The sequence below is a fragment of the Phyllostomus discolor genome, chromosome 10 (genome assembly GCF_004126475.2).
Source record: "Phyllostomus discolor isolate MPI-MPIP mPhyDis1 chromosome 10, mPhyDis1.pri.v3, whole genome shotgun sequence".
In the NCBI taxonomy this organism is placed as follows: domain Eukaryota; kingdom Metazoa; phylum Chordata; class Mammalia; order Chiroptera; family Phyllostomidae; genus Phyllostomus; species Phyllostomus discolor.
The window spans coordinates 28,266,904-28,382,665 of NC_040912.2; the positions used below are offsets into that span (position 1 = coordinate 28,266,904).

The 115,762-nt window shown below is 40.6% G+C and overlaps 2 protein-coding genes and 1 non-coding gene across 3 annotated transcripts; 1 reads left to right on the forward strand and 2 right to left on the reverse strand.

The window, feature by feature from the left end:
• The first annotated feature begins 10,085 nt into the window (after positions 1-10,085).
• On the forward strand, positions 10,086-21,084 carry PDK4 (pyruvate dehydrogenase kinase 4). Its single transcript, XM_028525661.2, has 11 exons — positions 10,086-10,485; positions 11,564-11,705; positions 12,903-12,974; positions 13,126-13,310; positions 13,455-13,541; positions 13,972-14,049; positions 15,843-15,919; positions 17,696-17,794; positions 17,987-18,097; positions 18,394-18,507; positions 19,915-21,084. The coding sequence occupies exons 1-11, from the start codon at positions 10,356-10,358 to the stop codon at positions 20,056-20,058; spliced, it is 1,239 nt and encodes a 412-aa protein (XP_028381462.1). The 5' UTR covers positions 10,086-10,355; the 3' UTR covers positions 20,059-21,084.
• On the reverse strand, positions 11,342-11,449 carry LOC114508237. Its single transcript, XR_003685493.1, has one exon. It is a non-coding gene; the product is annotated as a U6 spliceosomal RNA (small nuclear RNA).
• Positions 21,085-55,116: 34,032 nt separating the features above from the next.
• On the reverse strand, positions 55,117-112,001 carry ASB4 (ankyrin repeat and SOCS box containing 4). Its single transcript, XM_028526013.2, has 5 exons — positions 111,394-112,001; positions 100,025-100,324; positions 68,274-68,764; positions 58,768-58,881; positions 55,117-57,366 (listed from the first exon to the last, which is right to left on the reverse strand). The coding sequence occupies exons 1-5, from the start codon at positions 111,578-111,580 to the stop codon at positions 57,178-57,180; spliced, it is 1,281 nt and encodes a 426-aa protein (XP_028381814.1). The 5' UTR covers positions 111,581-112,001; the 3' UTR covers positions 55,117-57,177.
• Positions 112,002-115,762: the final 3,761 nt, after the last annotated feature.

Sequence of the window (115,762 nt, forward strand, 5' to 3'; positions counted from 1 at the left end):
CACGTGTGGAAGAAAGTCATTAATTGTTAGTTTTAAACAAGAAGTGAATCTATGAATTAATGCCATAGCAAAAGAAAACATCTTTTTGTCTATACACGGTGCATTTTGAGGTGCCTGTTTGTTGAAAAAAGAGGTGGGAGAACCCTGTGAAGAAAGAACACAAAAGGGGGCCCCCACACCTCTCCTCTTGGGACTCAGCACCACCTGTGGACACATAGCCGGGCCCTTGTCATCAATGGAGAACATGTCACCCAAACCGCGCGCTGTCAGATCCTCAAGTTTACCTTCAAAATGGAAGGACTGAATGGGGAAAGGAGTGTGTGTTTGTGTTATTACTGTTAGAGCCAAAGACAGTCTAGTTTTCTCTCTAAGTCTAACTATGGCCCTACATATGAGGGGACCCCCCAAAATCAGTGTCCTTGAAGAAAGAAGCTGTTGAGTTTCCAGCATGTTTTTGGTTTGTTTTCAAAATCAGCTTCACATAGTTGCCCAGTGTTGGCCAAGACAAGAAGCAGGTATTCTTAATTCTCAAGTATCAAAAAGGCTAAGGCAAAAACAAAGACAAAAAAACACAAAACCCTTAGAATTCCCAAGGCTCAGAAGAGTATACATTCCATTTAATCTGAAATTGTAACTAGATGATTTAGGTGACTTAACATTCTTCTGCCTCAGTTTCCCCTCCTGCAAGTGCAAGCGTTGGATTAAATGAATGGCTTTCATACTTGCTGTTAACAGTCTTACTAAGGGCAGTTCTTTCAAAGGGAAAGGTGGGGGTGGGGTATGGAGATGGGAGGCGAGGGGGCAGGGCGCCTCTGCAGGCCAGAATGTGTCAGCTGCTTGGACACTCAGTCCAAGGAAAACAAAAGGTTGCATCTCCTAAACCTGATTCACTGACTCCATGACCTCAAAGAGTGTTATGTTGAGAAGAATCATGTGGCCAACCAGACCAAACAGGAAAGGATGTTATCACGTACCGTTGGTGGTGCCAGCCACAGTTAAAGAGGAACTAACCATTTGCACATGTACCTGCTTTGAAACTGATCATTTCAAACAAACAGAAAACAAGTGTGACCCTTGGGTATCTGTCCTTTTATTGCTAAGCATATAGACATACTGTGCTTTGCTCATACTAATAAGCCAGTACACATACATTGACTGAATTCACCGGATACTAAGGAATGTTTGTATAACTAAATTTCCCCATTTTTAAGTGGGTGTTCCGTGGGTTGGAGATACTGTTTTGACCCTGCACTGGATTAAGCAAAGAAATCACAAAAGAAAGTGACCTCTAAAACTTCTCTTCCAGATGACCTAGTGCCTGATTGCATTTATCATCTGGAATACCAGCTAACGTAGTCTAAGGCCATCAGTCAGTGCTACACGAACTAAGGCTGCACTTGAGCAAAGCTTGGAGTTTCCAAAGTAAGAGATTTCAACTGGAGTGTGTGTGTGTGTGTGTGTGTGTGTGTGGTGCACCCAGCGGGAGAGGAAATGTCCCGTGTGGTGATGATCTAAGAAAATGGAGGCAATGATCAGCAGTCAGAGAAGAGGTGCCAGCCACAGAACTAGAGGCGAAGTTTCAGCTGACAGTAGCTCAATGCCAGTCTGCAGAAGACAAAGGCAGAAATGATAAGGGAGAGAAAAACCTGATTGCGGCTCCTCAGGTTAGGAGTCTCCAAGCTTCTTGGTATGCCCAGGGGGTTAGAAATAGAAGGCAAGAGAGCGACTGACCCAGTTCCCTGTCCTGATTCTGCCTTCCAATTCGGTCAAAAGCCTATTTTGAAGAGATTTCTCCGAAATTCTTCTGCCTGTTTTTTTTGCTACATCTATTTTCATTTTAACTCTTGAAATAACATTTATTTTCCTTATAATTAAGAAGTCACACATTTCATTCTTTAACATTTGGGAAAGCACACCAAAAAAGCAAATGTAAACACTGATAATTACTACGACCCCCAAAATCACCACTCTGGACATTCTGAGTGTTTTCTTTACATGTATGTTATGCATATGTTTGTGCGGGTAATATTCAAAGTATTACCCATATATGTTTTCTGCCAACATTTCTTATAAACCCATGACCCCTTTCTCCCTTGGGCGACTGGACTATGACTCACAGAACAAGTCAAAAATATTTATACACGTTTGAGAAATCTGAGGAATTGAGATATAGGTTTTCTTTTTTCTCAGATCCATGCACGATTTCTATCATCCTAACACTAACCCCCTCATAGGATTCATTTGAGCTGTTTTCAATTTTCCTTCAACTCACTCTCTCCTGCATCCCCCAAAGCAGAGAATCTCTTCTAGTTTGAGATGTAATGGCAGCAACCTTGATGTGATTTATTGCGTATTTACTGTGCTTCAAATCTCTTCAGGGCCTAGGCCTTTGAAACTCATTCTCTGCACCAAAACCCTAAGAACACAGCAAGAACAGAAGTGGTTGCATGGGCACTGGGTGGGCAGGCCAGAATCAGCCTTCTAGAGTTTCCTGCAGCCCAGTGTGGTACAGTCACAACAGAGGGGCACTGAAGAAGAGGGATATTGAGACTATGGTCCACTGTGTTTCAGGAATGGCAGAATGAAATGCTGTCTATGTCCCCAAGGGCAGACAGTGGAGAGAGAGAGAGAGAGAGAGAGAGAGAGAGAGAGAGAGAGAACGAGAACTAGGCCCAAACAGGTCCTTTGGATGGGAAGAAGGGATAGTAGAGCAGCAATCTATATTAACAGGTTTAATGAGAAACATCTCAATGGATGCTGGGATGGCTAAATGACACCAAGCACTGGATATCCACCTGCCCCTGATACTTTGGGCCTATATGAGCCCCTGGGAACATGGATGAAGCCCTGGGGGAAAGAATGGTAAAATCTCACATTAACCGAAGAACCTTAGAATAGACATTAAACAAATTTATAGGAAAGGAAAAGAAAATGTCAACACTAGCACATTTGGCTTGTATGGACTGAATTTTGTACCCACTTTATCTACTCTGAATGGCTCAACTAGGTTTGGTCTACCAGGTAAGTGAAACAGAGAGAGAGTGTGTATGTGTGTGTGTGAAGAGTTTTCCCAAGCGTATAATAACTGCGTTGGGCCAGGAAGCCCACATTGAATAAGAGAAGACATCAGAGGGCTGATGGACGACAAAGGGGAGTCCCAGCGAGTCTGAGGTATTGTACTTGAGATGATACTTGAGTCAAATATTCTAGGAACAGGGGAAGCATTACACAAGGAGTAGGATGCTTACATTTGATAGTATGAATGTGCTGGTATTATTTTTGGAGACAAGTTCTAGGGTATGATCATGGGGATGGGTAGCTAAGGTGGACTGCATATAAATGTTGATATGGTGAGGAGGTTGATAGATTGAGGGGTGAAGGTGGAAATGGATCATTCACAGTAGTGTTGAAATCAGTAGGAATGATGACAAGAATCATAATAGCAAGGAAGTAGCTGGGGACTACATAAAGGGCAGTGATTAAAAGGCAGTTGATGGTATTGTATCATGCCTGTCGTCAAAGGTCCTGTGATTTTAAAGGAGAAGAAAAAGTGATGTTTTGAATGCAGAGCAGTCACAAATAAAGTGTGAGAAGCAGAGGACACTGCTGTCACTCTCAGCCTGAGAAACACTTTGAGTTGAGAAGAAAAGCCACCTCCACTTAAGAGGTTGCACGATACGTGATATTCTTAAGGTGTAGCAAGAATGTAAAGGGGATATTCAGAGAAGAAATTGGGGATGCAGGAAGTTTGAAGACAAATGCTGAGTTCCAGAAGGTAAAATGGAAGTGTTTGGAAGAAGGGCAAAGAGAATGAGAGACTAGGTCCAACTGGGGGAATCCATCAAAGAAGCTGGAGAAGAAACTAGCCAAGGGCAGATGAACTGAGGGGAATAAGTGTCAGGTGGTACCTGAATTAGGTTGGAACTTGAGGAACAATAGCAGTGGTCTAGGTAGAGTATGAGAACTGATGGTACAACATAGTGTCCAAAGAGCCATTTAGCTGACCTATGTGAAACCAAGTGACACTGTTCACTGCTGCCCCTCGATGTCATGACAGCATCTGGGGGAGGGATCCTATCAGGAGCACAAGACTTAGGGAAAAGCCTAGATGCTGAGTATCTCCTGCAGTGCTATGGTATGGTAAACAGGGGGAAGAAATCTCGCAGGGAAAATAAAGATGCCTGTTCATTAATTAGTAAAACAGAAGAACAAGAAGCAGATAGAGGTGAGAATGAAAGGAGTAATGAGGCAGAGGATCTAGGATGGGTAGGGAAGAAATGGAAAGCAGATGAATGGCATGTCATTAGCCAAGGGGATGGTTAAGACAGATTTTCGTGAATGTCACAATAGGATTAGAGAGAGTGAGGGAATATGCCAAACAGGAAAAGGGGACAGTGTGTTGGGCTTGAGGAGAAGGTATGACTGGCCTTCCTGTTTTCAGAGGTGATCAGGCATTTGAAGAGGCCAAGGAAATGGGCAACAGAAATGCAGTAGGTGTCAAAGTCACTGAGATTAAAGAATTCAAGAAATATAAGGACAGAAAGTTAAGTAATTCATCCACCTGACCTTTGAAATTGCCTGGGATTATACTGCTTTCCAGTACCCCAAATCTACCTTTCAATTTAATGACATTAGCTGGACCATCATCACTCACTGATTGCATAGATTTATTTCTAGAAACACTCTCTCCACCTTACCCTCCTAAACCTTTGCACTCAAGCAAAACTCTTTCATTGGTCAAGAACTACTCCTGGCTTCAGTGTATAAAAGCACTGAGACATGCACCATGGAGAATATAATAGGTAAATATAAAGCAAGAAATGAGAGTCCCTTGTTCCACACACCTCCAAAACCATGACTGAGAATTTGGCAAGGTTTCTTCCCAGACTCTTTACATGCATATGTCAACCCATATTCACATATATAGTTCTTTCCTTTTTCCTTTCTTTTCCTTTCCTTCCATTCCTTTTCCTCTTCTTTCCTTTCCTTTCTTCTTTCTTTATTAAATAAAAATCATACCGTAGCATGTACATGATCTGTGACATGCTTTTTAGAATTAGCAAAACATAGAGGACAATCTTCTAACATAGAGGATATCAGTCTAGATTCTTCAATAAGCAGATGCCAAGCCTGGAGTACAAGAGAGTTAGGGGTTTTTTCTTCTTGTTTGTTTGTTGGGTAGAAACGAAAGCATACATTCACCCAGTCTGTGGCTGTATCACAGGTCTCTGAGGCCATATTAATCTGCTTGAGCAAAAATACCAAATCTAGCATGGCAGCTGCCATCAGGGCTACTACTCTGTTGGTTTATAGTAGTGTACAGCCATTCTCAAGGAACAACCATGTTCCCACAGATGAATTCAGTGGAGATATGATGGAACCACCACTCTTGAGATATTTATAAGAATAAAACTAATCTCCATCATTCCTATTAGGACACCATATTGTTTTTATATTTGCTCTCTTAGTCGGGGGCTGTTCAAAAGGTTAATAGTTGGTCATTGCCACCATGATGACTAGTGTGGGATTATTACAAATGTCAATTGCCAGGTGTGTAAATCCCATTTACACATACATCCCAGTACCATAGAAATGACCTCTGTCTCTGACAGATGCAGGACCAGCGGGGGATGTTTGCTCCAGAGCTCCGAGCTGGTTTGGCAGAGGGATGGCCTGTGCAAGGCTCCATAGCCTTTGGGTTCTCATCTTCCCTTCACCAGTAATGGCAGCCATGACTGTTTCCCCAGTGGTTTCTCATTAACCCCAGTGTCCCCAGACAAACTCACCATGTATGCTCCCCCTGCTCAGTCAGCCTGTCCTTTCCTCCTGACCGTCGACTTCCCTGCTTCTGTAATGAGATCACCCCCTCCCAGTAGAGCATTCTTCGAACATCAAACATTAGAGAACATTTTTTTAAGTTTTTCTTTCTCAGACTTCACAAAGGCTAGGGGTCCTAAGAACAACATGACTCTCTTCATTCTCACTCCCCACTGCCCCATGTGTTTCCTCTTTGTCTGCTTCTGAACTTCTGTCCCACCTTTATAACTCGGATGACATGTCACCTCCTCCAAGGAAGTCTCCCCTGACTGCTCAACCTCCCCCTCCCCCCAACACATACTTTATATGCATCACACTGTTTTCCTTTAGATCATTTCTATGTCTGTTTCCCATCCTTGAAGACAGGGACTATGCCTTTTTCATCTCTGACCCTAGCACCTATCGTAATGCTTGGTACACAATGAGAGTCAGTGAAGTTCGGCTGCATTACATTGTTTAACTGCTGGCAAATTTGAGCAGGGAGCCATGTGCTCCCTGCTTAATAAGATCAGTTTCATGCTGCCTATTCCAGGAATCTCGAAGTTCTCATACCAGCATGAAAGGCTTTCATGATATAACCCTAATCTCCCATTTTCTCCTCTCTACAGGGACTCTGGATAGCAGACAGACTAAATCAGTCATCCATTCTCCACTATATTCCCATAGCTTTGCTCTTGCTCCAGCTCAGACATCCTTCTCCACTGTCTACGAGTAATTTGCCTAATCTTGCTCATCCTTCTAAGACCATCACAAAAGCCAGTTCGTAGAGGAAGTATTCTCTGATTCCCAACAAAGCTCTTCCTCCAAACACCCCTGAGTGCCTACATCACCACCATCCGGTACCATTACTGTCACCATTAAAATGACACATTGATCAAGTCTCTTTTATGAACTATTCTTAATGCATTTAATCTTGAGGTTTTCACCCTGTGGATTAAATGAAAGTCCCATAAAAAAAAAAAGTTGGCCACTGCTTTCCATCAGCCACTACTATTAGCCTTGAGAGATGTTTTTGCACACACCAAGGCATCCAGTCCAGCTCCTGGCATCTAGCATCCTCTAAAACAACAATTTTAAGAAACATTAGAGACAAAATAGTGATTTAGGCCTGACTTTCCCCAATCTCTTCGCCAATATTCCCTTCTCATTCCCCAATAGAAGGATGCATCATCTCCCATAATTGTCACTTTCCTGGAGAGACCATCCTTGCCCACCAAGTAGGAAGTAGTTGCAGCCCATTATAGTCTTCCTGTGCTTTTTTCACAACCCTTGTCCTAATTTAATGTGTACGCTTACCATCCCTTGCTTTTGTAATGTCTCTTTCCCCCACAAGTCTGTAGCTCCGTGCAGGAACAGATCATGACAATTTCGTAACCTGCTGAAAGGGTCATTTCTTAAATAATCATTGTCTGTTACATAGCATGTTTTCTCCAAGTTTGCTGATTATTTTTAAACTTTAAATGTTTCATAGTCAAATCTGTTTATCTTTCTACCATGGCTTTTCGAGTTTCTCTTAATGTAATTTTTTATTGCTTCCTTAGAATATGTTCCTACAGGTGAAAAGTTGAATAGGCATCTCCTTAAGTGTCTTGATGCATTTTATCTAATTGAACATGTCCAGCCCCCCGGCAAAAGTGTGACTTGCCTTCTTAAAACCCTACCAGTGGCCTTAGTTTATTAGGTTTTCCAGGCAAGCTGGTTGGAACTCATTTAACAGTAGGTAAGCATGCCCCTGAAAACTTCAGGAATTGAGTGTGTCAAGCAGAGATGCTGGGCTCAGCACTGTGTGCAAGGGGGAAACTTTAATACACCCCTCTGACCGTTAGCACCAAATTATTTGATAGTCCTCTCAGAGTTTACTTTTACTCAAATGAATGCACAGATTTGTCCCTACCATTGTTCCCAAATAATTCCCTTTTCTTTATTTCTGTAGCAACTGGATCAACTCCAAGATCTGTGTCAGCCTGAAAATATGTCACTCTCTTTCCTGGTCACTTGCTTATTATCATGGTACAGGTTTTCCCTGCTATCCAAAAGTAGAGGGTTTCTATGATACTTTTCATAAACTGAAGTGGCATTAAGCAAAGAAGCAATTACCATTAATTTATATGGAAAAATCTTTGAGACTTCCCCTACCCCAAAATAACCTACCAAATCATACCAAATCCACTTAATTACATACAGTTTTATACTAAGTGTAACACCCTTATAAACTCTCTTAGGCTTTTCTGATACCTTAGGATACATCTTGTTAACAGATGCACAAAATAAATTGAGATGAAGCACAGCTGCTCACAGACACAGTTCAAAGCTGTGCGGTGTGAGGCTGAGATGCTGAGTGCAGCTTCCAGGGAAGGAGCTTGGTGGTGCCGTCACGTTGTTCCGAGTACGTGCTGCCTCTGTACAGCTTGCTGGGAAACAAAAACTGAATGCTATTTTCGCTTTCCTTCTTTTCTTACAAAAGCAAAAATCCTTTCCAGATTTCTTTCAGTTACAGAAAACAGGTACAGGTTTTTCATAAAAACAAAGTGGTGTAACACTAACTTTTGAACTTTCAGAAAGCAAGGGATACTTGTCATTATAGTGTCTTAGCCAACTGGGTAAACAGCTTGACCCGGCTATTCCAGTCCAGCTGCCATAAATGCTGCCAATTATAACACCAGTTCCCGTCATAGAGAAATGACATGAAAGAATGTAGTTCACTTCACTGTGAGAGTAACTTGATAAATATTATTGGATGGGATGACATGGAGACAAAAGTTTGGTGACCTCAGTTCACATTTAGCCCTTAGCCATCTCTGTGACTGTCATAGGACTTCACCTGACCTTCAATCATCACACAACTCAGGACAGTTTTCCGGATCAGTCAGGTCAAGCACTCGGTGGGGTTTTCCTAAATTAGAACTGCCTATAATGTATCATTTCCACTGCCTTTCCTCTGCAGATTAAAGGGTATAATTCTTTTTAATATATGCTTTTGCTTATTCCAGATCTCACACACATGGTAAGAAAAAGCAAATGCATACTTTTCTATTACTTCTGTTCTTGGGATGTAATCAAGGAAAAAAAAAGATTTTTACTTTAAATTTACTTGCTCCATCAGAGAGATTGATTGATTGATTGATTGATTTAGCTTCTGGAACACCTGTTTTTCTTTCCTTTTTTTTTCTTTACCAAGCTATGCAAATATGTAACAAAGGATTCAAAATACAAAAATATAAAATTACAATAGTATCAAGACCCATTTTCAAAGGGAGATGCAATTTGGAACTTTTCCTATGTGTCCCCAGCTTTAGCAGCAACGAAACAGAGTAGAAATAACAGATGCATCTGGCACAGTCCCAGTCCTGATGTCTTTCAAGGCAAGGAGTCCAGGGAGGGACAATGTGAGAACGTAAGTAGCTATGATATAATGTCATAAGTGACAAAGGCCATATTTGGAAGAGTAGGGAGAGAAGCAATCAGGAAAAATCTCTTGCAGAGCCTAGTTTGAGCTGGGCATTTAAGGCTAGAAAAGAATGTCTTAGGCCAAGATTTGGATTAAGGACATTTTATACAGAGGAACAGAGCCAGCAAATTCTTGATGGAAGAAAAAAAGGTGGGTCAAACTGACAAACTGATCCTTTTCTAATTTTGTTTTTAATTAACAGAATTAAACCCAATAGAAAGAAGCAAACTGATGGCCTTTTACTGCCACAGGAAAAAGTTAATGTATTTTGGGAAGCTCCTCAAGTCTCAGCCAAAAAGGCACTTCCGGTTTCTGATGCGTGCTGTTTGCTTGCTGGAGGAACTCATCAGGCTGTTTGTTCTTCTCACTGTCCAATGGCAGAGAAATCCATACTTTTGAACTCAGCTAATTGGCTACTGTAAAAGCCCGCTCTGAGCAAGGACCAATGAGCTCCCGGAGTCCAAATTCTTGGAAATAGTTTCTGGCTGGGAACGCGTGACATTGAGACAGCCTCGCACTTGTCAACAAGGACGAGTCTGGGCTGGCCCTCTGCCCACGGGATCCGGCGCCGGGTCCCAAGTGGCTGATCTCGCGTCTACCTACTTTCAGATGCCCACTTCGGCTTCCTCCTAACCCCTTAACCCTCACAGCCTCTTGCACCTGCACCAGCACCAGCACACTCCGCAGTGGCTGCCACCAGGGACCGGGCCCAGAGTTTTTTCTCTGACTGGGTTGGCCTGGTTCCAGGCTCAGGACGCGTCTCCAAGTTCCAGTGACTCCTCCCCGTTGGAGCAGGGGGGAGCGTGCGGGGGAAACGAATAAAACCGCAGGAGGCGGCCGGTGGTGGCTAGGTGAGCACTGGAGTCTCAAGACACTTGTTGCTCTTTTGACTCACTGCTCCTTCTGACTCTCCGCGGGACTCCTCTGCTCCGTAACACCCCTGACCCTCAGCCCAGACAGAGGCGCACCAGCCCGCCAGCACACCTGCGCTGCTCGCCCGGACGCGACCCGCCCGCTCCTCCGTCGCGGACTCTCTCCCTTGCAGCCTTCGCCCGCAAGTCAGCCCCTGCCAGGTCCTGTGGGCATCAAGATGAAGGCGGCCCGCTTCGTGATGCGCAGCGCCCGCTCGCTGAGCGGCGCCAGCCTGGTCCCCCGCGAGGTCGAGCATTTCTCGCGCTACAGCCCGTCCCCGCTGTCCATGAAGCAGCTGCTGGACTTTGGTGAGTGAGGACAGAGGGTCCGGGCGGGGGCGTTGGGGTTGGGGACCTGCCTTAACTTTAAGTCCCGGTGCAGGGAGGGCTGGCCTCGTTGTTTAAAAAGAACTGGGATCGGACTTTCTGCCGAAGCCTGGATCCTCGACCACCAGCACACCTTGCCTTCTCCTACATCCACCTTCTTGCTGACAGTTTTGTCTACCGGTAGAGGCCACGTGCGGCTCCGCTGATGCTGGATGGTTTGAGCTCATCTTTCCGTCCAAAGCATCTGTCAAAATACTTTTGCTTTTGGTCAGCATTTAACAATGAATGAAAACTTGACCCCTTCGCCGCACAGAATTCCTTGGAAAAGATTCTAACATTATAAAGTAGCCTAAAATTAATTGAGGTTTTTTAGCCCTTGGCCACCCTTGACAGGGTACATCTCTGCATTCCTAACAAATTTCTTTGTTTCTCAGCCATTGAAGTTTTTAAAAATATTTGCAATACTGCTGAAAGTATTTATAGACATCCCACAACAGTCTTACAAGGAGAATGTCAAGGATTGAAATGTGATATTATTTATTTGTTAGTAATCTGGAAACATCACAACTTCCACCCCACTCTCTCATTTCCCACTCCAATTTCATACTTGGAGCTGTAAACATTGTGGCGTTGACTGAACCCTGCATCTCTCATGACTATTAAGAGCTGTAGGGGTAGTCTGATTCGTGGAAGTGAACCCTCTTAAAAAAACAAAACAACATTAATTCCCATATTGGTAACTTAAAAAAAGAAAAAGACAAGATGATACTTCTGAATTATCTATAAACTGTAAACCAACTGAGAGTGAAAATAATTTTATTTTACTTTATTTATTTTTTAAAGTATGGAACACTTCACGAATTTGTGTGCCACACTCTTGTGCAGGGGCCGTGCTAACCTTCTCTATCGTTCCAGTTTTTAGAATATGTGCTGCAGAAACGATCACTGAAAAATAATTTATGATATATGTATGTGTTTAATATTGGATAGTTAATGCTATTCAAAGACATCATTTAGACATACTTGTTTCCCAATACTAAATAAATGTTAATTATTACAGGTTCAGAAAACGCATGTGAAAGAACTTCTTTTGCATTTTTGAGACAAGAATTGCCTGTGAGGTTTGCCAATATCCTGAAGGAAATTGATATCCTTCCTGATCCATTAATAAATACCTCTTCAGTACAGTTAATTAAAAGCTGGTAAGTAGTAAACCATTCTGAAACAGTCTCTAGTTTTAAGATAGTTATCTGAGTATGAATTCTTACAATATATTAGTATCATAGTTGGAAAATAGGTGACTTGAATAGTAAGTACTTTTGAAACATGTAAAGAATTTTTTATTAATGTAAAGTAAGTTATGATAAGGGCAGTTATAAAACTAGAAACTTTTATCCTGAAACTAGACATTTTATCCTGAAAAAGGAGATTCTTCCACAATGTAATTTTTATTTCTAGGAGAAATATGAAAACTATTTGACAGTGACAATTTGCTTTGTATTTTAAATCATAAAAGATGGAGCTTGATATTGTAAAAGGAATCCTATCCTAGAAATAAATATGAATGACTGCTATTCATAGAGGACCTCATCTTTTTAAATTACAAACCAGTTAACAGCAGGCTCTGGGTTCACATCCTGCTTCTGCCTCTTCTTAGTTGTGGAACACTTGGAAAGAGTATTAAATTCTCTATGCCTCAATTCCCCCATCTCTTACTGAGGAGGCTAAAGTATATGCCTTAAAGGGATATTGAGTGTAATTAAATGAGGTAATCCATTAAAAAACACTTAGAATACGTAGCACACAGCCAGTACTCTGTCAGTTATAATCATCTCATTTTATAAATGAGGATACTGAGGCTGAGAGAGCATAGATAATCCAAAGGAGCAGATTTTCAGAGACTAGAGCCAGGATACGCTCTGAGGCAGGCTGGCATCAGAGCCTCACTTTAATCCACTGACTGAACAGCTTTTCATTCATTGATTCAAGAAATATACATTTCCATTTCCATTACATTACATTAAACAATTACCATCTGAAATACATATTTAATCCATAGTACGTACTGCTTTCAAGACTTCTATTCACCTGTGAATGGATTAGGAAAAATACGAAAGTTTTCTTAAAATGTTGCTTTTAAGGGCTTTTGCTATTAAAAAATACATTTGCCAAACAAAACAGAAAACAGATTTGGAATAAAGGAATAAAAATTTTAATTTAGGAAGTTAAGGATTAAAGCTGTACCTTTTCTTTTGAGATATTGTTTTCCAAATGTCTTGGAGTTTTAATTTGAAGCATAATACTTTCTCTTTTCAAATCATTGGGAAAAGATAGTGTTTTCAGCCACTTGTACCTCACTATTCAATTTAAAAACTTAAAGCACACCTGTCACTTTACAGGTACATTCAAAGCTTGATGGATTTGGTGGAGTTCCATGAGAGAAACCCAGAAGACCACAAAACATTATCAGAGTAAGTTTTATGTGTTAGATTAAGTGTCTAAAACTTTGACTATTTCCAGGCATACTCCTGCAATAAATGATATACACACTTATACTCTAAGAAGTAGAAGTGAATGAACCTTACTTGAACCTTCACTAAATGTAAATGTGTTTTGGCTTAGTTTTGTAGATACTCTCATCAAAATTCGAAATAGAAATCATAATGCAGTCCCTACAATGGCACAAGGAGTCATAGAATATAAAGATGGCTGCACAGTCGACCCAGTCACCAACCAAAATCTTCAGTATTTCTTGGATCGATTTTACATGAACCGTATTTCTACCCGGATGCTAATGAACCAGCACAGTAAGTTAGTTCATCATAATCATGATATATGGAGATGGGTGTGCACTGTAAGCCATACTCTAACTAGACTATTTGGTGGGTTGCATTTCTTTGGTCAGTGGTAGTTCTAATCATTATTATATGTTCATATTTATTTTTCAACAGTTCTTTTATTTAGTGACTCGGAGACAAGAAACCCAAGCCACATTGGAAGCATTGACCCCAACTGTGACGTAGTAGCAGTGATCCAAGGTAATTTCTAGGTTTCTTCATTTCCCTTATTGAAAATGTATACTGTAGGTTGACATACAGTTGAGATGACTCTGTAAATGAATTTATACTCAGAGTTTTCCCTTTATATTTTTATGAATACTGTCATGAAAGTCTTTGTTTTTGAAGATCAGGGGTTTAAACATGCGTTTATAATATAAAAAATCCCAATATCAGGTTAATGTGTCATATTCTTATATAGTATTTGATCTCTGATGTGTGCATATTCCTATTGCTGTAACTGAAATACTGTTTCTTCAATAAGATATTAAAAATGCATTTTTTCGTATACATAAACTTGTACTGTAATGCATATTTTAGCTTAAGGGTAGTGTACATACTGAAGATCACTTGAAAATTTTACTTGGCACAAATTCATTTCATCATCATGGAAAAAAACCTTCTATTCCAGATGCCTTTGAGAGTTCAAGGATGCTTTGCGATCAGTATTATTTAACATCTCCAGAATTAAAGCTCACACAAGTGAATGGTAAGCTGTGAATAAAATATATTTTAATCTATGTAAAATTCAGTGTCCTCCCACTATGATTAATACTGTAAATATGGAGCAACTTCTGTGTTCCAATTTTCCTTTCTGAATGTGCCTAGTTTGTACACTTTTTAATTTTGAAACCAAGATTCTCTTTATCTCAACTGGAAGGTTCCAACTGAGCATATTCAGTTGCTAGTGATGACTCATAAAGAAGAATAGTGTAAACAAATAGTTTGGTATATAGAGTAACAATTTAGTTCCAATATCTTAGATCAAAGAAAGATTGCTTACTGCAGAATAGGGTGCAGAGGAGCCAGAAGTAGGAGGAACCACTTGGTAGTGGAGATATGCTTCTAAAGAGGTTACTCAGAAGATCTGGAAACAAAGGTACTTTAAGTTGCAGTATAAGAAACAAGCCAGTCACAGGAGGACAAACACTGAATGATCCTTACTTACATGAGGTATTTAAAATAAGTCAGACTCAAAGAAGCAGAGGGCAGAATGGTGGTTGCTAGAGCCTGGGAGGAGGGGGGAATGAGAAGTCACTCTTCAATGGGTATAAAATTCTACTTATGCAAGATGAGTAACTTCTAGAAATCTGCTGGACAGCATTGTGCTTAGCAATACTATATTGTACACTTAAATATTTAAGAAGGTAGCTCTCGTGTTAAATGTTCTCACCAAAATTATTTTTAATGCGCTATAAATAAATATATACCAGCTTTGGAAACACAGCATACTTTATTTAGTAGCTTCAACTGAAGGGTACTTGAAAAAATAGTCTTCCTACGTTATTGAAGCGATTACATGAGGAATGCAAGGCACTGTCTTTATCCTATTCCATAGCTGCTTCTCAAAGCATGACAGCATACTTAAACTGGAATAACATTCTCTTTTTAACTCAAAGTAAACATCTTTTCCGAGTAATAGTTATACATGAACAATGTTCATTGGTGGTGACAGTGAAAATTAAGTTGTTCAAATTATGAGTAGCCTAACTTATGGGTTCTGCAAATGCAATTGATTGCTAAACTAAAAATAAAGCTACAAATAAAGATTGAAAAACACCTCTAAACATTAACAAAACTGTTACATAACTTCAGATAAACTGCTTGAACTGTCTGACAAAATAAAGAAGGAACCGAGCCAGTCCTTGGGTTTTCTGATTCAAACTTCACCAAGGCCTTCACACCAAAGAATAATTCTCCCATTTTTCTTTCAAACAGTACTATGAGGTTTTGTTTCTCTGTTTTCTTTAGCCTCTTGGTGAAATTTGAGCATATTTAGTCTATAAGATTTGATATTTGTTGATAAAAATCTAGATTAATCAGACATGCTCTTTTCCCATCGTTTTCTATGTGCTGCTTTAATTTCCAAATACGAGAATTATAGCTAGCTTTCATTTCTGATGTTACCCTATAGGCACATTCATTTTTTCTTCTTTCTTACAATGATATTGTCCAGTACAAAAGTTTGGAAAATGGAAAAAAATAATCCATGTAATCGAATTTATAGCACCCTTGTCACGCACTTCATCTGCTTCATACATCTGTAGAGAAATGCAAAAACTCATCATAAAGCACTGGGCAGCAACTATAAAAGCATGTTCAAAATAAGCCCATTGTATTTTCTGTTTAAGAGGGAAGGTTCTAGGGTAGGATTTTGGAGTGAGGAGGATGGGGAGTATGCCAATCCTGTTTAAGTCTAAAATATTGGTCAAATAGATATGGATGTTTATTTTAGTGAAGTATTTATTTACTGATTCTAATGAGTGTCATTTTTTCTCCCAGCCAAATCTCCAGCACAACCGATTCACATTGTGTATGTTCCTTCTCACCTGCACCATATGCTCTTTGAACTATTTAAGGTATGATGCTTCACCGTGATTGCAGTTCTTTTTTTATTAAAAATTCACTGGTTGCATTTTAAGTTCCTTTATCATTTCTGACTGCACAGGAGCCTCACTCTCTTCTGCCAAGTGAGCTTCTGTCCACCTAAAAGGAGGAAACAGTTAATGGTTGAAAGGGCACATAGAGCTCATTGTAGCATCGACATGCATTCGAGAATGCACAGCATGAATCATGGTGTCTCAGAGCTCCCTATTCCCATTATTTGTTCAGGTGTCCAACAAAGGACTATTCATTCGTGCATTCATTAAGAAAGTTCATGGGGTGAAGACTTCAGGGAATGAGGCCTTGTTTCTTCCACCCCCACAGACTGGTCCAATTCCAAATCCAGAGGTTCAGGTCCACAATTCCTGTAAGTGGTAGGATTGCAACCCGAGTCTAGAATATGCTCAGAGGACAGTCTGTTCCTTCCATGAACTACTTCAACATGCATATGAATCACCTAGTGGTTTTTTTAAAATGCAAATATTGAGTCAGTGGGTCCAGGGTAAGGCCTGAGACACTGAACTTCTAATAAGCTGACAGGTGTCGCTGCTGGTCCACAGTGCCCTTTCTGTGGCAAGACTGGAAGGCAGTGCTTCTCAAACTTCCATGCTCCTTAGCATCACCTGGAGGGCTTGTGAAAATGCAGATCTCTGTCCCTGGCAAAGAGTTTGGTTCTCTAGGTCTGAGAGTATGCATTTTTAAGAAGCTCAGAGGACGCAGATGTTACAGGTCTGGGGTAGCCAGGTGCTCACATCAGCCCCTGTCCTCTGTTCTAACACCAAACTACAGCTCTGTTTCCACCAAAAGACAGAAAAACACCCCAAACTGTGTGACACTTCCAAGGGTCATCTGGACTAGGGAGGAGGAAGCCTAAAAAAGTAAAATTTACTTGTAATTCTGATATAACTCTTCTCAGAAGTTACTGTTTTCTAATTTATTATTAATGTTAGTACAATGAGGTATTGATTATACTATAAATATCTGATCTATTTTGCTTCACTTGAGCTAATGATTTGAACTTAATATCAAATAGAAACCAGGAAGAAGACAATTTGCTGGAAGGTTAGAGAGAAAAAAGGAGTGAAATAAACCAAAACTGTATCTGTATAAAACTCATCCAGTTGTCTGAAAACTTGAGTTTCTTCCCTGTGAAAGGACAAAAGATACTATTTTGTTGATTTGATTTACTTTTAAATTGAATGGTCCAACTCATAGATTTATATTGATATCACTGGCAAAAGTTAAAATGATAATCACATGCAAACTCAAATTTAAATTAGAATTATTTACTATCCTTTTTGATGGTAACGCCTTTTTCCCAGCAAATTTTCTAAAAACCAATAAATTGGTTCAGTGATTCACTGGTCATTTGTTTTGTGATAGTCTTCAGTGTTTGGATGTAAAATGTAATGGAAAGACAGAAAATAGAGAGCCAGGAATGGATGATAAAAAACCATGCATACATTTAAATGAAGCTGACAAATAAGAACCTGACAACTAGCAGAATGGTTTTTCTATTAGACATGACTCCCAGGAGCTTTATGACATGGTAAAATGAATATTTTTCGTTACACATCCTATGCGACATATTCATAAATGGCTTTTTACAGAGCTGTTTTAACTACTAACATTAAAGAAATAGGAACTTCAAGTAATCCTCTGTACTGTTTTTATTTTATACATAAAAAAACAGATATCTATTGTCCCTCATTCTTCTGCCATTGAATTCCTTCTGTTTTTGTTTTCTCTAGAACGCAATGAGGGCAACAGTTGAACACCAGGAAAACTGTCCTTCCCTCACACCAGTGGAGGTGACTGTGGTCCTGGGGAAGGAAGATCTTACAATTAAGGTAACCATTCTCTAATGTTCTTGTGAGTCCCTCTTGAGAGAATTAAAAGTCACCAACAATGGTCTGTCTGCTTTGAGCAATAGCTCAAAGGCATGTACTAAGTGACTTTTCAATGACGGAAAGACATTTTTATACAGACAAATGCACATTGTTTTTAAAGGGTAGCTCTGACGCCTTGTTTGTTGGTTTAAGATTTCAGACAGAGGAGGTGGCGTGCCCCTGAGGATCATCGACCGCCTCTTTAGTTATACGTACTCCACCGCGCCAACGCCTGTGATGGACAATGCCCGGAATGCTCCTTTGGTAAGACCAGTTATAGGGCAAAGCCCACCCCAGCCACCTCGCTCTAAAGGTAGATCTAGGATTACAAGGAAGTATTTAGGCAAGTTAATCCATTTAAATTGGGCAGAGGGATGAGAGAAAGAAAGATAAAGCAAGCTGAAAATAGTGAAACGACTCCAGGAATCTCTGACTGGAAGCAGAAGGTCTTTATTTAGGTTCTAGGACATCAGTGTCAGGCAGGCTAATAGCTCCTTTCTACTGTTTGTATTCCAGTGATCACACTACCTCTTTACCAATAACTGATCTTTTCCCTCTAGGCCGGTTTTGGTTACGGCTTGCCGATTTCCCGTCTCTATGCCAAGTACTTTCAAGGTGATCTGCATCTCTACTCTTTATCAGGATATGGAACTGATGCTATCATCTACTTAAAGGTATACTTTAAACTGAATAGGAAAAAAAAATCACACTTCTGAAAAGATTGCTTCTTTTACAGTCCTGAGTTCTATGACCCACAATGAAAACCCCAGACTGAGTTCATGCAAATAATGACTACAAGTAATTCTATTTTCTGGGTGGTGTGTGTAGATACACTGTTTAATATTTAACACGGTAACTTACAAACAAGGAGGTGGAGCCAGGCTACCTGCCTCAAGTGAAGCAAAATTGTTGCCCAAGAAGCACTTCTGTTTCAGAGTGAGGACCTGCCCATGTGAATTTTTTTAAGGCAACTCTTCTGGCACCTGTGAGAATAGCTGTACTTTTGTTTTATTTCCACTGTGAAAAAAAGATGCTAATAATACTCCAGCTTAAAAAATAACTGATATCAAGTTATTCGAGATGTTAGGCTGACGTTACAAATCCAGACAAACGAAAGCTGACTGCTCACAAGTTGTCAGAGGGATACCGGACATTTCTGTCTGAACTGTAAAACCTCGTGCATGTGTTTCTATTTCTTTTAAAGCCTTGGTTTATGTGTCAGGGTCACTTTTTTGATTCTGCTTATCATTTGCCAACTACAGGGTCTGGCACAAATAATGCCCCTATTTTGTTACAAAATCTTTCATTACAAAACCATAAGCATGTAATTCTGTAACATAACAACATCATACTCAAGCACACCATATGACATTTTAGGAGAAATGTTCAAATAAGAAATATAAATTATTATACCCATTTTATTACCTTACCAACCACACTCAAGAAGGCGTTACTTCTGCCAGACCCTGTATATCAACTAAAAGTATATTTACAGATATTAGCAACTAAACATTAAGCTTCTAGATTCCCATTCTGTCCCCAGGGAGTTGTTTGCCAAGTGGTTCTTGACCATCTGGAATAATTAATGCATTCATTTCTTAAGTAAGCCAAAGTCTTCAAAGTATTAGGAAAGATTAATAGATTATAGATTTGTAGTATCAGATTTAATAGATTAGTAGTATCAGATTAGAACTCTTTTATCATAGATTAAAAGGTTTTGCTTGGAAAGAATAGCTTTGCTTTTCAACTCTATCATACCAGTAATGTCTAAACAAGGTACGTGTGTGGATATTGAACACAAACTCTATTTCCTAACTTAAATTGTACATATACTATTTTATTCCCTATAAGGTAGAGATAATATTTATTTTTTAGTTTCCTTCTATGCAGTGCCTAACAGACTATCTGCTCTTGTGCACTCTTATTACTAAACTAATTAAAATAGTGTATTTGAAAAAAATAAAACTGTATTTGAGTGGTTGACTACTTACCTCTGAATTTATTTTGAAAAGTCACTTCAACTACAAGTTACGCCATAAATAATTTCTTTGGTTTGATTTCTTTCCTCTCTCTCCTTTCAGGCTTTGTCTTCTGAGTCCATAGAAAAACTCCCGGTCTTCAACAAATCAGCCTTCAAGCATTATCAGATGATCACTGAGGCTGACGACTGGTGTGTCCCGAGCAGGGAACCGAAGAACCTGGCGAAGGAGAAAGTGGCTGTGTGAAGACAGACACGCGGGACATTCGAAGGGATCAAAGTGGGTCTGTGCCAGTGCTGCTGCTTTCCGAATGTTTGCATGTGGGTGCTTCTTCCCTCAAACACAAACACTGGCAACACAAACTCCTTTGCCAGAACGCTGAGGGAAAGAGGAACAGAGCCCGTTTCTGTGGCCCCGCAGAGCACAGAGCGGGACGACAGGAGCTCACAGATGGCCAGCTCTTCATTCTTTCAACATAGAACAATGCTTGAGTTTATCTCAAACCCAGGAGGAGATGTAAGCCTCGGTTTTTCATCTCTTTATCAGCAGGAGTGGGAAAGGGAGCGGAGTGAAGACATAAGCTATCAATCTCTATGGACTTACATGTCTTAGACATCTGGTTGACATTATATTAGTGTTCATTGAACATCGCGTCAATTATACCAGTATTTTCCTGCCTTTCAAAGGAGTAGGGCATATTTCATACTCTATGGCCAGAAATGTATATAAATGCACATTTCGTATATATCTATGTGCTCTAGGGAGGAAAAACTGGTGACTAAAATAACATTCACTTTGAATGACCAAGGAGTCAAAACATTTTATTCAAAGTTTTGGCCAAGGCATTGAGCCTGTGTAAAAACTTAGAGGAAAACCTTTTCTGAGAAATACAAGGCCTTTATTATGCTGCTTTCCCTGCCCACACATCACGGTAGTAAATGAACACTTATTACTGCAAGGTGCCTAGTCTTGGGTGAATTTTAAAATATGCACTGAGCTCAGAATGTTGACGGTTGGAGGGAGAAAATAATTGCCAAAGTGATAACAAAAATATCTCTCATCCTGTTTTTTTTTTAATGAATGAAACAGTGGCCTAGAAAAACTGGTGTTAGGGAAAGAAGTCATTCATTCAGAACCTAACTCGGAAGGAAGGGCCGTTCTCCGCCCTCGGGTGGTGGTAATCCAAAGACATCTGTTCTCTAGGTTTAAAAAAAAATGTGTTTTTGATATATTCAATTGCACTCTCTACACTCCAGCATTAACGTGTCTGTAAAAAAAAAACTTTAATTATCAAATGACTCAAGGACATTAGAATTTAAATATTTCTTGGAGTATTTTTAACAAGTAGCCTGGAAGTAAGAGGATTTCATGTCAGGATGTTTTCATTGGTGAATCATGGAGACTGCGAGTTAGGGAATGAAAGCTGAACTGCGCATGGAACTTTGGGGAGTACAGGTGTAATATGCAGGTTGACAGAGTAGTCTTGTACATTATTACTCTTAGAGAAGGAATGAAAAGACAAAAGAAGGAAGGAAGGAAAGAAGGAAGAATGAAGAAAAAAGGAAGGAAGGAAAGAAGGAAGGGCATTTTGCTATATTTTCACAAATTATCTCAAGAAATGATCCATATTTTCATGGACAAATTATTGGCAAGAGGACGAATTGGTGTCTTTCAAAACAGTATGACTTCTTCCAACGGCTTTCTCACTCTTGCAAAATAATAGGTTTTAATGAGACAATAAACTCATGCATCAAATCAATGTTTAAACTGGGTTATGGAAAAAACTAGACTTTCCTGCATTGGAAAATAATCAGTACTGTATTTGCGTTGAACTTAACATTTGTGTTTAATATTGTTACGGCCTAGTGTTGTGGTACTTCTGGGAGTGGCCATACAAGCCTCCAACTATGTTGTGAATCTCAGATTGTATCATCGGGAGTCCTAAATAGTGACTCTGACTGATGATAGGATTCTGGTGTATGCATTTATTGATTACACAAAACAATTTGATAAGTTATTGAATTTTCATTTCTTACTGAAATGTTAACAATTTTTGTATGTAAATACTTGTATTTACCAAAGATTACCAAAGCAGTTGGTTAATTAATTGCTGGTTGGTTTATTATGGCTAGTTAGGCCATAATAAAGGCCAGTGTGAACTATCATGAAAACACTAGAGAAAAAAAATGTTGGTATCTCAGTAACTATCAGATATGTAAATGCAGTTCTATAAAATAGAAATAGACTACATTGGTATTTGTAAAATTTATTAAAGAGATTTAGGATTTTACTGAATAGATACTAAATGTTCAGACCCACTTAAATTATTAATGTATAAATTGTATTTTTGTCTTTAGGCTATGTCCAGAGAAATGTGACAATTTTGATAATAAATATTTTTATTACAGTAATAGGCATAGTCTTTTAAAGTTCTTTTCTTAAATTAATGGTCAAGTACTAAGAAGAATTTGAAGTAAAGAGTCTCCTCACTTTACATTTAACCCTATTTATCTACATATTGGGTATAGCCTTTTAGAAGTTTTGAAATAAAATTAAAATCTTAATTTTTAAACAAAAGATAAGTATTTTATAGCAGACCAGAAATTTCTAATCATTTTTTGCTTTCTTGTGTATGCCCCAAGTAACACATAGTAGAAAGTGTGTTTTATCTACATAAATATGTTCAATAATTATTTTTGCAATGGCTATATTCTCTATTTTGGTAAATTTACTTTAAAGTTTCACTTAATGACTATATTTACATGATAAATACAGTGGAAACCCAATATAATCACTCAGATAATTTAGGTTCCCGAACAACTTCTGGATTAAATATCTGAATAATAATAAGGTAGAAACAGGACACAAATTACTAAATTAAGTGGTGGTGTTACAGAACAGGGCCAATAGTAATATACTATTACTGAAAGTACCCCCCACTAGGCTTGCATTGTCTGCTGCAGAGGAAAAATATCTCTCAATGCCAGAGATTTGTAAAAAGGAAAGGAAATGTTTATTTAAAACTGTACAGACTTAAAGTAGTGACCTAATGTCTTCATTAAAATATCAAAGTCTTTTAGGATACCCACAGCCGCACACAGTCCTTTCTTCTCCCTCAGCCCTAATCTGGAGTATTGTATCTCAGGAAAAGAAGTAGAGGTCTGTGATTCGGGCTCCCAGCACCATCAGCTGTGTGGTTGTCAGGATCTTCAGTTATCCAAAGTCATGTGGCACCTTCTCACGGCCTGCCAGTAAAAGTCCTTTCACCCTTTTTCTTCCAGGCAAAGTCTCTCCTGCTTCCTAAGTCATGTGGCCAAAGGGAACACCCCAAAGACACGTGATCCTTACTCTTGCCAACACTGCAGGGGTCCCCACTCTGCCAAAGCTGTGTGGTTCTCTCTTCACATGGCTGCTGAGTCTGGGTTTAAGTCCCTGTGCCAACCTTCCTCTGCACCCCCATGTCTGACTCCTCCTACAATCAGTTACACCTGCCAGCATTCCTGTATTATTCCAAGATTATTGGGCTGCCATTGTGAGTCTGGGCAGGTGTGACCCCATGTCACGAAGCCAATCTCCTCCAAGCTCTCACACAGGCAATGTAACCAGGAGGAGCTGCCCCCCCAGTTACATCTTGGGTGGAAGTCACTTCCATCCTCCTGGTTCAAAGCATGACCACAGCTACTTAACATATTTATGCAACCAGTTAAGGTTACAGATATGTTAAATGACCATGCCAGAGGTTAGCTGCAAAGCTGTTGCTGTACGAAACAGCCCTGCATGTTCCTGCTCCATGGGTCCCTTCCCCCAACTCACACCTGTGCGGGGGGAAGGGGTGAGGACATCCTATATATCTTTCTAACATTTCCTGGACACCTTGAATTCTGGACCCCATTCCAAATCCCTATTTGGGGCCTCCCTCTTGGCTGTACCCTGTTACAGTGGCATGTTTTATCTTTCCTATCTTCACACTGTCATTAATTTAATCCTATTCTATCTTTAGTCAACAAGTTTTACCCACCTCCATAATACCCTTAATGGTAAAATTTTGCAAAGAAAAAAAGAGGAGAAAAGAAGAAAGAGAAAGGATTGAAAAGAAGGAGAGAGGGAGAAAGAGAGGGAAGGAGGAAAGAAGGAAGGGGAAATTAGAATAAAATAAAATTAGTGGAATAAATTTGCTATAAATAAATCAAAATTTTGTCAGAATAATCATATTTGAGTAAAAAATGCCATCAACCATGACTTTAGGTCCTAAAGAAACTATGCTAATGACCTTCATCAAGGACACCCCATTCAAGGTGTCTACAGGAAGCGCATGCGCATATGCATGCTCACAGGCAAGCACTTATACACACAGTGGGTTTAGTTGTAAATTTGAAGCTGCTTGGGAGGTAGGGAATTTGTGCATTCACATGTCCATAAAAACTGTAAGATATCCTCTTACCATCCCCCATTTATACACACAAATATCTTTCTGATTTTTCTGACACACTCAATACATGTACTCACCCCCAAAATACTAATTTTCAAGTCCAACAAAGTAGACTGAATAGTCATCAAAACTATACCCCGTTTCTTCTAAAATGCAAGTTTGGTTAGAAATGGTAGGAGCATTTGACCTTAGCTACAATGACATGTGCAAAGGCAAAGAGAGGGAGAGATCATTGGGAACTAGTAACTTGCTTAGACATTGACCTTGGTAATTTCTTTACATATTCTCTGACTATATTTTCAGATATTGTCCTTACACTTAAACGTGTACCAACAGTGCAAATGTATCTGAAATCTTCAGGTCACTTTGGTCTGTCCTGGTGAAAGAATTGAGGGACTTCCATAATTTCACAGGAGCTTATGTAAACAGTCCCTAAGCCCCCAATCACGAATATTTAGAGCAGGGGGATGTTATCCCAATTAACATTCTACCCAGACATATCTTTTACAGTTTTTCACTTTTTACCTTACATCAGAGTTATTTAGGTTTTCAATGAACATTCCCTGGGTAAATACCTGAATAAACACATAAATAAACTTCCAATAGAACAGCATCCTTACATTTAAGAGCAGATTAGAACCACGTGTTAAATAAATGCACATCAAATTTTATAAATTTAAATGCTATACAAGAAGTTTTACAACATTGTAGGAACTCTGGAATACTTTTCTGAACTAACTTTTTCCAAAAGTTAAATTGCAACTAATCTTTTTTTTTTTTATGTTGCTCTTCATTGGTGGTGGCCTTTGGCCATTGGAAATTATCACATATTTCAAAATAAATTAAATAATGGATAAAAGTTACTAGTAGTTAGGAAATTCCTTGAGTAAATGGGTTGGTGTTTCAGATTTTATAACTATGCTCTCTTCTTGTTCACCTTGGACTAGATGAAAACTATTACTATCCATATTTCATGGCAGCTTAAAGCAAAGGAACACTGTCTTTTAATTTGATTTTTCAGTTCCTACCCAAGTGCAAATAAACATTAAAAATCACTCAAAACCAACAGAAATGTCAGTAACCTTAAAAACATGTTGAATCTATTAAATGATGTGAGATGTCTTAGTGATAAATTCAGCAACAAAATAATTTTTCAATGAATTATAAGACATCATTTTCATGTTTACTCCTACCATTTAACATATTGAAAATAATACAGGACTGGTTGTCAAATAATGCAATATAGCAAGGAATTATTTATTAGCACACTGTTTTCCATAAATGTAAAAGAATGCTTTAATATTTAAGACAAATAGCCTATTGGATGGCAAAGTCTTGAGTTTTTAAATCAATTTCATTAAAATTATGCCTTTAATGTGTTTCTAGTCCAAAAACATTCTTTGGTATCTGATAGTGTTGCCCTTAACTCTGTCTTTTAAATTTATTTTAAAGTTAGCAGAAAATTTTTAATTATAAATTTGTGATCTGAAAATAAAGTAAAAATTTCAAGACAAAAAAAAACTTTACACCATGTTCACAGGCAAGTCTCTCTACCTATTTGAGTTCCAGTTTTCTCTTCTACCTGAATGACACCTAGCTGTTTACGGAAGTCACTTCCAATGCTAAGGCTTTTTAATCTGTATTTTCTAATGATTCCTTACTGAATACCCAGCCTCCAATCTCTCCTCAGTCCAAACTAGGCTTCTTATAATATCACTATCAAACTCAAAATTCTTTACTCGTTTCCCAGTGCCTAAGAATTTGATATTTATAGTTATCTACAACCCAACCTATATGGCCAAACTTATAACTTATATCTTTCATTATGGAACTGTTCAGTATATTTTCTTCTAAGTATGGGACAAACATATTTCCTTTTGCTCATTGTAACTATGCCTGCCTAAAATGTCCTTTCTTTCCTATCTGGTTTTTTTTTTTTTTTTTTTCAAAAATGCTGCTCAACCTTATAGACTCAACTCAATTTCCACCTCTACAGACAAAGCATCCAAGTTCAAAGTGCTGTCTCTCCCAACTTCCTACTTTAAACTCTCACATAGTCAGGACCGTTTTAGTATTTATCACACAATTCCTAAGGTTGCTAGTTAAATGTTACAGAGATGTAAAATCCAGAAACCCAACAAGATTTTGTTTTCCCTACAATCCAGGACCATGAATTACACATACATACATAAAACCACGATGCCAAGCCTGTTTCATGTAGAGTAGACATTGAGCAGTATTTCTTGATGAATATATTTTTGATGAAAAATATTAAAAAAAAAAGACAGAGAATAACACTGGAACAATTCCTAAGTGAGCTGATTATTCTATTTATCTAAAGCCAAAGGAAATAATCTTAATAGTATTTTAATGACCTTCATTATTTCTTCTCAGTCTGGGAAATATCCATATTTATTTCCAGATGGATCATGACTATAACATATACATACAAACTAAATTAAACATCTTATTTTAGGCTTAAAACTAGGTCTTTGCCCTCACCAAGTTTAGAATTCTGTTGAAGAGTTAAAAAGAAACAAACATGTGAGAAGTTGACCAAAGATTCTAACAACAGTTCAAATTACAGTAGAGGAGATGCCATAATTTCTAATATACAGACCTTGGCAAATGCACCACCATTAATAGCTACAGAAATTTAAAGAATGAAAGGTGATGTCAGGCTAAAGGGAATAGGTGGAAGGAGGATAATTTCATTAAAAGATTTTTTTTATTTGTTTATTTTTAGAGAGGGGGAAGGGAGGGAGAAAAAGAGGGAGAAAAATATTGATCTGTGAGAGATACATTGATGGGTTGCCTTTTGCACACCCCCAGCTAAGGACCCGGTCTGCAACCCAGGCATGTGCCCTGACTGGGAATAGAACTGGCAACCTTTCGGTTCACAGGCCAGCACTCAACCCAGTGAGCCACATCAGCCAGGGCAAGAGGACAATTTATGTGAGGAAAAGGGGAAGATGATGAAGAAAGTATCTGGGGAGAGGGTGGAAAGGGTCAGTTGGAGCTCAACGTAAGACAGTTTGAATGTCTGGATGTGGTACCTGGACATCAAGGGGCCACTGGCAGTAAAAAGATTAAACAGTTTTGTTGGCTAAAATCTTAAGATCATGTGTTTCACTGTCAGTTTATCTACAAAATGCAGTGCAGCAATTAACACAATTTTCTCAAATGAGAAATTAATTTGAAACTCAAACAACTAAAGAGAGCACCTGTGGTATGTTGACTGACGTGTGAAAACAGTGGGTTTTCGCCTGAGCGTCATATGGTCGGGCACGTAGACTCTGCAGCCAGAATTGCTTAGATTTCCATCCCAGCTCTGCCACGGAGTAGCCATGGGAAGTTACATAACTGCTCTCTCTGACTTAGTTTTATGATTTGTAAAACAGGGGTAATACAGTAACTTTCTTACAGGGCTACTGCAAAAATTAAAATTTGTCAATATATATATAAAGCACGTATAATAGTCCTTCACACATAAAATTTATTTAGATATTAGCTATTTTATCAATCATGGTATTTAAGTATTAAATATTGGCTCTTAAGCTCCTATACAAAGCTAATAGAAATAAAAATAAAGTACCAACCTACAGGTATGAATTCATACATTATAAGCATTCAAATCACTGATAATAACACATTTGCTCTAATATACCCTGTCTCCCGATTATGACTCCAGGGTTATATTTTTAGGTCCAACTATGGGCTGTGATCTGAAACTGCTGAACAAGGCTGAAACCCATTCAGGCCGGGGTCAAATGCAGATCTTTGACCTGTTTGGTAATGCTGTCCAACCCAAAGCTGGGTAGATGGTGGTGCCATATGTGTTACATAACGAGATTTATTAACTCTCCTAGGTCCCTTTCAGGACACTGCCGAAAGCCGTACTTCCCTGAACACTGAGGAGAAGCTGGCTCACCACACATCAGAAATCAACACATAGAGAAACACAGCACTTTGCTCAAATAATTGTTTGTCAAATGGATGAAAAGAGACTTCAGCCATTAAAGTAACAATTAAGCTTCAGATGTCCGCAGGCAGGCTCTTTGCCCTTCTGCATATCACATTTCATCTTGTGAACACAGACCTCTGAATGGTTAAAAAAAAAAGCACAAAACATGAATTTTTAAAAGCCTTTGAAAACAATTCCCTGGCTTGTTGAAAAGTAAAGAATGTTTTCTTACTTTTTTTTTTTAGAATGTCTGACAATAATAGTTCTTTGTTTGTAACTAAAAATACACCCATATTTTTAGTGGTGTAGAGTCAGATGTGATTCTTTTTTTTTTTTTTTGTCTTCTTTTTTTAATCTTCACGCAAGGACATTTTTTCATTGCTTTTAGAGAAAGAGAGAAACATCGATGTGATAAACAGCAATTGGTTGCCTCCCCTATGCTACCGGACAAAGTATCATCTGCCTGTACTGGGAATCAAACCTGTGACATAGGCATGTGACCTGACCAGGAATCGAATCCATAGCCCTTCAGTTAGGGGATGACACTCCAACCAACTGAGCCACACCAGTCAGGGGCAGTTCTTATTTTTATATGATCCAGATAGTTCCAGGCAAGGTTTTACTTACCATGTACTAATTTGGGAGAAAATTAGAGATAAAACTTACCACTGAACTTGAGGAAATGGTTTCTTAAAGATAATCTATAGGTTATAATGTTGAGTTGATTTTCAAATTATAGTTTCATTGGACAAAAATATTGATTTCATGTATTAGAACAGAAATTCACTTCACTCAACTTCTCTCTCTGAACCCTTTTAAAACTGAATACTAAGTAGGCACAGAGAAAATCTGTAGAACTAATGTGGCAGGTATTTTCCTAAGGATTTTACATTAATTAATTCATTTTTTCCTTTCAACACATTATATTAACCCCTTTATATAAATGCACTCCCTTTTTAAAATTTTTTATTTTATTTATTTATTTTTAGAGAGAGGGCAGGGAGAGAAAAAGAGGGCAAGAGGAACATCTATGTGACAGAGATACATCGACTGGCTGCTTCCTGCACACCCCCAACTGGGGACCTGGCCTGCAACTCAGGCATGTGCCCTGACTTGGAATTGAACCAGTGACACTGGACTGATGCTCAATCCAGTGAACCACACCAGGCAGAGCAAATGTACTTCTTTTATCCTCACAATATCTGTGATATTGTTATTTAACCCATTTTACAGATGGGAAACTCAGCCACAAAGAATCTAGTAAATTTCCTCTATCAAGGGACAGAGTTGGGATTTCACTCAAGGTACTGTATACTCCACAGAGTTTTGCTGTATGCTTTGCTCTGAAGAAACAGTGCTTCTTTGAGGAATGTACCCAGCACAGCAACAAATCAGAGTGAGGTCGTGCAAATTAGTAACCCATAACTAATCTACAGGGGACAGGGAACACTGCCACTGGCCTCATCAGCACTGAGCCTAACCAGCCTGTTGCTGGCCCCCGGATTTTTTCAAACTGTATGACCAGAAGGCCCTATCTACTTGCTGAGCAATCACAGCTTTGCATTGCTAGTCCAGTCCTCACCTTCTACTGACTGACACTTAACTATTCTTCAGGCATTGAAGCAGTGGACAAAAAAGGGGTTCTATAGATGTTAAAAGGGGTTCTATGGAAAGTAACCTCACAGGGTAATTTGATCATAAATTCCTAACTGGATAGTCATGCCCCAGGCATGTAACTTTTAGTAAAAGGCTTATCTTTGCCTAAGCAAGCCCTGTTCCTTGTTTCTGAGCATCTAGATTAATGCCTATTTGAAAAGCCTCCTTTTAGACCCCTGCTAGTAAAAGTGACCACTCTCAAGAGAAGACATAATTTAATTAATTATCCCATAATCTAATCCAAACCTTGCTTTTTCCCACCTCCTTGTTATCTTCCTCATATTCCCTCCCTAATTTCAAATGCATAAAAGAAACTGCAAAACTGTTATTCTCTGGAACATTTGAGATCTTGCACTCCAGAAAATGTCATCAGTTTGGCTCAAATAAACTCTTACAAAAATTTTCTAGAGCTTTGGACATTTCTTACATCGATAAGGCAATTTGCTTATTCATCAAGCAATAAAGATCTCTTAAGCACCACATGCTTCCAAACACTAGGATACCATCATGAATCACAATGATTCCGATGTTCAAGGACAGTATAGTGTATTTGTGAACATAGAAATTAAATAGAAATATTGATATGTTTTAATATCAATATTTATTCATATTATCTTGAGAGTCAGATACAACATTTCTGGGGCAAGGACAAACTCTTTATATTTACCTGTAAAAACTGCATCAGTTCCCTTGGACCCAATTTTTCTCCCTTCAGGGGTGATGTATTGAGAGGCAAATGTCACCTTATACTTACTGGGGTCTGTGCTATAGGTGAAGAACCCCTCAAACATCTGAGAGTTAACGTAAAAGAGGAACTGGCCCCCCTTTTTGCCTTCATGTGTCAGTGAGAGAAAACTTGACTCCCTAAGGTACACAAACTATTTTGAGAGAGAATAGGAAGAATTCTCGGATCTTACCCTTTGGAATATACAAAGTTTTTCTGAGTTTACAGTTCTTGGAATGTCTTCAGACCTAAGAGTCTAGTCATTCCTTGAAACAAGCACATATCTCCAGAGAGGCAAGTCTCTTGCTATCAAATTTCAACATCTGTCCTTTAACAGTAAGTCCTGGGAAAAAAAATTTCCCCAGAAAGCCCTAACTATGCAGACACATAAAAATATTCACTTCCTGACAATTATGAAGATAGCGACCTTCAGAGTGCTGTGGAAAAGTAAAATAAAATTTAATCTACTCTATAGAGGGGAAGAGGTAAGTGGTAGAAGATATTCCTGATGAGTAACATTTAGCCTGAGGCATGGAGAAGAAATTAGAATTAGCAAAAAGCAAAGCTAGTGGAGGCAGGTATCTGGGGTACAACAGAGAGGGTGCAGCCCTCTGTGGGAGGATGAAGGCAGATAACTGAACAGTGGTTTCATAAAATGAAGGGAGGATTGTGTGGCTGGTATCTGGAGTAGAAATGAAACTGTTACGTAATGAAATCAGGGACATAAAAAGAGACAAAACCATGAAACGCTTAGTGCACCTTGAACATTTCTTTCACAATCTGGCCATAAGAAGTCATAACAAGCGTCCAGGTGGGGATAGTAGCATGATTTCTGGTTGCTATTTTAAAAAGTTGGGTGGGGTTACAGTGTGTAGAATGGATTTGATTGGAAACAGAATGAAAAATGGGGGTGGGGCAGTTAGCAACTGTACATTGGTGGCAATGAGAATAAAGAGATGCAGCCAGACCTGAGAAATGCGTGGGAGCTGGAGTAAACAGAGTTTGGTAATTGAATGGATGAAAAAGAAAAATTGGAGTGTTGCAAAAATTGAAAGTTGGATTATGTGGGTGAATGGTTGTCTCTTTCATTCACTGACAGGCGGGTATTTTGAGGAGAGGAGGGTTTCAGGATGGAGGTTATGCAATTGGTTATTTTCAAGTCTGCTGGAAGTGCTTATGAAGCATTCAGGTGGGCATGTCAAAGAGGCTAGAGCCCGGGGTGGTGTGGCTCGGTGGATTGAGCATCAGCCTGTGAGCCGAAAGGTTGCTGGTTTGATTCCCAGTCAGGGCACATGCCCAGGTTGCAGGTCAGGTCCCTGGTTGGGGGTGTGCAAGAGGCAACCGATTGATATATCTCTTGCACATAGCTATTTCTCTCCTCTTTCTTAGTCCCTTCTCTTCTCTCTGAAAGTAAATAAAATCTTTTTTTTAAAGAGGCAATTAGGTATGTGAAAGCTAAAACTCAGACGAGGGATCTAGCTCAAGATCCAAGTCTGGGAATGGTCAGAATAAAGATGGCCGCAGAAGCCCTGGGGGTGCAGGTCTGAGAAAGGCTGTGGTGAAAGCAGGAGGAAGGGTAGGAGCCAGCAAGGACCTGGATTTAGCAGTTGAGTACAGGAGTGGCAGGCTGTGAGAGAAGGAAGAGAAAAATCAGAAGCATCCCAGAACAGAGAACATTTCAAGAGGGAGAGCAGAGTCAATGATGTCAATCAGATCATATTTCTTTCCAGGAAAAAATCTTCAATTCTTTCTCAATTTTCTTGGAATCAAATCAAAACTCTTTGCTTTGTTTTCAAGACCTGGTCTTAACTCCATTTTCAGACTGATCCCCTACCATTCTCCCCTCAACTCTTTCCCCTCCAGCCACACAGGCTTTCTGGCTGCCTTTTGAGTGGGTCCAGTTTGTTCCCACCTCTGAACGTTCCTTTTGTCTTTGCTCTTTAGACAGACCCTTCAGGAGGGAAAGATAGCCCCACCTTCCCCGGGACAGTGGCCAGGCTCCACTTTGGTCAGATGCCTTTGTAAATACAGGAGCGGAATATTCCGATTGTCCAAGGTTGGGTCATGAGCCTCCCCACAGGGCTAGAGGAATGGGGGTGGGGGGTGACGGTTGGCCCAATTTGAACCATACAGACTGAGCAGAATAATATGAAATGGGAATAGATATTTCCCTGAAGGAAAGGATGGTGGCGAACCAAAAGAATGTCATCACAGCAGGAAAGTCTGAGGTCAGAGTGGAGGTGGGAGGGAATTCCAGTAGCTCTGGAGAGTAGCATGCCTTCCATTGCAGCAACAGAAATCTGTGTAAGTTGTAGATGGGTCATATTTTTGGCTGTGAAGCTTATTTGTAGAGAATTGGGAGGATGAGAGGATCAGAGGTTTGAGGATAGAGATTTCCTGCAGGTCTGGTACACTGGAAAATCAATCGGTGTCATCTACCATAGAACAAGCTAAAGAAGAAAAATTGGGTAATCACATCAATTAAAGAAGAACAAAGCTGAAGGACTCAGACTACTTGTTTCAAGATTCTAAAGCCTGTAGAGCTACAGTAAACAAGACAGCGTGGGATTGGTGGAAGCATAGGCCTGCAGATCAATGGAGTGGAACAGAGAGTGCTGAAGAGGGGCCCAAACAAACATAGGTAACTGATTTTTGACAAATCTGCAAAAGCAATCTCATGGAGAAAGGATTATCTTTTCAACAATTAATGCTGGAACAATTAGATGTCCATAAGCAAAAAAAAATCATAAGACAAAAAAATCTTACACCTTACACAAAATGTAATTCAAAATGGATTATAGACATACACATAAAACACAAAACTATAAAACTTCTAAAAGAAAACACAGGAGAAATGGAGACAACTGTACCTGAACAACAATTAAAAAAGAAAAAAGAAAAAGAAAACATAGAAGAAAACCTAGATGGCCCTGGTTTTGGTGATGATTTTTTACTACAAAACATCAAAAATCTGATCCCTAAAGAAAAAAATTGTTAAGAGGGTTTTTATTCACATTCAAATTTCTGCTCTGTGCAAGACACTGTTAAGGGGAACCTAATATTCATGCTCTAGTGTGACAGTCACAGAGGGGTGCCCCAAATTTGACAGAAGGGAGAAAAAAGGGGGAGATGGGCATGGGCTGCGAAGGTATAGGGCTTCTTCATGATGGTGCTGAGGGGCTATGGTGTGAGGAAATCATGACGAGATGGACCTTGGAACTGCCCATCCTAACCCAGAGGTATCTGCGTTATGAAACCTTCAGGAGAAGTGATTTGGAAATGTCAAGTTTATATGAAAGTAATAAAATAAAGGAATGTTTGCTTAGCTGGTGAGTTGGGCAGGGTGTCAGAAGACACAGGAAAGAGCTTGGAAAAGAAGAAAAAGGAGTGATATTGTTAAAAGAGATGAGTGTTGTGGAGGTCAGAACACAGAAGGTGATAAATTGAGGGCCTGGCATCAAAAGATTACCGAGGAAAACAGGGTTTATGAGGAACAGTTATTTCAGTCTTGATCAGTGCCTGGAGAACAGCTCCCACAGAACTCAGATGCGGAGAGAGGCAGAGGGGATCCAAGAGTGGGGGGAGCCATTTCTTCTTCTCTTGGTCCACAGGGAAGGTGAAAGCTATGGAGGCTGCCAGTGAGCCTGATCGCCTTTGTCCACCCAGGAGAAGGGGATGGATGGGCATTTTTGGTACCTTGGGTTTCTCACGTAAGGATGCTTTGCTGATGACTCAGACAAGGAATCTGGGAAATTGCTTTAAAGAACGTGTGTCCCAGGACAGCAAGAATTGACTGCACCCTGATGGATGAGATTAATATACCTAAAAACAAATGCATCTGTGAGGAGAGTTTAGCTCAGTTATGAGCAGGGCAAATGGGTTGCTCATAAAATCTGCTGAGTTCCCACCCACTATGTGCTGGCAGTAGGCTCGAATTCTAGTTCGGAAGACAGAAAATAAGCAAATGCACATACTCGTATAACCGAACATCAGGTGCTTATTCCCGGGGAAGGGCCCACAGAGCAGACAGCATCTAGGGCTCAATGGCAATTTGCTCATTCAAGTTCTGTGTCAGATTTAGGAATTGTCCTCAGACCTACAGCCCAAAAACTGTGTCTCCAGCATTTACAGGTTATATTTCGACTGATCAATAGCCCTCCTTTTGATCTCTTTCTGTGTGGCTTTCATGAATACATACACAGAGAAAGGAGTACATCTCCATATAGTACTGCTTTCCAGACAGAGCACACGGCGTGAGCAGCACCCTGAACCACACCACATGTCCCCTTGCAGCCCTTTGACCACCAAAAATGAACGACCATCTGATGTTAACACCATAGGTCTGTTTTGCCTGTTTCTGAATTTTACACAAATGGAAATATGTAGTACATACTCGGTATATAATGTCTGGCTTTATGTACTCAATATCAAGTCTGTGAAGTGCATTTATATTGTAATACATATTGATGATTTATTCTTTTTCACTGTAGTATATGTCATTGTACAACTTATATCACAATGTATTTATCCATTCTATTTCAATGGACATCTGGGTAGTTTCCACTAGTCTTTAATAAATTATTTTTCTGCTTAAAAAAAAACAGGTGCTTTGCACTGAGTCTCTGCTGCAGCACTCCACAGGGAGGTGAAAGGGGGCTGGCTGGCACTGAATGCTTCTTTATTATGCTTCATTAGGTGCCCAGGACTGTGAGAGATATAAAGGAAGCTTTAAAATTATCACACAGCCTATATGTTCATAAAAAATTCAAAAGCAATGTAAAAAGCATATTTAATCAAGCACTGGTTAGTCTCACGCTTAAAAAGTAGCAGGGATAATGGAGATAAATGTCTTTAGGGCAGCTTCCTAGAGGGAAACAGAACTTCCTAGAAGGAAATTGAAGTTTTAAATAAGTTTAGAATCCAGCTAGCAGGACAAAAAACATATAAGTGTATTGCAGAAAAGACCAAAAGTATAATAATTCCAGGGCCAGAATATGAAATATGGAGTGTGTGAGTGTGTGTTTGAGTGAGTATTATCTGTGTAAATCCATATTGGAGTTGACAAGGGAAGAAAAAGGCAATAAAATAAAGGAAATACATTTTAGGATAGGGAAATAAGAAATAGAAATTTGGGACAGCTCTGGCTGTGTGGCTCAGTTGGTTGGAGCATCACCCTGTACACCAGAAAGTTGCCGATTTGACCCCTGGTCAGAGCACATGCCTAGCTTATGGGCTTGATCCCCGGTAGGCAACTGACCCATGTTCCTCTCTCACATCGATGTCTCTCTCTCTCCCCCGCCCTTCCTCCCTCTCTCAGATCAATGAGAATATATCCTTGGGAGACAATTTAAAGAAATTGGGATAGGTAGAGATTATCTAGGATCTTGAAAAGTGTAGGCATGATCCGACACCCAGTAAAAAGCCATAATGGGTTTTGACCAAGGAGCTGAGTGATCAAGGTAGCATTTTACACAAATGAGAAATGCATTTGTACGCAGGATAGTGTGGGGTGCAGACAGGAAGCTTCACAGCTCAGTAAAATTGTCTGTGCCAGTCAAAACATGTTTAAGTCTCTGTAGAGCTAAATTGAAGAACTCACAACAACATATCATTTTCTTTCTTACTTCTCAAAGGAATGTTGACACAGTGAGCAAAATAGTTTCACCATGTCTTTGTGTTTTTTGTAAGGGAATATTAACGAACTGCATACGTTACTTTTATCTGAGGAGCTCAGTATACAAGGACTTTGACTTCTGTCTAGAAAGTTGACTATGGAAAATTTTCCTTTCCACATACGTGCTAGTTACTTTTACTTCATGAATTAAAAATTCATTTCCATTTGGTTGGTGTATACATTAACATGGAGAAATTGATGAGGGGTCCCTCCCTGAGAATTCAAATGACTGCAAGTTGAGAGCCAAAACCTTTAAGATGAGAAGAAATAGGGTTATTTCTCACTAACAATAGGGTTAGTGAAGACTGGAGAATATCTTACAACTTTTCCCCCAATGGTCATAGATTTATCTTATCAAAATTTTCACCTCTACTAAAGATCATGTTAAGAACAAACACTTGTTTTGAATTATGGCTCCTAGGGGAACCCCAAAAGAATTTTCTTTTTATAATAAAGATTGTATTCGTTTACTTTTAGAGAGAGGGAGAGAAAGAGAAGCATTGATGTGCGAGAGACACATTGATTGATGGCCTCTCCCACACCCCCAAGTGCAGATCTGGCCTGCAGCTCAGGCCTGTCCCTGACCAGGAATCAAACTGGCAACCTTTGAGTTTGCAGGCCGGTGCTCAATCCACTGAGCCACACCAGCCAGGGCTAGGTACCTATTTAATACTAAAAATAAAATGCCTTTTGACTTTTACATTTAAGAGAGACTCACATTCACCAGGCATGGACACCAGGGGCGGACACATTCTGCAGGAAGAAGCCAGAGGAAAAGTCAGTACAGCAGGAAAGGCCCACAAAGGGGGAAGACACAATTCTGAAATTTTAAGTACAGGATGTTTTCTGTCACTCCTGTTTGTTTCTTAGCTCTGTTATCATCAAATATATATTTTAAAGATTAATATTAAAAAATACTACAAGTGCTTTGACTTCAACTTTTAAGTATTGGCTTCCATTCACACTGCTCTGCAGCTCCTCTGTCAAAACTAACTGTGAAGGTCCTTCCCCCACCCCCCACCCCCGTGTGAGTTTCCAGGGGCTGCAGTGAAAAAGTGCCAGAAACCCTGTGGCTTACACAACATAAACTTTTTATTTTACTTAATTTTTGATTTTAGAGAGGTGGGGAGGAGTGAGAAAGACAGGGGGAGAAACATCGACTTGAGGGAGAGACATCGATCAGCTGCCTTCCAAATTCGCCCTGACCAGACACTGAAGGCATGTGTCCTGACCGGGAACGGAACTGGCAATCTTCCGGTTTGTGGGATGCTGCCCAACCAACGGAGCCACACCGGCCAGGGCAGCAACCGAAACTTTTTGTCTAACAGTTACGGAGGCTAGAAATCTGAAATTAAGGTGTTGAAAAGTTGATTCTATCTGAAGGGTATGAGAAAGAATCTGCTCTGTGCCTCTCTCCCACTCGCTGGCAGCCTTGGGGCCACCTTCACTGGTAGACGGCATTCTCCCCGTGTCTTCATATTGTCTCCTCTCTCTGTGTGTGCTCACAGTCCCCCTTTTAATAACGACACAGTCCTATTGGACTAGGGACCACCCCAATGACCTCATTTTAGCTCGATCATCTGCAAAGACCTTATGTCGAAACCAGATGACATTCCCAGGGCCTAGGGGATAGGACCACAACACCTTTTGTGTGGACACAGTCAGCCCACAACACCTGTCACCGTCTTTCTCACCACTCACCGTCATGCATCTCTCGCACCAGGAGAGTTACAGTGCATCTGAGGCGGAGCAGATTCAAGGGTGGGAAAGTGTCAAGTGGAACAGGAACAGAAAACTGCTGGAGTTTACACCCTGTTCCAGAGTTTAAATTCAAACTCTTAAAAACTCTTAAAAACATCAGAGCAAAGCTGGCGGAAGCTGCAGGTAGTAGAGATTTTGTTAGGTATTATGGAATCTTCAATGTTATGTTAAAAAGCTGACCTGGTAGTTATTTTACTTACTGAATCACAAGTACTCTATTCAAATTTGGATAAGAAATTTAAAAACAACATTGGGTGGATTAGAACTATTTAGTGGGTATCTGTAGACTATCAAAGCCCACCAGTTGGAAAAAGCCTGTGCCAAATTGGACCTCAGGTTTGCCAGGCCTAAAATGCTATGACCGCTAATTTGATACCTCTCTTGTAATGTTTCTGTTTTCTTCACAGGACTTAGATGTGACTTTTTTTAATCCTTCATCTTAAATGTAAAATGAGGACATTTTTGTTTGCCTTGAAAAAGAAGGCTGTTGCTTTAAAGAAAATCTTGTTAAAGCTTTAGCTTTCTTTTTCATTCCCAGCGGAAAATGAAAATCACTCTATTTATCAAAACTATGCTTCTGGGAAGATACTGTAATTAAACCTAATTTATAGGAGACAACCAACAGCAAGGAAAACATTGGATTCTCTAGAAAGTTTTATGAAACCTCCTAGACTTACATAAAGAAAAGTCTCCAGACCTTGCTCATTTTCCTCTTTTTGCCAGAAAAGAAGGCACTCAGAGTTGACACTACCTTGCAAAAAGGAGGGGCCAGAGACACTTCCTCTTTATCAACCCACATCCAACTTCTCAAAATCTGGCTCAAAATATCCCCCTCCACAGGAACCCATACTTCATTATTTCCTTACTCCTTTTCTGACCTCATTAACTCTTCATGTCTTCCTGAATATTTTCTCCGAACATACTAATTTGTGCTTCTCTTCTCTTAATTTGCACATACTACATATGATTTCCCCCCTTCCTCAAGCTGTTAAGAGCATGGACTGTCTCTTTTTAAAGATATATCTTCTCAGTTGCACTGGGTACAAGGGCTCTGCAATAAGATGAGGTGGTAGAGATGAGGTGTCCATCCACGCTGCAGTTGTTTCCTGGGTGAAAGAGAAAAACCACAGGCTCAAAATGGCATCACTCACGCTGAAGCCCATGATACAAAACCTAGATTTAATGTCTGACCTAACTGCAGTTTCCACTCTTCCCAGAAATGTGCTCTTAATCAACCAGTCTGGAATTTTCTAGTCAGCACCAATGAGGTCATCTGTCCTAGGCCTTCTCCATTCCCCAGAGGAAGAGGAGGCACAGTAGAGATTCCCCACCCCATACAGTGACCTGGCCTAAAATAACCTTTTCCTTTCACTTGTTAATAGCTCCCTTGTCCTACCCTTCTTCCTACAAAAACCTTTCCTTTTTTTAAAAAAAGATTGTATTTATTTATTTTCAGAGAGGGAAGGGAGGAAGAAAGAGAGAGACAAACATCAATGTGCGATTGCTGGGGGTCATGGCCTGCAACCCAGGCATGTACCCTGACTGGGAATTGAACCTGTGACACTTTGGTTCACAGCCCATGCTCAATCCACTGAGCTACGCCAGCCAGGGGAAACCTCTCCTTTTATACAGCCCCTTAAGAGTACATCTCTACATGCTAGATGGGATGCTGTTTGATTCATGAATCACTTAATAAAGCCAATTAGATCTCCAAATTAATTTGCTAAATTAAAAAAAAAATTAAACACCTGATTTCAGCAGCATTTCTTTTCCAAGTCCACTTTGTCTCCAGGAGGAGGTTTTCCAAGGCCAATCTGCTGCATTTCCTTCCTTGGGTTTCACCCTAAAATTATATTATGCTCCTGCTGATGTATTGTTGTCTTTCCTCTGTCCAGCCTCAAAAAACAATGGACTTGATCTAAGTCCCATTCTTGAGTACTTAGCTGGTAAAAAAAAAAAAATGTATGCCAAGTCATTAAATAATTGTCTTAAATCAATGTGGACTTACTCAAAATGGGAACTTAGACAATGCTACAGTCATTAATGGAGGAAAACTTTCTAAGCAAGACGATTTTAATTAGTAATCTGTGTCAATTTTCAATGTTCTATAACTCCAGTATAGCATGTTGGGGTTAAGGGGAGCAGATTACTTCCCCAAAATAGGCTTGTTTGGGACATTGATTATTTTAAGCTGGTTATTTTTTAAGGAAGAGAAGACTTGGGGAGAACCTTTCTTCCCCCTAACTGCTTTCAAGAATTTAGATAGAGGACCTGCTCTGGTCATTTGTCCTAAATGATGTTGACGTAAGAAATAGACAAACCTGTAGAGAAGTTTTAGAGAGTTTATTTGAGCCAACCTGATGACAAAATCCACAGAACAAGATCACAAATGCTCTAGAGAATAGCAGTTTTGCCGTTTCTTTTATGCATTTGAAATTAAGGAGGAAATGTAAAGATTACGTGAAAGTGGGAGAAACCAAGGTAGGGACCAGATCACAGGTTAGTTAAGATCTCGAGCTCTCAGGTTTTAGAGGGAGGGGTAGGAAAGGAGATGTTTCAAAGGTGTGTTAACCCAGATGCTCACAAACAGTGGACTGGACTTACTTAAGGCACGGTAAACGTTTCACCATAGAAATTATATGCCCGCAGCATGGTTACCCACCACGGCCTGCAGTTAGGAATTTATGATCAGATCACTTAGTCGGGTTACTTTTCACAGAATCTCATTTTCTTCCATGATCAGTTAAAGATGAACGAACTGAGGAGACAGGGAGGAGCCGAGCAAGTCTCTTTGTCAGACTCCTGTGTCCTGTCATTTCTGGTTGACCCAGCAAGAATTTGTCCACCAAATGTTTGCTCCTTCTCTTCTGCCTGTAAATTGGCTGCCTTCCCCTGGAAGCCCAAACCACTATCCCCCTTCTGCTTAGCTCAAGATGGCATATAAGCCTTAATGGTCCCGTTTGTCCCAGTCTCTGTATTTTTACGAAACCCCCCATATGCATATATTTTGAATTTGGTCATTTTCTTAAGTTAATCTGCCTCATGTCAGTTTGAGTATTAGACCAGCCAGAACTATGAGGGAAAAGAAGGGAAAATCACCCGCCTCCGCAGTGCGCTGCCACTATTTTGGTATTTTAAAAATCTGACATATTTGTGCTTTGAGAAGCACCTAGAGAGTTAAACTCAGCATCTAAACGGAGGCTTTATAGTCTCTCAACGTATTTGAACAAGTCTGGAACGCTAACCCAGATTCTCCCAGCTCAAATTCGCTCTAGTTCCAATGCTCAAAAGAAGTTTTTTTTTTCCTTTTTAGTGTTTCCTGAATATGTAAAGAAAGAGAGCCTCCCTAAAAGAGAATTATAGGAACAAAGAGTCAGTCTTACCCTTGAGATACCTGCACTCCCAATGGGGTCAGGTGGATGGGGAACACAATCAGCTTCTAATGCTGGAAACTTCTTATCTGCCAGACTGATCGTTTGTGTGTTTTAAACAAAGCCTCTTTCACAGCAGAAGCTGAGAACCAGGCGTCCTGCAAATTGACTGCTGGGCCTTAATAACAAAAACTATAGCCAAAAAAAAGTATTAAAGCCTTTAATAAAAATAAAAATTTCTAAAGGATTGCCTTTATATCTCTACATGTGATTATTTGTAGATAAAATTCAGAGAAAGGTATTGGGATTTAGTTTATATTTATCTCCTCACTATTTCTCCAACTAGTATAAAATATGCAAGAACTTTTCTAGTGGCTGAAAAACTTTGCCCAATCACTAGGCTCACCACCGAAGATAACACCATTAATACACATTGTACTTAAGATTATACCTGCCAAAAAAAATCAAATAACTTAATTCATATTCAAGGGTAACTCTTCTTCATTTTATGTAATGTTTAACTTATTTTGTATACTTATTTTTATTGCTTTTTCCCTACCATTAATTCAAATTAGAATGATTATATATATATATATATATATATATATTTAACACTTATGTTTTTGAAATTCAACTTTGGTTTAATGTTATATAATATGTATTTATTGTATTTATATCTTATGTGCAAAATATATCAAATATTTAGTTTTGATAATTAATTTTTTCTGAATTCTGAACACTGTTTTAAAATGAACTATGAACATTAATATCAGGATAGCAATATGTTATGAAATAAATATTAGAATACCAGCACGTCGTTCTGCTCCCATAGCCCTGATCCTCTGCGGCTCCTCTCAACGATGCCACATGGGTGACCACCAGCTCTCGCTGGGCTGAGTGTGCAAATGAACAATGGTTGGGGTTTTGTTTTGTTTTTTTCAGATACTCCCCTCTCAACCTGGGAGTGTCTTTAGATCCCAGGAAGGGGAAAGCAGTTATTTTTTGAATGTCAGCCCTATGCTTAGCCCTAGGCTACATGCTTTACATAATCATCTCATTAACCTTCACAATCACTCAGGGGGGTCCTTGTCAAAACTCCCATTTTACGTTGAGGAAATGGACACTTAGCACGTTGAATAGCGCATAAAAGTGTTGCATTTGTTTTTCAATATTTAAATATACATAGATATCTTCTGAATATTCATTCTCCTTAGGTGACAAGGAATAATAATGTCTTCTGTTTGCGCAGCACTGGGTATTCATTCGCTGAGCATTTTTCATCTGTGGGCAGTTTACTGAGCACTGGGAACCCAGCAGGACCGTTTATTTCCCAGTCACTGCTGTAAAATACACTCCATCAAACCTCCCCTTCCAGAGACTTACGGCATCTCCAGCAGATGCAAGTTCTCTGATCCTTTCAGGCTGTAAAATACATACTCCAGTGCCATCCCCTTCATTCTTCACCCAGTTTAAATGTCCCCTCTCCTCCCCTAGACCCAGGGACAGGCCCGAGGCATGGATGTGGAAAAAGACAAGGGGCTTCTACTGATGTTCCCCCTAACCCCTGCTTCTGCTGGGTCCCTTTCTGTGTCAGGGACAGACAGACGGAATCCACAAAGGAAGCAGAATGCTTTTCCTTACCAGCTGTCATTGTGATCTCTGGCCTCTCCCATGGCAGCCACCCAAATGCCACGCCTCTTGGGAGATACCGGGTGACACTCTGGAAGGCCCTTTGGGGGGCCTGCCCATGCCACATTTCCTAGGAAATCAGCTCCAGTGGACATTCTCCAGTCTCGCTCAGCTCCCGTCCTAGTGCAATCTGCTGTGCAGACTCACTGCTGGGGTCTCTTCTCTTAGTGACTCATAGTTTAGAGTAGGGTTTTATGACAATAACTCAAGCCTTCTGTGGTGTCCACTTGACCTACAAGAAGACTCATGCACTCTTTTCCTGCCCAGTGATGGGGTACTCCTGTTCCCCGAATGCTCATTCTCTCCACCCTGAGTTCTCTCCTTAAATCTCTTTCCATTGCTTAAATCAGGCAGTGCAGCAAGTCCACTGCATAAGTCGGTAGCCAACTGAAAAACAAAACTCCAGGCTTAACTTCTTGTCAGCACCCTCCACCCCTATCTCTACAAATCATTTTCTTAGAACACCCCAATCGCTTAATTTAGAAGGAGCACTCCCCACCCCCACCCAAGAATGGAAGGAAAAGACACGAATTCTCTTGGAAGGTGAAGAGTTTCAATACAGTCGTTCCCTCAAAATTACATTAGTGAGTAGAGAGTGGTAACTGAGGCAGCCAAAGAAATTTGCCCCTAACAAATGCCAAACTTCTATTTATCTCCCACTTTCCAACCCAGTTGGCAATTGTGAGACAGTAAGAAAAGCCCCACTCAGAATCCTATCCCACGCACAGTGTGTATGAACTCCACTCCACTCTCTACATGTTAGGTATTGTTATACCTTAAGACAGTGAAGCACAAATAGTAATCAATGTTATGCGATGAAGGCAGGGGAATTTCCATCACCTCACATCATGCTTGGCACAAAACAGGGCTCAATAAATATTATCAAATAAATAAATGATATGAATGACTAGCCCAAGGTCACGCTTTGGAAATGTGAAATGGCATTCAAACTGAGTTCTTTTTGACCATCAATATCTCCCTAAATGAGGTGTCATCCTCATGCTAACACTGATTATAGCCACAGCTCAGTGCCATAACGGCTCCTTCAGTCTGACTCAGGCATATCTTTCAGTGAAATGTCCCATTTCTCGCCCCATATCAGAATCCAGCCCCCTGAGGGTTCCAGCTGCATACGTGTGAAACCAATTAGCAGGTCCCCAGCCCAGAAGGAGCTGTATCCTGCCTGGGCTTGACTTTCTATATTTTGCAGTTACATATGGTTGGTGAAATCTCTCCATGACAGAATCCTTAACATTTACACAGATCATTCTCCCCTGAGCTTTTCTATTTTCAGTTGCTTAATAAGCAAGAAGGATCTACGTGACATTTACCAGCTCTTAATTACCATAGGTTCTCAACTTCAAGCCTATGAAAACTGCTTAGTTACTTGTAGGGACTTTAAACTCAAAAAGTACTGGATGGATAAATGGATGGATGGATGGACGGAGTAAATGCCTACATTTCAAGTAGCTGACACCTTGTGACTGCATCTTGCTTCACATCAATTTCATAAACCAAAAAAGTAATTGAATCTTAGAAACTTGTAACTACGCAGTTTCAAACAAAAAGGTATACCTTATACGAGTATAGGGACTATATGAAAAATTTAATGATATTTATTTAAAAATTGACACTTTATTCTTTCTATTATTAGAGAGCAGGAAACATTTCTAAATATTTGGTTTTAGAGCTGGGCCAAGACGGAGACATTGAGGATTTAGAGAGCGTCCCGGGAAGAGAGCAGAGAGACATCTATTACCTCTGAGAGAAGATTCAAGTTTTCTCTCCGCTTTGCCTGCGCTGGTAGAATTTCAGTTTACCTTTGTGCTCCTTGCTGAAGCTAACCTGGGAGGGTAGCAGCTCAAACTGTGCCTGGACCTGTTTGAAATGGGAAAAGATGGTGGTTATTTTCCCAGGGTGCTGCAGCTTCAAAGGTCCATAGCCTGAGGCTTTCAGATGCAAAACAAATACACATAAAAGGAACATATTTGCATTTGGCTTTAGACAGTATAATTACAGTTGTCCCTCAATGTATAGCCCTCTCTAGTAAACATTTAAAAAGTAACCGAGTGGTTGAGAAGTACATGGAAACATTCTGTACTCTTGGTTTGCAAGGCTAGAGGAGCAAGGAGGGGTGGTGGCAACCCAGCACCACACGCTGTCCCTGTATGAAGCAGGAGAGAGGCCTTGGTGTCTATTCTTGGCATTGATCTAACTCTCTCATAAGTTTCTGGCAACCTCCCAGAGAGAACAGCATGTTCCCTGCTGAGTGTATAAAGGGCTTCAAAAACATGTTTGTGTGTGCAGTCCAGTAGGCAGGGCCTGGCTTAGCCCCTCCCTGTCACCTACTGCCTCCCTGGAGTGTCAGGAGGAAGTCTTTGGCTCAGCCCTATTGTGTAAGTCTTCACAAGACTGGCCGGCCAGCCCCCGGGCCGAGGTTGGGCCATTGCTGGTGTTTCTGTGATGCCTTTATAATCGGTGCAGAGATAAGTTTTTAGGGAACCTGAACGTTCCTGCAGACCATGGTCCAAAAAAATATTGTGTTGCAGGGAATAAATATAGATTGAGTTTCAGTTAACCTCCTGTTATGGTCACAAAGGCCTCCTTTGGAAATTTGCACCTGTTTTCCAGGGTTAGATCTCGCTAGGCATGATTACTCACCCTGTGGGAGCTAAGATAACGCAGATTAACACCAGTTCTGGGTACTGCCAGCTCAAAGGGGCTGACTCACTCCCTGCTCCTCGTACTACCTTTTCAGGAGAGGAAGGAGGGATTAGTCAGCCTGGTTTGAGAGGTCCCTCAGGGGGCTGCTGAGGTCTCTAATAAATAGAAAAGGGTTTATCAGAATGACCATGAATGAACTCCTGGGCCCCATGGGCAGGCACCCTAGATGCACTTGTCAGGAATTCTAATAGCAGCCAAAACATTGTGGAGGAGCTTATGCACAGACTTAGAGATCATAAGATTGCATCATCACAGACCTATTCTTGTGGACCAGGCAGGTGCATGAACAATGCGGGGTCATTGGAGAACTTTCTGAAATCTGACTAGGGGAATTTCTCCATCTTCTAATATATCCAGCACTTTCTCTAACCACCGCTAACAGAGCTTTCCTAGCGTGGCCTTGCGCTGCAGCTTATGCAGTGCAGTCATACATGCCCAACTCCCCAGCGACTCTCCTCAGTGCCTCAGCCCTACTGGGCTTCTCCATCCCGCTGTCCGTAAGCCCCTCAAATTCAACATGAGTAAAATTAATCTTGACATAAGGGACAATACACTGGTTTCAAACCCCCACAAAACGAAAATGCATTGGCTTTGGTACGGGGGTAATAAGCTTGAATTCTGTCTATGTCTTCTTAATCAGCTATGTGATCTTTTTGACAACGGCATAACCTCTCTGTACTACATACAGTTCAATTACCAGTAAAGATAATAGTGCGTTCCTCATAGGGCTGTAGCAAGAAGTAAATGAGTTAACACAAGTAAAATAATTAGTATCATTTGCCATACTACATTTGCCATAAATAATAGTTAAAATAATGAGTGAAGACACACTTTTAATGGTGAGTCTGATATTTAATTGGTCAACTTAATACTAATGAAAAAAGTCAGAATATGAAATACATAACTTAATAAGCCCAGAACTGAGCAACAATTTTGACAGTTAGTAATTAGGTGGCTTCGTCAAGTTACATAATGTTTCTGGTGCTCATTTCCTCACATACAAAACAAGGATGTCACTGGTAGCCACCAGTTGTTGGCTGCTATGTGTCAGGCATTATGCTGCACACTTTATAAACATTATAAATAGACAGATTTAATAATCATATTAGATTACTCACTACTGACAGATAATATAACATCCATTCATTCATTCAGTATTATGCATTGAGCGACTACTAAATGCTAGGAGTTGAGATTTAAAATATAACAAATTACAAAATATTTGAACAGGCAGTTCACCAAAGAATATACACAAATATCCCATAAGTGCATCTTTAGTCCTCAGAGAAATGCAAATTAAAATCATGAAGACATATCCATCACACCCATCAAATACACACCCACCAAAATAGTTGGAACTAAAAGGCTGACACCACTAGATGTTGACGAGAACGTGCAGCCACCGGAACTCTCACATACTGCTGACGCAAGTGAAAAAAATGTGCCGTGCTTTGGGAGACTGTTCGGTGCTTCCTTATAAACTTAAATTTATGCCTACTGACCAACCTTTCAATTCCGCTCCTAGATATTTGCACGAGTGAAATGGAGATATGTCCAGAAGATGACCTAAGCAAGAACGTTTGCAGCAAGTTTGTCTGTTGTATTGGTCAGGGCTCTCTAACGAGACAGGAAAAGGCGTATGAGACTGTAGGGGGGGCAGTGCTAAAACCTGCAGGGCAGGCCAGCAAGCTGGAGACCCAGAGAAGAGCTAAGGTTTCGGTTGTGAGTCTGAAGGCTGTCTGGACACATGGCTCTTTTTCCTTTGGGAAGCTTTTCCTCGTAAGGCCTTCAGTTGATTGGCTGGGGCCCACCCTCGTTATAGAGGGTAGTCTGCCTCGACCATACAGAGTGTTAGGAGTTTGAATCAACTCAAAGTGTACTATTTAAATGTTAGTCACTTCTCAAAAGTACCTTCACAGTACCATCTACATTGGTGTTCGACCAAATACCTGAGCACCATAGCAAAAGTGACATATAAAATTAACCATCACATCCATCATTACCTTTAACGGGAATAACTCAAATGTCTATCTGCAGGAGAATGTATAAACACACTGTGGCACATTGACACACTGGAACAATACTAAGCAATGAAAAGGTACAAACTACGGACACATGCGAAAGCATGGATAAACCTCCAAAATTATAATATTTTTATCTCTAAATATTGTGTTAAGAGGAAAAAGCCTGACACAAAAGTGTATATACTATATAATTCCATTCCTATGAAGTTCAAGGACAAGTAAATCTAACGTCTGGTAACAGAAATAGTACAGTGTTGTCTGTGGCAGCTGAGGATTTCCTGGAAAGAGGCAGAAAGAAATATTCTGGGGTAATAAATGTGCTCTTTATCTTATAGTGTTGATTATACAGGGATGTACATTTGTAAAAATGTATCTGAGTATCTATTTAAAGGTTATGTATTTTGCTGAATGTAAATTTTTCCTTAATTTTTCTAAAATAAAACTAGAGAAATTACAGTTTTTTTTCTTTCAAGGAGGTTCCAGGCCTGTAGGGAGACAGATGGACAAACAGACATTTACAACAGGATGTGGTGAGTGAGTCACTTAACCTAATTAGCTTATTAATGCTTTCAAAACAGTAGATAGGGAACGGGCACTAGTATATGTCAACTCTAAATACAGAAGCAGTACAGGTTAAATGAATCAGTCAGCCAGGTCCTGAGGCAGAAAAATAGGATTAGGAACTATTCGAAAGCAATTCAGGTCACAATGTATTATAAGAGGCCTATCTTGATTTATTTAGGTGTGCCCAGAGTCTACAAATGGGTGGATTTCTACCTGTGAGCTGTAACACACACTGATGCATATCATTGAAGAGGTATGTCCATACATTCTACTCAGATCTGTTTGCTCTGCACGTGTGTGTGTGTGTCTCTAAACTTTTCTGGAATGTGTGGGTCTGTCAGTCATTATAGAAATCTGGAATTCAGCTGGAAAAATAAGTCAAGGTAGGACTATAATAGTAATTTATTAAATGTTAACCATATGCCTGGCATTGTACTTAACATGTTCAAGATATTTTATTTACTGGCCCATCAACTCCACCGTGAGACAATTATTGCCCCTAGTGGCAAAGGGGGGAACTGTCCCAGAGGGAGGAAGTGGCAGAGAGGGACTGGAGCTCTGGAGCAAGGCTGAACTTGTTTATGTGTCTGTGTGACCAGCTATTCTGCTAGACTGTCTTGGAAAGAAATTCTTTTGTGCTTTTCCAATGGCAGTACCGCTGAGGCTTACTGATAGTTTTCTGACTGTGTAGCAATATGTGGGACACCAGGAACCCAAATCGGATGCAGGCATTGCCAGGGCAGACAGAAGCGTGCTAGCTTCATTTTGGAAGGTTTCCTCCTTGTTGCCTGTTTGGTAGTTTTTGCTTCCAACTTGGCCCTGATCTCTCACCTGTAACCTATTGCTAAAAAGAAAGCGAACTCTTCCATAGTTGTATTTTTCAGACTGGTAACAAAGAGTCAAAGAATTAGAGAGGGAGAAAGAAACACAATCTCCCAGTTTCTACATGGTTTACAGTGCCACCTTCATGCATCCAAAACAAAGTTTTGCAGAAAACTCTGCTCCCATCAGTAGTTGCCAATCACCAACATTACCTCCGCATTGCTCACACTGAGGTCCTGGCTGAGCAAGAGGGAAAACCACCTCCCCCGCCCCCCCCCCCCCCCCCAGATAAGGACAAGAGACAAGACAAGAAGGGAAAGGAGAAGGAGAGAGGAAGGAAAGTAGTGTAAAAAGAAGAGAAGTTAAATGGTTGGAATTACTAATGAAGTTGTCTGTTTCAGTGCTACACAGAAAGAAACTAACTGCATTTTTTTTTTACAAATTATGTAACCATAGGATAGAAACCTGTGGTTCTAAGATCTCTTCCTGATTCTCAGATCTCTCTCCAATGAAAGTCAGAGCAGATTTGTTTGAAACTGAACCCAGGACATTAGTGCAAGTACCCCACAGAATACCTTTTTGCCTTCCTTGAGCTTTCCGGTTTACTTTTCTTCCAGGCTACTTTTGAGCACTGAGAGCTGCCGTAGCTCCACAGCTCTGATTGAGGCCTGCAGGCAGAAAGTTCTCCTACACTGCCTCCTTCAGGCCATGTTGCCAAGAGCAGAGAGCTGTGGACAAGTCAGCTTGGAATAGTTTGTGTCAGAGAATTTGTGCCACAGGAAAGTCGTCGCAGATCCACTGCAATCAAAAACACGTCCCTTCTCTGTTCCATACACGTGAATGCCTTAGAAACTCTATATGTTTACATAATCTCCCCACATACCAGACACATGTACCATCTGACCATTTATTGAGGTTTGACTACATACAAGAAACTGATTTAAATGCCTTACATGTGTTATTCATTTAGTTCCCAAGAGGCCCTGTAAACCAGGTAGTTAAACATCACTATTCAAATAAATAAATTGACACTTGGGTTAAAAAAATGACTTTTCTCTCTGTGTGTCTCCGTCTGAGAACTAGCCAAAGCTTACTTAGGAACAATTTGCTTCTGCCTAAGCTTCCCCTAACGGACCACCCTAAGAGGCAGCCTGTCATTGTCCCTCTGACTTCAGTGGTACTGGGAGTGCCCGCCCCGCTGCAGGATGCAACAATGTGGTGCTTCTGCAAGCAATTTATCACTCGAGCGCTGACTGCCTTGGTGAGACTTACAAGCAGTCCTGGAACTCCAGATTTTACCTCTGTTCCTTCATTCTCTAATGTAGCAATTTTCAACTGGTGTGTGGCAAGAATTTTTAAAACATTCAATACTTGACTATTTAGCCAGGGGCACTGACCTATTTTCCCTCAGATTGTCAAATGTAAAAAAATGAGAAGAGCCAACACAAATATGGCTGTCTGGTGTGAATGAATAAAAATTATACCTACTTTTTTGTCAGATTGGCAAAAAATATATTTATTGGTGTGCCGAAGAATTTTAGTAATTATTTTATGTGTGCCGTGAGATGAAAAAGGTTGAAAACCACTGCTCTAGAGTTCTGCAAGAGAAAGTTCCTCTTTTTCTTTTTTTCTGCAGTTAAAAAAATTATTTAGCTTTTGATATTTAAAAAATGCAAGAATCTAATCTTTTTTTCTCTTAATCCTCACCTGAGGATGTTTTATTGATTTTAGAGAGAGAGGAAGAGTGAAAGAAATGCCAGTGTGAGAGAGAAACATCAGCTGGTTGCCTCTAGCACACACGCTGACCAGGAACTGAACCCGTAACATTTTGGTGTGCAGGACGATGCTCCAACCAACTGAGCCACCCGACCAGTAGCTGTAGTAAATTGTCCACATGATTGGAAGATATTACATGAGAAGAAAAGGGTTAATGTCATGTTTACCTATCTTTTTCATATCTAAATCTTCAGAATTGTATTTTTTAAAGATTTCATTTATTTATTTTCAGAGTGGGAAGGGAGGGAGAAAGAGAGAGAAACATCAATGTGCGGTTGCTGGGGGTCATGGCCTGCAACCCAGGCATGTACCCTGACTGGGAATTGAACCTGCGACACTTTGGTTCACAGCCCACGCTCAATCCACTGAGCTACGCCAGCCAGGGCCAGAATTGCATTTTTTTTCTTTGCATAAAAGAGAGTGGAGGGTTATCATAAAGGAGAGTTATCTGTATTAAGCATCATGAAGAGACTCTGAAAATTATAAAATACTATATGAATGTTATGTAGTTTTACCATAATTATTACTAGTATGAAAGGTATAGGGTGGGAAAGAGAGTGATTATGATAATAATAATAATATTCCATTGGTTTCCCACATGCTTCCCTGTGGTTCAAGACCTTTCATTTGAACCTACCCAGCCCTGTTAATCTCATCCTCTACAACAGATATTTATCTTTTACTTCAATTGGTGATAATGAATACTTACTGTACATTCTAGCTCTACCCCTTGACTGAGGCTACTCACCTTAAATGCCACCCCTTCCACTGCCCTACTCTTACTCAAGTTATTACCCAAACCCTACCCTTCACAGCTCAAGTCCACCTGCCAGACAACTGGTCCACAGTGACCTCTGTCATCTCTCAAAGCCAACAGCACTCACCAGCACCAAAGCTCTCCCTGATTTGTCACAGTCCTATGTGTGTTTGTGCATCGGTGAAGATCCTTAGAGAATGTGACCTGCACACTCAGTAGGGGAGATTGAAGAGCATTTCATCAAGGAGTATTTACAAAAATTTAGGTAGCAAAGAACGCTGAAGCACCTAGGACAAAGGCAACAGGAGGAAGCCTTGACCACCCCTAGATCTGGAGGAACGAGTGGAGGAAGCAGTTACTATAACCCAGGGAGAATCACAAAGCTTAGAAGAAGGTCTCCTGATAGGAGCCGTGGTCTTGGGAAAGGAATCCAGCCACTATCAAGAGGAAGCCCACCAGGGAAGTGGCCAGGAAGTGTCCTCATCTGTCCCCTTCTGTTCTTCAGTCCCAGGTGGTCTTCCGACAGACTGAATCCACCAAGAAGCCAAGGGGGAGGAGTTCAGCCGATAAAACCAATGGAAGTCATCCTGCCAGGACCCAGAGAGGGAAGAACATTTGTGTTTAGAAGGTCAGTTTAGTTTGTATGGTTTGCTTCCTGAATCAAATTGATTGTAACCTCCATTGGTTCCCACCTCTTATCAATCAACACTGACTTTCAGATTTCCCCCACTGTGGGGTGGGGCAGTGAGTAAATGTCCTGTCTTGTTACTCTGCTCAGTGTCTGAACTCCTGGACTTTGAGGAAGCCTCCTTGGTACCTATTTTTGACTTCTAAGATCTTCTGAAAAGCCCCATGATGATAATTCTGTTTTGTTAATTCTTCTGTGCTTCATAAGTACTTAAAATTAATCCTCTGTTGTCTATAATTTAGAAAGTGCAAGAGGGCATCATTATTTTATTTCCTTAGCTGGATTAGCATATATTGGCATAGTTGCTATCACCAAAGCATACCTGTATCTGAGAAAATCAATTATAAGAAGAAATTTAAGCCTACCTAATCCACTTAGTGTTGGGAAAGAAGGAAGGAAGGAAGGAAGGAAGGAAGGAAGGAAGGAAGGAAAGAAAGAAGGAAGGAAGGAAGGGAGAAGATCAACTGCTTCTTGGAGGACATTTTTGCATATTTCATTCAATGTTTCTCAATGGTGACAGGTGTGACCAAAAATATGAAGATGGAGATTTATCACTGAAATATAGGTCTTGAAAGTCCTTTCTAATCAACCATTTTATAGTAGCTGACTGAAAAATAGCTCAGTTAGGTAGTGTCTAGTTTAAAAAAAAAACTGTATGTTTCCTTTCTTACTTCTTGGCAAAACCAATTTAAAAAAACTGTCAGCTACTGAAAATGAGTCTTCCAGTGATTTGGTATCAGCACTTCTCTCTTTCTGCTGCGTTTTGCATAGAACCACATGTGCATTAGTATTGAATAAATGCTTGAAAGTGACAGAATAATTGAATGAATTTCTCCAACCCTTCCTGTTCATTCTTTCTAATGTACAATGACACTTACTGCTAGGAGTCTCATTGCTAATCTGTACTCCTCCTGCTACAAAGTTAGTGTCTTCCTCCTCTTTCCCTCATTAAAGTTAGAAACAGCTGATCAACCCTCTCTGCCCATGTGATAAATTTTCAAGTGACTCCACAGCCTTTAAGAAATAGTAAAAAGAGTCATTGCATTCTTGATAAATCCATTTATAAAAGGGCAAAGTTGCAAAAAGTAATCAATTTGCCTGTTTGCCACTTCCTCCACATCTGTGTTAATTTCACCTCCATCGCCAATTCAAAAAGCCCAAGAAGGTCAGGACCTGGTTTGTTGTATTCCCCCATTGATTCCAAGCTGCCTGCAAGGTGCCTAGCACTTGGTGGGAATTCAACAAGGACTTCCCAAAGTGAATGGAAAGCGACCATGTATCACCTTCAGCTATAGATTCACTTTACAACTATATAACCTCACTGGTAGAAAACTCTCCCTAAGTGATAGAGATTATGGCAACAACAAGGACAACAGTAACAGTAAAATGCTTACTGAATATTATGTTCTGTTCTATGTGATTTAATGCGTTAACAGTTTAACCCTCTGATAGGGTTCAGGACACACTAGCCCCGTATCTGGCACCTTGGCACGTTGATTATGTTAAGCTGAAGGAGTCTGAAAAAGCAGGAGAAAGGTCACTCTGACACCTACCCCTTCACCCCTAAAACTGGTCATAAAACCTTCCTGTGAGAGAGGAGCATCCTTTCTTATCTGTCTTATCTCCTAAGACAAAGAGAAACTGTGGCAGGCAGTTATACAGACATAAGCAAGGCAAGGACAATGGGCCAGGTACGGAAGGTCACCAGGGTGGAAGGCACCAGGGACCTAGCAACTGGGGAAACAAGGACCTCATCCCCAGGGTAACCTTTCCTCCCCTAGCATATAGCTATTTTAACCCCCTGACCTTTCATATTGTCGGTCCTGCAGTTCAGACCTTCCCCCCAATATATGGCTAGTCATATGGTTTTAGGCCCCCCTAGAGCTAAAAGAAGGGTTGGAATCGCCTTAAAGGACATTCATACGAGCCCTTGAATTACCACTCTCTCTTAAACATTAAGCCCTAGAGATAACATCTAGGCCTCAGTCGTGTTTCAGCCCCAGACCCGGAAAAGCAGCAAAACCAGACAAGGGATGCCACAGCTGACATCAGGACCAGCTGCCCTGCCCCAGCACCCACCAATCAGTGGAGACCACAGCCCTTTCCCTGGAAAGCTGATGAATATTCTTTTGAAACCCTCCCTGGGTCCTCCCCTAAAATGTCTATTCCTAAAAGCCCTTAAGGACAAAGGGCCCAGGGAGGTGCTCCCTCCCTCCCACTAAATGACTATTGACAGAAACTAACAGAAGCGTCATGAGGATGTAATTTCCTCTGTGGCTATTGCCCAGGATGGTGCGAATGGTGCGAAGGGAGGGAAGCGAATCACCAGGAGGAGTCAGATGGTGGTAGGTGGGAGAGACTAGCTCTACAATTTCTTTATTGCTATTAAAACATACTTGTTCCTATCATAATGGCCTGTGTCTTGTGCTTATCCTTTTCTTTTTTCTGAAAATATTATATATTTCCAGGAACAGCTCCTCATTGTCTTTTTCTTTCTAAACGTTGAATAAGGTTATGATAAATATAGAGCACAGGTGGGCCCACGGGCCGAGTCCAGCCCTCCACCTTGTTTCTACCTGGCAGCAGCACCAAGCTCCTCACCCCCAGTTAAGGAGTAGTCACGTTTATACAGTCCTCAAATTATATTCGGCCCTTTGAAGACAACCACAAGGCTGATGTGGCCCCCCAGGGAAAATGAGTTTGACACCCCTGATATAGAATGTTTCAGTCTCACTGCTGAAAATCCAGTTAGGAAAAAATCTCAGTAAACAGACGACACACAAAGATGAAAAGAAACAGGAGAGCTTTATTTAAGTCCTCTAAATAAAAGTCCAAAGATGAGGAAAAATAACTTTGAATACATGAATAAACAATGGGAAACAAGGAGTCACGTATCATATCCTAGGTTAACACAGAAGGTTTAAGCGCAAGCAAGCAAACTGAGGAGCGTTATTTCCCACGGAAAGAAGGTCGTCTGTCTGTCTTTGTCTGCAGCATCAGTTCTACTGCCTCAGTCGGTGCAGCGCAGACTTGTCTGCCAGGGCATTCCTGAGGGGGAGCAGCAGGAACCTCCGCCCAGCATTCCATGCTGTGTTCTAAGGACTTGATGCAAGCAAACTGTTCTCTGAACGATCGTGTTTTATGTAAAGTTCATACAGATTTAGCATTCTATTCCATCATATAGGTCTTGTTTTAGTACAACATATTTCTCCCCTAATATTTGAGTAAAACTGATATTTCAGCAAGATTATTGTATCCACCTATGATTTCTCCTACATGGCACCTGGAGTAGGAGAATCCCAGTTTAGAAGCACATTCTAAGTGGAGTACTCAACATCATCTCTACCCAAAACTCAAGCATGTAAAGTTAAATAAGATGGAGGACTACACAAGTAAAAGAAACCTGCTCACAGCTGGCAAATTGATTTGTTTGTGCTGAATGGCATCTGCCCTGACATTTAAAAAGCAATACTAAGTGAAGCACAAGAGCAAAGCAGGGAAGCAGGTTGACCTCATAAACCATGAGGTCCAGACGTTCATCAACCGTAGTTTTCTTTCTGCAAACCACTAACTAACAAGCCTGTCTAACACACTTATCTTTCCAATTTTTTCAAAAATTACCATTTTCCAAAAGGTCTTCTTAATTTGCCTTCTGTAACTAACCGTTGCTAGCAAAGTGCTCCATACCTTCCAGCTAAAATGCTCTGAAATGTCAGTGTGTTATCTAAAAAGACCAATATAATCAGCTGAAGCCTTTCCCTTCACACTACACAGGGAAGCATACTAAAATAAAACAATAGCGAGATGGCCGGAGAAGCTTAAAGTGACTATATTCCTACGCACAGCAGCAGGAGAGCCCCCTACTTCATACAATCCCTTCACTCTTTGTCTTCATGCTTGAAAGAAAACCACCCTTCATGTCAGAAACGTGACTGTGAAGGGCAAGCGCTATGAATGAGTCAGCACCTGTACTCTTGCCCCTGACATCTGATGTGGCCGTTCCCTGCCTATGTGTCGGATCCTCTGCTAAATCGTAAGATCCTGGAGGGCAGGAGCCCTTGCTTAGGGCTTGTCTTTGCCTCCGGTCTCTGGCTCCATGAGAGTGTGTTCAAATGTCCATTTTTAACCATCAAGTGGACTGGTCTTTGTTTTGCATTTTTAAGTTGACTCAAAGATTTCCTTGTTTGATGATGCTCACCTGCTTTCTTCACTAAGAATAAGTTGAGGAGCTTGGTGTGGGGACAGGAGTTTGCAAAATGAGCAGCAGTAATCTCTGCGAAGTGGGAATGCAGGGAAGGCACCAAGACTGAGAGGCCAATCACAAAGCCTGCTCTTCTGCCAACTGAATGGTAATGTAAACTTGTCAATGATAAGGGAGATGGGTTGTAAGAAATTCTGGGTCCCATTTCAAATGAGATAATATAGGAAAATTTGTACAAAAATATAGCAGGCTATATTTTTAGGCTATAGGCTATAGTAACTGAGCACCTGTCCATGCTAGTTATTATTGTTAGGTCTGTACCTTCTGGTTATATTCTTGTCTTTGACAAGGCCTTAACTTTATTTCTTGTTTATTTCCCCTCATCACAAAACCCTAAGATTAATGACAGAGTGTTTGTGAAGTGTTTTGAACTCCTTGATGTGTTATAAACAACCCAAATACCATTTTATTTATGTAAACTGTGTCTACCCGGTGAGTCCACTTAAGTATCTGAGAGGTTCTCACCTCTGCCTCGTAAGACTTAATAAATGATTCCCTCTGGCTCTAAAAGCAAGTACTTTTTCAATGACAGTGGGAGGGAAAGCAAAGGAATTGCTCTGTGACATCTGCTGTGTAACGTTCTTCGAATGGCGCATCTCGATAAATGCATGAGGGTCCTCGGAGAGTTACTGCACACCGTGAAGAGAGAGTGATAAAAATCCCAGTACCTCTGAAAAACAAGGGGAGACAGATTACAGTCAGAAAAGCCCCACAGTTTCCATCCAGAGACATTGGCAATGATAAGTTTAGGCCTGACTTTATACAAAATGGCAGCTTTCTGGGGTCTTGAAATTGAGATGTCCAGGAACCGAGGGGGTTGTCTGTAAGGAGATGAGTGAGAAGAGGGAGCATAATACTCTACATACACTTCAGAACCCATAGAAGGAGACAACATACACTTACATGATGTGCTGGGAGCACTGTAAACCCAAATCACAATTTTAAATTAGTCTAAATATTATTGTCAACTCTTTATGTGCCCGGTGTGACTCACACATTTAGATAATTTATCAGTGAATGAGGCTAAGGCAGGTTAAGTGCCCTTTAAAAGGTAAGATAGTTAATAAGTGGCGGAATCAGATTGAACCTAAGTCATTGGCCTCCAAACCCAATGAGCTTTGCACTCTGTACCTGATACCACTCCACGTGTTGAAGACAGCCTGTGACTGCTAAAGCCCAGAGCAGGAGGCTCGAGGGAAGACCTGGCTCCCAAAGGCAGCAGAGTCCACATGCAGAGTGAGGACTCAGCTTTGTCGGTTATTTTCTCTATGACTCTTCGCAGGGTTTTTAACACAGTTGGCCCCTGAACAACAGAGGTTAGAGGCGCCAACCCCCTGTACAGTCAGAAATCCGCATGTAACTCTTGTCCCCCCCCCCCAAATTTAACTACTATTATAGCTTGCTATTGACTGGAAGGCTTACTGATAACATAGTCAATTAACATGTATTTAGTATGTTGCATGTATTACATACCATATTCTTACAGTAAAGTAATCTAGAGAAAATACATTGTTACTAAGAAAACCATAAGGAAGAGAAAATACATGTACAGTACTGGACATATTTATCCACACCATGAGTTTACATTGTCTGTGTACAAGATGGAAAACGTCTGTGTATAAATAAATGCACCTGTGTCGCTCGGACCGTGTTGTTTGAGGGTCAGCTCTGCTCAGTTTCCTGCCTACTGACAGCTTCGAGATATTTCAGAGTGAATGAAATAATCTACATGAAACAATTTGCTGTAATCTCTGGTAAATACTGTATGAGCAATCTCAAATGTTATTATGGTTTCCTTCATCTAAATTGATGGGAAGAAAGTAAAGCTGCCACCTTTATATAGTTGTCTGATGTACCCTTAAGTGGACAAACCTCTCGAGACATCCCCAAGTGCCATGCTCTTCATGCATCTCTGCCCTCCATGCTTTGCTGTTGTAACACTCTGCCTCGCAGGTGAGGTGGTCTTAAAAGCATCCTCAAAACCAATTTTTTAATTAGGATTTTCTGCACATCCCTTGCAGTCTGGGAGCACTTTACACAGAAAACCAGAGGAAGGTCACGGACTCTTTACCTCCAGGTCGTCGTCAGGGATAGCCCTTTTCCACTTCCCATTCCACCGGATGTGCTCGTAGGCGTTGACTGCCACTTCGATGGCTTTGGGACAAGAATGGCAAGCCTGTATCACCTGCAGATGAAGCACAAAGTTTCTCTTGTTTAATGCACACATAAGATTCATTTATTCCACTTCCAGAGACATCATGAGCGTACAGACCTGTTGGGTTCCTTGGAGCTCTGAAATGCCGTTGAGACATCTCATGCCTCTGAACATTCACACACCCTGCCATCTCCTTTGGCAGATGGGAGGGCTCATAACACCAAACTGGTGTCCTTCACCACCCAGGAGCAGGCGAAGAAGAAGTTCTGACAAAGAAGGTGGCAGCCTGATGAAAGGCACGTCCGGCCCTGACAGTCCTCACCCCTCCCACAGCACCTGTGTCCACCAGAAGACCTCCAGTTTCTCTCTGCCAAGATGGCCCTATCTCTAGAAGTCCTTTGGGTGTGACCCATTTTCTTTTCAAAGTGACCAAGCTGGCTCTTCAATGTGACCACAACCGGTCCTAAGGGAACCTGTACTTCTGGCCCATCATTATCAGCAAAAGCGTTATTGACTCCCAATCTCATCACTTTTTTTTTCCTTTGCCAGCAGACAAGCAGCTTCAGCCACAGACTTTCTCCTTTACATTTTCTCAGCGTGAGTTACACATCAATTCTGCTTTTCCCTTGAAACCTCAGAGAACAAATCAAGTTCTCTGTGGAGTCCTCTGAAAACCTCCCTCACGGGGCGTGAGATGAGAAGGAAGCCCCTCTAACCCTCCATCAGCGGGAAGGCATGCCTCTGCACTTAATCTTCTCCAAAGGAATTCTTCCTAATTTTCTGGTCCTTCTCAACCTCAACCTATTGTCGTTGGGGAAATGGTCACAAAACTGGTTTTCCCGACCTTGTTTACACATCCTTCATTAGTGGTCCAGTATTGCATTTTTTGATGTGGTAGTAAGTGCATCATGTCCTGGGTCCTTGAGCAAAACTGAGATGGGATGATTATCACTTTAATATCCATTTAAGTGTATGTATGTATCCAGGTCTATTGATTGGAGGTCGACCTGACTGGAGGGTCCATGCCAGAGAGCTAAAGATAAGAGCAGGTGAGATGGAGCCAGCTAGCTGACAGTACACCTGGAATGCCAGTCTGAAGAGCTTGGGATTGATTTAACAGATAATAGGAGGCTATTTCATATTCTTAATGAAAAGCAATGCTATATTCAATTCATTCCATTAGGAAGCCTTCTTGAGCACTGTGTTTAGCACTACAGTCATAATCCTGAAAAGTTTATGACCTGCTTTTAGTCTTTGGGGAGTTTACAACTTAGTTGAAGAGACAGAGATATTTGAAGTTAGACAACAATATAAGCCAGAAAATAATAAGGGACCATAGAGATCAAGTGTCCCTTGAGTACCAGGAGCAGAAGCACAAAGGAATGCACAAGGTATTAGGGCAGAGAGCAGGGAGGAGGCTCACTGGGATGCACCCAATGGCTGCTCAGCTGGCATCACTGTTGATCATGAGAATAAAGGGTAACTGAAGCTTTGAGAATGAATAAGTGGGGCCCATTGATTAATCAGATACGGGAAATAAAGAATGCAACTTTGAGACCTGAGATGAAGGACAAAGAGGGGTGCCACTGATTGAAGTGAGGAAATTGGAAGGGCAGACTAATTTGGAAATGAGTAGATAGTGAGCAGGAGGGTATTGCACATGCAGTGTCTCGGTGGCAGTCAAACATGTGCATGGTGGATGCTTCAACAGCAGGCCAAGGTGAGGGTGATCTGTGCACCATCAAAGAACGTGCTGGCATCCTGGCTGGAGTGGCTCAGTGGACTGAGTGCTGGCCTGCAAATGGAAAGGTAGAAGTTCAATTCCCAGTCAGAGCACATGCCTGGGTTGTGGACCAGGTCCCCAGTGGGGGATGTGCAAGAGGCAACCAATCGATGTTTCTCACATCTATGTTTCTCTCCCTCTCTTCTTCCCTCTCTTCCCCCCTCTATAACATCTTTTTTAAAAGAATGTCTTGGCTAAAGTTATGGGGCTTAATAGAGGGAATAAATGGAAAAGACAGAGGACCATGGTCTGAGGAATTTGAAGCTACCAACGTGAGGTCACTGAGTGCGTGGTTGGGGAGAAGTGTGCAATAACATTATACAGTGTTTCCCTCAAACAGACATAATAGATGCAAATAACATCAAAGCATAGGTACGCAGAGTAAACTGATTAGCAGGTACAGTGTTTTGAATATTTATTACCTTTGTTTTTAGTATACTTCAGTGGTTTATATGATTTAATTTTGACAATGGTTGTGTTTAACAATAAGCTCACAGAATGTAACAGTCAGCTCTCATGAGCAACGAGGAGTCAATGACAGCACACAGCTGCTCCTGGCTGTCCTGGTCTTTAAGAAGCACAGTCATAAGCCATGGCAGACTGAATGTATGCATTGAAGCTCCAGACCAGTGAAGGTATCAGAATCATCCTGTCCAGGGGCTGGGTCCAAATAAGCACAACATAAACACTTGTTTAACGAGAGGACCCATTCACATACATATTCTGGGCTCAGAGCACAATGCTAAGCTGCTGACCACGGCTTTCTCAGTCAGGTCTAAACAAATAAAGGAATCAGGCATCATCAATCTATATGACGTAAGCAGGTGGGCTGGAGCGAGAGATCCATCGGCACGGGACCTCTGAAGAGTCAGCATTTCTGAGCCTCTAGAAAGTGTAACTAGAGGATTTCTGCCTGATCTCATGGCTGTCAGGGCTGGCAGGTAATTTTCCAGGACCTTGGTTTTGGAAAATTGAGACAAATGGAGCTGCTCGTTTCTCTGCAGCCGAGATGAGGATGGCATTATGTAGCTCTGTGTAAAAGAGACAGAGAAAACCTGAGGCTGACTAATTGCTTTGAACACTAGTTATAAACTATGATCAGGGTACCAGAGAATGTTGGCGTTGCAAGGGACCCTAGAGATTATCCAATCTTCCTAATTTCAGATTAAAGGAATTGAAACCCAGAGAGGTACAGTAAGAGGAAGCATGGTCTTGGGTTTTCTTCATCTGAATGTAGTGCTCTTTCAAATATAGTCTCACGATCTGATTTTAATCCCTAGTCAATGACTGGTGAAATGTTTTAAGGACACAAGTCCCATTGTACAGATATGTTAAGACAAGCAACAATCTCTTCCATAATTATTGTAGGTTGTATCTTGTTGAAATTTCAAAAGAATCCCCCGGTGAGGGCAGAGATGTTGTGAATCATGTGAAAATAGGACCCATCCAGACCCCATACATGTTCTTCCCTAAAGACCCGCAAACACGTCCTTTCCGGAGGATGGGCCCTAGTGCCTGAGCAACCCAGAAATAATGATTTGAATTTGAGAGTTACCCGTATAGGGATGATGGCTGAAATTAACCCAAAGATTGAATCAAGAATACAATGACACTAGCATTATAAACACAAAAAGCATGAAGAAAGCAGAAAGTTTGTAATGAGGCCCTGTACATGGCTTAGCTATCCATTCAGAAAACTGATTTCTATGCTCTGCATAAATAAATTCCTAAGCCCTATTCGGTCTTTTTTTCCATTTTTAAAATTTTTTAAAATTTATTTTTAGAGAGGGGGAAAGGGAGGGAGAAAGAGAGGGAGAGATACGTCAATGTGTGGCTGCTTCTCGAGTGCCCCCTACTGGGGACCTAGCCCACACGCCAGGCATGTGCCCTGACTGGGAATCGAACTGGCAACCCTTTGAGACCAGCACTCAATCCACTCAGCCACACCAGCCAGGGCAACCCCACTCATTCTTCATGGAAGCTACAGTGGGCACATTTAAAGATGCAGTACCCACACAGCGACACAGGGACTTTGTCCTTAGGCGTTCCTTACCTCTACTTTTTTGCCAACACTGAAGAGACACAAAAGATGTGAATAAAAGTTACTCTCCTCTTACAACATATTACCTACTTCCCAACTAAGGTTTCCAGATTTAGCAAGTAGTAATAGTAAAGGTTTTCCAATTAAATTTGAATTTCAGATAGACAACAGTAATTGTTTAGTATAAGCACATCCCAGATATTGCATGGTACATATTTATACTAAAAGTTACGTACAATTTATCTGAAATTCCGATTCACCGAGCCTCCCGTATTTTACCGGGCAACCCTACGCCCAGTCCCTATTTAGAAAATGTTCGACTAAGTTACGGACACAGGAACGTACTTCATTCATAGGTCAGGAGCCCAACTTCACAGATTTGGTGTCCTGACTCGCCCATGGCCTAATCCCATATATCACAGGGAGATAACTTCTCACCTTTCATTAAGGCAAAAAAAAAAAAAAAAAATCAAGTGGTTCTTAATCTGCAGTCTTTAGACGCACGAAGTCCAAAGCTCCCACTGCTGTCAGTAGGTTTTGCTGACCCTAATAACTAAGTTTTCTGCTGACATGAGACGGGTCTTGCAGCACGAAAGCCTCCTTCAGCCTGGCAGTGTTCCAGCTGTCTTCACTGGCATGTCGGGCTCCTTCCAGAACTAAGCAGCTAGACGCACCTGTAGGCCTCTGTAATTATTTCACAAACCAACACCAACAACAACAAACACCCTTCAGAGACAGTTGAGAGACAGCAAACTCTACATCATCACTAGATGCTGACTACCAGTAACCTTGAGAAAGGACTGGTATGCACCCAGAAGGGAGAAGCTTCTGTTACCATTTTCTGGTCTGAGAAACGGAAGACGCCCCAAGTCTTCACCTTCTGTATGTCCCTGGTGTCTCTTCCTTCATGGAAGAACGATTAGTCAAAAGGAGCTCTTTCTACTGTGGTGGCACCTGGAAAGACTTTTAGATACCTCCCCTCATCTGACACCTAAAAGCATAGATTGCTAAATAGGTTCAGGTGCCACCCTTCCAATACGAGCAGCAATGCTAAGCCACTTCCGCAGAAACATTCTAAAGCTGCTTCTGTGCTTTTATATTAACATACTTGTGTGCAGACAGGCACTTCCTAATCAAAGAGACTTCTTGTGCCCTGGGCTTCACGCCCAGCGTTGTTCAACAGCAGAAGCCATCCACACCGGCCCCAGACCCTCACACACCTTTCCCTCCCCTGGGAAAATAGCTTTCTCGCCCTACCTGAAAACCCAACCTTGGTTCCCTGGGGTGTCACTTCTTTCTGAATTATGCTGAGAAAAAAAAAATCAAATGTCCTTTTGTACCCTGGAAAGCAATTGCCGACCATATAATTCTTTTTCCCCCACCTTATGTAATTTATACATTGCCTTTCGGTGAAATACACCCTCTACAAATGTGCTTTGTATTTGGCAGACAGCATCTTCAGCTCTGACCTTATTCCTTGTAAATAAGGAAACCAAATTCCCTATCCACAAGAGAACAAATCACTTTATCTTCTGGATAAATGAGCCAGTCGCTGACTTGTTGTAAAGATGACTTTGTCTTTGGAAAGTCGGGCTATAGAGAAGTTGTTCTAAATCACTGTGAAGCATCTGCATAGTAAATTGAATAGGTTTTCTTCAGTTTGGGTTTGGAAGGGGGCCAGTTCTCTTATGCTGTTGGTAGCAATAAAGTGATTATGATACCAGCCATCCACCCGTGGCCACTAACTCTATTCTAAGTCTCTTTCACATATGAACCCAGTAGAGGAACTCAGGGGAACAAAACAGAACTGATAAGAACACGCTAATGGTAAACAGAGTGTTCCTTGGAACACATAATTGTAGGCCTCCAGTCCAAGCTGGGGGAGCCACCCACAACTACGGGAGAGGCTGCTACAGTGGACAAGGGTTCGTTCTGGGCGGAGGAGGGAAGGAAACAATCTTTGTTGAACAGCATTACCAGGCTCAACAATTTCCTTGCCTTACTCACCCATTCCTTGTTGGATGACCCTGAAAAGTTGGTATTTTTACCTTCACCTTTCAGATGAGAAAATTGGGGTCTGAGAGATCAAGGATCTTGATTTTAAAAAAATCGTACAGCTAGTAAGTGGCCAAGCCAGAGCACATGCACCTGCTTACTAAGCTGCTGCCCCAGCCCTCCTCGCTGTTCCCTCTCAGAGAACTGCTCTTGTGAAAGGGACTCAGGGGCCTCCCTCACATTTGCAAGACTTCTTACTGGAGAACAGAAACTCTGTCTGAAGGCTCTTTCTCCCTTATCTGGCTCTTCAAGGAGAATAAGGAAAGATGGTCTTGTAGTTGCTTTTGCAGAGACTGGTTCCACCCACAGGCAACCAGCAGTGGGTTTCAGACGAAAGCTCAACGTTTAGTCTCTAGACAGTCTCAGACGCTGCCTCTCCTGGCTGGAAGGGCCCCTGTGGGTAAACCAAACCCAGACGTACTGATCCCACTACACAGCAGACATGCAGTAATAACAACAGCTCCAGCCACCATTTGTTTAATGCATCTGGCTTTCCATACCGTACTCGTGATGAAGACCCCCTAATTTGTACCTCGGGCCAGGACCTTTCCCTGAACACCAGATTCATACATCAAACTGCCTGCCTGAGGCCCTCACTGGTATGGCTCAGTGGTTGAGTGCCAGCCTGTGAATCAAAGGGTTGCTGGTTCAATTCCCAGTCTAGGATACAAGTCTGGGTTGCTGGCCAAGTCCCCACTGGAGGATTATAAGAGGCAACCACACATTGATATTTCTTTCCATTTCCCTTCCCCTCTCTAAAAAATAAATAAATTTTTTTAAAAAACTGCCCACTTGATATTCACCTGGATGTAGGCACCTCAGTCACAACAGAACCCCTGACCTTTTCTTCAAAATCAGCTCCCCCTTGCCTTGTTTCTTTCTACCTCAGGAAATGTCCCCTTGATTCTTTACATTCCTCTGGTGAAAATCCTCGAAGTTATCCTTGACTCTTCTCCTTACAGTGCACAGATAATCAATCAGCAAAACTCAATGACTCCCTCTTTCAAACAGGCCAGGAATCTGACCACGTTCACCACGTCCACTGTGGGTGTAAGCCACCCCCATCTCTTACCCAGATTTTTGCAATACCTTTGCCCCTGCTAGAGTTATTCTCCAAAAGGCTGTCAAAAACATCTTTGTGGAATATAAATCAGACTATACTTCCCAACTCCAAATCCTTCACTGGCTTCCTATGTCATTCAGTGTCAAAAACCAAGGACATGACCACAACACACAAGGCCATGTGTATGGTCCGTAAACCACGCTCATATACAGCTCTCTGACTTCTCCTCCTCCTGACTCACTCCTCTCCGGCCACTCCGGCCTCCTGCTCTTCCACAGACATGCTTAGCTCTCTCCGACCTCAGGTTCCTTACACCTGCTTTTCTTATACCTCAATGTTTTTCCCTCCATTCAGGCATTCACATGACTTCACGTCCTTATTTTCTCTCATCACCTTTGTAAAGCAGCACATATACAAAGACCAAAAAAAAAAAGGCATTCTCTTATTTTCTTTACCTTTTTTACATTTCTCCATAGCACCAAACAGATCAGAGTATATTTATTTGTTTGTTATTTTGGGTTTTTTTTCTGTCTCCCACCAGAGAGTGTATTCCATGAAGGCCTTTTGTGTTATTGCTGTTGTTCGTTGCTCTATCTCCAGCTCCCAGAACAGTGCCTGGCACATAGTAGGTATTCAGCAAATATTTATCAAAATAAATAAGTGAACAAACTTGACCACTTCCTCTCTGTGACTTTAGGAGAATATCCCAATGCTATCCCTTTCACATGAAGATAATACTACTACCTATCACAGAAGTTATAAAATTAAAATGAAACCTATGTAAAGCCTATTTAGAACTCAACAAAAAAAATTGTTGTAAATTATTGTTTATTTTTGGATTCCTCCTCATCATGATCACTTAGAATTCTCTATTAAAAAGTTTATAATGTTCCAGAACATTTTGAGTATTACATATAATTCTAAGCAACAAATTACTTAGTCATCCATTAAAATACTGACAACCAAGAAAAAATCCTTATGAGATCACAAAATTCACTGATGTCATATCCACATCTGAACATTATCAGGGTTGTCTGTCTGGAATTTGCCCTGACTGAGTGCACGCCCCTTAAATTCTTTTTTTCTAATTTTATTTACTTATTTGTAGAGAGAGGGGAAGGAAAGGAGAAAGAGAGGGAGAGAAACATCAATGTGTGGTTGCCTCTCTAGCACCCCCTACTGGGGACCTGACTCACAGCCTAGGCATGTGACCTAGACTGGGAATTGAACCCTCAAACCTTTGAATCACAAGCCTGCACTCAATCCACTGAGCTACACCAGCCAGGGCTCCCCTTAAATTATTTATTGGAATTTTTTTCCCAACTAAGCCTCACAGTGCAGAACATCAGACCAGTTCTGCTCTTTTACCAAGGGAGGCGGTAGAACTTAACTGTGAATTTAGTAAAACTCTCTGTCAGCTAGCTTTCTGTGGCCTTACATTACTCAGTTGGTTTATACCTGAAACTCTGCTTCCTGCTAATTAATTTTTTAGAATGACTGAGAGCTTAGGTATGGTGTCATTTGATTTATTTTAAGGTGAAATGCATTTCGGCTTCCATATTAATTACCATCATCAACCTAATTCCTTTGCCTGTCATTTACCATGGCATATTAAAAGTATCTCTTTATGTCTTTGCCTCTCCCACTAGATTCTAAGCTACCTGAAAGTAGGTATCACATTTTAGTCATATCAGCTTGTTAGCATCTGGTTTCTGCTCCCCACTAGAGAGTATTAATACATATTGTTAAAAATAAAGGCTGTGCAGTATGATATTACAAGAACGGATACTAGCACCAAAGGATGTCAGGTTGAATCCTGGCACTGCCACTTTGTGAGGTCAGGCAGGTTCCTTAACTATTCTGTGCCCCAGTTTCCTCCTTTGTAGATTAGGATACTAATATTGTTTATTTCATAGGGTTGCTAGAAGAATTAAATTTAAAAATGAGAAATGCATAAATAAAAATTGCAAAATGCTTATAACAGCATGCTTAGTAAGTAGAACTCATTATATATAATAAGTATAATTATTAGTACTCAATAAACATTAGCTTTCACTAAACTGGGAAATTGAAAGTCTAATTATTAGTAGTCAATAAGCATTAGCTTTCACTAGGCTGGAAAACTGAATGGCCCTTTCACGTCAACTAATTCCGACAGTCATCTTTAGATCAGACATTGATTGGGCTGGAGACAGAAAGTGCATGCTAGTCTGACACCATCCCCCTGTCCTGCAGACTTCTGGTGGCCTTCTGATCTTCCTCTACTCGGTCCCTCAGGAAGCCACCACCAGCTCGTTGGTGGCTTCCACAAGACAGGGAAGATTATCTGTCATTCCTGTCCTCATTCCCTGCTCTCAGCCCCAGATTTCAAACAAACTTGGACTAGGACGAGATAGCTAGGGTTATATGTGTAAACGGAAAGTCAGGTAGAGGATCAAGCCTCAAACAGGCTTGACTCACTTGGAGGGACACGGCCTCACCTTATGGAACTGCGGAGGGTATATTCGAGCAGCCCCGTGGTTGAGCAGTAGCTGGTAGCAGATCTCAGGTTGGGCTGCAGGGCGCACCGAGGTGACCTTCAGCACGTACTGGATGGCCGCACAGCCATTGATATCCATGAGATTGGCTTCGGCCCCGGCCTCCAGCATCATGTGCATGAGCACGTGGTCACAGTTCCAGGCTGCCTTGTGGAGCGGAGATTTGAAGTCCTCGTCCCTTGCGTTGACCTCGGCGTGGTAGTCGAGCAGCATGCGGCAGATGAGGTGGTGCTCCCTGCTGTACTCCTGCTCTTTAAAGCGGAGGGCCCAGTAGGTTGCGATAGCCAGGGGGGTCTCCATGTGGGCGTTCACACTGTCCACGATGGCCCCGTGTTCCACGTAGAAGGCCACCAGCTCCGAGAGACCGAAGTGGGCAGCTGTGTGCAAGGGTGTCTCCTCATCCTGGTTGTTGGTCTTCATGTTCACGTTTGCCCCTAGGAAGGATGATGGAGAGGGCCAATTATTTAAACTTATGTTGCCTTTATACTCAAGGCTCATTAAACAGGACTTAACTAGCCGCTTCCCTGTTAACCACTGGCTGTCATCCATTACCCGTTCTTTCCCAAGGTCTACTTCTGGGCCCCACAGACGACACTCCTTTGAAACAACAGTGCCATCTCCTGGACAACTAGCAAATGCACCGGGATCTGGGGTTGGCGGGGAGGATACGAAGAACAGATTTCAGGCCCTTTGTTGAGTTTTAATTCTTACTCTTCGGTGGATTGGGAAATACAAAGTGGTTCCTGTGACTAATAGCTTTTATCAGTAAAATAGCAAATATCGTGGAAAATAAAAAGGGTTATAGCCAACCATGAGTTTCTTTTAATGTTTCACAAAATCATGTTTCTCTTCTCTTTCAAAGTGGAAAAGCCTGAAAGTTTGGTCCAGGCAAACTTCCATGACAGGAATGTTGCCCACCCTCTGACTGAGGCCAGACTAGAGCCGCCCCAGTCTCTGAGGTCACGGAACACACCTGGGGAAACAACCACCACCAACACTTGAACCTCCAAACTGGCCTACAGGCCATGATTTTCACTGATGGGATGGAAGCCAGTGTAACAGAAATACCCACTGAAAGAAAGACAATGATTTAGAGACTAACATATTTGACTTACAGGTGACAGTGGCCATTAGAAATACAAATTTCTAGTACTTGGAAAGCTCCTTAGAAATTATTTAATCCACCCCACTTATCTAATAGGCCTGGAAATTAAAGCAAATTTTATTTTTCTGATAGGAAATGTTAAGTATTAACATGGTCACCTTCAGAAGCTGAATTTTTTCCTTCTCTGCCTAATGGGGTGAACCAAATGACCTCTACGGGGCCTATTTGACTATTGACTCTGCTGGAAATTTATATGGGTACTTCAAGTTTAAATCTGGAGATACTTCTTTATTATTATTACTGCTATTATACCAGCAACAACTATTTATTAAGCACTTATCATATGCAACATTCTGAGCTAAATGCTTCTTATATACTGCCTCATCGAATCTTCCTAGCTAGCATTCCTTTTCCATAGATGAAATTTTTATCCTAATTTTACAGATGAAGAAATTTCTACTTAGAGAGGCTAATAACCACACGAAGCTAAGACATAAGAGGTTGCAAAGCAGACAACCGGGCTTTAAAATCTCTTACCACTGTGCTATTCTTTCCACTTCATTATTTTTCTAGAAAAACATTTTCTGTACTTCACTCTCTTTTGGTATTCAAAACCTTGAAAGCAGCATAGAAATCATGTTGCATTTTGTTAACTTAAAAAATCTGTTCTCCACGTATTATTCCTGTATGCCCTTTTTTAATGGTGGCCCCTGATCATATACAACACATCTGAGAAAGGCAATGCTCCCGCAAGCGTGCTCAGTGTCCTATACAAAGCCGGCCCCCAGTGAGGTTTCCCAGAGCACACTGCTCTGCAAACCCTGGGGCTGTCAGTGCCCTAATTTGCAGAAAGCAGAATTATAGCCAAAGACTGTCCTTCGTGAAGCCATCTGTGTTCATCAGTGTTCTGCCCCAGAGAAGTCCTGGGTCGAGCCTCCTGTCAGGTCAGCCCTTCCTGTCTCTGGAGTGAAACACAATGAGTAAGAATGTCTTCCCAGAAGCGATGTTCAGAGTCACTTCAAACGAGGGAGAATTTCCGGTAAGGAAGGGAATCAAAGGGTCGAGATGAAAATTCTACAGGCCAACTTAGAACAAACCACATTCTTTGTTTTTAAATGTACTTGGACATGTACAATTGATCCTTGACCCTCTAGTACAACTGGAGAGGCTGCCCGGTTCTCCTTTCTGAATAGGAGACCCTTACTTTTATAGTGCTTGAACTGTGTCTGTGAGGGCCTTCATATTTCCGGGGAATATATAAAGTAGAATGATGTGACCACTTTTTAGTTGTAGATTTTGTGATTTAGTCACGAAATTAGAGAACACAAACATAAATTCTTGGGAAATTTTTTGAAACAATATTTTTAATGCAGAAACACAATATATTAGTTTCCTAGAGCTGTTGTAACAAAGTACCACAAATTAGGTGGCTTAAAACAACACAAATTTATACATAGTTCTGGAGACTAGAAGTTCAAAATTAAGGCATGGGCAGGTTGGCTCCTTCTGAGAGTTTTAAAGGAGAATCAGCCTTCTGCCTCTCTCCTAGCTTGTGGTGGTGGCAGGCAATACCTGGTGTTGGCTGGCTTGTAAATGCCACTCCGAGGTCTGCCTCCCTCTTCACATGGCCTTCTGGGTCTCTGCCTTCACAGGACTGTCTCTTTATGAGGGCACAAGTCATACTGCATCAGAGGCTGCACCCTGCTCCTCCTCCTCTTAACTAATAATAGCTGCGAAAACCCTATTTCTGAAAAAGTCACATAGTAAAGTGTTGGGACTAGGACTTCCACATACCTTCTTTTTGAGGAGGTTGGGGGAGGGAACACAGTTCAACCCATAACATGCGTTACATAATATATAAAAATACATGCGTGCAGTTTTTTAAAAGCCATCACCTATGTCATCATATCCCAGGTCAATAAATCAAGCACAAGAAAAGAAAAGATGAGACAAGACGAGAAAAAAGAAAAAACTCAGACACTCTCAGACCCAGAGAATCCCTCTGCTGACTTACGTATCCTTCTGTATTACAACTCCTCCATCTTGCCAGAAGTAATGACTGTCCTGACTCTTGTGATGCTCATGTCCCTGCATTTCTCTATAGTTTTGTCTCCTTTGTTTACATCGCTAAACAATATAGCTTGGTTTTATTTATTTTTGAACTTTATATACATGCATTAATAAACACATTCTTTCATGACTTGCTTCTTTCCCTCAACATTATGTTTGTGAAAATAACTTACACTGTGATATTTAACTCTCATTTCTTCATTTTACTGTGTTCTACCTCATATCTCATAATAGGATGGATGGACCCACAATTCACCCAACCTGCTAGTGGTGGGCGTCCCCAGTCTGTGGTCCCTCCGAACACTGCTGCCGTGAGCATGCCTGCCCACTCTCGTGCCCTGGGGCCCCGTGCAGGGGTTTCTCTGGGTTCCTTACCTGTGAGTGGGACTGTTGGGCCACTGGGCACGCCTGTCTTTAGTGTTCTTCCATGGAATCAAACAGGTGTAGTACTGTTTCCACTCCCATGAGCCTTTTGTGAGGGTTTTTGTTGTGCCATATTCTTGTCAAAATGTGGTATTTTCAGTCTATTTAGTTTCAGTCAGTCTGATGGGTGTGTAGTGACAAACTGTGTTTAAATGTTTGCTTTCCTAATTAACACTTCGATTAGCCATATATATTTTTTTTACAAACACTGCCTTTTGTATGCCATTATATGGATTTCTGTATTATTTGATTATTTTAAATATCATTTTAATATGTGTATTATCCCATGGAGTGAGTGTATCTTGCTGTTGGGTGTAAAGATTTTTTTTTAAGTTTTGATCTTATGACTAATGCTACAGTTAATTATATGTAAATTTTAGGATTATTTCCTTGGCATAAATCCCTCCTGAAATAGAATCATTAAAGGGCCTTTATGAATAATTGCTAAAGGTTATATTTGTATCTCTCTCACTGATATGGAAGAGTGCTGTTTTACTCCCCAGTGTGTTTGTACATGTTTTTTAAAAATTTGCTAGTTTGGAAGTAAAAAGTAGTCTTTTTTTTAAAAAATAAATTCACTTAATTATTAGAGTTTGGACACTTCATATGTAATTATTAACTAGTGGTATTTCTCCTTCAGCTAAATGTCCAAACTTTTGTCCTTCTATACATTGAAGCCCTTCTGTTTTGTTTACATTTATATGAGTTCTTTCTTAAATTAAGATGTAATCCTGTGCTTTCATAATTGTTATAAAATTTTAAGCTAGCCTATTTGGACTTTCTTAAATACAATAATGTTAACTTTGGATAGGCAAAATAAAAACAGACAAGTATTTTTAATAAATTCTGGAATGTTTTACTCATCTCAAAGTTTGCAAAACTATCCAAATTAATTATAATTTAGTTTTATTATAGATTTTAAAAATGTTTAACATTGGATTCATCCAAATTTTATTTTGATATAGATATTAATTCAGAAAGAAGTGACGTTCTCACAATATAGAGTTTTTCCAGACAAAACCATGGTCTCTTTTTCTAAAATATTTTTTTAACATTCTTTAAAGTATACCTACTCCTCCCCTGCCCCCCCACCCCCCAAAAAATGACTGTAGTAATTTTCATTCTACAGGAGCAGAGTAAATTCCTTCTGAGGCAAAGTAGCTTTCATGAGAGAAAGCCTTTCCTGAACCTTTTAATTTATGCAAAACGGTCTCCAGAAATAGTCTGGAATAGTGCAAATGAGGCAGATAAAAACTTTAATTTGCATGGCTTGATAAAGAACAAGGACTTTTCAGATTTCACCTGTGGGCAAAGGAGACACAGATTTGTGTGCACCGAGAATGGGACAAATAGGGGAGTTCAGAAAGTGGGAGCTGGCCACAAGAGATGATCCCCGGCCAGGCCAGCCCAGCCCAAGGGAAAAGACAGCCCTGAAGCCAGGATTCCTGAGGGACACAGCACCAGTCAGTATTCAATTTCTCTGCTGTCCTGTCCTGTGTGAGTGTCTCCTTTTACTAACCCCCAACAGAGAGAATCAAGTTTGTAAATCCTGGTTATGAGACCTTACATTGCCTGTTTTATTCCAAATAAAATGAAACTGCCTCCAAATGCCCACTGTTAGGTTGGCTCATCATGGGCACTCAGACACGTTGTGGCTCCACCTGCTGGGCTTCGCTACTCCCTGCAGCATGTGGGCTGGCTCTGGGAAACATCCACATTCCCCTGCAAATTCTGTTACCTTGAAAGCTACATGACGGACTTCTGGTCAAGACGGCAGCATAGGTAAACATGGCTTGCCTCCTTGCAAAATCACATCAAAATTACTACTAAAATATAGAGCAACTGTTGCTCAGAACCGTCAGAACTTGAGCTGAATGGAAGTCTGATAACTATGGAATTAAAGAAACCATACCCAGCCAGACTGGTGAGAGGGGCAGAGAAGTGGAATGGGCTGGCACCACATCCTCATGTGGTGGATAAACATTCAGGAGGGACAAGGAGTCCCAGACCACATCAGGCTTCCCAGCACAGAGTTCCAGTGCTAGGAGGATAAGTCCCCAGAAATTCTGGCTACAAAACCAACAAGGATTGAGTCAGTAGAAGAAACTTCTGGAACCCCAAGCAGTTCCCTTTAAAGAATCCACAAACAGATTTACTCTGACTCACTCCCTCTGAGCCCTAGCACTGGAGTAGTAGCTTGAAAGGCACCAGTGGCATACAGGGAGAAACTGAAGTGTCTGGTTTCAAAGCAGGAGCTGGGAGACAGCTTTATCCCAGACAGAAAGGCAGGCAGAGGCCATTGTCCTTTTTCTGAGCCCATCCCAAAAGAGCCACAGAACCAGCAGGTGGGTGTCATATCTGAGACTCCACCAACCTAGATAACACTGTTTGCCCTGCCCTTAAGATCCCTTCAGATTCCATCCCACCCAAATTACAGGCCCATACAAAATGTTAACTGTGACTTTTCCATATGAATGGCTGGTCTTGGCTCATGCTTCATAACTTCCTAAATCTTATCAAACAAGCAACAGCCAGCCTCAGCAAGCCCCCAGACCCTGTACCTCTTGCTAAGTGGCCTTGGGCCTAGCATTAGCAGCAGCTAGTCTGGATTCATAGCTTGGCCTCATCTAGGAATCCAAGCCCAGCACAAGAAGCAATCATCTCAGATTGCTATATAGCTCAGGCAGGGTGGCCCTGGGCAGAACACAGGTGGAGGCTGACCTTGGCCAGCACCGCCCAGGAAACCCCAAGCCTGCCCACCCAGTGGACTGCTACAGACCACACTGGAGTACCACCACCCTGCCCCTGTACACCTGATCCTCCATAAGGGCAGAGATTGGTGGTTAGTGGTCACAGCCAGCCTTGCAGCTGACTGGCCTGGGTAAATCCCTTCCATTGACCTTACAGCAGCAATCAAGGCTAAAGTACAAGAGAAAGGTATACTCAGCCCATATGAAGGGCACCTTCGAGTACCCAGCTTGGGTGATAGGGGAGGCTGTGCCACTGGACTCTACAGGACAAAATTTGATGCAGATTCATTGCTCTACTTGCTCAGTCATTTTGCATGTGATAGCCACACAGTACATATGCTCACTCAACAGCATCTACCACCCCCACTAACTAACACAGTGTGGTCATCATTATTCATGTATTGTCCACTCTACTTGGTTGCCAGGTTACATCAATGTCACACAAACTGTTCTCATTATATTAACAATGGCTGGACCTTTTCCAGACAGACCTGGTCATATACACATGACTCATGGACTTGAACAATGGTGTAGGGATTGCCTGAAGCAGTGGGGGGTGCTGTGTGGAATGGGGCAAAGGGGCAAAAATTTGGATCACTGTAATAGCATAATTATTAAAATACAATTCAGAAAACAAAAATAAACTACAAGACAGTGGGGATGAGAGGAGGTCTCTGTCACTATAGGAACTATCACCATGCTTGCTTTAGTTTTCTTTCTTCCAAGATAAAATTTTGCAGTAAAACCCAGCCCATTTTTCCTCTCTTCCCTCCCTCTCATTCTCCATGGAGATAATGACTAAAGTTGATTTTTGTCCTTTCCTTGTAAACTTCTGTTCCTTTATTACTCACATATTTGTCCATAAACAACATATATGCCATTGTTATGTGTTCTTAAAAACTGTGTAAGTGGTGTCTCACTTCTGCAATCTGTTTTGATCATTCACATTATGTTTCTGAATGGAGGGCTGGTTTTTTTTTCCATTTCAATTGCTGAATAGAACCACGCTGCAAAGTTAAACAAGAGTTTAGGCATTCCTCTACTACAGACAATTAAGTTGTTTTATCTTTTTCATGTTAACAAATACCTTTCAAATCGTGCAGGAGTTTTTGGAGAGAGAAATAGATTACTGGTAGTAGTGTATGAACATTTCAAACTGTATTAAATTTTATTCATCAGTGGTTATATTAATTTATATGTGCATCAGATCAGTTTGAACATTTCCAACACTTAATACTGTTAAAGAGTTCCTTGTTTGTCAATTAGGTAGTATGAAATGGTGTTTCAATTTAGTTTGCTTTCCTCTGGTTACCAGTAAAGTTGAGTGTCTTCTCATATGTTTATAGGCAACAAGATTTCTCCTTGAATAAATTGTCTGTTCATAGCCTCTGTCCATGTTCCATTGGGTTGTTTGTGTTTTTCTTATTTATTTTTCAGGATCTAAATAAGATCCCTTTTGAGAAAAATATTAAAAACATTATTGAAGTCAAAGGACTTAAACTCAAATAAATGGCAAGCTTTGCTATATTCATGGATAGAAAGATTCAATAGTGTAAGGACAGCAATTCTTCCTGACTTGAGGTATAAACTTAATGCAACTAAATACTATTTTTACAAAATTTGCTTAGAATAAAGAGCAAGACAATTTTGGCAAAAAGTGAAAAAAATGAGAAGGAAAAAAGAGATGGTGAAGAAGGAATGCTTACCCTGCCCAATATCCAAGCAAACTATCATTAAAGCCCCGGGATACTGATTCACAGAGACACAATTGGACCAATGAAATGCAATGTGGAGTCTAGGGACAAACCTACTTTAAAGAGCATCTGCAGTGACAGAGGGGCCATCCCAATCGGTAGAGAAATGATAGACTGTGTAATAAAAATATTGGGACCAAAGACTAGCAGCACTGTAAGAGCACAGACTACAGCTCATGTGTGAGTGCTGGTGTGTGTGCTAAATTTCAGATAAATCAAAAGCAAATGAAAAGCTAAGCAATAAATTTCCAAAATATAAACTTATTGGAGGGATTACTTTGCAAGCGATATAAATGTCTGACCACTACGCTATACACCTAAAACTAATACACTATTGAATATCGGCTGTAACTGAAAGATAAAAATAAGTGAATAAGTAAAATAGACATGTAGCGTTGGAACTGGAGGGGAAGGGCAGCCCGCCACATTCAGTCACTGTGTTTACAGAATATCCTACAGAAAATTTTTGATTGAGGCCGTTTTAGCCAAGACTTCTATTAGAACTGTTAGTTCCAGCCCTTGACTAGATCTAAAACATTAGGATTCTATCTTCTTGAACCCTCCAGTTCTTTGACTATCCTCCCCCGACCAGTTTACCATGTTCGTAGCTCTGCGATACACCTGTGTGCAGAGAACGTTAATGGTTTGCACCTCTTTGTTCAGTCCGCTAACTAGGATACTGTTTTTTGGTCTCTTCTCTCTTGGGGCATAGCTTCCCCAAACATCCTGCCCTGCAGAGCCCACCTCCTCTGCTGTGGACACTCTCCAGATTTAAATGACTCCTTGACTCAGGAATGCACCTTCTCCTCTGACCTAGTCCCTCACATGTGCTCGGCCCTGGGAACCAAAATAAGGGAATTTGCATTATCTGTTTTTTGAATAACTGGTTTTATACCATATTTCCCTCTTGGATTAACTTACCTAGATTCTTCAAAATTATTTTTATTAAATAATAAGGAAAATGTTTTTTTAAAAAATCAAAAGTATATCAGAACTTGATTAGCACTTTTCTGGAGTCAGTGTGTTTACAGAGGCACCTCTTTTAACAAGGCTTGCTTGAGATCTGTCGGCATGTGTTCCCTAACTCCAGCCGGTATAGTTATGTACCCAGCTGTTTTCAAATTTAGATAGTATTTTTCAGTCTCCGACATGAAAGGTAGGTTTTTGTTTATTTTTCCCAATCTCCCCCCTAATATGTGATAGCATCACTGTGCTTTATTCTTTAGGTTTTGATTAGACATTGTTTTTATTGCATATTTTCTGTTACCATTTATCCCTCCTATGCCCTCTTCCATCTCCTCCCACTCCCTCCCCTCCACAATCACTGCACTGTTGTCCATGTCCATGAGTTCTTTCTCTGCTTTTTTAAGTATATTTTATTGATTTTGCTATTACAGTTGTCCCATCCCCCCTTTTATTCCCCTCCACCCTGTGTCCGCCTCCCGTATGCATTCCCCCCCTTAGTTCATGTCCATGGGTTGTACATGTAAGTTCTTTGGCTTCTCCATTTCCTATACTATTCTTAATCTGCCCCTGACTATTTTGTATCTACTATTTATGCTTTTTATTCCCTGTACCTTTTCCCTCATTCTCCCTTCTCTCCCTCCCCACTGATAACCCTCCATGTGATCTCCATTTCTCTGATTCTGTTCCTGTTCTAGTTGTTTGCTTAGTTTGTTTGTTTGTTTTTTTTAGGTTTAGTTGTTGAGAGTTGTGAGTTTGTTGTTACTTTACTGTTCATAGTTTTTAATCATCTTCTTTTTCTTAGATAAGTCCCTTTAACAATTCATATAATATGGGTTTGGTGATGATGAACTCCTTTAACTTGACCTTATGTTAAAATATTAAAACTTTCTTACACTTAAGTCTCTACCCATGAATTTATTACATCATCTCTCACCACTTTTCTAATGAAATGAGGATATCTCCAAGCTATTTCCCTCCTATATTTATACCTCTCTTTTCTGACAGCTACAATATATATTGTCATAATTGTTAAAATTGTTATATTCAGCCCTGTAATCTCAATCTAGTCTTCTGTGATTAGTCTATGGTTAATTACAAAAGTTTTTTGAAATATAAACAGTAGTTAGGTTACTATGACTTGGAAGTGGAGGTCATTTTGGCCTCTAGTTGGAAATGTAGAAACACTGCCCATTCTGCAAGGCAGCCAGGAATCCCCACAAAGGCTGGCTTCTCAAAAGGACCCTCACCTGGAAGGGCCCCATGCTTGGCTAACTGCTTTGCTATTACCATCTTGAAATTCTTGATAACGTTTTTTAATAAGATGCCCCACATTTTCATTTTGTACTGGACCCCACAAATTATACAGCCTGTTCTTTCTCCAAACCATACCAGGAAAACGAAATTGAGTCCTTGTAGCCAATGCATGACATGTTATGCCTGTCCTGCATGAACTGACTACCCACTATCTCAGAGCGGAAAAAGAGCAGACTGTAGCTACACTTAAACTTGACCTGCTGCCTGAAAAGCTCTACCTCTGCCAGAGCAAGCTGTGGTCCTGCAGCGGTGAGCTGGCCCACACATTGAATGGTCCCTGTAGGACAGCACTTAGGGGAAAATCAGGAGCTCATCCCCATCATTTCTCCTACCTACCACTTGCCCCCCTTCTCTAAATTATTAATGTGCTCTAAGGGTATTAATCTTGTTCTGCTTATTTCCAAACACAATAAAAGGGATCCTTCTTAAACAATTTTGACTACTGCATCTGATATTATAATCACTAAACTACAGTTATTTTCATTTATTTCTGTGTGCTTATTGGGTTGCAGTGCTTTGAACATCTGGCAGCTCCAAAAAGTTGCCAAGCTAGAACAAAGGAGGAACCCCCCGCTCTGCTGGTCTCTGCCTCCCTTCCCTCGCAGCAGCCCTGCAGGGTTTGGGAACCACCATTAGTAAGAAAAGTAAAAAGGATGACTGGGGTGGGGGGAGTGGTACTGGGGGAAATGGAGACAGCTGTACTTGAACAACTATAAAAAATGTGAAAAGTAAATAAATAAATAATAAAACTGTTAGATGGTAAAAAAAAAAATCATGAGGTAATCCACAAAGAAAAAAACATTGCAACTTTTCAATTCCTGAATGTCATCAATTTAAGTCAAACGATAATGGATTTTGGGGGGAGAAAAGGAAAAACCGAATTAATTCCATTGCTTTGATTTTGAGCATCTCATTCTTCATCCTTAGTATGATAATCAGTGTTTGAGGCCAAACATTTTACATATTTGATCAAAAGATGGTTTCTGAATGAGCACTGTTGACCCCTAAACACTACACACAACACCACATGGGCATTTTGAAACCTTTGCCCATTGTATGAATTCTTTAGTTCAAGACATATTGAAGACTATTTCCTGTTTGAAAAATTCAAATCTGCTTCCCCTCATCAAGTAACCTCTCTGTGGGCACATAGCAGTTTCTCTTGAAGGTCACCCGAAGCCTGACAGCTGGTTGGGAGTCTGAGTGACAGTTGTTTTCACAACACAGGAATTGGGCCCACCAGCCTCTCTTGGTTCTAAAAGTTCTGTAAGCTCTTCTAAGAGATAAGCATTATTAAGAAGGTAACCCAATATCCAGGAGGTTTGACAATTTCTACTGTGTCCCACTGCCCAATACATGACAACCTTCATTTGCTTTCTCATTTCAATGCTACATCATAGCATAATAATTACAGTAACATTCCAAGCAATAACTAGAGATCCATACCTAAGAGGACTGCCCTTTGTGCAGCTACCAAAATTTTGTTTTCCAACATGCACACAAAATGTTTCTACCTTTAAAATATTGGTCATAGTCACAAAGGAAAACTTTATATGGATACATGAAACTAAAAAACCTCTTTTTGCTTAACATGTTCATCACCCACCAATTACCGAGTTATGTTCATTGAAAAGAAGTCCCCTCTTGCAATTTTTTACACCCCAATTTTCAAATATATGCGTGAAAATATGGTCCATTACTCATGACTTTTTAAAAATACCACCTTAAAAGTGTACACGTTTCTTAGAAAAAGCACGAAGACAGAGTGAAAAGTACTTGGTCGTCTTGGTTACACTGGCCTCGGTGCGTGTGAGAACACAAATGAACATGGGTTGTTCTCATGGCTTCAGGGAGTAGGAATTCGAGAAAGAATGTGGTTCACTCTATCAACTTGAGGTAGAAGCTTACAATCTTCATTAGCTACCAATACTTGTTTTGTCAAAGACGTCTTCACTCTCCTCAGCTTCACCTTGCTTGCCTCTGTTCCAAACCACACTCGCACAGGCTTTTTTACAGGCAAAAGGCGGCACATTTGTTCAGTGTTCCTTTGTGAAAATATTAATAATGTCTGCTATTTTTCAAGCGCTCACTAGGCATTTTACATATATTGTCTAGCTCATTATTAACAGTAAGCTTTCTTCAGAAACATCTATTATTCAAAGCTTAGATTTTTTTTCATATTCAGGGCTTTTCATTCGCTGCATGTTCCGGGACTGTTTCTCAAGTGTACTGCTTTGTCAAGGATGCAATTTTGTGCAGTGTCGAGTTTGTTATTAACTGTCACCAGAGCATATTTTCAGTTGGCTGCTTTGTTCTAGTTTCAATTTTGCCCTTTCAGTCTACAATCTATGGCAAATATATTTTCCTGTATCTTTCATGGTCTTGTCTTAAATGAAATCTTAAATGAAACACCATCGCCTCTGAGTCTCCATTTCTCTATTTCTCACATTCTCCTGGGTCTGGAGTGGAGCACTACTCTCTTCTAAATCAACAGCGGTGCTTCTGAACTGGTCCTCGTTCACCCTTTCGTACAACCCCTCATCTGTTAAGGTTTATGTCATCCACTGAGGTTACTCTTAATCCCTTCCTAACTACAAACTTGCAAACTCTCGGTCACTCTCCTGTTTTCACCGAAAATACAACTTTCTGACTCAGTTTCTCTTTTATCTCTGTCATCATCCCACAGTACCCCTGCCTGTGACCCATCCAACCCATTCACATTCAGTATCCCAGTATCTCCTGGGGAAGGTTGCGTTACCATTGTTAAATATCTTGATCCTATTACCAAGCAAGGGCTTGCTACCCAGCATGCATAGAAGACAGTATTATGGCACCAGCTTTTGAGAAAATTAAAAAGAAAGAAAAAGAGCTTTCCTTGCAAGACTGACTGGCAAGGAGACAGAAGGCAAGTCTCAAATCGGTCCCTCTGATCCAGGGCTCCTCGCAGGATTTTTAAGGGGTTCCGTCATCGGGTCTTCCTGGACAGCGGACCCTTTGCTCTAGTTCTATGCAGACACCTGTATGCCCTTGCTTACGTTGTTTCCTTGACCTGCAAAACCGTGTTTTTTTTTTCTTTGACTGATTAACTTTATTCATCCTTCAAGGTTCAGTGTCCTGTCTTCCAGAAAAGGAAGGTAAGGAGTAGCACAGCCCTGGGGTGAAGGAAGGTCTACCTGTACCCCGAGGCTGTGCTACTCGTCTCTCCACTGTAAGCATGCAGTTTTCACTCTAAGGAATAACAGCTTTGGGCGTCTTCTTTCTCATTTTAAGATCTTTGAAAAAAGAAAAGACTTTGAGTGTGTGACCTTGGTGCAGCAAGCAAGTAAACCATCTAAAGATAATGGGAAAGGCTTTCCTGACAGAGGAAATAGCAGGAGGAAGGGCTGTGAGGTGGGTAGGGACAAGCTAGACATGTTCAGAAAATGCAATGAAGGCAAGCATCAAAAGAGGTAAGAGAGGGTGCTGTGGGAAATAGCATTGGTGAGGAAGCAGGGGGCAGACAATGCCAGGCTCAGAAGGCCATGGAAAGACTTTAGACCATATTCTAAATGAGAGCGGAGATGGGTTTTTACACAGTTGGATAGATGAGCTGGAGTTCAGAGGTGAGGGTCATGCTGGGACATGCAAGTCTGGGAGTGAGCACCACAGGGTGCTGGTTGAACCAATGGGACCAGAGAAGACCACCAACGTGAGTTTAGATGAACAAAGCGTATCTTCCCAAGGGCACGCCAGGAAATAGGGTGAAGGAAGGCCAGTGAAGGAGAAAATAGCTGTGGAGGCTTATTAAACCAAGCCTTTCTTCACATACTCCGTTCTCACAGCAAGTTTCTTCTTCAGCAGCTACCTCTATTTTTAAAAACATATTGAAACCTTGAAACAAGTATTATAAACTATTTCCTTCTGTCTGCTGAAGCAAGTCTTTTTCATATCAAAGCTTGTCTCTCAGTTCCACAGACTATTGCTTCCCATCCCTTGGGAGGCAGCCTTTTCCTCACAGAGGCCATGTTTATTTATTCCTGTGTTTGCTTTTAATTTTCTCAACCTGAAGGAAAAGCTCTCTTTTTAGATGTGAACAGTCCAGAGGTAGGCACTGAGCTCAGTCACCTTATACCTATTTTAGTTTTTATCTTTTACATTCCAAAACCAAACTGATTAGAATTTAGTAAAGTAACCACAGATAAGACTGAATAACTCAGACTTTGGAAAATGTACTATTATCCTACTTTGTGCTAATCTCAGGCTCATACAATGAGACCCTATCCCATGATTGGGATAGTGTTTATGCTGAAGAAAATGAATGTGGCGGTTGTCATTCAACTGGAAAAAAGAAAAGGTTAATCCTGGGAAGTTCTTTTGTTATTTACTTATTTATTGCTTTTTTTTTAAAAGGCCATGAATTTACAGAAAGTGAATAATGACTTCTTCTCCCCAGGGACAAAAGCCTTCCTGTTCTGGACTCAGAACAATGAGTGGCGGAGGTTGCCTGGGGGCGGAGGTGAAGGCAGGGCTGGAACAGATGGGGAGATGATGAGGCGTGAATCGGAGGGACGCCCCCACTCTGAGGCAGAAGGAGAGGAGCAGTGGGAGCAGCAAGTGGGACACTAGGTTGGCAGAAACCAGTTGTGCGATGAGGAACTAGTCAAGCAACAGCGGGGCTATCCCTATTCAATGGCAGCAGCACGGCAAGGCAGCGGTGATGAAGCCCATCTCGGGAGCAGCCAGTGTTCTGGGCCCGGAGGGAGGAGCCCTTCAGTCCAGAGGAACACCTGGGTTCCTTTTGGATCCAGTGGCTCAAAGGAAGAACTATTACTGGGACAGAGGTAAGTTACGGATAGGGATTCATGTCATAAAATGGGGTCTTTGGGGGAAAGACCTCCTGCTAATACAGGGTACGTGTGTGATACGGTCTACATCCAAGAGGGATGACTACATAAAGGTTTAGGATGAGCCTTGAGATCGATGGAAGAGGGACATTCTTTCCCTCGGCTCCCTTTGCATTTCTGCCCCTTATCTCAGCCCATGACCTGTTTCTGTTTCAAAGACGCCAGGTCCCCTTCAAACTTTGGATGGAATTAATCAGAGGCTTCAATTTTTTGTATGTGCATGTTTCTTGCAGAACTGCACCTTCAGATGCATCCTCTCCTGAGTAGCCAGGGTAGCAGTCCCTCCCTGTGGGCCAGCGCATTGTTCATAGACTCCCAGTCGGGCTTCTCTCACGATCTTCACACTTGAGAGCTCTCTGAGACAGGTAGTGACTAATCCCCTGCGAGTACAAGATCTCTCTAATCCTGCCTTACTGAATGCTGTGAGTTGTGTTCTCGATGGAGGTGGACTGATAAAGGAGTTTAGAAAAAGAAGCATTCATGCATCCTGAAGCAGACACTGAGTGTTGGAGTCAACCTCCCACGCTAACTCTTGGGAGGCCACCCGTCCTATTATCTTTAAGAGGGTACAGCACGTAGCAACTCATCCAAAATGTACGTCCCAATTCTTTCCTTTTCATGATGTAATAAACAGAAATTTCACTGAATTCTTTGGTTTAGAGTTTGTTCATCTATTTAATTTATATAGCTATTGTGAAAGAGATTCTTTTGGTGGGGTAGGTTTTTAATGTGTTTTTATAGATATTTAACTGTAAGTAGGAGGTGTATATTAGCCTGGTCTGTGTTAGTGCGGGAGAACCCTGTTATGGCAAAGAAGTCATAATGTTGGTGAGACAGCCATTCAGGTCATTGACCAGGAAGCCCAGAAGGAGGAAGGAAAAAGACAAAACTAGGAGGAGTGGGGAGACCGGGATAAAAAGAGGTACACGGAAGCAGAGTCACTCTGATTTGGAAGAACTAGTCTGGCATAACTGAGGGAATGGTGGTCGAAAAGGTAGAAAATGAAAATATCGAAGCAATAGAAAGGGTCGAGATGTGAGGATGTGAATGGACGACTTGCTGGAGTGAGATGAAGGTTGTTAGGGTGAAGGAGGTCCAGGAGCTGTGGGGGTGACTTTGGATGGCTAATCTATGTCAAAACTGAAAGCCATCCTGGCTGATGGGACTAGGGAAAAAGACCAAAACTGAGACCCAGGCGACCCAGTCCTCAGTAGGAAATGACTGCAGTATGGTAGAGGACAGTGCTAATAATGAGAACAAGGTGAGTATATTAGCTTCTTATTGATGTTGTAACACATTATCATAAATTTAGTGGCATAAAACAATATGTTACCTTACAGTTCCCTAGGTCAGAAGCCCAACACAGTTCTCGGCGGGCTTGATGGCTAATTCTATGTGACAACTTTGTTGGGCGATGGTGGATGGCAGGTATTCGGTCAAACATTATTCTGGGTGTTTCTGTGAAGGTGTTTCTTTAGGAGAGATTAACATTTAAATCAGTGGACTTGGGTAAAGCCGGTTACTCTCCATAGTACGAGTGGGCCTCATCCAATCAAGTCAAGACCTGAGTGTAACAAAGACGGACCGCCACTGAGCAAGAAAGAATTCTGCCAGCATAGATATTGCCTTTGACTTGAACTGCAGCTCTTCCCTGGGTAGCCTGCTGGTCCATCCTACAGATTTTGGACCTGTACTGTCACAATCTCATGAGCCAGTTCCTTAAAATCTCAGTCTCTCTCTCTCTATGTCTCTCTCATTAGTTCATTGTCTTTGGGACAAAATGGCTAACACAGTGGCTAAAATCAAAAGTCAGTGAGACTGTTCCTTCTAGAGTCTCTTTAGAAGAATTGTTTCCTTGCATTTTCCAGCTTGTAGAAGCCACCCACATTCTTGGCTCATGGTCTCCTTCCTCCATCTTCAAAGCAAGCAATGGTGGGTAGAGTCTTTTTCACAAAAAATCTTTTTGATCTTCCTTCCATAGGCACAGTTCTTCTCACCTCAGTCAAGAAAAGTTTCTCCATTTTAAGGAGATGGGCAGACTCAGATAATCCAAAGCCATCTCCCCCATCTTAAGGTCCCTCGTTTAATTGCATTTGCAAAATACCTTTGCCATGTAAGGTAACACAGTCACAGATTCCAGGGATTAGCCTGTACAGATACCTTCGGAGGGTCATTAGTCTGCCTGCTGTAGTGAGACAAAATCTGCCCTCAGACGGGGAGCAGGAAAAGGAGTGATGTACATGGACTGATGCGAAGTTCTTGCTGCACCAAATATGAATTCCATTTCTAACTCTATGCTCCAGTTTCACTCTTTGGAGCCAACATTTCCCAAAGTCTGTTCTGTGATATATTACTACTGTAAGATACATCAAAAACGAAGGCTCTGTGGTTAACCAAACTTGTGGATTCCGCGTACCTTTGTATATTTGCAATTCACATTAACATACGAAAGAGTCTGAGAAGTCCTATGGTGAGGAAATCTAACTAATTTAATGAGTTTTCCCAAACTTATGTGACCACGAAACTCTCTTTTTGTAACGCCTGGCAACAGTCCCACAGTCAATGTTTAATATGATGGATGTTGGAAAATGCATTTCTAGACAACACAAAGGTAAGTGGGTGGGGGCAGAGCCACACATGAAGATCCATGAACTCTTGTTTGAGTTCCCTAGAACCAGTTTGGATTATTATCAGTATTCCCATGTAGTACATGGGGGCTGATATTCCAAGACGTTAAATCTAATGCTCACTCATGTAGATAGTGAATGGGGAGGGAGGTAATAAGAATTTAAACCCAGGCAATCTTACTCAAGTACTTATCCTCTTCAGCATGATATTCGAGCTCATCTTTTATGTCAAACCATATTTGAGCCCCTATGGTCGAACACCAACCACTCCTGGTCTAATCGGTTGCGGTGGGGAAGTACCCAATGTTAGAGAACGTAACAACCCAAGCTTTCCCTTCATCGGAGGCTGTGATTAAGGCAGTTCTAGGAAGACCTGAGCCAGAGGCAGTTTTATTGACTGATCTATTGAGTCTACAGAGGAGACGCGAACCTGACACTTCGGTGGGGATTCTAAGTAGCAAAGAAGAGGCAGCACCACCTAGTGGCAAAAGTGCAGCTTTGCATCAAGGTCAATCTGCATCCAAAACCCAGTCTTACCATTATGCAATCTGTCTACAGCTCAGTGTTTTACCTATCTATCTATCTGCACAATTACAGATGTCCCCATTTCCCTGTCTTGTGCTGCGCCCCCCACTTCCCTCGGGCCATCACCACACTGCTGTCTGCGATTATGGGTCCTGCATCTATGTTCTTTGGCTAATCCTTTCCCCTTCTTTCATCCAGTCCCTCCTCCCTCCTCCCCTCTGACAGCTCATTGTTTTAATCTGCAAATGGGAATAATAGTATTAACCCCGGCAGATAGTTGAGAGGATTAAAATGGAATATGGATAAAATGACAGACATGCAACAGAAATGCCACATCCGGTTGGTATTACTTTTAGTTATTAAGTCCTAGCAGATCTTTCCTGGGGCTTTCATTAAATCTTTTCCTTCTGCCCCAATCCAAGTTAATTCAACTTTGCTTGAAGGTCACTCGACCTTCCTTCCTGCTTTTACTACTCAGTTCTTTGGTTGGCGCTGCCTTCTTAATTAGAGTGTGTCTGACCACTGGCTGCAGGGGCGTCTCAGGCTGAGGGTGGACAAAGCCAAAGGATGTTGGGGCCTCCCCAGCAGCACTTAGCCCTCTGTGGCCCCCTGTGGGGGGAACGTTAATACCTCTTCTGACTGCTAATGAGATGTTTTATCTTAGAAAAGAGACGGTCCTCTCTGCTTCTGTTCCCACTAGTTTTCTAATTAGAAGAAACTTCAGGAAGCTGGGTTGTGCTTGAAGATTAGCCTCCAATCCTGGTGCTTTGGCTGGTTCCCTATTGGTGTGTTTTCCTGGTTAGCTGAATGGAAAGCAGAGATGGGGGCCTCCGGCTCCTGTTTGATTTACCCCTTTCACCTCCAAGCCTGGGCCCTTGAGCCTCCTTCTAAAATTGTTTATTACTGACAGAGATTACAAAGACAACACTTGCATTTCTGTTTATGAATCTGATGTCTTTTGCTAAAGGGTGTTTAAAATGTTCATAGGATAATAAGATCCAGGCTCCTCTAAGTGAGAAACAAATTAGAGAGAGGTGCTGATGGAAAAAAAAAGTAGTACAGGCCCCAAGAAATTCCTTCCTTCCATGTCTGGTTTCAGAGGCTCCTAGTTATAAAGCAAAGATAACACTCCCAGACTGAAAACTCATGGCACAAGTCACTTACGGCCTTTGATCAGAGAACTGGAAGCAGAGACAGCCAGTGGAAGGAGGGAACCTACACTACTGATAGGGGAAGGAAGGGAAGGCTGTGATTAGCACTCCCTCTGCAGGGGTGCTTTGAACCCTCTGGGCGGCAGTACTCCACCCAAAGTTAACACATCGACTGAGGGTAGTTGTACAGGTGAGACCAAAACATTTAGTATTTGGATTTTTAAAAACTGCTAGCAGTTAAGTTTAGTATCAGGGATATTTAACTTGCACGTCTTGCTCCTAGTTATTTTAACTGTTGCTATATCACAGTGTTAGAGGTAGAAATTAGAAATTGATGAAAGTGTTGCTTTTAATTAAAGAGTTTAATTTGAAGAAGAATGAATTAATAGATTTTTAATATATCTTTTTCGATCACTTCACTACCCCTTTGCTGGAGCAGCTCCGGAAAACCCAAATGCAGGCGTCATACTCAGAAGGAAAAGACCAGCTTCCGTGTTGAGGGTCTGCTTTGCGACTGCACACCTTCTACTTACTAGGAAGCGGCAAAGTGGGGGTACGTGATTACTTTGGGGGGACCTGTTTTGCGAGAAACATCGATAGTTCTTTATATCTTTTAATTAAACACATTTCTAATATGCCCAGAAGTCTTCTCACAATTTTTTTCAAGAAAAACCTTAAAAAACATCTTATGGTAGTAAGTTTTTTTAAGTTAATGAAATTCTAATACAACATTTAAACTGCTCTCTTTTTTAAAGATTTTATTTATTTCATTCTAGGGAGAAGGGAAGTGAGGGAAAGAAACATCAGTGTGTGGTTGCTTCTCATGTGCCGCCTACCCAGGACCTGGTCCACAACCCAGGCATATGCCCTTACTGGGAATTGAACCAGTGACCCTTTAGTTTACAAGCCAACACTCAATGCACTGAACCACCCCAGCCAGCGCTGCACTTCTCCTTTCGATGGACTGTCAATTTAGCAGAAACCTTTCTCTGAAATCTTTAACTAGCTAACTGTCCCAAGAGGTTAAGCAGTATACAATATTCACCAAGGCCTAGCATAGGGCCTGCTTGAAACCCAACACCTGTGTGAACTGGGGCCTTGTCTGACTTCTCTGAGCTTCTGATTCCCTGTCTGTAAAATGAAGAGAATAATATGCACATCACGCTGTTGTTACAAGGATTAAATGAGACATTTTATCTTAAAGCACCTGACATTCCACATCCTAGATGCTTCATACACATTATTTTCCTTTCTGTTTTCCTCTTCATATGCATATATACCAGCACCATCCATTTCCTTTGTATGGAAAGCCGATGCTGTTAACTTTATTAAGCTAGATTTTCCATTAAGCATTTATCCTTATTCATTAGCTAGGAGGACTGACGCAAAAAGATATTAAATTATTTACTCAAGTTTAATGAATGAAATTGAAAACCTTTTTCCCTGCTTAACACGAATATGCCCTTTTCAGTATGCAGAGCTTTGTTGCATTTATTCAGAAGCTATGGCTAAGTGCTTAGTTTGGAACACAGGATTAATGAGCCCGGAGACAGGGCGTTCGTCACTATGGCAACCAAACTAGCTTTGCCCCTGTTCCAAGCTCAAAGAACGGATGCAGGATGCTTAACTCTGACCTGAGGTGGCGTATATAGCTGGGTGTTCTTTTTCGCTTATATTTGACTCCCCATTGCTGCCTCCAATTACTCCCTAATTCTCTTCAAAATAAAAATAAAAAGAACATCCTTGCTTCTTTAGGGCTCAGCTTTCTCATTTGTACCACCTGCCTTCCTTCTTGAATACGTTTATCTCTCCATCAGTTTCCAAAGATTTTGGCACATTATGGCTCTCCACACAAATTCTACGTGACTTTGACAACCACACAGGTGCCCACAAAGCCCTGGTCACTGCATGCCTAGATCTCATTTTTTCCAGGGACTTCCTCTTTCTCTGTGACCTGCTGACTCCCACCCATAGTCACCCCTGCCCTGAGTCAGTACCTTCAGATGAGTGGTCTCCAGAAATTACAAGTTCCAGCACTTGATTCTCCGACCATAACTTCCCTTCTTTGCAACTTGATTTCATTAGAACCCCTCTCTGTGTTCTTTGTCCAGTAGATGTGACTTACTTTCCTCCCCTCCCTGTCCAGCTTCGTTTCATATTCCATTATTTCAATAGCTCTTTTGCCAAAACCTCAACCTTCCAATTCGTGATAGCACCTAGTTGGTTCTATGCAGCTGAGAGCTGGGTGGCAAAAATGACACTACAGGTGAGGTGCCATCTGTACAGCACAGGTACCTCCATACAGTCAAAGATAAAAACTCATCGGGTCCTCACGACTGGTCGGCAATCCACTCTTTCTCTGTTTAACTTACCGCCCTCACTCTCCACAGTAATCATCTCAAACCTTTTTCACTCCTCAATCTTTCAACCCCTTTTCCTCTCCCTTCACTCTTAGATCTCCTCACCTCTTATTTTCACAGGCAGTAGCTTTCCGATGGAAACTTCTGTAAAGCCTTGCAATTGTACATATTGACTCCCATCCTCCTCTTTTTTCCTTTTTCTTTCTTTCTTTTTTTTGCCTCTAGCTACACCAGACAGGCGTTCTATTTTCTAGAGCCCATCCCTCCACCTGGTTCTAGGTCTCATTTCCCAGACTTCTCAGAGTCCTCACACCATGAATCATCCTTCCTCTCTGTCGTCAACGTCTGCTGCACTAGTGGATTTTGCCATCATTTAAACATGCTCAGGTTTCTGTCATTAAAAGAAAAAAATTTCCACTTTATTTTCTTCTTCATCTACCCTCCTGCCTCTACTTCACTAACACTCTTTAAAAGGCTTGTTCCCCCTCACAGATGACTCCTTTCTCAGTGACCCATCCCCTCCATTCTGATTTCTGTGTCCATCACTCAGCTGACTGCTACCGTCTCCAAGTCCTCGTCACTAAATCCAATGGAAATTTTTTAACTGTCAGCTTCTGGATTTCTCAGTAATATTTGACACTTCTGATGTCTCCCTCCTTCCTGACGTACTCTCCTCACAGGAGAAAAGAAGCAATGAGTGCAAGAGACCATAAACTGTGAGCCCTTTGCCGTTAATAGCGATGAAATGGCTCTGGTTCAATCGCGCTCTTTTCCCCAGTTCTAGCATTTGTTCTTAACTGAACATTCAAAAGGTCTTCAACAATCAACAACCGACATGTAGCATGTACTGGACAATGCTGAACAAACTCTGCTCTCATGAAATGTGTAGTTTAGTGAGGGAGGCAAGGAATCAAACAGTGAAGCAAATAAAATATTAAGTGCCCCAGAGGAAAAGTACAACACGCTGTGAGAGTACAGAAGAACGCAGGGACCTACCTTAGTTTAAGGGAATTCAGGAAGAGCGATCCGTGTAATTGACATCTGAACTAAAGCCTGAAGTAAGAGTAAAAGCTGAATCAAGAGGAACAGGTGCAGCATTCTAGAAAGTATTTACACTACATTTGCATTCTCAATCCCTTTCCCCAGGTCAGCACCTAGAACACCGGAATCAGGCCTTGACCCTCCAGGAAGAAGCCTGTAGTTTTCTTTGGAGTATTTTACCAGTGTAAGAACAAAGATCTGAGGGTACTATGTCAGGGGTTCCCCAGATAAAAGGTCCAGCCCCAGCCCCCAAAGCAAAGGAAAGCCAGCTAACCCATCTTTACACCTGGCTTTGAAATCAGCTTTTAGTCACTCAAGTCTTAAATATCAGCAAACAACCAAGCATTATAAAACAGCTAAGGACAGTTTAGATGGTAGAAAGAGACAATGAAAAATACAGAAAACCTATCTGGAGTAAATCTCCCAGAAAGTACATCATAAAGATAAAGAAACATGGAATAGAAGAGACAACATAAGACAATTAGAGCAGCAGCCTGGGGGTACAGTAACTAAATAGTGATAATCCAAGGAAGAGAGCATGCAGAAAACAGCAGAAGAGAATTTATGTGATAAAGACAGTGTGGGACAAAAGTAGGTTTACAGTTGTTTGTATGGAAATAATAAAATAATAAATAATAACACAAGAATAAATTCTGTGTTTTGTGCACTCACAACTGTAAATCTGCTTTTGGCCCACTTTGAAATTTAGAAACATTTACCATAACTGATAGACATGTGCATTTTGGGGTTGAAAGGATCCAGTACAAAATAAGCCCACCAAGGCAGATCCTCACTGAATTTTCAGAACACTAAAGACAAAATGCAAATTCTACACCCCCTTCCTACTCCCTGCCTCAGAGGAAGATAAAATAGGTCACTTAGAGAAGGTGAGGAAATAAAACGGCCTCTGATTTTTCCAGCAACAATACTAAAAACTGACAGGGAATGGAGCAATACCTTCATTATTCTAAAGGAACTTGATTATCCATCTAGAATTCTATGCCAAGTCAGAGTAGAATCAATGCCTTCTGGAGCACATATACGCTGTGGCACGTTTTCTCAGAAAGAGGATACACGCAACCCAAACAGGCAGCAAACCAGGGTACAAGCCGACCCAGCATCCAGGAAACAGAAATGCAACATGAGAGAGAGGCAGAAGGGATCTCCAGGCTGGTGGGGAACGGAGTTCCCAGTACAACAGTGGTTGGAGCAGGTCTGAAGTTTCCAGAGGGATTTTTGCTAGAGAATAAACTGAGAAAATAGCTGTTGAATTAAAATATTTTCAGAAAAGATTAAAGCTATTGGCAAAAGTTGGGGGTTTAAAATAGCAACAATACATAGAAAGCTAAAGCAAAAAAAAACCCAGAAAATTAGGGAAAACAAAATGTACAAAGATGGAAAAGGCATGCTAATTTAGCAGGGGCCTTGTATTTGTAATATAACTACCCTGTGAGAATGGAGGACTGCCAAGGGACTTTTATTGGGGCGGGAGGTGGGGGCGGTGGCGGTGGGGGGGGAGAAGGAAGAAAAGCCAGATCCTCACCTTCCATTATGAGGAATCAACAGATCATCAGAACTGCTTATGTTGCTACTTATTCTTTTCAATTTTATGCATAAAAATGGTATTTATTTAGCAATGTGGAGATAAATATCGAACTCATCAGCTAAAATAAGTGAAAGTGATTGCCTCCAAGGGGGGAGTAATCAAGAACTGCATTTTTCATAATAAACCTTGAATATGATGTCTTCTTAATGTCTTTCAATCAATTTTTATAGTTCTTCCACCCTTTTGTTGAATATATTTTCTAAGCCTCTTAAGTTTCTGGGGTATTAGTCCATACCATCCATCTTTTCCAATATTATAATTTCTCGCTGCTTGTTTCTGGTATATAGAAATGCCATTGATTTTTGTATATTGATCTCAAATGCGGTACCTCTGCTAAACTCAATTACAAATTCTAACCACTTGACCTTAGATTTCCTTGTTTTTTTTTTTATGTAGACAAACAGTGTGTGAAATAATGGTAGTGTTACTTCCTGCTTTCTAATCCTCATACATTTTGTTTATTTTTCTTTTCTCTTTGTGTTGGCTAGGATCCCCAGGACAGAGCTGAAGAGATGTGGCGAGAGCAGCAAACTAGTTTCACTTCTGATCCTAAAAGGGATTCCTCTAACACGTCACCATTAAGTAGACTGCCAACTTTACCAAGCATTGGTGAAGGCAGTGGTTCCCAAAGTGTGCTATGATTTTATGTGGAACATTCTTTATTAGACTGGAGTGCCTGCTGCCCAAATGGGTGTAAGTGTTGACCTTCAAAGGAATTTCAAGTTCACGCATTCACAGCGGAATGACTGGAGACAAGACAATGTTTCTAGGAGCATCAGTGACCAGAAGAAGAGGCTTTTGAGAGTCATTCTCTGCCATCTGAGAGAAGAGGTTCTCAGAACAGATGAAGGACAAGAATTTGCTTATTATTTACTGTTCCTATTATTTTCTGTGGATGGTAAAGATTATGGCCATATTTTTATAGTTATGAATTAATTTGTACAATGATATAAAGTTTCTTTTTAAAATTAAATTGAATACATATATCAATTTGAAGGCCACATTAAATTCATATTGTACAGGTGGTACTAACAATAGAGCAGATGGGGTAAAAATCCCCAAGTTGTTTACAAATGACTAGGATGGGTGAGATTTGCACTATTATGATGGCTAATACAAGAAGAGATGGAAAGTGATGGGCCAGTGAGACAGTTGTCGGTCAAGCAAGCACATCCATTTCTTTTTTTTTAAGTTTTTTTTTAATTTATTTATTTTTAGAGATGGAAGGGGGAGAGAGAGAGAGAGAGAGGAAGAGAGAGAGAGAGAGAGAGAGAGGGAGAGAAACATCAATGTGCGGTTGCTGGGAGTCATGGCCTGCAACCCAGGCATGTACCCTGACTGGGAATCGAACCTGTGACACTTTGGTTCACAGCCCACGCTCAATCCACTGAGCTATGCCAGCCAGGGTGCATACCCATTTCTTGACTAACATAGCAGTCCAGTGCCATCTTGCCTTTCTATGTTTGCACCACTGAATAGAGACTTTCCTAACACGCTGGTAACTAGTGTCACTGTCACAGCAAGAAGCAGGGGACAGTCTTTCAGAAGGCATGGTCTCTTTTACATCACCCTCATGCTACATTCTGCTAGGAAACATTTGAATTTTTATGGCTTTCCTGCAGTAACAGATTTTCCTCCAACTGTCAGGATTTGCTTCATGCAGAGCAAAGCAAGCAGCTTTTATTTTCCTCCGACGAAAGAAAATAGGGAGAAATAATATCCTGCCTTTCAGCCTGACCTGAATCTCTTTATTCATAGGGAAATGCAGGATTCGCGGAGAGGACATTTTCGCTGAGGTAAATAAGCCCTCTCAACTGATGAACACTATTATACTAATACCAAAGGAAACAAAGGCCAGGAGATGGGGGGCATTAAGTAGAAAGGCCAATAGAAAATTAGCAGACAGAAATGCAGCATGGGGACAAAGCAGGCTCTGAAACACTGAAAAAAAATAGAGAAAAATCCTTTAAGAGAAAATTGCATGCAATTTTTTGGCCTCAATTAGCCTTTTCCACAAAGAGCACTTTTCCACAAAGAGCCCATTAAATAGCAAATGAAATTACATTGGTTTTCAGTTGCCATGGCATTGGTTTTTCCTCTAATGGGCTTCTCTGGCCCCAAGTTTAATGTTAGCCTAACTTCTTTTCCTCGTCTGTAGGCTGCCTCAACTCTCTCTGTCCAGCCACAGAGTGATGTAAGTGACTTCTCCACAAAGTGCCCACCACATAATCCAAGAGGGGGATAACTCATCCCTCAGCTGTCTCCCTAGAGACAGAGAGTAGAACTGACCCACAGCAGCATTTTATTAGATGGCCATAATTCTTATCCATACACTCAGGGCTCCTGGGGCCACCCCCAGATCAGTGAGACACCATTTACTGAGTGCTTCCAATGTGTCAAGCTCTGTCCAAGAGGCTGAAGACATAGAAATGCAAAAGAAAGGATGCAAGATGCTCACAGTCTTCTAGAGCTTCCAGACAAGTAGACTCAGCTCCAGGCACTTCCCTTCACCTTTTCTCTATGTATCTATTCATAAAATGAGTAAGATTTCCCCCAATTATCTAACTCACAATTTTTTTTAAATATTTGCCAGGTACCACTCTTAAACAAATTTTATTATCTTAGAATTAAGGATCTAAAATAACATTTCCTCTTTCAAAGGGCTTTGCTACAGCTAAGGATTAGCTTTGAGATCAAGTTTGACTGTGTAATTTGCATATTATTTTCTAATATGCATAATCATATATAATTTTTAAGTTTATTCAGTTTATACCCCCCAATGAACTTCTTTTTCCTCTTTTTTTAAAATCTTTACCCAAGGACATTTTTTCATTGCTTTTAGAGAGAGAGGAAAGGAGAGAGAGAAACATCAGTGTGACAGAGAAACATCTATTGGTTGCCTCCTCTACATCCCAGACCAGGAATCAAACCTGCAACCTCAGCATGTGCTCTGACCAGGAAATCAAACCCACAACCTTCAGTTATGGGACAATAGTCCAACCAACTGATCCACACTGGCCAGGGCTAAACTTCTTTTTAAAAATCTTTCCATGTCAGTGAGCAGCCCTGGACAGCATTATTTTAATGTCTGTATGGTGTGGATAATGCGGCTCAAAATTTTTCTATTAGATATGCAAACATTTTTCAGTACTATAAATGACTTTATGAGGGCAAAAAGAAATCAGACAATTTTTCAACACTCTAAATATATTAAAAATAATAAATGTCAATATACACATTTTTAAATTGTGGTATATTTTAAATATATACTTCAATCAATCAAACCTTCTAATACAAATATATAAAATAAAATACACTAGAACTACACTATTTTGAAGACTTTTACAGACTTAGGACCATGTCTCAATTTCTACAGATCATGTGACCGTCACAATTCTGTCACATGATAATATCTCATTTCTCTCTTACCAGGTACTGAATTTTTCAGACTGTAAGACACACTGGACCATAAGACACACCTAGGTTTTAGACGAGGAAAATAGGAAAAAAATTTTGAAGCAAAAAAAATGTGGTAAAATATTTAATAACATAAATAACATAGGCCACCTCCTGCCCCCCAGTGAGCTAGGTAAGCTACATTCGGACTATAAGACACACCCCCATTTTTCTCCCAAATCTGCGGAGGGAAACGTGTGTCTTATAGTCCAAAAATATGGTACGTCTTTGACTCAATGTATAATCTTGTTTGGTTATAACATCCGAAGTGTGCATTTGAAGCCCACATAATTGAGAGCCCTGAACCAAAGAGCCTCAAATTAGTTTCTAATACCTGAGGTGAACCTTCTGGATTAAAAAGGTTTTAAGCTTTTTTAAATTTTATCCTCATCTAGAAACATTTCTTCATTGCTTTTAGAGAGGGGAGAAGGGAGAGAGAGAGAAACTTTGATAAGAGAAACACCAGTTGGTTATCTTCTCATGCGTGCCCCAAATGGGGATCAAACCCACAACGTAGGTATGTCCCCTGACTGAGAATCGAACTCCACAACCTTTTGTTTTGCTCTATGGGACAGTGCTCCAACCAACTGAGCCACACCAGCTGGGACATAAAAAGGTTTTAAACTTTTGATATTGCCCTCCCCATCCTATCCATTTACACTTTATTAAGTGTGTGAAAGCACTTCCCTATGTGGTAGTCAACATAGCTATTATCATCTTTTGTATCATTGTTAATGTAATAAATAACAACAAAAGGATCTGATTGTTATTTTAATTGATGTTTTACTGATGAGAAATGCAGGTGATTATTGTTATCTTCATTTGTCTTTTTTCCTCCTGAAATACCTGTTCCCATTCTTAGTGCTTTGTTCTGTTTTTTCCCCCCTCTTAGTTGTTAACCTCCTTACTCTTAGTTTTCAGATTTCTTTGTATATTAAGAACATGAGTCCTTTGCCATGTAGCCTCCAGTATTTTTCCCATTTTACGATAGCCATTTAATTTCATGATCTCTTTGCTACACAGACATTGAACATTTTTGCTTCACCTAATTTATCTTTCTTTTCCTTATGACTTTGGCCTTTGCTGTCATGGCTCTAAAGAGTATGTGTATCTTTAATGGACTTCCACTCTTTCTCCTGGCTTGTTGTAAGCCTAATCCTTCCGTCTCTAGATAATCTCCCTCTGTGCACAGGGACAAAGGAGATGGGAAAGAACTGTGTCCCCTGGGGAAGGTACGTGGCAATGCCTCTCAGGAATGAGAGGGTTGGCAGCCCTCTGCCAGCCTGTGGTTGATGAAAAAGCATCGATATAAAAAGCCAACAATTAAACAAATATATAATTTATTAACTTTCTTTTAAAAAGCTTAAATGTTTAAATTCATTAATTAAAAACTAAATCTAAAACTAAATCCCTAAGTGAATGTAAAAGGTGGTGATGGCCACATGTGGTCAAGTAGGTAAGCCCCAATGGATGACCCCACCTTTCTCCAGGTGCCTGAGTCCTTCCTTCAAGGGTGGGTAAGAAGGAGAATAAGCTGGGCTGACATTTTTCTCCTTCTCATAGGTTGAGAAAAACATGAAATTTTTGAGATGTTCTCCCATCCTTTCCCCATGACCTTCCACACCTTCCCCTCTCTCCTCAAAATTCTCACCCTTTATGCTCTTCTTTTTGGCTGATGACTTGGCCTCATGCATTATTGAGGGATGGGGAAAGCCATCAGACATGATGCTCCTCATCACACCACAAACAGGTCTATAAATGCTCCAGTATTTAAAGCCATCTTTTACTTTAGCCCATCTGTGAACATTGAGAATGTGTCTTATGGTGTCTGGATTTCACCCTGTCTCCACTGCTCTATTTGGACTTTTTAGTTATCTCGTCTCATGCACCTGCAACTGTTTTCTCTGTGTAAATCATTTTCCTTCAGCATTCAAAGATTTCCTTTTATCACCAACTGTACACTCTCCTGTGCCTTCCCCCACCTTCAGCAATCATGTTATTCTTATGCTCACTTTTGCAGCCAAGCTTCTTTGAACAAGGATGAACATAGGCCATCTCTAGTTTCTAACCTCCCATTCACACCTTATACAATTCTAATCTGGTTGTAACAACCTGCCATTTCACCAAAACTAGTTTTGGCAGTAATAGCTCTGTCTCTTAATCTAATGAACATCTAATTAAACCTCTCAGTAGCTGTCAATACAGCTGCCCATGGTCCTCTTCTGGAATCGCCTCTTTCTTGGTCCCTGTGATGCCAAAAGTATTCCTGGGTTTTCTGCAACTTCATTTATCAATTCTTTTCACTCTCATTTCTCCACTCCTCTCCATTCTGTTAATGTTTAAATGTATCAGGGTTTGGTTCTAGGTTCTCTTCACTCTCTGCACTATTTATCTGGGTGATTTCATTGATTTCCTTGGCTTTAAATACAATCTATAGGCCAACAATTCCTAAATTTACAGTTTTAGTCCAGAGCTCTTTTCTGAAATCCATATTTTTATGCCAAGTGTATCTTTGATGTATTCCCTTTGATATCCCCAAAAGAGCTGAAGCTTTCCATGTTTAAAACTAATTGGGGAGGATTCATTCCTAGATTAGCAGATTTTGAGAATTAAAATAAAGTGATAGCAATCAAGATAGTGAGGCATTAGCCAAAAAAAGAAAAAAGAAAAAAGTATATCAGTAGACCCAATCATATTTTTGGTCAATTGATTTTTAACAAAGATAGAAGACAACTCAGTGATGAAAGAATAGTCTTTTATCAAATCATATGGAGACACATAAGAGAGAAATCTTTGCTACTTGGGTTAGTCAAAGATTTATCACCTAGAACACAAAAAGTGCAAACCATAAGATATCAAAGGAAACCATGTCTTTTTCTCACTTAAAATTTTGCAGTGGTTCCATTTTTAAACCCCATACCTTGGCCTCCAAGAGGCCAATATGGTCTAACACACTCAGTGACATTCCCTCTACACTCCTGTTTTCCCACCCCAACCACAGCCATGGCGTTCTGGCCTCACCGTCCTTCTTCCTTTTGTTGCATATCCCAAGTTTTTTGTTCTCCTAGCAACTTTGCACACTTGCTATTTCCTAGACCTAGACTCCTCTTGTTGGATTTTTTAAATGGCTATCTACTTCTCATTATAAAGATTCAGTTTACATATCATATCTTTAGGAAAGTTTTATATGTTTTGTAATAGTTCATGCATGAATTCTCTTTCATAGTGCCTTATTTTGCTCCTTTCTTAATTTATAGTTTTATATTTATGAATTCATTTTAACACTTATCTCACCTACTAGAATATAAGCTCCTTGAAGGCAGAAACTATCTCCTCTTTTTTACTTAGCCCATTACCTGATACATCATAGAAGCTAATTAAATACTTGTTATATACGTAAATTAACAAGCCTTCTACAATTAAAAAAATAATAATAGTAAAATTCCAATGAGATCACCACAGAATGATCTGGGCCAACATAATATAACAATCTATTCTTTATCTACCTATCTATCTATCTGTGTATGTATTTTTAGGGCCCCCTGAATAAGGCTTAATGCATGGAGATAACTATTATATTGTCTGAGGTAAATAAGGATCACCAAGTTTCAAAACCATGAATATGCAAATGGATGGTAATGTCAGACACCCAAAAAAGCTTACCTCTCCAAACCAATTGCTTGGCACAAAGAATGGAGCTTGGAGTTGTACAAAAGTGTAAAGCTGTGTGTCCACTCAAGGAGTAGCAATTGAGCTTTGCTCCATGGTCACAAAGGATCTTAACACAATCCAAGTTGGCCATTTCACAAGCCACATGAAGAGGCGTTTTCCCGTTGGGCCTGCAGTTGATTGTGGCATTGTGGTCCAGGAGCACCAGAAGACATTCCACATGACCAAACAAGACAGAGAGATGAAGGCCCGTTGCCCAAGAGGATTTTAATTTATAGCTAGGCAACCAATAACCTGAAAAAAGAAGGGAAAAAAAAGTTTAGCTTCTCAGCCTAGGATTTCTCCATGTTTCATGAGGATTTTATTAATTTACTTATTTTTTGCATTTTTAGATTTTTTCCCATCATCATTTATCCCCCAATACCATCTCCCACCTCCACCCACACCCTCCCCCCGACATTACCACCTATTGTCCATGTCCATGAGTTCTTTCTCTTTCGTGAGGATTTTTATAGAGTATTTCACTTTGGTCACTTTACAAAATTGAAGCAGAATGATTCAGAAGTTATAAACTAATAGCTAATGGTCTACAAGTGTTAAGTATCACATTTGGATGTACTAACTGAGACGGGGGTTCTTAGTCTTTATTATCTTGTTCCTTTACTTACTTGACCTTCCTGACTCTCCCATGTATTTGAGTTTGAGCCCTTTATTTATGTCATTGCTTTTTATTTTATATGGTGAGTTACACAGGACTCATATTTAAGAATTTTAAAAATCCCAGTCAGGACTTCCGGTAAAGATGGAGGCATAGGTAGCCATGCTATGTTTCCTGTCACAACCAAAAGAAGGACAACAACAAATTTAAAAAAAAAAAACAACAACAACCCAAACTGACACAAAATCGAGCTGTATTGAAGTTGGACAACCAAGGAGTTAAAGAAGAAACATTCATCCAGACCGGTAAGAGGGACAGAGGGGCAGCCAAGTAGAGAGGACTCACAGCAAAGTGGCTGGAGGACCGGGGTGGGCAAGGCAGCAGTTGGTGGACCAAGCCAGGCGGTGACTGGTGGAGTAGGCAGTCCCACATTCACATGCAGATAAGCCAGGAGGAACAACTGGGGAATGAGACTGACCTCGTAACCCAGGGCTCCAGTGTGGGGAAATAAAGTTTCAAAGCCTCCGACTGAAAACACCTGTGGAAGGTTGAGGCAGCAGCAGGAGAAACTCCCAGCTTCACAAGAGGGTTCATTGGAGAGATCCAGAGGGTCCTAGAACTACACAAACCCATCTACCCAGGAATCGGCACCAGAAAGGCCCACTTTGCTTGTGGGTAGCAGCAAAAGTGACCAAAAGCCAGCAGAGAGAGGAGCAAGTGGCACTGTTCCCTCTCAGACCCCTCCCCCACAACAGCATCACAATGTAGCAACATGGGTTGCCCCACCCTGGTGAACACGTAAGACTCCACCCCTTACTATGTAACAGGTGTGTCAAGACAAAAAAAAAAAGGCCCAAATGAAAGAACAGATCAAAGCTCCACAAAAATACAACTAAGTGATGAAAAGATAGCCAACCTATCAGATACACAGTTCAAAACACTAATCAGGATGCTCATGGAACTGGTTGAGCATGGTCGTAAAAGAGGAAAAAGTAAAGGCTATGAAAAGAGAAATAAAGGAAAAGTACAAGGAACCAACAGTGATGGGAAGGAAACCGGGACTCAAATCAATGGTTTGGAGCAAAAGGAAAAAATAAACATTCAACCAGAACAGAATGAAGAAATAAGAATTCCAAAAAATGAGGAGAGGCTTAGAAACCTGTGGTACAACTTTAAACTTTCCAACATCCAAATCATATGGGTGCCAGAAGAAAAAAAGGAAGAACAAGAAATTGAAAACTTATTTGAAAAAATAATGAAGGAGAACTTCCCCAATCTGGCAAGGAAATAGACTTCTGGGAAGTCCAGGAAGCTCACAGAGTCCCAAAGAAGTTGGACCCAAGGAAGCACACACCCAAAGCACATCATAAGTACATTACCCAAGATTAAAGGTGAGGAGATAATCTTAAAAGCAGCAAGAGAAAAGGAGACAGTTACCTACAAAGGAGTTCCCATAAGATTAGCAGCTGATTTCTCAAAAGAAACCTTGCAGGCAAGAGGAGGCTGGAAAGAAGTATTCAAAGTCATGTAAAGCAAGGACCTACATCCAAGATTACTCATCCAGCAAAGCTATCATTTAGAATGGAAGGGCAGATAGAGTGTTTCCCAGATAAGGTCAAGTTAAAGGAGTTCATCATCACCAAATCCTTATTATATGAAATGTTAAATGAACTTAATCTAAGAAAAAGAAGATAATCAAAAATATGAACAGTAAAATGACCACAAACTCACAACCGAACCTACAAAAAACAAAAACAATCTAAGCAAACAACTAGAACAGCAACAGAATCACAGAAATGGAGATCACATGGAGAGTTATCAGTGAGGAGGGGGTGGGGGAGAATGAGGGAAAGGTACAGGGAATAAGTAGTATAAATGGCAGGTAGAAAATAGACAAGGGGAGGTTAAGAATAGTATAGGAAATATAGAAGCCAAAGAATTTATATATACGACCAATGAACATGAACTAAAGGTGGGGAATGTGACTAGGAGGGGGGTGTAGGGCAGAGGGGAATAAAGAGGGGAGAATGGGGCAACTGTAATAGCATAATCAATAAAGTATATTTTTTAAAAATCCCAATCATTGTTTTGAATGATGCCAAAGCTGTTAGTTATAAGTTTATACTTTTTATTCCATCATAGTTCTTTCCCCCAGAGTTGTTGCTCCTGTCGTCAATCTAAGGCACGAATATGTTTGATGTCTTTACAAAATTTATCACACCAAGATTTTATTTACCAGTTTGTTAGTTTACACAATACCTTTTTCCAAAAAAAAAAAACCCACAAATTTAAGAGAACTCACAAACTTCATGTTAAACTTTTTAATAATCTAGGAAATAAGGGCAAAAAAATAGGGTTGGAAAATAAAAAGAGGTGAAGGGTAAGATGGGTACACAAAAGCCACACCATGTCTAGTGTATTAGAACTGCATGGCGAATTTGCCTTTGAACTTCTATCAGGAAATACACAGCAAAACATATGCTATGCCACTAACTACGCCCAGAAACTGCACACAAATTAATTGCTCAGGAGAAGCACAGTTGTCCTAGAACTGAGATCTTGGATAAACGTTCCCCATTAGTTGTTGGAAATGTTGTGTGTGTGTGTGTGTGTGTGTGTGTGTCTCCTTTTGCCCTCTGACCACTGACTTCCAAACAGTGCGTCAGTCCTATTATCCAAGTCCCCAAAGATTGCCATATATGACAAGCTATAACAAAAATAACTTTATAAAACTTCTTTCAACATTAATACCTAGAGCCATGGCATTAAGCTCACTAGGAGCGGGGAATGAAAAATAGGTACAGAAAGATAAAAGACTGATGACAAGATGAAGATGCAGAGACAGCTCAACGCCAAGAAGAGAGCGTAGAGCTGAAACAACAAAATACATTTTAACATGGATAAATCAGAGGTTTGCTTTTAGGTTATAAGAATTCCACTGTACATGTACAAAGTAAGCAGAATATGGTTTAATGGTAATTTGTTTGAGAAAAGACCTGGGGATTTGAATTGACAGTAACCTCAAAATGAGCCAACAGAGGGATGGAGCTGCCAAAAGTTAATATAATCTTAAGCTACATTAATAAATGTGCAGGGCCCAGAACAAAAGAAATGAAGTTGTATTCTTCACTGATTAGGTACGGTCAGAATAAATCTAGAATACTCTTGGGCACAAATGATGAGCATCTGGGGAGCACTCAGAGGACAATGACCATATTAAAAGTGGGTTTGGTGATCAGCTATTAAAATTCCCTCATTTAAGTGACAAACACTACATATGCACCCCTCCTAGTGGTTTACCCTACAGGTATAATCACTCATGTGGAAATGTCCTATAAGGGCCACTGTATTGCATAACTCTCAGAACACCATTTTCACTGAACTCTTTGTGAAGAGCATAAAGTTTCCAGGAGTTATGAATATTGGCGACCTATGGACAAGAACATGAACTACAATGTGCACTACACTACAGCATTGTCTGTAAGAGCTAAGTGTTACAAACAACCTCAGTCTTTATCAATAGTAGACTTTGTAGGTAAATCATGGTACATCCATACAATCAAGTACTATAGAGCCCTTATAAAGAAGGGAGAGGTTCTATGTATACTGATAGGGGAAGATCTCAAGATGTATTATTGAGGGAGAGACACGGGAGGCTGAACAGTGCACCTAATATTCTCTCACAGGTGAGTATATTTACAAACACCTAGGACAAGAAACTGGTTAGAGTGGTGGTCTCCAAGTACTGGGGGCTGGGGAACAATGCCATAAATTTACTTGCCCTTGAACATCCCCTTTGAGCTTTTAAATTTAATACTTGTGCATATATTATTATTTATAAAACTAAGAAAAATTAAAATGAACTATTTCCCCTGTCCAGAAGAAAAAATAATTTACTTTAAAAAGGCCATTTCCAGGGTCATATACAATGCTCATTCATTCAGAGCGAATGAATGAGCCCAAACCCAAGTTTAGTTTTCTGCAGCCCACCTTCAACCGCCCCCCCCCAACACACACATTTTAATCCTTTTTTTATCCCATCAGAATGCTAGGGCCATTTTGCTTTGTCTTCTTCCCAATTGTCCCATTATCTAAATGTGCTCTTTAAAAAGAAATCCAAAGTTAATTCACACTAAGGTCTAATGAACTGAGAATGGTTTAAAGTGTGACCCTCTTAGGTTAATCTGAATTTATGTAAAAATCTGCATTCAACAAATAGAATTAAATTCTAGGATACTGATTTGAGATTATAGACACTGAGAAGGGAGAGTAATTGGTGATCTGGACCTTTCCTGGAAGAGACGAACAGTAACACAGATAGCCTCAGCTGGGGAGTACCCAGCCTGTGCCTATAATGTGTGTGTGTGGAAATAAATATGCACACAAAATATGTGTGCGTATATCCATTTACATATCTTTATGTAACCATGTACATTGCGTCTGTGTTCTAAACAGAGTCGTTAAGCTATGTGGTGTTCAACCTACTTCTGATGATGAATGAATCACATTGAACATTGATACTCTCAGTCAGTCACTTTAATACTTAAACTTCTTCAACAAGCAATTTGCAAAGGCAACCTTCTAACTGTCTTGGAAAGAAGCTGGTTCCAGATCTTCAACCCAGGGTGTGCTTTGCCTGCAGATTAACAGCAAAGATTAGACAGCTCTACGCAGCCACTGATTGGAAAGTCATGCCTGCTTCTGCAAGGGGAAGAAAAATGATCTCAGAAAGGAAGCAGCGGAGAGCTGATTAAGAAAACACCATTTTGATGTAAAATCAAAGACACACAGAATGTTAGCGCTGCAGGGAAGATTATCCAGTCCAAGTCTTTCATTTTCCAGATGAGAACACTGCCACTTTTTCAGCCTGCTAGAGCCGTACGTCTCCTGCCTCAGTCCAAGCTGACGGACTCGGGAGGTCTGCAGTGCAGCGTTTCCATCTATCTTTGTCTTTCTGAAGGTAGAACAGGTTTAGTGCCCAGCCTGCTTCACAAATCACACGTAAGCAAAGAAGATATGTCACATCTCTGATATGGAAATGCATTTGCTTGTTGATTTTTCTTCTTCTCCCTGAATTCCTAATAGCACCAAGAGAATCTATCCTGTCCGTTCATTATGTGACTCAGTCATCCTTAGCCTCCTAGTTTCCCCTTCATCTCTTATAATAATAAACTGGTGAGTTGGGCTGGGACAGTGTCAGGCCCTAGAATTCAGCCCACCCCCTGCATGGAATTGCAAACCTCTCCTAGATGGGAATCTATGCAGGTGCGTGGCAGGAAGACACCATTGCTCTCACCCCTAGGTACGTTGCTGAATGGAGGCGTCAGAAGAGGGCAGACTGGCAGACATGATAGGGTCTGCTGAAGTGCACCTTCAAGCTGGATTGCAGAACTTTGGTGGTGGCGTGAGGGGGGCAGTTCTGGATCGTTCAACTCTGAGCAGAGCAGGAAAGCCTGCTGCAGAAACAGGAGCAGCCCCCTGCCCAGAGGCCGCCTGCATAAATGAGGCTGCAGCCACAGGTCGCTGTGTACCGAGTATGGAAATGAGCAAGAGCGTCCTTTCCACCACACCTGCCCTCACTGAGGACCAAACCTGAGGCAAAGCCATCTTCAAAAAATTACAGTCATGCAGTGCCTAGGAAAACACTGTGCCCGGGTGGCCATGTCAAGAGAACTGGATTTGTCCTCCAAAATGTAATCACCGACAGTCCCAGCATGACAGAAATATGGCTAATCAGGCAGGTTCCTTTTGTAGTCTCTCCCTTGTTTCCGCAGCAGAATTGTCCCAGGGCTTCAGAACCTAGCATGTGACGTATGTTTAGCATTTGTCTTTCAAAGGGTCCCCTCTGCTCACCTCTGCAGACATCAGGCTGCCATTTGGTTATGTGCCCAGACTGTACCCAGGACCAGGATGGAGCAGAACCTGGGAATAAAGCCCGTGGGCGGAGAGTGAAGAACCTGCTGCCTCCCCCACTTGTCAACCATGCACACTCTGGCCCAGGTCTACAGCAAGTGTGCAGTGATGGCTCCTGGCAGAAGAACTCTGCTTGAGCAAAGAGCTCGACTGAGGAGAAGGGAACACACATTCTTCCTCCTGGGCAAAAATGCCACAGAGAACTCTCGAGGCCAGGCCCTGTCCGTGTGAATCCAGACTATCTAGTCACTTTTACCTTCCCCAGGCCATGACCCATCATCTGTGCATACAATCTCCCCTTCAGAACATGGGGAATTATCGGCATGCACAGGATTCAGAGAGGGTCTTAACAAAGCCTCCACTTTACAAATAGGATAATATCTTGTAGGGATTAATTAGCATAAAGTACTCATGTTTCTGTAGCTAGTAGACAGAGGTCACCTCAAATTCTGGTCTCCCCAAAATCTTTAAACAGCCTTTGAAAATCTGAAGGTGACATTCAGTTAACTTCCAATCCAATGTCCCTTGTAAGTGAAGGTTCTAAAGAAATTTTAGAAGTTTGATGCCTACAAAAATGTGCGGTAATCCTGTGTGTGTTTAATTTAAATCAGAAACCAGAGAGAGATGTCTGAGCAGCTGAGAAGAAAGTGCTCTGGCTCAGGAGCAAAGGGGCTGGACCATCTTGGGGAAGAATTGATCCCGCTCCAGTGTTTGGGGGCTGGACACTTGTGTGGTAAACCTTCAGCTAAGCCTGGGCTCTGCAACAGTTATCGGCTAGAATGTTATCTGGGTCCAAAGAACCCACACCCGAGAAGCCTCTGTTGTTACAGCCAAAAGTTACACACGTTGCTTGTGGCTGGATTAGCAGACATTTGCTCTGACTGTGTCTGTATATTTACAAAGTCCTGAAGGATTAGAGGCCACAGGCAATTCTTGGCTATTTGTTAATAGCTCGTATTTTCAAGATAAATCTCACCATTTTCCCAGGAGAGGAAAAAAAAGTAAGCTTGACATGTAAAATTGAAAAGAAAAAAAGTTTGAACATCAAGGAATGGAAAAGAACCCTAAGATGGTAATAGGAGAGCATGACCGTGAATTTCTGGCAAAGAAGAAAATTAGGTGAAAAGGAGATTATTCATTAAGAGAGTGGAAATAAGAGCTCTTAAGATATTTGGATGGCAGTTGCTACTTATTAAGTAGATAGAATACCTGCCAGAAAGTTTTCCAGTGAAATCACTCACTGCTTATTTTAATTAAAAATATGACTCGCAACCAAAGAACCTGTGGCTGTGGGCTGTAAACAAAGTACTTAAAGTGCATTACACTGATTAATAAAAGGACTCTGATTAACCTGACTGAGTAGAGAATTTCATCCCAAAGAGATAAGCGTGATATTCTGCCTGGGTCATTAATAAGCCAACACTCGTACACCTGGAGGAGGGTTGAGGTGTGGAGTTGGAAAAACCTTCGGAAAGTTTTACGAATGTTCATGTACCTGGTATTCTGAGAACCAACCCGAACAGCTTTGAGTTTTCTTAGAGATTCTACTTTCACTCTAAATGTGGTGTTCTTGGCACATAATAAACTTCGTATTACTGACATCCCTTGCCTATTCAACTATTTATTGCATTTATTTGAACATTGAACATTTGAACATTGTTCATGTCTTAACTTTTCTTCCTGCCATTCCCATTTTAAAGCGATCCTCCTGAAGATGTCACTTTGCTTCCTTGTTTTTACTTTTACGACCCATCCATGTCTCTGCTATTCTCTAGGAGATATCTCAAATGCGAACCTAGCTATTTTCAATGTTTGTTTTACAAAGTGTCGGAGAAGCATTTTAAATGAATAAAACGTAACTTTGTCTGAAGATTTGATTATGAAGTTTAAGATAACTTGAAAAAAATAAAACGAGATTTAACTTTAAGAACCTTTACTCGGTGCTGGGGTTAGTCAGGACCCACAGTTTGAACATGAGTTCTGAAAGCTGGGCACCGAGTCTGTGGTCTCTCACACAGGTAGGAGAAGCTACTCAGTGAGATGGGGAAGCGGAAGCGTGTTTTCAGATGCTTTGTTCTACCTTCCACATTTCATATTTGCCTAGGAGGTCAACTTCTGATTACTGTGCATCACTTAGATTGTGAATTCAGGGGAGCAATGTTTAGATACCTAGTTTATTTCTTTGCCAATAGAATTCTGAGTTGCCTTTCCAAATATTATGAACTGACTTTCATTCTGGCTCAGACATACTGTCTTTAGGGGAGAAATACAGTCGCTGTTGGAAATCCTGTGGAAAGTTCTATGACATGTCCTAAAAGAAATAAAAATGGTTTGGGATTAATTGTGCCACTGTTGATTTTCCACAGAACAATCCTATGTTGAATATAGACTATTTATTAATTACACAAGCAGATTCAAAGGTCGGTTGTATCTGTTATAAGTTTTATATGTTGTCTTGCTGATTAAACCAAAAATAGCTGAAACCTGAAAGAAGATTCTTCTTACTCTTTACAAGTAAACAGAGAATGTTCTGTTTCCTCATCTGAATGCTGGTTACATAGGTTTGTTTATTTTGTGAAAATTAATCAAGCTGCATATTTATGATATGTATACTTTTTCAGTATAGAGCTTTTCAAAAGTGCTTTAAAAAAATAAAAAAATAGTGCATAACAATTCAACACCCAAGAAGTCTGTTATGATTTAATAAAGTCTCACAAAGGTTAATCCAGCCACAAACCCTTTAAGGCCACAAACACATAAGGGACTCATTCCTTCAAATTATTCAGAAAGGAAATAACTCACATTAGCTAGCTAACTAACTAGCTAACTAACTGGCCAGTGTAGCCTAGTCAGCTATCCCCTAGGAATTCCTTTGTGACTTTGATATAACCACTTAGGTCTATTTTGCTTGACTAGCAACTAGGATGCTATTTATCACTTCCATCCTGACTGATGTATTAAAAGATATGATAATTAAGCCAAAAGACATGTGAAAAAGTTTGAGGAAACTATGCATGCATGTGTACTCACACACAGGCACATACAATTTCCTGCATAAACCCTGAAGCGATGACCATACATCTGGTTATTTCTCTGCATACACCCACCTGGCATGCCTAAGAAAGGGACTGTTCCTTCCCTTTCCCAGAGGGTGTAATTTGCTGTCTCCCTAATTGAAAACCACATCCCATAGCCCTGACACTGTGAAAACACCCGTAAGCATGAGTGAAAATTTAGCTCCATGTGGACTGGAAGAGTTAGCTCCTATTGGCAGAATGAATTGAAAATGCATTTTCTTCTCTTTCAGGGGTGATGACACCATTGGAAGCAAGGGAAACAGCATCTCTTCCCCAGAGCCTACCCCTAAAACGTCCTTTCTAACAACCTCAGAGCTTTTGCATGCATAGGAGTTGAGCAAAGACCGTCTTCACAGCTCAGGGTCAAACAAATTACCCACTGACTGGGACATTAGTTATTTTACATTGGGCACAAATATAAGTTTTTTTAAAAAACCTTAAAAATGTATTTAGTATTCAGACTGCACAAATCCATGCAAGGAAAGTAGCCTAATTTTATATTACCCACTTTTGCTTTTTAACTAGTAACCCCCATCAACTACTTTTTAAAATACAGACGTTTTCTTTATCTTCCAGTCAAAATAGCAATATTAATTCATTATAAGCCTTCAGGTAAAAATTTTAAATGCAGTAACTCAACTCAACGATGCTATTCTTCAGAACTCACTATCGGAGTATAGCAAATTAATGTGGAAATATATAACCTTAGTATTAGCTGCTGAAAAATCAATGGTGCTGATGATTTATATGTGAATGGGAAGTATTTCAAACATGAAAAAGAGTTGTTCTGTCTCTCTAAATGGCACACGCAAGATCTTATCATCTATTTTGTTTAAACAGGAGTGATGTTGGACATGGTGTTTGTTTGCGGTCCGCTCACCAGATGGCCTCGCTACTCAAGTTCCCCATTAACTAGCTGATTTGGGAAATCAGAACCTGCACTCCTCTCATTTATTTCTGATTCATTAAGCATGCGTTCCAGAAAATCCCGTGATTAAAAAAAAAAGGTTCTGATTTGCTGTTATCCTTAGTTCTTCATAAGGCAGATAATCCATGTTAAGTATATTTACAATTTTGATCTATCATTCAAAAGAAAAGAGGTAACTTTTTGTTTTTTCAGTTTCAGCTTTCCTGCTTAAACGGAAAACTCATTAAAATGATGAGATCCATCAAGGTGCATCCAGACACAGCTTTACCCATTTGTTAACTCCCCAAATGGGGGCCAAAACCCTCTCGCTAATACAGACGGATGTAGAGACGATGTACTTTTAAGTGGCTTGTTAACAGAGACTGCTATCTCCGTGTTCCCAAGCCAGTCATACCATTTGGATTAGACCTGAGCAGTCTCTTTAGCCACAATCTAGAGATCTTTCCTCTATTCTGTGTCATTACAGGCAGAGGGAAAGTTAGAAATAGAAGGAAAGTGCATTACTAAATATAATTGGCCAGGATTTCAAATTTCAGGTACAAGGATAGAGAAAAGAAAGAAGAAAAGAGAAGAAAAGAAAAGAAAAGAAAGGAAAAAAGGAAAGGAAATAAATATATATCAACTTATGTTGCGATCTAGTTTAAGAAAAAAGAAAAGATTAAATTATTAGAAATATTTTAAAAATCCATACTTAAAGAAGCAGTAGATTTACAGTGGATGACTGATGCTGTGCATTTAAAAAAATCTAGTTTCTGTCAATTATACCAATTACACCAATAATTTTTACCTTGTTTATAAGACGCCAAAACCATATTCTCATCTTCAACTTCAAAAACTGTGTCCACATCTATTTGCCTTTGGATTAAAATGGTCTTCAGTTTCCCAAAGTCATTTGTCTTTAGAGCCTCAAGGAAATTTCTCTTGACCAGCTTGGCAGCTGCAGACTTAGTGACAGGGGCCACGGTGCCGTCCATCCTTCCTCTTCCTCCGAAGGCTTTGTTGTGATTTGTCAGGAGAGGCACCGAGCAAACAGGCACATGCTGGAGCGCCCACAAAGTGTCGGCTAATTTTATCCCCAAGTTATGCTGATCCGTTCTATTTATATAGGGATCATTGCAAACTTCAAAATATCCTTCTCGGCTGTCACTGCATTTTCAAGTCTTTAAAACTGGTTCTATACTAACTGATGCATTAAGTAATACGAAGGAAAACCCTCACAACAGATTCCAGAGAATGAAATGTCACTACGATATGATCAAAGTAATCACGTAGGATTTAAAAGCTCTTAACGCTTCTTTTCCCCTCAGTAAAAACATCTGGTGCCCAACTGGAGAGCTTGCTCTGTTTACCCAATACCCCCAAATAAAAATTTGTTACAGTTGCTGATACATGGGTTCCTGAAAACCTATAATAGTTTTGTAATATAAGTCTGCAAAACCAAGCATGGTCACACACGTTTGAAAATAAACAGAAGGTTTTCAAGTGACCTAGACTTGAACAATTCCAATGTCATGAAAAAAAGTGGGGTGGGATGATTGTGGTAGGGGACCGTGTCAGGTAAAGGGAGGCTAAAGAGACAGAACAGCTAACTTCAGTGAGTGAATAAGCTTTATTTAATCATGGCTTTTTAATCAGTTAGAAAAGACCGTATTGGGACAATTGTGGAAATGTAAATATGGACTACATAATACTTGATACTATGAAATTATTGTTCAGTTTTAAAGGAGTGGTAATGTATATACATGGTTATGTAAAAGAAGATTCTTAGTCTTAACTGATACATTAGGGGTAAGTTGTCATGATGTCTAAAACTTATTTACAAATAGTCCAGAAAAATAAAAATTAATTATGTATATACACACACATAGACATATATAACTGTATGTGTGTATTTGTGTGTGTGTGAATAGAAACAGAAAGAGAGCAAATTTGGCAAAAAGTTAAAAGTTGGCAAACCCAATGAAGGAAGGGGTGTCTGTTATTTTATTCTCTTAGCTTTCCTCTAAGTTTGAAATTTTTTCAAACAAAAAGCTAGGAAAGTGCTCAATTTTAAAAATGTATAAATCATTAAAATTAGAAAATGATGATAATAAGTTTTCATTTGAATGCAAAAAATCACATTTTATATATTGTTGGCAAGAGTCAGAACTGGTACAAACTTTCAGTAGAACAATCAGCAACATGAAATTTTTAAAGAATTTAAAATGATAATAGTATTTAATTCTCTAGAATTTACCTAAGGACATAAAACATGGATGCAAATCATAACATAATTTTGAACTTATCTCATTGATGTGCAGCGTAAATACAAGCAAATAGAAAGTGACAAGTCAAGTCTATAGCGTGTTGAGTTTTTACAAAGTGAACTCACCTGTGTAACTAACCCCAACAGACTACGCCCCCCCATCTTTGGGGGTTACATCCCCCAAAGTGGGTGCCTGAAACTGAGAATAGCACTGAACCCTATATAACCTACATTTTTTCTTATACATACATACCTTTGATAAAGTTTAATTTATAAATTAGATGCAGTAAGATATTAACAACAACAATAATAAATAGAACAATTGTAACAATTTACTGTGATAAAAGTTATATGAATGTGGTCTCTGTCCTCCGAAATATCTGAAAACTGAGAGGGCCACACTCAGTGATTGACAGGCAGGGGTCACATACAGTGTCAGTACTCAGGACGATGCGATGGGCCACGTCCTGGGCAGGACGGGACAGGATAGTGGGGGATTTCAGTGAGCTACTCTGAATGGCGAGCAACTTAAAACTTATGGATGATTTACTTCTGGAGTTTTATATTTAATATTTTTAGACCACTACTGGCAGTGTATAACTACAACCACAGAAAGTGAACTTTGGATGAGAGGGGACGGCTGTAGTTCAAGTGTACTTAAAACCCTCTTTATGCCCCTTTCCAATCAAAACATACACCTGGCCCCCAGAAGCACCATTATCCTGACATCTAAGAATGTAGGTCAGCTTTGCTTGTTTTTCAATGTTTAAAATATTGTGTGAATATTCTTAGTATATGTGCTGCCTAGTGAGCACAAATATTGTGTTAATATTTTTAATTTTAAAATCTTCCAGAAGATAAAATTTAAAGTTTAACAGAGTATAAAATACTTGTCCTGAAAAAAATGGATAAATGAATAAAAATGTATGTGTGGATGATTATATCATTAATAATAGAAAAAAATTAGAAGCAATCTAACTGACCAACAGTAGAAAATTTAATAAATTATGGTGTATACATGTAATAAAATACCCTCAGTCAGTCGTTATGACTAGGTAGATCTATATTTATTTAAAATATAGCAATTTATAAAAGAGTATGTGTAGCATATATATACACAAATACATATATTTGTATGTTATATAAGTATAAGCATTTTAAAAGATGTTTATTTTAGCCCTGGCTGGCATAGCTCAGTGGACTGAGTGAGGGCTGCGAACCAAATTATCACAGGTTCGATTCCCAGCCAGGGTACATGCCTGGGTTGCAGGCCATGACTCCCAGCAACCGCACATTGATGTTTTTCTCTTTCCCCCTCCCTTCCCTCTCTAAAAATAAATGAATAAAAGCTTTTTAAAAAGATGTTTATTTTGTATATATTTAGATAATGTACAAATATATCAATATATTTACTGTGTGCACACACAGAATAAAAGTCTGTAAGCACCTATTACCAAAAATCACCAGCTTTTATCTCCTAGTGGTAAGATTACATCTGATTTCTTCTTAATCTCTTCCTCATCTTGTGAATTCATCTACAATGGGCAAATATTACATTTGTAATAAAAATACTGAACATATTAGTAAGGATAACTTGTTAACTCATAATAGCTACAGAATTATAGATTTCATGAAGGAAGTGAATCATTCTCATGTTCTCAGTGCCTAGCCCAAATGAATAAATGGTGAATGCATAAATTAATCATTGATTATTTACAATACCCTCCACGTGTCCTTTGTGGCAAATGAGACACTGTTCCTTTGAAGTCCACGTGGGTTACTCAAGTAGATGTATGGCATTTATTGATACGCTTTGCCTATTTTTGACAAAACTAGGAGAAGTATTCCCCGTGAAGGAAACAGAGACCCAAGCATTTTGTGATATTGGAGGTTAATCAGTGCAAAGGCCACTAAGACTGACTCTTTCTTTTTAATCCTCACCTGAGGATGTGTTTACTGATTGGAGAGAGAGGGGAGAGAGCGGGGAACGTGGGTGTGAGAGAGAAACATTGACTGGCTGCCCCCCTCCTGTGCCCTGACTGGGGATCAGACCCCCAGCCTTTTGGGGTATGGGATGGCACTCCAACAAGCTGACCCACCCAGCCAGGGCAGGAGGAAAATCTTATAAAATTCAACTTGAAAAATAAAAGCAAAATCATGGAGATTTTTTCACTTAATATTTACCAACATTTGGATTGACGACAACTGTATAATCCATAGAATCACAGAATAAAATGTTTACTATTCTCTGAGGAAGACAATTTTTCTGATCTACTATTATAATAAAAATCATTCAAAACATAAAGGTATTGTTTCATATTATTACTAATATAATAACTAATCATTGAAATATCAAAGATGAAGAGAGGCCCTAGGCCAAACTGATGAAATTCTTGAGTACTTTTGTAAATAGGATCCTTTTTATATTAGTTTGACAATATACAATCAACATATGATTGACTATCACATTAGCCACCCATTCCATTATTTGAAAGTTAGAGTGAGAAGGTTCTTGTTACACTGAGCCAAAATTTGCCCATCTACGGATGGCTATTTCTTCCCATTGGGTCTAATTATGAACATGCAATTAGACATTTATTTCAGACTCGTCCTTGATGAAGGCCTTTCTAATATTTGGAAATAGCATCATATCTTTCATAATAATTTTTTCTGAAGTACTGTCAACTGTTTCTTATTTGGGGTGGTTTTCAGAATTCTTTTGTCCTGCCTGCTTCTTTCTGGGCCTTCTCTGTTTTATTGATGAATGCTCCTCTTAAATTCTGGTGCCTATAATGGAACATAATGTTCTTAGAGGGAGCTGACAAGTGCGGAGTATGATGGATGACACCAGGGACACACTGCTTTTTTGAAATTGTATCGGAATGCTTAGGGGGCACTTTGCAAGTCTCGC

Excerpts from the sequence above, each read along its gene's own strand:
- PDK4 (XM_028525661.2), top strand. The coding sequence starts at position 10,356 with ATGAAGGCGGCCCGCTTCGTGATGCGCAGCGCCCGCTCGCTGAGCGGC. Across the intron at positions 12,975-13,125 it reads GACCACAAAACATTATCAGA|TTTTGTAGATACTCTCATCA; the intron begins GTAAGTTTTATG and ends GTTTTGGCTTAG. Across the intron at positions 13,542-13,971 it reads CGTAGTAGCAGTGATCCAAG|ATGCCTTTGAGAGTTCAAGG; the intron begins GTAATTTCTAGG and ends CTTCTATTCCAG.
- ASB4 (XM_028526013.2), bottom strand. The coding sequence starts at position 111,580 with ATGGACGGCACCGTGGCCCCTGTCACTAAGTCTGCAGCTGCCAAGCTG. Across the intron at positions 100,325-111,393 it reads TTTGGCGTCTTATAAACAAG|GTTATTGGTTGCCTAGCTAT; the intron begins GTAAAAATTATT and ends TTCTTTTTTCAG. Across the intron at positions 57,367-58,767 it reads TCCCTGACGACGACCTGGAG|AGGTACTGGGATTTTTATCA; the intron begins GTAAAGAGTCCG and ends CTTGTTTTTCAG.